The sequence below is a fragment of the Ursus maritimus genome, unplaced genomic scaffold, assembly GCF_017311325.1.
Source record: "Ursus maritimus isolate PB19 unplaced genomic scaffold, ASM1731132v1 scaffold_24, whole genome shotgun sequence".
NCBI classification, from domain to species: domain Eukaryota; kingdom Metazoa; phylum Chordata; class Mammalia; order Carnivora; family Ursidae; genus Ursus; species Ursus maritimus.
This window is the reverse complement of record NW_024424897.1, coordinates 8,478,241-8,614,003: the sequence shown is the minus strand read 5'-3', so window position 1 is coordinate 8,614,003 and position 135,763 is coordinate 8,478,241. Positions and strand designations below refer to the sequence as shown.

General features: G+C 48.9%; 1 long non-coding RNA gene across 1 annotated transcript; it reads right to left on the bottom strand.

Moving 5' to 3' along the window:
• Positions 1–14,706: 14,706 nt before the first annotated feature.
• On the bottom strand, positions 14,707–100,939 carry LOC121104966. Its single transcript, XR_005837337.1, has 4 exons — positions 100,118–100,939; positions 40,300–40,469; positions 39,704–39,804; positions 14,707–15,355 (listed from the first exon to the last, which is right to left on the bottom strand). It is a non-coding gene; the product is annotated as an uncharacterized LOC121104966 (long non-coding RNA).
• Between the last annotated feature and the right edge of the window lie 34,824 nt (positions 100,940–135,763).

Below are 135,763 nucleotides of genomic sequence, written 5' to 3'. Positions count from 1 at the left end.
AAGAAAGAAAGAAAGAAAGAAAGAAAGAAAGAAAGAAAGAAAGAAAGAAAAGAAAAAGAGGAAGGAAGGAGGGAGGGAGGGAGGGAAGGAAGGAAGGAAGGAAAAGAAAGGAAGAGAATGAGAATCCTAGGATGTGCCACCAGCCACTGAAAGACAAGATGAATCATTATTTTTCTCTAAAGACATAGTTTCCCCTCCCCACTCTCTGTCCAACTTAATGATACGGACAGCCAGCCAGATGACCAAACCAGAACACCAGGTCCCATCTTGGGCCATTTCCCTTTCTCTCACTTTCTGTAGCTAGAAGTCCTTTCCATCTGACCTCCTAAAATTTTCTCTCATCTTTCCCTATCATCACCATTTAATTTGGGTCATGTTTATTCTCTCTAAAATATTGTTATAATTTCCCCCAAATATTGGCATCACTGGATCCCTCATTTTATCCAGCCCAGGCTCCAGTTCCACCTGCTCAGAGAGCCCTTCTCCGGCCACCCAAGCTAAAATGTGACTCCCAGGGTGCCCGGATGTCTCAGTCGGTTAAGCGGCAGACTCTTGATTTTGGCTCATGTCACGATCTCAGCGTCCTGGGATGGGCCCCGCATCGAGCTCTATGCTCAGTGGGGAGCCTGCTTGAGATTCTCTCGCTCCCTCTCCCTCTGCTCCTCTTCCTGACTCATGTGCTCTCTCTCTCTCAAGTAAATAAATAAATCTTAAACAAAAAAGATTTTCTCTTTCTTGCTCCCTCTGCCCCTCCCCCTGCTCACGTGTGCTTTCTCTCTAAAAAAATAAAATAAAAAAATAAAATAAAATAAAATAAGGGGCACCTGGGTGGCACAGTGGTTAAGCGTCTGCCTTCGGCTCAGGGCGTGATCCCGGCGTTATGGGATCGAGCCCCACATCAGGCTCCTCCGCTATGAGCCTGCTTCTTCCTCTCCCACTCCCCCTGCTTGTGTTCCCTCTCTCGCTGGCTGTCTCTATCTCTGTCAAATAAATAAATAAAATATTTAAAAAAATAATAATAAAATAAAATAAAATAAAATAAAATATGATTCCCTATCACTCTTTATTCTTATCCACTTCATTTTTCTTAAAAGCGCCTAGTCACACCTCTCATCACATCACACGCGCATGCGTATATACCATGTAACTACATATGATACATTTGTATATTGTATATTTACTTGTATGTGTATCATATATTTGTTGTTGCCCTTTCCTTCCAGAAAACAACCTTGTTTTGTTCATTGCCGTATCCCAGGACCTGGAATGATGCCTGGACACAAAAGGAGCTCTGTAAATATTTGCTTAATAAACCAACAAACAGGTCTCCCTCCCTCCACTCTCACGTACCCTCACGTCCATCCTCTGTATCGGCGAGACTCACTTTCTGAAACACAGAGTTGACCACATTCTTCGATGGACACAAATGCTTCCACGCCTTCTGGTCACCCACAGAGTAAGTCCTATGTGCTGCCATGGTGACCACAGCATGCCAGGGCCCAGCCCGCCACTCCTGCAGCCTCCTTTCCACGCTCACCTCCAACTCCCCAGGCCTCACCGACCCAGCACGCCACCATGGGCAATGACTGTGGGTTCCCCCAACAGGCCATGTTCTTTCCATACTCAGTACCTTCGCGGGAGATACTTTCTAGGCCTACAATGGCCCTCCTCCCTTTGACTGCTGGGCGGACTCTGAAAATCCATCCCTTACCCACCCGGCGCCCTCCATCATCCCCTTCGGCATAGCTGACACAACGCTCCTGGTACAGGTCGTAGAAACTTCGCGGAGTGTGGAGCACGCACTTGTGTCTTTGTCCGCGTCCTTCCTTGGCCTCGGAGCAGGGACCGTATCGTGATCTTGTTTCTGTAGACACTCCATGTTTGTAGTGCTGGGAAACTCTTTTTTTATGTTAACGTTTCTTATCACAAAATAAAACATAGGCTGTGAATGAGATAAAGACAAACTTTAAATCTCTCAACTCTGCTTCTCATACCCCCTCCCCTGGGGCCTGTTATTTGTTCAGAAAAAAATATAGGGAGAGAAATCATAAAAGGGGGAAAGAAAGGAAGATAAAGAGATCACTCAAAGATGCATTTTTCAGCCAAGCGAGGAAATAAAAAAATAAATAAATAACTGGCTTTTGCTTTCTTCGTTACATCAATTACATAACTGAAGCCTGAACTCAGATGACAGAGAACTTGGCAAAATCACCCCCCCCCCATGCAGAGCGGCTGCGCATGTCCCGCGAATGAAGCTGGCGGGAGGCCAAGACCGGACAGGAAATCACTTTGGGCTTTGCTTTTTATTTCTCTGGAGTGGCAGCGAGGAGCGGCAGGGAGACGGAGACGCAGCAGGGTGTTCAGGACACCTCAGACCCAGAGACCCCTGCGACCACACCAGCACAGCCCACCCCTTACAGTCCTGCCTCAGCCGGTCCGCTCCTGCCCCTCTCGTCCCCAGTCCCCAGCTCTCCTATTCAATGACTCCATCTGTCCTAAGACCCGTTCCCTTTCCTTCGCTCTGTTTTCTTTGATGAGCTCACGCTGAGTGCAGAGAGCGAGCTGGGTGTATGGGCCGTTGCTTAGTGTCCAGGGCCACGGGCCACAATTGTTACCTCCGTTCTCACCGCCTAAAGGGACAAAAACAATACCCACGATATAAAACAGAAAAGTGCATTTCACTTCTGTGAAAGGGAAAGTGGATTAAAGCTTTAAGGAGGAGAAAAGTCTGGATTGGAACGTCCAGAGGCCATCCAGAACCCTCCGCTGTTCACTGGAGGAGGGTGAAGCTTGAGAGCCAGGCACTGGTAAGGGGGGAATGAGCCGGGTGGGGGAGGGTATGCTCAGGCTGAGGCCCCCAAAACAGGACCCCTCGGGGGATCCTGCCAGCCTGACTCCAGCAAGCTTGCCGATGTGGTCTTGCTTGGCACTTGAACAAGGAGGGCTTCTCTGTCTTAGAAACTTGGATGTGAAGATCCTATGTTGACCTCTCTCCCAGCTCTGGAAGAGTCTGGAAATGTGGCATATGATGTCCCTAACTCAGGCTCCAGGAGATATTTCCGCAGGATTCAGCTTCATGTCAGCCTGGCCCAGGAGGGACACATATAAATTCTTTCATTCAAAAAATATAGTCACTCTTACAGGCTCTGAGATATGGTAACATATGGGGGAAAAAAGTTCCACAAAAATTCTTGCCCTCTAGGAACTTATTTTCTACTGGGGGCGGGGAAAGGGCTAAGAAAATTAAAAAGACAAACGAGTAGTTAAAATACGTGGGTGTCGGGGGGGGGTCACTAAGGAGGAAGAGACAGTCGCGGGGCTGTGTATAGAGGGGACTTGGTTGATTAATTTGGTCCGAGAGGGCTGCACCCTTCTTAGCAAAGCTGGGAAGGACCACAGGAGGGCGGGTGCAAAGCTATAAAGCAAAGATTTAGGATTACAACAAAGGTTCCAGGGAGGTTCACATTGTGTCCTACCCCGAGGCACGAGGAGCAAATAAAAATAAGGAGGAGAAGAAACGGAAACCACATCACCCACTGAACTTGTTGCCATCTGGTGGGCCCTGGAAATCATCAGCGTGTTTGGTTACTGTGTTTACACAGCCGGCAGGACACACACTGTGCACTCAGGGCTCCCCAGAGCTGTCGGAACGGTCCCTGCTTCCCTGGATTCCTGAGGCCCCCGCATCCGGGTGCTCAGCCCCACCCCTCACAGGGGTTCCAGAATCCCCTTGGGTTGTCCAAAGACGGGGGCCTCCCAGGACCTCCGTAGGCCTGGTCCAGATCTTAATCTACCGCGTCCGGGGCCTGGGTGTCACATCGGGGAAGGAGGGCTCGGGAGGCTCACTGCCTCAGCTGGGAAGGAGGGCAAGGGGGCTGAGGGGGCCGCTGAGCTGAGGCTAGCATAGGAATGACTCACGTCACACCCTAACTGCAGTGCCTGAGCCATGGGAGGGGCTGACTGTCAGCTGTTAGTAGTAATAACCACTCCATGACTGTGTTCCAGGTTCTGGAAGCCCATACCTGCATGCTAAGCATGTTACATACAGGTGGTGGTTGTGGTTGTTATTGTTGTTGTTGAAGTTTTTCCACAGGATCCTATCTTTGGCCTCTCTTAGATCAAAGACACTGAGGTTTAGAAAGTTTCCATACTGCTCCCAAGATGGCACAGTTAGAAAGTGGTGGCCAGAGCACAAACCCAAGCCTGTCCGAGCCTAACACGTGGGTTCTCAATCTAGATTGGAGGGTAAAACAGAGGAAACACCTTCTGGTCTTGTAGGCAAGACTGACGTCCCTCTTTCCACTCCAGCACACGAGGAAGAGGACAGTTTGCAGCATGAAGAACCAAGGAAGGGCAGCAGTCATGTACCCAAGTCTCAAGAACGTCTGGTAGTTCTTTTCAGAGAAGTTGTATTTCCTTTGACTGCAGACTGCGGTACCCGGGTGCCATGAAGAGCGTGTGGATGGTCTGGATGGTTTGGACAAGTCCAGGTGCCATCACAGGAAGTGCCCAGGGGTCCTTAGTCACACACACTGCGGCCGGGTCTGTAATCCCTGACCCTCGTCACATGATCTTCAGAGCGTCTCCAGTGAATATTTGCAGGAAAGCTGGGACTCGTTTCTCATTTCAGTGGCACTGAAAGCCACCATAAGAAAGGCTCCATTGGCCTCTGGCCTCTGTCAGACAGTGAGGAAAAAAGCAGCCCAGGGCTTGAGAGGGGCTGTCTGGCATGGCTCACTGCGTTAGTGCAGGAGCCCGCAGCCAGGGAGAGCCAGCTGACTCCCGGCATCGTGGGCCATCCAGCCGAGGCATGGGGGACCAGGCGACCCTCTAACCTGCAGGCTGAAGTCAGCAGGGAAGTAAATAAGGATCCCCATATAGAAGGAGAAGGGTCCAGCTGACTCGAACCCTTTCCCACCACCTGCCATCCCCGCCCCCCACCAAACCCCCAGACTCAGAGCCGCATCCGAGACACCTCCAACAAGTATCCAAATAGAGCTTTGAGGTCAGGCTGGGCCCGCTCACCCACTCGAGGAGGCGAAAGCAAACGCTTCCCTCCCCGGACCGGCCAAGGCAGTGGGTAGACCAGCCTAGGCCAAGTCAAACAGGGACAGGGCATCCGAAGGCATTGTTGACAAACTGGGTGTGTTCGTGGACCCGAGCGTGGGGCAGATAGCAGCTCCCAGGCTGCAGAGAGGGTGGAGGACAAAAGAACTTCCAAAAACCTCTCTGTGGCCTTGCCCGGCTGCCCTGGAAGATTCCTAGGTGTCTCACTTCCCTCCCTCCCTCGCCTGCCTGCCGTTGCTGGGAGAGTCGGGCCTTCCTGCAGGCTGGCTGTTTAACGAGGCAGGTTGAGAATGTTCAGGCTCTAACTCCCGTGTTCTAATCCTATTAAATATGCACCGGCTTCCAAACTCAGCTTTTTAAAAACTGGCTTCCCCGCCCCCACCCTCTCCCCCCCTCGTCTTACTTAGTTCGACTTGCTCCCTTCCAGCTTGAAAAGCCATTGCTCAGTTGTTGGCAGGGGTCCCGCCAGCGTTTTTGCAAGGATTTGGGCTCTGAGTCAGCTACCTGCAGCTGCTCCCCAGTTACCACCCACGTCAAGGAATTTCTGATATTAAAACGGGTGACAAACTTCCTCCCCCTTCCCCCAACACATTACTGTGATTGACATCCACAGTCCAAGCGGCCAAGTTCACCCTCACTGGGTTCTCCAGGTTCACTGGATGATACATTTCACTCTACACCGCCCCCCCCCCCATGACTTACACACCCCTCCTTTGCACTCTGAAGGACACTTTCTGCCAAAGACCATTGAAATACCACTGGGGGAATATTTTTAAACAAACAACCTATTCCATCTCTCGAGAACTAAATTTTGGCCTCTCTTTATTTATCATCAAATGAAATCCTCTCCCCAGCATGGCAGTAAATCTTCCTCATTTCTCCCAGACGGGGGATGTCCTCAGGTGGGAGTGGGAGAGGCGAAGCAAAGACCGAGATCGGAGGTTGAAGGTCCCAGTTCAGGTGGTTCCGGGGAGCCTTTCAGAGCTAATGTGGGGACTGTGGAGGGGACTACTGCTTCTCTCCCACAGTCCCGAGATGCCAGGGTGTTCCTTTTGACCAGATGGCATTGTCTCCACTGGGGCACACGGAGCGAGGATCCACCCAACGGGGCCCAGGCCTGGGCGTCCAGACTCAGGCGACTTTCCTTTGTGTGCGTTGGGGCTGGGGGTGGGGGGTGGGGTGGGAGACGTGCACGGTGCAGATGGCCATGCCATCAACTGCCCATCCTCCTTCTGGCAGAAGTCCCATCTCGGCAGGGGCTCATCAAAGGAGGGCGGGCCAGAGGCCAGCACAGCACCCACAAAAGCGCCAACAGTCAGCATTCTGGGGACCAACCTTGAGAGTGGACACTCAAAGGAGGCTTTTGAGCACTGACCACCCTGGAGCCCCTGGATGCCAAGTCCTGGGCTTTCTCTGCGTTTCTCCCTTCTGCTTGGCAGACGCTCTGCCTGGGAACAATGGAGTGGCCCCACCAGTCCCATCAGCCCCGAGGCCGTGTCCCCTTGCTTCTGGGCAGTAGCCAGTAATGTGATCTTTCAAGGCACTGCCAAACCCCCCTGTTGGGAATTCAGCCAATCTTGGGGCTCTTCAGGGAAGAAAAATTCCTTTCCCTGACCTCTGCAGGTGATCGGATTGAGGTCCCTGCAGCTTGAAATTTGATTTGATCTTTGATCTCTGCTTGCACAGCTGCAGCGGTTATTATACTCCATAAAGGGTCCCAGCGCCCTTTCTTGCTCACCTGCCTTCCAGAGTGGGTGCTTGGGGCCAGGTATTCCTGAACTGGGGCAGACTATTGCTTCTCTGGTTTTCTCGTACAGCGCTCCCCCCACTCCTCCCCAGTTCAACCCTGCGTTCTCATTCCCCTCATTCCCGGGACTTAACCCCAAATACCAAGACCGTGGACGTTTTCAGGTCCTTCGAAATGAGAGCATGTGGTTTCAGGAAAGAAAAAAGTGCTATGGGTTAGAACCAAATACTTAAACAAGGTCATAGCCCCAGAAGAACACTGTGTGGGTCTAAAGACATTGATAGAGGATCCCGTGGTCCTCAAAATGCGTTTTCCTGGATTTAGTCAACTTCTCTGTCATGTGAGATCACTCTGCGCAAAGAGATACGGCTAAGGCTGAACGTTTAATCCAGTTCAACAGGCCTAGGTCCTTCTTATGAGTAGTGAGTGACATAATAACAAGTGACATTTATCGAAAGCTACCATATTTGGGACATGATGGTAACTCACCTGCACGGACACTTCTGAGCCTCACAGACTCTATGAAGGATATACTCTTATTGTCTCAGGTTACAGATAAGGAAACTGACGTTTGGAGGCGCAAGTAGCTGGTTTGAGATTACATAGACAGGGAACAAACAGAGTCAGGGCTCTCCCTGGCAAATCTGTCTGATCCTGAACCCAAGTACAGAACCAAATTCATCGGCTGTCTCTCTTTGGAGTTCTTTGCCTGCGTGCTGCAAAATTTCACCACCAAGAGAACCTTGGTATCTTGCCTACATTGTCCACAGCCCAAGAAAACCAAGATTTATTTTGCGGCTCCCTTGATTTCAATCCAAAACCAAGATCAGAATAACATATTTTCTCCTCTCATCTTTTATTTTTCTTAAAAAAAAGATTTTATTTATTTATTTTAGAGAGAGAGGGATAGAGTGCAAGCAGGGGAGGGGCAGAGGGAGAGGGAGACAATCTCCTGCAGACTCCACGCTGAGCTCAGAGCCAGATGCGGGGCTCGATTCCAGGACCCTGAGATCATGACCTGAGCCGAAACCAAGAGTCGGACACTTAACCCACAGAGCCACCCCGGTACCCCTCTCCTCTCATCTTTTAAAATTAAAATAGAAATTGTATTCAACAGCTTAAAAGACTGATAAAAAGAGTTAGTACCTCTTCTTAAAGAGACATCCAAATGGGTATAATTTGGAAACTTCTATACCAATATTTAATTCCTGGGTCCCCATGAAGATCTTACCTTTTGGATGAGAATTGATAAGAATATTTCTCTGTATTCCTGTAATTCCCAAAGCCAAACACTTCTCTCGTGACTCTCAGATTCATTCAGCTTGGATTAAATATTTTAGGTAGTATTTCTTTCTTTTTTTTTTTTTTAGTTCCCATTGAGTGTCAGGCATTAAAAAAGCATTGCAGTTGCTGGGGTTTTTTGTTTCGATTTTTGTTGTTGTTGTTGTTGTTTTTTATGCTGTCACACCCCCTTCCATCCCGCTCCCCCGTGATGCTTTCATTTCCCAACATTTCCCTCCTTTCCTTTCTAGATCTCCTTCTTCATCTTCCATGTGGAAGAAGCAAGAAGAGCATTTTGTTGTGTTGTGTCTCATTATCCACTGAGATACGGATCTCAGTGGATAGCCACTGAAAGAGTGTCTTCTGGCATCTAAATCTTTCTACCTTCCTTCCTTTATTTTCTTTATTGGGTGGAGGTTTGCTTTAAGTTCCCCCCACTTCCAACTGATGACTGTCAGCAAGTCTTTGCCGACTAAAACATGATCCTATGTATTCTCTTGGCCACTAACAAGCTCTACAACCGAATTGTGACTAAGCGGAGTTACAACTTACAACTTTAAACAAGAAACTGTATCTTTCAAAAGGAGATGACCATAGCCTTGCCACTCGAAAGATTGTCTCAACTTTTTTTTTTTAAGATTTTATTTATTTATTCGACAGAGAGAGAGACAGCCAGCGAGAGAGGGAACACAAGCAGGGGGAGTGGGAGAGGAAGAAGCAGGCTCATAGTGGAGGAGCCTGATGTGGGGCTCGATCCCAGAACGCCGGGATCACGCCCTGAGCCGAAGGCAGACGCTTAACCGCTGTGCCACCCAGGCACCCCTCAACTTTTTAATAGGAAACTTGAAAGAATAGTACAGGGAGAATCTCTGTAGTTCCCAGACTCAGCAATTACTCACTTCTTTGGCCACATTTGCTTTGTCTCTATGACGCGTGCGTGATTTTTTATTTTTGTTTGGTCGCTGAACCATTTGAGGACAAGTTGCAGACCTCAGGACAGGTCGCCTCTCAACCCAAGGGTGGATCTCGAGAGCCTGCACGTCTCTTACGTCACAGCCTTCGACAGCACGTTCTTGCCGGGCCCCACATAGAGGAATGCTGTGGGCACCAAAGTGAGACCCAGCTTCGAGGCCCAGGTCTGCATACAACTGAACGGTAGGCCTCTGGTCCGAGCACAGCTCCTCTCCAGGCCCCTTCTCATCTGCTAAGCCGTGAGTGGTTCTGGCCCAGAAGGCAAGGCCACCTTCTTCCCAGCTGGCTTCATTTCAGGCCCTCCCAGGCATGAACACCTGGGGCTCCAGGCACTCCCTCAGATTAGAATTAGAATTTCCTCACTTTGTCTCCAGGAAGTCACCTTTGTGACGCAAGCCTGATAAATCCATGGAGGGTCAGGATACTGGCAGCAGCAGGCTTTGAGAGTTGGCCCTGCCCTCTCCCTGCCTCAGAAAATTTCAAGTGGAACCCAAGCCCCTTAGCCCTCGGGAGCAGCCCCACCTTGCCCAACTCTTTGAGCCTCTCCTGTCCCTTGATGGCCTGTGAAGCTCTCGCTTCCCCCCATCCAGTCTCTTTATGAAATGGTGGGAAATAGGTCAGGGTAGGAGTTAAGACATTGGCTCTAAACCAGCTGTGTTCTGTGAGCTCGAGACCAACGGGTTAGCTGCCTTCTCAGTACCTCCCGTCGGATGACCGAGAGGCATCTCAACCGTCCTTATGTCTGAAGCACCGCTCTTAGCGCCCGTCCAACCGCTCCTGCCCTAACCTTCCCCGGAGCCTGAAGTGCACCGCGGCTCACCCCGCTGCTCACGGCAAACGCCTAGGGATCATTCTTAAATCTTCTATTTCTGCCACACCCCAAATCCAATCCATTTACCGGGCAGGTGAGCTTGACCTTCCACGGACAGCTGAGTTAGCTCCCTACATATCAGTTCCTGGGGCGCCCCCTTCATTAAAACCACCACTGCCTCTTGCTTAACCTACTGCAAACGTCTGTATTTCCAGCTTTCCCTTCTGCCCTCCTGCAGCCTTATCTCTGCTCAGCAACCACTGGTCAATCTCTTCAAAATGGCAAATCAGACCGGATCGCTCCCTTATTTATAATCTCCCAGGAGGCTCCTACTGCGTTTATGAAAAATTCTCGCCTCAGCCCATCCTCTTCCTCTGCCTTCCTAGACCCTGTAGCCTCATTCCACTTTCTCCCTTGCTGACCGCACACCAGCCACAAGGGGCTGTCCCTCAAACATCTCAGGTCCATTAGACCCTTTACTCCTGCTTCCTGATGTTCTTGGCACCTGGGCTGTGCTTCCTTTCAGCGCCGCCCCTGCCCCCTACCGCCGCGCCCCGCCACCGCTGCCCCACGACTCTCTCCTGCCTCCCCGCGTATCATGGGTCTTGCGCATTTGCTGAGGGTCTGTATCGTGTGACCGATGAGAGCAGGCACGTAGCAGGTTGTATTCAGTAACGGGGCCCCAGTGCCCAAAACACTTCCTGAGCCAAGAGGGCACCCGAGAAGTCGTTACTGAATTCTTTAATTAATAGAACATAATTATTCCGATTAAGGCACAAGAGGATGCGTGTAATAAGAAAAAATGCCTACCTCACGTTGCCGTTTCTGTAACTGCATGTAACTCACTTAAATGTACGATTTAACTGTTACAAAATCTTACCAAAGCGACCCACAGCACGTTTCTGTCATGATTAAGCATCACCTTGTTCATTTTCTTCCTAGCCCTTATTCCCATCAGTGATTATCTCGTTGTTTCCTTTGTTACCACCTGGTTTTGTCTGTCTTGTTCGTTTCTGGACATGAGCTCATGAGGGCAGGAAACGTCTTACACTTGCTCGATGCTGTAGATCCCCAGCGCCAAGCTGACAGACGGGCACATAGTAGGTGCTCACGACACATGGGATGAATGGATAACTGAGTGGGAAAAGTAACTGAGACTGGAAATCCCATTAAAGGAGATAGCGAGCTGTTCACGGTCAATAGCTAGATCTTTTTCTTCTTCTTTGTACTCCGTTAGAAGCCTCACACAGTGTTTTGCACTAAATAGGAGTTCAGGAAACATGTTTATACCGTTGAATTTCGCTGAACAAGCAAAGTTTCAGAGGCTCCATGTCCTAATTAGAAAAACTCTTCTGGAGAGGATAAAGGCGGGGAGGAGGAGTTTGTCAGGAGACCCAGGTTCCCAGCTTGGCAGGACATAGACAAAGGGTTCAATGGGCTCATTTGCATTTCGTTCTGCATAAATATGCAAGCCGAGTGGCTGAGCTGATGTCTCTAAGGATGTCAAATGGCAACTGAAATGGTGTTTTCAAATAGGACACCCAGGATCTTACAAACAGTCAGATTCCCACCCGAAATAAGGTTCTTCATCTGCCTGGAAATGGGGAGATAACCCTGACCCTGAGTAGATGTGTTTTGACCCGGTCCTCCTTACGCCCTGGGCACTGCCAGCAGCCACTGGCCCCACGCTCACCCCCTCCTGAGACCTTGGCGAGCCCAGCTAAGGTGTGGCAACTTCCAACAAGTCCCCGTTGACAGAGCTTTAAACAAACCTCCCTGTTCACACATGGGCCAGGGAGACAGAAAGAGCCAAGTTGGGAGACCAACCCTGGCCGGCTGAGGCTACCAGTGCAGGGGAGAAGTTTCTAACAGAAAACAGCCCTTAAAAAAAAAAAAAAAATCCTTTCTGAAGCCAACATGGAGTGCTGGGAAGGCTCAGAAAGACCATGGGATTTTTTTCTCCCCAGCTAATCCAGTTGCCCTGATTTGCATGGGATTTGCATAAACAGCACGCTGTATTCAAGCAGCCCTCACTTCAAGGGCCAAGATTATGGTCGAGGATTTGTCCCACCCACAGTAGTTTTGTTCAACTTCCACTGTTTTCGAAGCTCGGGGACACCTAAAATAGCTCTTTATATACTGGCCGAGGTGAAAAGGATACAAAATGGTGATGGAGAAGTGGCTGGGGCTGGAGCGGGGGATGTCGCGCTCCGTCCTGGCTCCCAGGAGGGGAGGTAGGACAATAAGAACTTTCAAGTGGCTTCTAGTTCTGGAATTCTATAAATCTCTGCAGGGTGCCAGGCACTGAAGGGCAGGCCCGGCCAAACCCCGGGATGAACCTGGGAGCAAGATATGCCGCTGCAGCCTGTTCCAGGTTGAGCTAATATTTGTTGAAGGTTTTTCTGTGACAGCCAGTGTCATGTGGGGGAACGGGAGGAGTTGGGACTCCACTGGACAAAAGAAGGGATGGGCAAGAAGGAGTGTGGACTTCTTCCATTAACCCCACCACCGCGGCCCGGGCTAGCCATGAAGCAGCGCTAGGCCCTTTAGAAGAGGGTAACGTTTACAAACCTCTTTGGACTTGCAGCCATCAAGCTGTACCTTGTCCTTGAATGAGAAACTAGAGCTCTCCTTGGCACTGGTCAAGAGTCGCTTTCCAACTCCCAACGTTGGGCTCTACTCAAGGCCCTTCCAAATGGGCCTTTCCACCCACTGCTGGCTCTCCTGGTGCTGGTCTTTGAAATTTCCCATGTTTTTTTGGCCTGAAGGAAGTTGCCTTGGCCCCAAAGCTCTGTTGAGCCCACACCCAGATATTCCAATCTTAGCTTTAGCATCGTGCCAAGAAAGATCACAGAGCAAGATCATGAAGCCTACTGAGCCACCTCAGATAAAACAAACAATAGGTAATAACCTTCCAGGAGAAGATCGGGCGAGCCTGCAGGACACTCATGAAGAGAGACTGGGGAGCAATGTCCAAGGTCTCTGTTTCTTTCTTCCCAACTTCCTCGATATGGACCCGGAATACTAGTTGCTGATTACCGCGTGTGCAGCTGGGCACCTGATACAGCCCAGCTTCCAGGAGAGCCGTGTGTCCCCAGCAGAGGTGACAGGAGGGCAGTGAGAGGGAAGGGCGGGGATCCTAGACCTTCCTGGCTTGGCCTCATCCAAGCACTGCCCACCTGGTCTTTACAGAATCGTGTGGGTCTTCCCACAACTCCTGAGCATCAGGGGCAAGGGAGAGAAAACTGGAATAAAGAAAAACAGAAGAGCAAAAGGAAAACACTGGTGTCGGATCCTAACCCTAAGGCTTGGAAGCTATGGAATTTGCTCAGGCCGTTCTAATTCCCCAGGGATTTTACGTCTCTTCCTTATGTAACGGGGATTTTAACGTCTGCCCTACTTTAGACGGTCAAGAATCACAAAGGCAATCACACAGGTGCTGACTGGGACAGCCACCTGTCACAAAGTGTGATTTCCCCAGGAAAGCAGACTCCGCAAACATTTTTCCCAACAGGTCCACCAAAACTGAGTTATTCTGATCATCCTAAATCTGATTTCCCCCGGTTTCTGATCAGTAGCATTTTCTTCTTTTCTTTCCTTTGTTTGTTTCTTTCTCTCTTTCCTAGAGACGTGGGAGGGAAGAAACTCCGGATTCTGGAGTCTTTCTGTCCACACAGAGCTCCTTCAGCATCTGGTAGGATACACACAGCATTAATAACTTCTTCCATCTCGTTGTGACCTGATGGCTTAAGGACACACTTTGTGATTTGGGGACTGTAAAGTAGATTTTCTCAAAGGGGGTATGATTTTGGCTTTCTAGGGTCTTCGGATGCCCAGGAACCAAACTTAGCTCGTAAAGACGGGGAAGAGAAGGTCCTGTTCCCATTTTTCATGCTGACCTCCTATCAGACTCAGATGCTCATGGATCACTTAGTCCAAATTTAAACAGTTTCTAATAACTTCAATTATCCTGCTTCCCCTCTGCATTTTTTCCTTTTTTTTTTTCCAAATTAACCCAGCGACTCAAAAGATTGAGGAAAATTCCCAATGCCTTTAAGCTGGTTTCTAGTTTAAAACCCAGTTTTCTTCTGAAATCCTTGGATTTCCACTGCAGGATGAGTAACATAGCTTAAGCCCCCTTCCGCTTACCCCCAGAGACCAATGTGCCCTGGTGATTTACTTACAGATCTTCGGGATGCTCTTCTCTCCACCCTGAAATGTTGCCAAAGTCCAGGAACTAGGGGTATGGGGAGGAGGAAAAAAAAAAAAAACCCATATTGTTGCAATCCCCTCCTTCTCCTTGATCATTAATTGTATCCTGCTGGGAGCTCTCCCGTGCACTCTGGGTGAGCATGTGTCAAACACATTTCCCTCTTCCCTGCACTTGCCAAGGGTGTGTTAGCCTCTTAGTTTTGGAACCCCCTCCTTGGGACCTGGAGAAAGTCAGACCAGAGGAAGGAGGGGGAGGAGAAGATCACAGGCATGCAGCAGGCCGGGGTCAGGCTCTGGGCTGGAGCCTGCAAGTCCGAACTTCCTCCCTGGACAGAGGGTGGGGGTGGTCAGTTCTGTGGTGACCAGCTGGTGACTGGGCAGGCAGAAGGGACCCACTCTGGGGACCGGAAGTTAAGAGGCTGCAGACGCAGTTGGGGTTCTCCTTAAACGGTGGGGCAGCAAACCTTTCTCTAACTCCTCCTCCACTTGTTCTGAGGCCCCCCAGACAATCCCCGCAGCCAAACGCGGCTGCTTCCCCTCCCAGCTGTTTTGAATTCTTCTGAGAGAGCAGAATAAGCAGACAAATCCTTCCTGGATATTTATTTGCCCCCGAGGGCAACAAGGTACATGACCAAGGGGCCAGGAACAGTCTGTTGGGTTCTATCAAGGGAAGGAGCATTCACAATCTGGGGGGCCTGGAAGCTCCGCTGGGGTTTTGCAGTTGCTTGGGCTCACGTGGAAGATTCTGGCCTCTCACAGTTGCTCGTCAGGCTGCAGTAGGAGACTCAGATCAGCCTCAGCAGTTCCCCTCAAGGAACCATAGGCGCGAGCTTGTCCTCTGTCGCCAGGCTTGGCCCTCTCTTCCCCTCGGCCCCAGCCGTGAGGAAGGACCTCAGAGTATTCTTGCAGATCACGGCTGGCTTGCCAAGATGCCTCTTCTCCAAGACACGGGAGCACCGTCTCCCTTTCCCCAGGATCAGGAGAGGATGCTGCTATCCCTCTTTTGTTCGGCTTCACTGTGACTTTGGCTCTTTGTCGTACCACACGCAGTATCTTCAACCCCACAGGTCTCAGCCCTGCGTGGTCCTTGGATAAGCTCTGCGACTTGCCACGAAGAGGTTATCACTGCCTGGGGAGGCCTCCCGGGGCTACTAAGTAGCCAGGCTCCCAGGACTTGCCCCAGACCTGGTCTCAGCTGCCAGGACCATCCCTCTGAACATCTGGAGCTTTAGGGTAGCTGCTGTCCCTTGTTTATCTTTAAAAGACTGAAAGAGAATATGTAGGTGAAACGTCACACTCCTAGGACATGCGGTGTTCAAGAAATCTGATTTTAGGATTGCAGACGAAGGGGGAAAATGGCAGGCGTGAGATCTGGAAGCTCCCGTTGGGCTGGCCACATTTACAGGTGCCATCTCCTGGCCAGTCTGCCCCTATCTTCGGGTTCAAGTTCACCTCCTCTTTGGGCCGAGAACACACACAGGCCCACAAGCCACAAACGCTTCACAATCCCATGAAAACTCAACCCAAATGGAGACAGGCAGGGAAAAAAACAAAGAGAAGGAGAAGGAGAAGAAAAGCCCAAGTCTGGCTCTCCTTGGGCCCTGCTTCACTCGCATTCGGCACACTGCCCGTTTCTGCACCAGCAGGCGCAGCTGTTCCCCTCGCCACGCTCAGCCCCAGCATCCCATATGTCCCCACAGGCCAGCATCTTGAACCCAAGTCACAGCTGGCTCCTTGAGGCAGCCTGAGGCCTGACACCACCTGTAAAGAAAACTTTTCTCCCCGTGGAAAATGCACAGGGCCCGCTCTGCCCCAGTCCCCGCCACTCCCCCTACATTGTCCTACTACTGTTTCCGTGTGGCGCGTCTGGCCAAAGCAAACAGCTCTCCGGAGCCCTCTCCAGTGAGCAGCTGCAATACGAAGTTGGCAGGCCGTTTCAGAAGGCCTCGGCCTCCTCCCTGCTCACCCTGTGGGCTCTCCTGGAAGACACGAGAGATGAGGCCTAACCTTTTAATTAGCCCTTGCACAGAGCCTGACCCCATTCTCTAGAGGAACTGGACCTCCTCCCCCACCCCACTCCTCTGTCCTTGCCCCCACCCATCTTCCACATGTTGGGTGCCCAAGGCCTGGGATTGGTTTCTGTCCTCTCAAGGAAAAAGAGAGTGTCCTGGGCACACGGGATGGTGGGAGCTGAAGGAGCAGATATGAGGCTCACATGTAGGAATGCTTATTATTATCCTATGGTCATGGTGCCCTGAGTTTGAGGTATGGGGATGGATAAGGGTCTCAAATCTGAGCGTAATAAGAAGAGGAAAAGTTGGAAGAACCAAGGGGGGGGAGGGAGAGATGGAAAAAAGGAAGGATTTTTTGCATCTTGATAAGTACTGTGAAAAGTGTTTTACATGGGTTTCCTCCTTTAAAATCTATAAGGCCATGGGTATTGATTATCCCTGTTTGACGTATAAGACTTTGGGGCCCCAAAGAGAAGTGAATTGCTCAAGGTCACAGTTGGTATATGGCAGAGCCAAGGCAAGAACCCGAGTCTTTGGGCTCCAAGGATAGAAACTATCCATCAAGTTCTGCTGTTGCCCAGTAGTTGGAGATTCCTCTAGAATATATTTTCTTGGTCCCATCACCTGGAATGATGCATCCATAGTCTCAGGGCCCCCCCTCTGGTCCAACAATCTGAAATGCATCATTTTGGCTAAGGTTGGAAGTCCCTAACTTTGGTGTTTTTAAGAGCTACTTGGTGGTGGCTATGGTAGTAGTTAGGGTGTCAGGGGGAGTGGCAGTGGCCGCAGTGGTGGTGGTGGTAGTTATGGTGGAGGTGGTGATGGTAGATTGGTAGTATTGGTAATTACAGTGTGGTAGATGGTGGAGATAGTGGTGGTACTGGAGATGGTGGTGCTGATGATGGTGGTAGTGATGATGATGGTGGTGGTGGTGTGGTGATGTTGGTGGTGATGGTGATGGTGGTGATGACGGTGGTGGTGATGGCAATGGTGATGGTGATGACGGTGGTGGTGATGATGATGGTGGTGGTGATGGTGATGGTGGTAGTGATGATGATGGTGGTGGTGGTGTGGTGATGTTGGTGGTGATGGTGATGGTGGTGATGACGGTGGTGGTGATGATGGTGGTGGTGCTGATATTATTGGTGATGGTGGTGGTAGTGATGATGATGATGGTGGTGATGATGACGGTGGTGGTGATGATGATGGTGGTGGTGATGGTGGTGATGATGATGGTGGTGGTGCTGATATTATTGGTGATGATGATGGTGATAGTGATGATGATGATGGTGGTGGTGATGGTGGTGGTGCCTGTGGCGGTGGTAATGGTGGTGATGGTGGTGGTGTCGGTGGCATGCTCCTGTTGTTACTTGTGGTGGCAGTAAGAGTAACATGAGATGTAAATACACCAGGTAACTGGCTTTCTCTGTCTCTAAAATCCTTCCTTGCATCCCACTCCCACCTTCTGATCTTTCGATTTTGTAAAAATGGCCAGAGTTCTGAACCTTCGTTTTTGGTAGCAGCATCTGTAAGATGATATGACAGCCTTTTTATTTATTTATTTTTGAAAGGATGTAAGGGAAACAGCTTGCCTTATTTAAACAAAACACAGAGTCCCCAGGGCTTTAAAGCTGGAAGCCAACTCTCCAGGTGGGGCGGGGGTGCTGACCAAGCAGGGCCCACACCTCTTCCGAGTTTCCTCTTTCCCTGGCCCTCCTCTCTCTGACTCTCACAGCCACGACTATGTCAGCCCAGCGCCGAGTTACTGTTCACCCTTCAGAGTTCCAGCCCAAGTGTGGCCAACCATCTGCTCCCTCGGCTTTCTTTCGTCCAGCTGAGAGATGAAATTTCAATGAGGGAAAGAAAGAGAGACAGAGACACAGAGATAGAGACATAGAGAGAGAGAGAGACAGAAAAGAAAACCAAAGGAAAACAAACGAAGAAAACACAGGAAGTTTAGGGAGCACCAGATCACACAGCTTATTTTTCTGAACCTTCACAGCTAACTCATTCCCAGGACCCCTGGCCATGTCTCAGTATCAGCTCAAGGTGCCGGGTCGATTTAAGAGACACCTTCCAGAGTCCGTGCTCCCTCCAGTTCCTGACTTGTCTCCACATGGGGAGGGTCACAGCATGTCCCCTTACATATTCCTCTAATCCCCCAGTGCTGGTGGAACCCAGGCAGAGATCACGAACCTCAGCCCCCCACCCACCCAGGGAGCTCCCACGCAGCCCCCTTTGCCCCGCTATCTGGCAACACGGCGGCAAGCACTGAAATGAATGAACCCACCCCTTTAGGTGATCGGCTTGGCTCTTACGGTTGGCCTAACAGTGGAACAACCACATAAGCACAGAATCACTTTTAATGAAATTAATTTCAGCCAGAAGCCTGCAGCTCGGCCATCACCCAGCAGCAGGGCTGAAAAGCTCGGTGCAGGGGACTGTCTTCAGCCATCTTTCTTGTTCCCCACGAAAGCAACCTTATTGACACAAGTTAAAAGAACAACAGACTTCAAGCTCAAAAGAGGACAATTCGAAACTCCCTGGGGCTGCAGAGTCCCTTTAATGACAACCAAAATTCCTGGAGAAGCACTGTGCAGCCCACTTTTCTCTGGGCGGTCCGCGGAGATGCTGGCCCTGAATGCAAACAGCCAGTCGTAGCTCTGGGGTTACCAGCGAAGGGGGGTTCCTGTGGGGGCAGTGCCAGGCTGAGGGTGCTGCAGGACCCCGAGCTCCCTCACCCGGCTCCCCTGAGCCTCACGCGGAGACCGCTCCCTTTCAGCCTTCACCCGGTTGCTCCCTCTGGGGCTCTTCTAGAAACACATTGATAAGGGACACAAGGATGAGAAGATGGAAAACAAGCCTGGGAAGACTATCTGGCATATGTTTTTCTTTGCTGTTCAAGTAACAATTTCTGCCTGGTCAGTTTGGACCGCAGATTCCATTTATTTTGCTAGCCTCCTACCCTATTCCCATCCCAGGGGTGGGGTGGGCTGATAGTTTCTTTCAAGGCTGTACTAAAAATTCCAGCCTCCCTCATGATTCGAGCCCCCAGGATCACCAGTGCAGGCAGCCTGTCCCTCTTTGTCACTCACGGGACAGCTACCCAGGCCAGCCTCCCCCCAACCCCGGGGGGCTGCTGGGGGCGGCCTTGAAGCATTTGGAGATGCGGGAGGCACAGGACATTCCCCCTCTCTCCTATCTATCCAATGTGTTGCTGGAGGATTACAATTGTTTCTTTTTAGCAGAAACTCTCGGACAAAACGCCTAATTCTCCCCCAGGTTTATCGCTCCCGGCCTCACCATGAGCCCTAATCTTTCTGCAGAAGTAAAACTGTTTCCATGCCCCATCCCTCAGCTGGTGCTTTTCCCCCACCTCTCCCCAGGGAGGCTGGAGCTCACAGGGACTGGCGATGGAGCCGGGGACTTGAAGGGTTAAGTGAGCCTGGCTTTGGAAGAAGAACATCGGCATTCCCCTGATCCCAGATGGAGAATACTGAATAACTCCCTTCGGCAAGTCAGCTTGTTTGGTTATCTTGGAGCGTGTACTGGGGCTAACTCACCCTGGCCAGTCCTTCCGGATGTAGCCTTGCTCAAAATCGAGCCTTATACAGGAGTGTTCTTCCCCGGGGCTGCTCCTCCCTGGCTGATAAAGGGTTTCATCATGCATGATTCAAGAGGTTGCGATGCAGGCTCTGGTGATAGCTAATGAGGCCTCCAGCCCCCAGCTGACCTCACTTTGGAGCTGTTGACAGGTTCCGTCAGGCGGGCCAAACAGCACCCCAACGAAGCCAAGACAAATGATCTGCAGCGCTCGCACCCCTCCAAGCCTCCGAGTCCTCCTCCCGGACTGCTGTCCCCCTCCAAGACTCCCCGTGGGTCCTCTCCAGCTGCCCCTTCTTCCACAGGCTCAGGAGCAGGCCGACAGGGAGAAGGCTGATTCCGCTCTCCGTGCCCACGGCCCTGGCTACCCAGAGCTCGACACGGATCCTCACGGCCCCTTCTTTTTCCGTCCCAGATTCTCCTTCCCACTCGATCTCTCAGGACGCTGAGTAGGTGGTTTTGAGTCTTTGGTCACTTTAGAAAGCACGCAGTAGGCCCAGTCTTCTTGTGGACAGAGACTTTAAACCAGGTGAGGGACACACACACACACACAGCAGCCTGGCCTGCGCTCCAGCCAGGGCTAAGATGGGAAATGGAGGCCTCCTTATCATCCACAGGGCCAGTGGCACTGAGGGCCCCCAGCTCCCGGGGATGGTCAGCTCCTCCGATCCCGAGATCGGGAAGGCAACGCGGGTCTCCGTGTGGGTGCCAGACAGACTGGCCCAGGACACAGCATTTTCTCCGTAACCTCTGGAGTTTAGCATCGCTTTGGAAACCTTGGAAGGGAGGGAAGTCCTGGGGCGTGTGAGGAGGAACTCTGCCCTCCCCTCCACCCCACACAGCCAACTCTTGGGGGCCAGGGCTCAGACTAATGTGCAGCTTGGGCTGTGTCCATACTGGGCTCAAGGCGGAGGCTGAAAAGGCTCCAGTCCTTGTGTGGCAATTCAGTCCATGCAGTGAGACCCGAGGGCCTCAGAAATAACAAGCCACGCTCCCTGCCTGCCGCGCGATACTTTGTACTTCCTTAAACACTTTTTCTATGTGTTGTCTCATCCTCATGCCATGTCTATGAGGTAGATATCATCTCTCTCTCCTTTCCAGAGGAAGAAATCTGGGATAGGAGGGAGCAGAACGAGGACACTAACCTTGGACCTTTGACCCCAGACCCTTTGCTCCTCCCTTGAAGAGCGAATTTAATCGTACTTGGAAATGGATAATACTTGACTGCAACAGGAGGAGGTGAAGACTGATAGGCACAATGATGAGATTAACAAAGACAAGGTGACAAAAGAGTGGAGGACATTTTCCTTTTAAGAATTTTTTGGACTGCTTTTTTTAGGGTAGTGGAAATTTAACTTTCATTACTTTATGCAGTTAGTCCATAGTTATTGTAAAAAAAAAAAAAATGTTAAGCACCGAGAAGAAAAAAGGAAAAAAATAAACCATTAACTACAATTCCAGCCACAGGAAGTAGGTACATATATACATTTGTACATCCATATCCTTGCAGAGCTCTTCTTCATGCATATAAACATTACATACAAAGATCATATGTTAATAAGAATTAATTATATATTCCTGTCTCTGCATACCTTCCTTTTTACTGAGAAACCTAGAAAAGTCCTGGAACTATCTTTCCATGTCAGTAAATAGGTCTACATGATTTGTTAATGATTTCCTATTGTTCCGCTGCATTGATATTATTGGACACCGAACGTTGTTTTCATCTTTTTATAATTGCAAATCGTGCTGTCAGGAAGCTTCTTAGGCACCAATCTCTGTGCAGCTGTCTGATTATTTCTTTAAGATAAATTCCTGTAAAGGGAATAACTTGGGTCAAAACACACCTTCAAGGTTTTCAGTGCATTTTGCCAAAAAGTGTGCCTTTTTGTAAATCCCAGCAACAGTATCTAGGGGTCAGAAGGCTTAGTCAGAGAACATGTGAGTAGGAGAGAATGGCCGGAGGGTCAGAGTGCAAGCCATGTTGGGGGGGGGGCGCTTGGTTGACATTAAGTAAAGACTGGACTTTGATTTCTAGGGATTAGAGAGTTAGGTTCTGAGCAGAGATTGACTTGGCCAGAAGTGGCAAGAAGAGAAGGGGGAGAAACTGGAAGAGCGTCGCGCCTGGTTAGGTGGGTGGAAAGGGAGTACTGAGATGGGCTCCAACAAGGGGGCAGATAGAGAGAGACAGAGACAGAGACAGAGACAGACAGAGCGGGGAGTGAGAGAGGGAGGGAGGGGAAGAAGAAGGAGAAGAGAACGAAGGAGGGAAAGGACAAGGAGGGGAGTAGGCAGATAAGCCAGTACAGAGTCATGTCGTGAGTGGGAGTCATTAAAGATGATACAAGTCTTTGGGTCTGAGCAATGGGAGAGGAAAGATGCTAACAACATCCAAAGAAAATGGGGGAAAGTCACATTCGTTTTGAGTGGCTTGACTGTTCCTATCCGTGCAGAGCTGTCTCTCGGAGCTGGCTGCTTGGGAGGGTGACGCGGCTTAGAGGAGTGGAGAGCAGTGTGAAGAGAGAGCCAAGGGCAGATCCTTGGATAATAGCAACTTCAATTGACCAAAAAGGATGGTCAAGAAGAGCCAACAGAGAGGAAGAAAGAGGACACGGGACCTCGGGCAATGGGGCCTGAAGAGGAGAAGTCTGGAGAAGGGGTATGTTGTGCACGAGGCAGAGAAGCCGCATAGAAACACGTGGAGAAGGAGTCCTTCATTTGACCCCTTATGGGTGAGCTCCTTATGGAATGAGAGAGAAGGCATCACCCCACTTGCCACGAGACTGGGAGAAGCTTGTTCTGAACCTTTGCTACAGGCAGAGATGGGAACGAAACAAAACAGAGTTCACGGGGCCATGAATGGTGGCAAGAGAGGCATTCATAGGCTGGTCCAACCAGGAATGTTTCCACCCGTCGGGCCTGGCTTGAACTTTCAAAGCCTGACCGAGGGGCTGGGGTTGGGGAAGCAGTCTTTGTGAATTATCGAAATGAATGCCCGGCACAGAGGATGCAGAGCTCAGGCTCTGTGTAAGGCGGCAGTTCCAAGGTAGCCCAGTCGCTGGTTTTAGCATAAAATTCCAACCCAGAAAAAGAAAGAGAACATCTTATTCCCTATAATGGGCAAAATTTCCTCCCTCTTCACTCAACAAAATAGTGAAGGTCTTTGGGCTGACACCAATGCCACCCTCCCTCCGAAAACAAAAATCTCAGTTACAGAAAAAGTACTCTCCTAGAGAAGCTGGGCATTCTGTGACAATCCCCTTGGTTCTCTCTGGAGGCAGTTCCCTCCGTTATGTCCCTCCACCCCCAGTTTAAGAAGGGGGGGCAGCCCGTCAGCTGAATCCCTCTGCTCTGCTTTGCCTCCTCCAGGACTCAATTGAGAGCACACACCAGGCAGAACAAAACAGTGGCAATTGATGACAAATGGGCCGAGCTGCCCCCACGTCCCCCTCCCCTTTCCCTGTTACCATGGAGACACCAGCCAGCCGAAGCCAAGAGATCAGGAAATATCCATAAAAGACAGTCTGGTGGACACAGGTGTTTGGGGAATCCAATACGAGCCAACTAGATCCTTTAGTCTGTTGAGGGTTGGAGGGGGAAAGGCAGTGAGATGGGGAACGGGGAACTAACTAACACAGGTGGGCTTTGTCCTTGGGACTAGGGGGCTCTTTTCTCCCCACTGGGAGTCGTGCCATTCCGATACACGTCAATGCCACACTCCAAAGCTCTGTTTTATGTTCAGTCTCCATTTCTTCTCTCTTTACTTCACCTGCAAATCTGCATAACCTCTCAGATGGGCAGCGGGATGTATGCTCAAGAAGCCTTGAAATCGGGCAGAATGTTGAGAAGACTTGGTCACTGGAAACTCCTTCAATCGCTTTGGAAAGTAGAGACCTGAATACAGATAAAGGATTCTCCCCACTCTGGGAGAGAAACAGTAAACACATCTTCGAAATGTACAGGCAGAAAGGCATCTTTTTAAAAGGGTACAGACACCCAAGTTCAAGAGAGAGAAAGAGGAGACTTAATTCAAACTGTGGTTTATTCTTTGCTATCAGTTTCCTGTCTAACAGGAAGCTAATAGTCAAATATTAACTGGAGGTGTATCACAGCTCAATAGGTCTAGTGGATGTTATTTCCCCCAAACAACTGTCATCAGACATAAACATGGGAGGAAAGAAACTTCTCAGGTACTCCTACCTTTTTTTTTTTTTTTAATGCAAATAACATGTTCCTACTTAGGTGCTTTGAAACTCAGTCATTTGAATCATTCCAATTCTAGGTACCTGCCGTGATTCTTACAAGACACTCATTGCACTCACCTCAGCGGCTGAAGGACAGATTCAGCCCATTGCTCTAGGCTTTCGGGTCATTGTTTTGTCACTGCAATAGTCGTGAAGATCAAGATTTTTGCAGTTGGTTTTGCACAACATGAGTTGCCAAAAATCTAGCAGGGTTCATTGCTTGTAGAAGGCACTCAAAACATGCTGGTTGATTGAACACTGGAAGACTCTAAGCCTTGCTGTAATAGCAATTGTAGCTGAATCCCCAGAAGCACTTCTCTCCTCCACTGTATAACAGTCATGGGGTTTGAATGGAGATGATCCCACTCAGCTGCAGGGCCGAACCAATCAGCGATTAGATTCTGATCCTCCGGCCACAACGATTGGTTCGGGTAAATAAAATCTATGCCAATCAGCATGTGGCATTTTCCTGAGTCCTGAGGGAAAGTTGGCTAAGACTTTTGAGAGAATAAGTTCTTAACTTTGTCAGGGAGAGCCACCAAGGCCAATGTCCTCACTCCTGGAGAGCATGGTTTGAAGACGACAATCCTAGAGCTTTGGACACTTGACCACCTTGAAGGAAATTGTCCTGAAGATAAAGATGACACCAACGAAGACGGAACAAAGAGTCAAAATAAAACCAGGTCCTTGATGACTTAATTAATCTACTGGGTCACACCAACCCTGAATTCCACTTTATCCATTCTTCCAATGGAGAGGCCAATAAATCCCCTCTGTTGTTTAAGCCAGTTTGAGATGGGCCATCTTTTTGTTTACTTATTTGTTTTATTTTCAAAACAAAGACTCCTCATAAATTGTTTAAAATTTTCTAAAAGTAGTAAACCGTCCTAACCAACATACTTAACAAAACTGTCATCTGTTTGACAATTTTGCTCTTAATGACCAACAAAAGGAAGTTTTGAAGATCTGGAGACTGAGGTAACCAAAGAAATCTCCTGCTTGGAGACGTACAGCTGGTGAATCCATCAAACTCTCTCCCCAGCTTATACTGTCCAAGATATCGAAGCACCATGAACTCTTGATAGTTCTTGTTAAAAGGCGGGGGGAAAGTCAGGGAAGAGAGTGAACATTTTGCAGTGCACTGTATGTACTGTGAAAAGCAGATTCCTTTTATATGTAGCTAATGCTCGTATTTAAATGAATTTGCATTCTCTAAGCATAAAATGGGGACCGTTGTGAAGAACACATGTTGCAAGTGCTCAAACATTCCAGAAACCGATAAGGAATTTAAATTAGAAATGAATAATATAAAATGTAGATAATCCCAATGCCAGTTGCTGAGAAAAACTTTCTGGCATTCTACTGGAATTAAACTATCTGTCATGTAGCTGAAAAGAACATGTTAACTGATCATTGGTCTGCAAGAAGACCCCCTAGTTACTCTGACCAGCAACACAAGTGAAAGTACTGAGAAGTTAATGCCAAATATTCTTTTTGGAGATTTAGTGATTTACTGGCTGTATTCTGCTAATCCCGGGATGAAGCTGTGCTTTGTTCTTTGACTCGCCACAACTGCAGAGTTAAGAAAATAAGAGATGCTCAAGAAATAACGGATGGATGGATGGATGGATGGATGGATGGATAGATGGATGGATGGATGTACAGATGACAGGTGGAGCTCACACTGGAAAGAACATTAATCCATACCACACCATCTAGCCTGAAACATTCTTTCCAAAGGCAGGAACTCATCTCTAATTCTGTGATTGCTAGTCCAAAACATATTCTTCAATAGCATTCATCACTCACACAGGTCCTCAAATCTTCACCGTTTCAGATATCTCAGAAAATCTCATGGTGGAAGCCTACCTCTTGTGTCTTGGCCTTACAAGGCCTTAGCATCTGACTAACACATATACCTCTTTCTGATTTTTTTCTTCTCAAATATGAGGACTTGTATGTATCTCAGATTCATTGAATTCCAACCAAACTGTCGACCCCTCAAACTCTGTTAATAGAAACACCATTTTCTGGGCCAAGACCCCAACTTAGGAAATCACAATTGTTCCTCACTTCCCATTTGGCCCCCACATGCAACTGGCAAGTTCTGAAGAGCCCATCTCCTCATTGGTTCTCATCTTGCTTCCTCCTTTCCTCTTCTACCACCACCTCCGACTTCAGGTTCGCATTAACTTATCACTTAGACAATATAACTGCATCTTATTTGGTCTCCTTATATCCAGCCTTACCCACCTCAGGAAAATATGATGTTCCAAAGAACCTCCTTTTTGCCCCAAATTGAAGTCTTGCACAAGATGGAAAAAAGCAAGGCTTCTTTGGAGAGCGCTGGAACAGGGGTGGAGCAGCAGGTGATGCACTGCCCCCCATGACAGTCCCCGTGATAACTCTGCAGCACCCCACAGCTAAAGCCCACCCCCGCTGCTGCCACTGGTACCTTCCAGGAGAAGGCGGCTGAGCTGAAGCGGAGAGCACAGGACTTTGAGATGCCAAAGACGGTAGTGTCCCTCCATCCTCAGTGGCCTGTGATCCCTTCTAGAGCCTTGAAGCCATGGAAAGTATTCCCTTTTCCCCATCTCTGGATCTCATAGTGTCAGCTAGATAAACCCCATTTCTGATTTCCAGCTTTTGCTCACAGCTGCTTTTTTCTATAGGAATCGGGCTTGTATGTGGGACCAGGCTAGGGAATGGTCACCATTCTGGTGGCAGCTTAGCCTTGTCTCCTCCTCTCTCTCCCAGGGACCAAAGCAATCCCATCATACCCTTCCAGATAGACAGAAAAGGATATTCTCTCTCTCTCTCTAAAATATATTATATATATATATACATAATATATGTGTGGGAGCCTCACTGACCTGCTAGTTGATCAGCTATGGCCAGTACTGGACTACCGCTTTAGCCCATGTCTATAAGCATGTGTTTTCTCAGGGGAGACTTCAGGGTCATCCTCAACATTTCACTTCTCTCTTCCAGTATCTATTTAACTGGTTCTGTTGATTCCACCCCCTAAATGTCTCCTGTCACCTGGCCATCCCCATCTTTCATTGTCCTGCTTTGGGCCCTCAGCAGCTCATGCTTGGACTATTGCAATAGCTTTCTGATATCTCTCTCCTCCTCTAAAAATCATCCCCTCCTTTCCATTTGCTCTTAATGTGATAGTTGGAAAATATATACATGGCCGTTTTTATTCCCCAGCTTAAATTTTTTCAATGGTTCCCTTTGATCTGGAGATAGAGAGCTGACTCCATTCCTAACTCTGACCTGTTTCTGTAGTGGTTTCCCGTACAACTGTCTCCCCAGTAACTCTTTTGAGAATTCGTTAAATCCCCCTATCCACATTTGGGGCAGTTCAGAGGAAATGGCCACATCAGGACATGAGCCTGTCCCATGGCCAGAACTGCTCGGTCCTGACTGGGTATTTGATCATTGTTGGGGTCGTGAGTTCCCTCACGAGGAATTCTATGCAAGGCTGAACTCGAGAATACTTGCCGCCTGTGTGGTCCGCTGTGCTCCACACTCACCTGCCGTGAGACAGAATGGAGTCAGCAAATACGGTAAGTGAGAAGTGACGTTAGAGAGAAGGGGAACTGATCACACTCGAATCTCTGGTCCTAGCTGTTCCCTCCCCTGACAGGTGCATCGCTGTCCGACTCTTCCTTGGATTCCATGAGCTACGGTAGTATTCTTCAATTCCCTTTTTGAGGTATGCTAATTGGAGTTGCGTTCCTATATTTGCAACCCAGGGTCCTCGCTATGCAACGCCACCCTTACCTCTCAGCCACTTGAGACCAGGTAGGTCTGCGTCTCTGTCACCTCCGCTACCCTCAGTGCCCACTCAGCACTGGCACTCAAAGGTCTTGGAATGAAGAACTGATCTGGTGTCAGATACAGGTTTCTAGCCCTTTCCTTGCTAGCTCATCACCAAAGAGGAAATTAATAATGATTTAATTTAAGAGACGTCCGCAGCATTCACCCCTCCCATGCATCCTGGGGTAGCAGCACCTTCTCTCCGGAGGAAGTTTCCGGTATCACGGCAACGGCAGCGGCCATCTAGTAACGCCCACCACCGACGGGCACGTGCGTGAGCTCACGTGCTCCTCCCCACGGTCCAGCGGGGCCATCCTTACATCATGGACACGGGGAGGCCCGGGGGAGGAAACCACCAACGTGATGTCCGTAACCTCGCCACCGCACGGGGTCCACCTGGCTCCAAACCCACTGCTCTTACGAGTTTGCGTCATGGCCTTCTCGTCAGATTTCCTGACCTGATTGGCTCCGTTTGTAGATCAGAGTGTGCGCGTGCTTTTCAGATCCCTGTTCTCTGCTTGCAGTCCCTTCTGCAGGGTGGGAAGAAATCTACCCCAGCCCCTGTGGAGAGGTGAATGGTCACATTCGGCGCCAAAGTCTGGGCAGGCAGCCTCTCCAGCTAGCAGAGTGGGCCTGTGCAGGGCGGGGGGCGCTGGAGGCGAAGGAGCAGGCAAGAAGGGGACCCCGAGGTGGGCAAGAAAGAGTTAAGGCGGCAGCTGCCAGGGCGTGCGATGTGGGGTTATGTTCCCACTGTTCCCACTGGAGACCGAGTCAGCTGTCATCGAGAACAAAGAATCCCCCAGAGCCGCTCAAGTTATGTCACACCCGGGAAGCCCTGAGCGCTCCCTGATTAGGATTTCTAAATCGGCCCCATCGAGGCCCGCAGCACAAAGCTGAGGAACAATGCGCCGGCCACATTCACACAGTCCCAGTCCGGCCTGGCTGCCCGCCTCCCGCCACCGCCCCTCCCACGGGGCCTCCGAGGCCACGTCACCTCCATTGGGAAAATCCAGTCGCATCGAAAACCCCCAGCCCGCCGTGTCCAGAGAGCTTTGGCCGCAGTGTAGGGGCATTTGCTGCTCGAGGTCCCCACTTGCCATCAGAGTAAGGGGCTGGAGGCTGTTGCTCAGGTGTGTGTGTGGCGGGGCAATAAAGAGGGCTCCGGTGCACGGAGGGGGGGCCTGTAGGCACAGCGGAGGCTCAGTCTGGGAACGCAGATTTGGCTGTTCCTGTTTCATTTCATGCAAGGCTCGCTGATCAGGGCTTAGTTCTGGAATCCTGGGGAACTCCACCCTGAAGGCTGAGCACCTTATGCCAATCACCTACCCTCTACGAGCCTCAGTTTCTTCCTGTGTGAAAATCTGGAGGTGGCACCAATCTCACTGATACCGTGGGGGTCCGAGGGAGAAACCTGCACAGAAATGCCTGTCCCGTCATCTGCGTCCTGGGGGGGGGTGTGTGTGTGTCCTCTTCCCTCCACAAGCATCCAGGTAGCTACTGATCCCGGCCTCCCCGTCACTCTGCTCCAGGAGAACAACCTCCCAGAAATAGTTCCATTTTCTTTGCTCTTTTTGGGAACGTCTTTTATTCTCCCTTAACACCTTCTTGGCAGGACTGATTGACAAGAAATGTTGCCTTGGCAGGACTGATTGACAAGAAATGTTGCCTAAAGATGAGTCCCCCCCCCCCCCAGGAAAAGAAAAAAGAAAAAAGAAAAAGAAAGTAGGAAGAGAAACAAATTCAGGGGGCGCCTGGGTGGCTCAGTCGTTAAGCATCTGCCTTCAGCTCAGGGTGTGATCCTGGCGTTCTGGAATCGAGCCCCGCATCAGGCTCCTCTGCTGGGACCCTGCTTCTTCCTCTCCCACTCCCCCTGCTGTGTTCCCTCTCTCGCTGGCTGTCTCTATCTCTGTCAAATAAATAAATAAAATCTTAAAAAAAAAATTCTGATGTTATTATGTAATGATGTAATGGATTCATGGTCAGTGTTGGAAATAAATAAATAAATAAATTGGGGGGAGGGAATGATGAACCTTCCATGCCCTGAACATTAGGGTCAAACTGTTTTGTTTCTTTCCTAATCTGGAATATAAGTCTGCTGTTAGCAGAAATGCGTGCAAGCTTGTCAGCACTGTTTATGGATCTGAGAAAGGGCAGAGGCAGATAAATGAGAGAAGGGGACTCGTTAAATGCAGGTTAACCTAGCACTGCTGATCAAGACAGTGACTGCAAGATGCAGTTGGCGCCTTCACACCTTCCTCCAAAGTCCTTTCTTTAAGATCTTATTTATTTATTTGAGAGAGAGTGCGAGACAGCGAGCATGAGCAGGGGGGAGGGGCAGAGGGAGAAGGAAAAGCAGGCTCCCTGCTGAGCAGAGGACCCCCCCTCCATGCGAGATTTGATCCCAGGACCCTGAGATCATGGCCTGGGCCAGAGGCAGAAGCTTCACTGACTGAGCCACCCAAGTGCCCTCCAAAGTCCTTTCAAGTTGTTCAGTGTGTGGCATCCTACACAGGGTTGTCAGACTGGGGCCTGAAGATGCTGGTATCTTAGTTCGGTTGAGGTGTCCAGGTTGGGTGATGCTTAATATGTCTGGTGGGTTGAATGCATGCATGATCGATGAACGAATGACAAGCACATCCCAAATCAGGATTTTCTCTCCCCCCAACTCACTGTTGCCCAATGACATCAAAGTTATAATCAAATCCCTTTTCCTAGATTTCATTTTAAAATGTCAGCTCAGGGGCGCCTGGGTGGCACAGCGGTTGGGCGTCTGCCTTCGGCTCAGGGAGTGATTCTGGTGTTGTGGGATCGAGCCCCACATCAGGCTCCTCCGCTATGAGCCTGCTTCTTCCTCTCTCACTCCCCCTGCTTGTGTTCCCTCTCTCGCTGGCTGTCTCTATCTCTGTCGAATAAATAAATAAATAATCTTTAAAAAAAAAACAAATAAATAAAAAATAAAATGTCAGCTCAGCTCTTGAATCTAGAGAAACTTTCCAACTGATGTTGGTGGATGCCAAGAAAAGACACTGACAGTTACTGACACGCCTCAGTGACTAGCAGGAGAGCAGAGGTGTGGCACGCCTGGCCCGGTGCTGGGACTGTGAGGATGTGTCCAGCCTGGAAGGAATAGCGAATAGCAGATCTGAGTAAGACTGGATTGTTGAAGACCCACCAGCGGCCACTTTGTGGTGTTAATGGAGGTTTGTAGAGTTTAAGAATTCACAGGGCAAGACCGTACGTGGTGTCGTTCAAAGAGCCGGGACTTTACCACCAGACACGGAGGATCTGAATTCAAACTCAGCCACTTACTGGATTGGAAAGCTCAATTTCTTCACCTATAAGGTGTGGAAACAAGTCCCTACTCTTGGGCGCCTGGGTGGCTCAGCCCGTTAAGCATCTGCCTTCTGCTCTGGTCATGATCCCAGGGTCCTGGGACTGAGTCCCGCATTGGGCTCCCTGCTCAGTGTGGAGCCTGCTTCTCCCTCTGCCCCCTTCCCCCACCCCCCACTCACGCTCTCTCTCTGTCTCAAAAATAAATAAATAAAATATTGGGGAAAAAAAACTACCTACTTTTTTCACAAGGCTGTCATGTGAAGGAGATGAAATCGAACACACACATGGAAGCTGACAGGAGGAAAGGCTCAACAAACGGTCATACTGTGGGGGAAGCTAAGGAACAGGTTGAAGGAACCAGCAGACCCGTGCCAGGGTGCAGGGGGATAGGACCTGTGGTGGTAACCAGTGTGTCATAGATAAGAACCCATGGCTGAAAAATATGTCTTAATTATGACATTAAAGCCAATAAGGTAAAGAAAGGAAGCATCTATTAACTCAGGGAAAATCGGAAATGAACAAATACCCAGGAAGGATTACCTGTGGGGCACGAGCTTAGCCCCTGGCAGAGGAATCTCTCCCAGCCACCGTGGCCCTGGGGGCTGGGAGAGTTTAGGTGCAAATTGTGAAACACACCACGTTTGTCCTTGTTGATACTGTCTTCCTGGTCCGTATTTGTTCTCCTTCCCCATTTCCCAGAAGCCAGTGATTTCACACTATCTCCCTCTGCCTGATAGAAAGCCTGCTCTCCAAACATTTCATTCATGCACCTGTGCCAATGCATGGATGACGGTGACAATTTAAAATATAAACCCACCCCACCATTATTTCTATTTGAAAGATAATTACATAAGAAAGTTGACTTAGAAAAGTTTTTGGAACCCTGGTTTGCTCTGAGCACTCGGACAGGCACTGAGAATACAGAGTAGAGAGAAATGCCTAGTTCCTGCCTTAATGCCATGGCGGCTAACTGGTCCGCCTCCCAGAGTCCTGACATTAGAGCACCGCAGAGACGCCCACTCCTCCCAAGAGTAAAAAACACCCCTTCCATAGCCCCCTTTGGTGGGCTTCTCCAGCACACGCGATCATGGGGGAGCTGGCGCTGGTTCTTTCTGCCTGCCCATGAGTTTAACCCTCTCCATCCCACTGCTTAGGGGAAGCCATGGTGGGGAAGAAGCACGAGGGGCAGAGGGCTGACAGATTAAAAGCTAAAGACCGGAAGTCTGGTCCTTCTTGCTCTTGCTTGCTTGCTCTGTGACCTTGGGCAAGTCATCTTTCCTCTCTATGCCTCAATTTCTCTTTATAAAAGCAAAGAGATCCCTTCTAGCGCCAACGTTCCGGGAATTAAATGAGATGGCAAATCGTACTGGCTCAGAGAACCACTCTGCTTTTGTACAAAATTACATATGAGTATAATTAATATTAAATGTTACTATAATAAATTATAGTACTATATTTTATATTAATAAAATATATATTAATGCAATGAAATAATTTATATGATTTAACCCAGGAGAGAAAAGACCTATACATTGAAAGTGATAACACATTGATAAAAGAAGTTGAAGAAGACACAAATAAGGGGCGCCTGGGTGGCTCAGTCAGCTAAGCATCTGCCTTCCGCTCAGGTCATGATCCCGGGGTCCTGAGATCAAGCCCCACATCGGGCTCCCTGCTCAGTGAGGAGTCTGCTACTCCCTCCCCCTCTGTCCTTCTACCTGCTCATGCTCTCTCTTTCTCTCTCTCTCTGAAATAAATAAATAAAATCTTTAAAAAATAAAAATAAATAAAATAAAAATAAAATTATCTGTACACATATGTACACAACACACACACATGTATATATATGTATGCATATATGTATTTGTGTATTTGGCACCCTATTTAATTATGGGCATGCATTATGTACATACGTACATCATATATGTTCATGTACATGTGGATGCATACATACACCTAAAAATAGTGTTAAGAACCAATGTTCTAAATCAGAGTATCTTTTCCATAAAAAAAAAAGGACCCACACAGTTCAGTTAGAGCCAGGAACACGTTTGCTGCTCTTTGGACGGTGTCATTATTTTTTAGAGCTGGGCCCCCAGGGAGCATGGGGACCTGAAATCACTTCCCCAGCGCCAGTCTAGACAGGGCTCGGTGAAGACTCTTCCAGACTTACTACCCCCCACGTGCACTTCTTACCCCTTGTGGGTACTTGAGCAGTGTTTTTTGTGTCTGGCCTGAAAGGAAATGGTGCATTTAGATAAAAATGGAAAATTAGTAAGTGAATCATGGAACTTCAATATCAAAATCACCGATAATGATAATGGTGAAGGACAATTGAAGGTCTCTCCAGGCAGTGAGTGGAGTGTCCCCAAAGGACTTCCTGCTCCCCGTGCCAGAAATGGATGGTGCCACCATTCTTGGGCTCACAGAATGTCCAGGTTGGAAGGGATCTCTTAGCTAATTCCACCCCCCGCCCCCCGATACGCAGGCCGGTCATCTGGACCCACAACCCAAATAATAGTCGACCGCATCCCCTGACTCACAGGCAACCCGTCCACTTCACCAAGTGAGCACAAGAGCAGCTGGACCAAGCAGACTGCACCCTTGGGGGCTTGGGGCAGAGGACACAGAGCACTGGAAGTGGTTCCAGTTACCGGGTGGAGCTGAGTAAAGAAGTGAGAAAGTAGAGTCTAGGCTGGGTCAGTGCGGAGCCAACCACGGTCATGGGCACAATGTTATGGCACAGCAGAAACTATGGTACACACATCCAAAGCAACTTCGCAGAGGGGCTCGTGAAGCACATCTCTCAGCAAAGCAGAAATGAGAGAGCACTGGCTCCTGAGAGTTGGGAACGGGAGGGTGAGCCCAGTCCGCGGTTCTCATGAAGTCCAGCATTACCGGGCTCCCAGGGCAAACCAGGCCAAGGGCAAATATAGTCCCCTAGAGGCACCCGTAGTACAAAGTATGTTACTAGCTCTAAATAAAAATTTACATGTGCAAACTGTGAGTATTTCAATAAGTGACCTTTATGTCATCTTCCCGGCTCACTCAGCACTTCTGTATCTTCTATGTCTTTTTTCATGCTAACGTTTTGCCTATTTTAGATCATACCTCTGGAGACGACGGACAATTTCTTTTTGTTTCCCATGGTGCAACATGTTAGCACGAGGACACGTTTGCAACTTGGGAGGGCTTTTTTTTTTTTTTTTTTTAGCATCGTCTTTCAAAAATTAGAATTTTTTCAATTAAAAAAATGTACTCATCTTGCAAGCTTTGTCGACTTTCTTTTAGACTGTTTAAACGCTAAGCATGTTCCAGTTATAATCGCCCAGATTGGAGCCTATCCAAATGTCCATCCACAGCAGAATGGAAAAATAAATTGTGGTATTTTCACACAATGGACTATTTTACCACAATGAGAATAAACAGTCTCTGACTTTATGCAACAATCAGACTGGATGACAAAGAGCCTGACACAAAACCACACGTATTGTGTGATTTCATTTATGTAAGTTTCAAAAATAAGCAATACAAATTGATAGTGTTAAAAGTCAAGCTAGGGGCTTCCCTCCGTGGGAAGGCGGGGAAGGAGTCACTGGAAGGAATCATGAAGGGGTTTCTACAGTTCTGTTTCTGATCTGAGGGCTGGTTACCCGGTCTGTTCAGTTCGTGAAATCCATCAAGCAGCTCGCCTTGGTAATTTGAACACTTTTCGGTATGTATATTTTGATACTTCAATAAAAAGGCAAAGAACTTTGTGTTTAACTGTGGTAAACAGAAAATAATACCTAGGAACATACATCGATTTTACAAAGCAACTTTGAGGGTTACGGTATTTGTACTCCATACAATCATTCTGAACCATTGAGACAAAGAATGTTATAGGAATCTGCTTCATTCGAATGCTTGCTTTTGAAAACTGTGGTTTTTGACTTTGGGTTATAAATTCTGTCCTAGGAGGTTGTTTCCAACCCATGCACCTTACTGAGAAGTAACTCATTAGGACACTGCTAACTCAGCTCGAACTGGACCTTCACAAGAGGTATGCAGATTTTCTTAAAACTAGGAACAGAACGAAAGTTGTTTCTTCTTATTTCATTTATTTCTTTTTTAAATACATGGGGCTTAAACTCAAGACCCCAAGATCAAGACCTGAGCTGAAATCAAGAGTCAGATGCGTAACTGACTGAGCCATCCAGGCACCTGCTTCTTCTTATTTTAAAAATATATATGTTTAGCTATAAAGTGGCTATCTAATTAAATTGAGAGAAATAATGCCAATTTTAATGCTTCCTTTTGATAAACCAAAATCCGTCTGAGATCTTTTCCTAACAGAACGCCTGCGCCATCTTCTCCCCAACCATTGAAAGCCTAATTCAACTCGCTTTGAAACGGAGGCATAAACATCCAGAGTAAAGCCCGACTTTTGCAAAATTCCCTCTCAGATAAAACTGTGTCCTGACGCTTGAGTTCTTAGAAAGCTATGAATAAATGCCTTACTTATAGATCGATGCAGGTGAGCGGATAACAGAAGCATGGAAGTTTGCATAAGCCTACTCAGAGAGAGGCACCCAACCCTTTGATGGCAACCAGCGACATTCATTCCAGAGACAAACATTTTATCTTTAAAAAGAAACGTTTCTCAACATTTCCGTTACCCCATCACTTTCACAAACCTGCCTTTCCCCCTTCTATGCCTTGGAAGATGAATCTCCATGTGCAAATATTAACGTTTTTCTATTAAAAACCAGTCCTCTTTAAAAAAAATAAGTAGGCTCTTAGAATTAATTAATTGAATTGAAAGTGGGATTTTTTTTTTTTCCTTTTTAAGTGTTCGTCACCCCTATGGCTGCTTAACTCCGAGCTCCCACGTCAGCTTCGCTACAGCTCAGCGTGTCCTCGTGTCCTCGGGAGGGCGGCGGGGTCCGCAGTGCACTTCTGGAGGGTCTGGATTGAGCTCTTCTACTCAATGCAATTGTTTTCAAACTCCTGTGTGCCTAAGCATCACCTGGGTACTTGTTAAAATGCAGATTCCCAGGGCCCTCCAACTTTCAAGTTCTGAAGAGGCAGGTCTTGGCTGGGGACCCAGACTTGCATTTTATTTAACGCCCCCGGGTCACTGCTGCAAGTCCCCCTTGGCAAACCCAGTGGGAGGTGTGGTGCGTGTAAGCCCTGGGATTGTGCCTTAACCGGAGGAGGAGGACCGCATACACTCAGGGGCGGAGCCACGTGTCGTCGTGTCCCCCCCCCCCCAACTGACTTCAGCTCCCAGGCTCAGTCTAATGCACTGGTCCCAGTTTGCGGATAGATTGTATTCCAAATAGTATTTGGTCCAGCTTAATTGGAACTAAGAACTCATGGGACTTTTTTGTTTTGTTCTGGGAACAGAGAGGTGAAAAAGTCATATTACCCTAATAGGAATGCTCTCAGGAAATTTTTTTTTGTCGAGGGGGTGGAGTTTGCTCCAAAGCCACACCTCTGCCTTTCTGCATTTTTCTCCCTCCTGGGATCCTTTCTTGGAGGATCTTAGGGCTTTCTTAGCCTTTTTTCCAGCCTTCCCACATCTATTCCTGGTAATCCAGTTCCCATTACCTAGGGCGGGTGATGTCAGCTGAGATTGAAAAGAATGGCCATTTGATCGAATCAGTTCATGCTAACATGTAAATGACTGATAGAGTGCAGCAATATTTAAGCAGTGCTTAGAGGTAAAAGCGTCCCTGGGCCAATCGCAGTCCAATTCTCTGGTTTCTTCTAGTCCCTCAACTGCGTACCTGAAAGATGTCCTACTTATCATTCTAAAGTCGGCCACCCCACTTACAAGCCACACCCACCGCCCCTTGCCAGGATCTCACTGACCACTCCTCACTCACATCTCGAACTAGCTACTGTCTCATCTGAATCCTTGATCGCACTGCTGACATCGTGTAACTCCACACAGCCTGGTCTGCTATTACCTCTTCCCTCAAAACCTGTAATGATTTGATGGGGCTTATCCATAAAAATACTACAACTTCTCTCATTTTTTTCCTATTTTCCCTCTTTGCCTATATTCCTAAGTATGTTGGAGGGTGTCCCATTTCCCAAAACCAAATACTGATTATCATAGGAAATAGCAAAGACATTCCCAGCTGTGACACAGAAGTACTTATTAGCCTGGTCCTACAGCTGGGGGTGGCTTAGTTCTTAGAGCTGGTCCTACAGACAGAGCTGGTCCTATTGACAGAGCTGGGAGTGGCTCGACTGAGTGTCCCGTCCCCTCAAATCTGGGCATGGGTCTCTCCATCCTCTTTGTGTTGGGTCCTTCCTATTTCCCCCATCTTCCCTTTCCCTCTCGTCCTTGGAAATGTCAGGCACCAATGGCCACTACTGCTAAAACCACGTACAGGACAGACAAACGGAAAGCTATGTTGAAGCAAACTTGTGTCACGTTACAAATGGGGGAAAAAGGCAATTGCATACTTTCTAGATTAGTCCCAGTGCCCATGACAGGTCTGAAAGAGAGGTCCAAGACCTGGGGTCCAGCTGCATTTGCTCATTTCATTCTCCCGGCAGGTGCAGAGTGACGCGTCCCAAGTACACACCTAATGAATTGGCACTAGGTGCGGGCAGGTGAGGTGACGAAGGTAAACCAGAGACAAAGCCTGTCCTTCAGGACCCTGTAGGTTCTGAGAGGAGTCATGATTACTTATGGTAGAGAACGGTACACACAATGAAAGAGGTAAATATATATACGTGTGTGTGTGTGTGTGTGTGTGTGTGTGTGTGTGTATCTCCCCTCCAGATTAGGAGAGTCAGAGAGACAAAATCCGAGCTGGTTCTTCAAGGCCTGGATTGATCTACAAGAAACCACGGGGAGACATGTGATTCAGGCAGAAGCAAGAGAGGCGCAAGGGGCAGAGAGAGAAAGCAGTCTCCTTCCAGTCCGGCACGGGGAATAGGAGGCAGCCAAGAGAACCCAGACTCTCCAGGGGAGAAGCTCTGGGCAGGTGAAGGCCGGGAACTGGGCGGTGGGGAGGGCTAAGATTACAGGTGGATTCAAAAGCCAAAGGATGATGTGAGTCAAGCGAAGAGGCAGGTCCTAAGGAATGTGCCCCACTTTCCTGGCTCCTTGGGGACTCCAGGCATTCTAACAAGAGACATGTCGCCTGCCAGCCAGCAGATGTGGCCCATGAATAAACATCCCCGCGGGGCCGGGGGGTGGGGAGAATAATAAATATGAAGAAGGTGGTGGCCTGCCCCTCGGGGTCCCCCTCCCCTACTCCCAGGGCAGCAGACACGCTGGCCCAAAGGGGCGGACTCAGACATCCTCACTCTGGGCCGGGTCGGCCGCACATTAATCCGGGTGGATTTGGCCATCTTGTGACATAGCCAATCAGTTCGAGGGAGGGGATGGCAGGAACGCCTCTCCTTTCACGCCACAAAAGGATTTTCGTCCCTTGAGAGCACAATGGGAAAAAAAGCCAATCAAGGCGGGATCAGCTGTGGGCTGGTCGCTGCAGATCTGTCTCTCCCAGAGGGGGATGGGGGGGACATATTGGTCCGTGTGGGAAACCCACAGCCTCAGCTTCTCACACATTGTTCTCCTCCTCTTCAACTGCACCCCTCCCCACCAGCCCGTACCCTCCCCTCTCCCCTCCCCAAAGCCGTTAATGCCACAAAAGATACTTTCCCCATTGTGCCCGGACAGCTGAGAGGTCCGAGCAAGCCCTGCACAGCTCTGCGTCCTCTCCAGGGAGAAGGGGCTGGACCGTCCAAATGGAGAGCGGGATCCTTATCATACAAAGGAATTAAACCCACTTGGTCTCTCTCCTGCTAATCTGGGACTGTGGGGGGTTAAATACGGTTACATTTTCATTAGGTGCTAATAGCAAAAGGGCAGCTCCAGGCAGCGGGGACCAGACATTGTCATGCAGAAAATTCCCCTGCAAAGGAAGGTCAAGGCAGGTGGGGTGGGGGATAGGAGGGAACAGCCAGCCTTAAAGCTTGGTCTGGGGAAAAGGGTGGGGTGCGCTTGCAATGGGTGTATTGTTGGCCTTGGAGTTTCATCAATGGGAAAAGTCATGTTTTCTCCAAAGGAAACAAGGTGAAATTGTTGGGGAGGGGAAACGCTGGTGGGTGGCTGGGGACAGAGCGAGGCCACTTAGGACTAAGTCCACCTTCTAGGGAGCCCTCCCCACCAGCACTTCTATTCTGAGGCTCTGCCAGGGTAGATGGAAGATTCCACGCATGTCCAGGGTGTGGTGTGGCGGGGAAAGTTTGGGACTCAGGGAGAACTGATGTAAGCCCTGGTTCTGCCACTCTCTCTGTGGTCTTGTAGCCTGGAGCTTCTGGAGGACTCTCTGAACCTGTGTCTTTTTAATGCAAAATGGAGATAAAACTTACACCAGGAATTCCTCAGCAGCCTCGGTGAATGCAAAGTGCCTGGTACAAAGGAGGTGCAAAGAAAGGGGACAGCCTTTCTCCGCCCACCATCACCCCACTCCCAACTACCACTAAAAAGGCATATAAAAAGGTGGGCTTTGAGACAGTGGACTAATGTCACTTCCCGCCTTTAAGATGTTCCAGCCTCCTTGCCGTGGGAGTACAGTCCTCTTACCTTCTTTTTGGTTTCTTCCAGAGCTCCGTCCAGAACTCAGCTCTGCCACAGCCTCTTTTTGCTTTAACTTCAGCCCATTCAGATGTTACCATCCCCCAGCCCTGAAAATGTGTCCACAAATAAATCAACGGGTAAGCTCACGATCTATTTTCTGTTGTGGTTTTCTTTTCTGTGCATTCATTCACACACCGGGCAGGAAGGGCTTCATGGGGATGCAGAGAAGTGTGCGTGGGAAGACAAGAAAAGGAACGCCCTGCGGGCTGGCCCTCGCTCTACGGTTGTGCCTGTGTTGCCCTTTCGTTCGGCCAGGCACGAGATCGTGGCTCTCCACCATTTCTCATTGCACTTGGGATTCCCAGAAACTCAGAATCCAACTGCAAGCTAAATAACAAAGCAGTGGATAAAGGGCTGTCAGTAAAAGGCCCTGATGATCTCTTCTACAGAGCGCGGCAAGAAGATGCACCTGAGCGTGCGTGCGTCCCTCAGAGGTAGAATGTTAATATCGACTTTGTGCACCAGGTGGGGCAGACTGGGCGCTGCTTCCTTCCCCACATAGGATGCCACCGCATTGCTCCCACCTTCTCTCCAGTACCCACCTCTGCATACCGTGGTCCTGGATCTGCACGGAGTGATGGCCTCTGCCAGGTTTCAGCCTCCGTAAGACTGCTTTTCAACCAGAAAGAAGTGCCACGTCAGGCTAATGGTCTCCACGAATTGCTTAGTAACATACTTCCGGGACGCAGAATGGCTTGGCCAACAGTGGCACCTGGGGAGGGTCAACAAGAGTGACTTGCTTTCTAGAGCCCACTTCTGGTTTCAGAGTGTCTCCAAAAAATTCAGTTGGGATGCATGGGTGAAGGGGGAGGGGGAGGCAATTATTCCTTAAACTGGCTGAGAATGTCTTGCTCGGGCTAACATGTGTCTTACCATGACAGAGGCTCTCCAGTCCTTTCTACTTCACGGGAAGTAGTTTGGGCATCAGAGAGCACCAGAGAAATAATGCACCCATCTGGAATCCCGTCTGAATAAGAGAACAGAAGATACTCCAATCCAGGTAGCCCTCAGAAAGATTCCTCATTACAAATTCATTCCCAGGGATCTGATACCTGAGATCTTTAATAAGCTCCCTCTTACCTTCATCAAATATCAGATATGATTTCTGGTCTCTTATTTGGAACGTCAAACTCAAAACCAAGGAATTCAGGGGAAGCTAAGCACTAAATCAGACTAAGGCAAAACGAGAAGGTTTCTAACTTCAACCTGGACTTTTTGTTGTTGTTGTTCCCCTTTTGGTAAAAAGAGAAAATGCCTCACGCAAATGGTTAATAAAATTAGAATTCAAAAATCTTTCCAGGTGCAATGATAGATCCCTTTAGTGGAAACTACTTCCCTGAAGCCAGCAGTGCTCAGAAATTACAACCGGTTTCAGCAATTAAGAGAAGTAAAACATTAAAGAGCAAGAGGCAAAGTACATTTGCATGCTAATAGCCCCTTCTGCAGTGCTGGGAAGCTGTGTTGTACAACAAAGCAGATAACTTTCCCACTATAGCAATATTAACCCTTGGGTTCTCACTCCAGCTCCTTGTCTCCATTCTAATGTCTGGAATTCTTCTGGCTCTGGTTGGGGAAGACGGGGCTTGGTTGTGCATGCGGTGTCCTAATGCTCTCTGGCTTGGGTAGGAGAAGAAATAGAGACTCCAAACATCTGAATGTCTTTCGGGGTAGTAAGAGGAAGGTGGAAAGATGCACCAGGGCTGAAAAGAACATTTCCCTAGAAAACACGCGGGGCTGGGCTGGGCATAGGCATGGGTGTCAAGCGAGACTTGCATTTGAAGCTGACCATACACCACTCCCTAGCAGTGTGATGTTGGCAAGTTATTTAAGGTCTGGGAGCCCAGTTTGCTTATTGAATAGGGTGGAATGAGGGTTAAATGAGGGAACGAGGGTAACACTTCTATGCACCTGGCAACTATAAAGGTAACTGGAACCGTGCTGTAGCAGGTGGCATTTGCGGTGTTTTAGGAGAAACTTGACAAGGAACATTTGGGTGCAATACCATGAAAAGCCACTATGATTTTACTGGAGATGGAAAGCAGTCCTTGTTGCCTCGTGTAGAAAGTTCATTTGGAAATCATGGCAGATAATGTAAAAGACTCCTTTTATTTCTCCCCAAGGTGGAGGCCAACAACGTTTTGGTTTCCATCAAAGATGGCGACTGTCAAGAATATACTGTTGGCTTAAAGTAGCTCACAGAAATGAGGAAACATTTCTCAGCTCCTACGGGAAGAAGATGGTATAGCATACAGCTTGGGTTTGGGAGCTGTGTACCCCTGGTTTTGAGATCCACTTGCTTTGAAACTGCCTGGCTGTGTTACTTTGAACAGATTTCTTAACCTCCCCGGGCCTCAGTTTCCCACTATAAATGAGGATGATAAAACAGCATGCAGTTGGGGCAAGGGCTCCATGAGCAAGCACTCAACAAGAATCAATTATCAAGGGCTATTTCTTTGTTTCTCTTTCGAAAATACATCCTTCCCCAGGACACAATGAGGAAGCAATGCCCAAAGCATGTCATGTCTTGATTTCAAGCCAACTCATTGAAATCGAGGCAAGATGAGGAAAGAGAAGTTTCTGTGTATGCACCCATGTCCTCATCACTCGCCACATAGTTCTGCTGATGGGAAAGAGAGGCTGCCGGAAGGAAACGGGAGTTCATCAAGGGCTGGCAAAATATTAATCTGGAAGCTCACGGATGGGCAGTGATGCAGGCTCGCCGGCAGCAGGCGTCCCCTTCATGTTCCTGCTACCTGTGGGCTGGACAAGCCCACCAGCCCACCCTTGCACCGGGGGCACTCACCATGACGCGCCATGCATCCTCTGTTCTGGATCTACCCCCAAATTACTTTCTGAGACGAGGCCAGGGAGGGGAATGGAGAGACAGAAAGTGAGCGGAAGAGCTCAGCGGAGAAGCATGGGTAGAGGTCTGACTGTGAAAACAACTCCTTTCTCTTAAGGAGGTGCATTTCCCCCAGCGTGACGGGTTTTAACTCTGACCACCATGCATTAGAACCTCGGAGGAAGCTTTACGAAGTTGTGCGGGGGCTCTACCCCCATTTGTTATGATTCACTTTTTTTTTCTGGGGTGAGCCTTGTATGTGAGTATTTTTAAACAGCTCTTCAGTGACTCTGATGCGTAGCCAGGCTTGAGAACCATTGTCCCGCTTGGAAAATCCACTCAAAGGATCCCTACCGCCCTCTTACTTTGCGGGGTGTGTTTCAGCTACAAGGCTGATCATCCTGGGGTACACATTAAGATTACCCGAGGACTTTGTAAAAATGAGGATGGCCAGGACCTGTCCCCAGAATTTCTGATTTAATTGGTTTGAAGTGCGATGTAGGCATCCAAGATATCCCTCCACAAGCTTATACTTCCATCCATGCAAGATTATTCACACCTGCATAATTTTTTTTTAAAGATTCTATTTATTTATGTGACAGAGAGACAGCCAGCGAGAGAGGGAACACAAGCAGGGGAAGTGGGAGAGGAAGAAGCAGGCTCCCAGCGGAGGAGCCCGATATGGGACTTGATCGAGATCACGCCCTGAGCCGAAGGCAGACGCTTAACGATTGCACTACCCAGGTGCCCCACACACCTACATAATTTGTAACAGCCAAGATTGGAGACAAGCCAAATGTTTACCTAGAAGAGGTGCATTAAGTAAAGTCTGGTACAATCTCAGCCTAGAATACTGTGCATCCATTAAAAAAGGATGAGAAGGATCTCTCTGATTGCACTGATATTGAAAGATCTTGGGGATATAGGTAAAGGGAAAAAAAAAGCAACAGGCAGAGTAATTACTATAGGAAGGGGGAAAAATCAAGACTATGCTTTCATATCTGCATAAAGGAAGACAGGAAGAATACACAAGAAAATGACGAAAATGGTGACTACAAGGAGCAGGGGGTGACAAATATTTGGGGACAAGGGTGGAATAGAGACCTTGTACACCATCTTAATTTCTGAAATATCTAAATTACCTATTTAAAAACAAATAAAGTTCTTAAAAAGTTCCTCTCGTGATTCTAATGAGTCTCCAGGTTTGAAGAGATTTTTCTAGAAAAGGAGTCAACAAATTACAACCTGTGGACAAAACCCAGCCTGCTCCCTGTATTTCTTTTTCTTAAGGAAATTTTTAATTTGGGAATAATTTTCGACTTTCAAAATTATTGAGAACACAGCTCAGAAATTCCTTGTGTATCCTATACCCAGTAATTCCCCTGTTATTAACATCTTGCCGCAGTGTATACATTTGTCATAATTAATGAACAAGTATTGATAAATTATTATCAACTTAGGGCCATACTTCAAATCTCCTCAGTTTCCCCCAATGTCCTTTTTCTAGTCCAGGATCCTGCCTAGGATCTCACATCATAGGTAGTCATCATGTCTCCTCAGACTCCTCTTGGTGGTGATAATTTCTTGGATTGACTTTCCAAAACGTTGTTTTTGGTGACCTTGACAGTTTTGTTTGTTTGTTTTAAAGTAGGCTCCATGCCCAGGGTGGAGCTCAACGTGGGGCTCCAACTCACAACCCTGAGATCAAGACCTGAGCTGAGATCAAGAGTCGGACGCTTAACCAACTGAGCCGCCCAGGCGCCCCAGTGGCCTCGACAGTTTAAGGAGCACTGGTCCAGCATTTTGTCGGATGTCCCTCAGTTGGGATCTGTCTGATTTTGTTTTTTTTCGTGATTAGGCTGGGATAATGAGTTTTGGAGAGAAAGCGCACAGATGTGAGGTGCCATTCTCATCAGCTCGTTTCCAGGGCACAAGCAATCCACAAGATGTATCACTGTTGATGTCCATCTGGATCACCTGGCTGAGGGAGGGTTTGCCAGGTTTGTCCACTGAGAAGTCATTCTTTTTTCCCCTTCTTGCCTGAGCTGTACTCTTTGGAAGAAAGTCACTAGGCACAACCCACACTTAAGAGGCAGGAGCTGCATACGTTGTTTGGAATTCTGCCCAGGAGATTTGCCTGTTCTTCATTCAATTCCTTATTAACGTCACTATGAACTCATGGGTATTTATATTTTCTACTTGGGGTATACATCATATTACTTAATTTTCTTGCTCAACCAGCTTTCAGTGGGTTCCTGTATCTTCTTAACATACTCCCATCATTGTGGGGTGTTTGTTTTTGTTTTGTTGTTGTTGCTCTGTTTTTTGGAACATTGTCTTACGTTCTGATGCAACAGGATGTTCCAGGGTCACTTTGTATATTTCCTGTTCCCATAGAATTAGCCATTTCTCCAAAGATCCCTGGTTCTTTTTACTGGAGAAGATCACGAGCACTAGGTGCGTTCATTGCTTCTGAGGTGTCGTGACTTTTAGGTTCTCTCGGTGGACAGAACCAGGAGACATATGCATGGACACTAACCTCTGCACACACGCATGCATCTATAAATATTTCTATATGTAATCATCTGTATCTGTGGTAAGCTACATATGAGGTCACACGGGTGTCTCTAATGCATTACCACATGGATACTTCTTGCCTCCTGTTCTTATTTATTTATAATCTCCCACTCCAACAACAAGAAACCAGATTCCCACCATCCTCCATCCATCAGCTTAATTGTCCAATTCTGGCATTCATGCATAATGGCTTCAGAGTTCTTAACTCATCGGCCTGTGGTCTTACAAACTCCACTCACTTCCAAAGTTAATTAGGTTAGTACTTTGTTCCCCCACTGCCTTCATTTATGTGCTTACATTTGTAATACACTGGAGATTCTTCCTTTACATTCTACATTCCATCTTGGGACTCCCCCAAATGCTTACGTGATTTTTAAAAATTTGTATAAAGTTGGGGCACCTGGGTGGCTCAGTCGGTTAAGCGTCTGCCTTCGGCTCAGGTCATGATCCTGGAGTCCCAGGATCGAGCCCTGCATCAGGCTCCCTGCTCAGCAGAGAGTCTGTTTTTCCCTCTGCCCCTCCCCCTGCTTGTGCTCTCTCTCTCTCTCTCTCTCTCTCAAATAAGTAATCTTTAAGAATTTGTATAAAGTCTACTTTCTGTGCTATAAAGTTCTATGGGTTCTGATAAATGTTTGATGCCTTGTACTCGTCATTACAGTATCATACAGAACAATTTCACCACCTTAAAAAATTCCCTGTGTTCCACCTCTTCAACTATCCATCCCCTCTGAAATGCTTGGAAGCACTCATCTGTTTACCATCTCTCTGGTCTTTTCTCAAAGTCATATAACTGTAATCTTACACTTTTTCAGACTGTCTTCTTTCACTTAACAATATGCATTTGATCTATCCATGCCTTTTGATGGCTCGATAGTTCATTCTTTTTATTGCTGAATGATATTCCATTGTATGAATATATCATGATTTATTTATCTCTTTATCTATGAAGGACATCTTGGTTTTTCTAGTTTGGGGCAATTATGAATAAAACTGCTATGCAGAGGCAGATTTCTGTGTGGACATAAGTTTTCAAACCAGTTGGGTAAATACCTGGAAGTGTGATAGCTGAATTGTAGGGTAAGACTGTGTTTAGTTTTATCAGAAACTGCCAAATTGTCCTCCAAAGACGCTGTATCATTTTTCAATCCCACCAGGAACAAATGAGAGTCCCTGCTGATCTACATCCTTGCCAAAAGTTGGGATTGTCAGTTTTTGGATTTTAGTTATTTTAATAGATATGAAGAAAAAGTTTGTTTTAATTTTTAATTCTTTAATGACGTACTGACATTCTTTAATTCTTTTCATGTGCTGAGTTGCCATCTATATGCCTTCTTTGGTGAAGTTCTGTTCATATCTTTTACTCATTAATTGGGTTGTTTTCTTATTGTTGAGGCTTTTTGTTTGTTTGTTTAAAGATTTATTTATTTATTTTAGAGAGAAAGAAAGAGCAGCAGCAGGGGAGGGACAGAGAGGGAGAAGCAGACTCCCCGCTGAGCAGGAAGCCTTATGTGGGGTTTGATCCCAGGACTCTGAGATCATGACCTGAGCCGAAGGCAGGTGCTATTAACCTACTGAGTCACCCAGGTGACCCTGACTAGCCCTTTAGTAACTCTTGAAATCTGAAACTCCTCCAACTGCCCTTCTTCTTCAGTATAGTGTTGCCTAATTGAGGTCCTTTGCCTTTTCATATAAACTTTAGAATCAGTTTATTAATATCTACAAAATAGCTTGCTGAGATTTTGATACAGATCAAGTTAGGAAGAACTGACATCTTAACAATAGGGAGTCTTCTAATCCATGAACATAGTATAGCTCTCCATTTATTTAAATCTTTTTTTTTTCCCCGCCAGTGTTTTTTGTTTTCCTGCCTGTTTTTATAAATAACATTTCATTGGTCCATAGCCACGCTTGTTCATTTATATATTATCTGTGGTTACTTTCATGCTATAATGTCAGACTTGAGTAGTTGCAACCGAAACTACAACTCACAAAGCCTAAACTTACTATCCAGCCCATTACAGAAAAAAGTTTTCTGATCCCTAATGCAGAGTTTAAATTGCCGAGCATCTTTCTTGCAACCCTGCTTTCAATTATCTCTTTCTCTTTGTTGGCTTTGGGAAAGAAGACATCATCTAAAAAGGAATAAGGGCATCTTGAACCTCAGCAATGAGTTAAAAATTCTCCCTTTCAGGCAGTAAACAGAGGCTCAATAGGAAACTTCTTCATTATCAAGGTTTTGTGGGTTGAGTTTAGAAGTAGATTATTTATAGGTTTGTTCATGTTCTTAACTCAGTGCTGTTGGCCTAGCAGTATCTTAATGCCCATCATAGCACCTGAAACACAGGAGGTTCTTAATAAATGTTTGGTGGGAGAATGATATAAGGAATGAACAATGTGTAACAAAAGAATCCTCTGGGGTCTGCTGAAGTGCAGAATTAACATCCTCAGGAGCTATGAAACTGGGGATAAATGGACAGATGCATGAGCCATGTAGCTAGCAGCAGATACATAAAAAAGATGGTCCTTTGAGACTCCCAGGGAAGCAAACAGGTAACATGAACACTGGTTTCTACACTTAGCAAATGCAGTCTTGAATTGAGTCTGGATCAGTACCAAAGCAACAGGGAGAAGAATGTCTATTAAGCATTATCACACTCCAGGCTTCATGCTAGGGTTTTTACACATACTATTTCTAAACCATACAATAGTTGCAAGGTAGCTCTTAGTGGTCCAGTTTTTAAGATCAGCAAACTAAGAATCAGAGAGCAAAGTGACTCCTTCAAGATCTCTTCATTTTGAAGTAACAGAGACAAAACTAACTGGGGGAGGAGGTATAAAGGAATCTTGATCCACATGTTACCTTTCGGCCACATTCAATGCGAGTGCCAGCAAACAACACGATATGCTGTAGAGCTCCCTGCTATCCTACGGCTGGTATCTATAGATGCCAACTCCAGGGATCTCACAGGCATGTCATAGACATTAAAAGACTAGCAGACATGTCTCTACGTCCATGAAAGTCCATCCCTGCTCCTAGTTTATTAATCAGTTGATTGGGCACCAAGGGGGTGACTCCAGCTGAGTGCACAGCCCTCCATAGCAGGCACTGGAGGAACATCAGCAAAGGGAGAGACCTACTTCCTACCCACAGGAACCTCATGTTCTCCTTGGGAGTCTAGCATGCATGTACACGTACCTCCACCAGGAGAGTCAATGAATTCATTAAAACGCACATTTAGACAGGTGATCATAACTATACAGATTTATATATATATAGGCATTGAGTTGGTATGATTCAACTGTGGGGTCCTCAAACTCTCCAATTGTTGGTGCATTCACTTATACAACAAATCTTCAACAGTATCTGATTGCCACTGTCTAGTCATCTAAACAATAAGAACAACAACAAAAAACTAACATTCTTATAGTACTTAGAGTTTACACAGACCTTACAAATACATTTTCTGCCTTACAAAGTACCTAGCACAGGAATTATTATTGTACCCATCTCAAATCTTTGTATACTGAGCTTCAGGTAAGTGTAATGATTTGTTCAAGGTCACAGCTAGTAAGCCAACTCCTGTCCACTAGCTTACAGTTCCCTCCACTACCCTCAGGTCCCCAGAGCTTTAATGTGCTAATCTTTTCTCTCTGTCCATGTGAAATCCACAGTTCCTTGCTCACTGAGCACACAATGATGAGAATCTCCTTCTCTCTCCTGGAACTTCAAAGCTGAATGGCCTCTCCTAGAAGTGTTTGGTAATTTTTTCTCCTGTGGCCAGCAGAACGAGGTAGCTCCCAATCCCAGAACCAGAGCTGATCTAGTCTACCTCTCACTTGTGGAGCATGGAGCCTCAGCAGGCATCTTCCCAACGCAACGGCCAGGGCATCTCCCATGGACCTCTTAGCATGAGGCAAGTGAATCTGGTCCAACTCCAAAGTCCTGTGGCCCCAACCCACTGCCTCACCCTTCCCCAAGGTACACACACACCAGCCCCCTGTTCTCATCCTGCCACGCCCCTCTGGTGTCTTCCATACCATATTTCCTACCACTTCCAGGGGATAAACAAGGAAGGGTGAGATGGAAATTGGAGTAGACTCCCTAAAAGGTACATTGGAGAATCTTTCACTACCTTCCTTCAACACCAAGCAGCAGCTAAGCACCCAAGGCATAAGGAACCAGAGCCTGTACTGACAGAGCCGTTTTTGGCATCTCATGACAGGTTGGCCAGGGTCCTTCCCCAGAGGGGGATATTTTGCTGTGAACAAATCTCAAGGAACGACCTCATCCACCTTCCCGCCTCAGAGGAAGCAGAACAGACAGGCGAATTCCCAACACCTGGGAAAAGCAGCAGTGTCAAAAGGTGACCATGGGTTTCCTGAGCTTCTGTGGAAGGCCGCAGGTGTTTACAAACTCTTCCTGCTCTTTACTCAGAATGTCTTAGATGCTTTCTGAAAGGCAGGCTGAAGTGCAGGAAGATAAAATGGATTAACCGCTCTGAGGACGGGCAGCGATTATGATCCAAGTCGCCAGGATCCTGAGGCTGCCATCCAACCACTCATCCGATACCACTTGTCTTGGAACCCACAGGACAGACTTGCTGTACCAATAACAGGTCAGGAACCAGAAGAGGGCCAGCAAACGCTCTGAAATGTGTTCTCAGCAGTGGGAGTGGGCTCTCCTATGCCCACTGGGCTCAGTGCAGGGCGGGGCTCATTGTATCTTGTGCACTGTGGTGTCCCTGACACCAAGCACTGTGCCTGGCACATAGCAGGTGACCCATCCATCTTTAGTGAATGCCTGAGACTCTCTACACCGTCTCTCTCCTGGAGCTGAGTCCATGCACCGACGCCATGCAAGACCAATCCATTTCAGGGGGCACCAAACCGATGACCTGGGCACTTTCGTCATTATTTTATGAGAAGTATTAGTATCACTGGTGCTACTACTCTTACTGCTATGATATTCTTGTCTGCTTCACGATGTTTCCCTTTGGCTTAAACTTCTCTTTGGATCTGCCCAGGAGATCATGAAGGCAGGTCTACCAGCACTCTCCCATCCCCCTAATTTGGTTGAGGAGATATGTATGAATCTACAGAGAGAGACGGATCTCGGCCCCAAGATTGGGCAGAGCTATTGCAGCTGCAAGGTTATAAGCCCATAAATAAAGTTTATGGTTAAACTGGCCTGACCTGGCTTTGCCCCTAGGTACAGAAGCAGTATCTTGTCATTAGTATGCAGAACACATCAGCCTAATGTCTGCTCATTTGTTCTCAAGCCACTCTGCTCTATAAATCTTTCGGCGAGGGCTAAGTGGGGGGGGGGCGTGGGGGGCAAAGTGAGGGGTAGACGGAGAAAGGGTCAGGAGAGGGAGGGGTGCGGGCTGCTCCGAGTCTCACTGCTACAATCCAACAGGCCGCCACTAGTTCATGTGCTTGGTAGAGGGGAAAGGCCCAAGTCACATAAGATAAAGTATTTTGTTTCTCCAGTGATCGGCGAAGCAGTAGGAGGCTGTGGCGAATCTAATTCGTAAGATGAGACCATTTTTTAATTCTACGAGTTCCAAAAACAATTTCAGGGTTATATATCATAGGATTTTACGTAAAAAGCAAAGTCCCCTGCTTTGGGCGTTGCTTATTTTTGTCTCCGCCTTCGTTTTGCCCTTTATTTTATTGTTTGTTTGTTTTTTGGTTTGGGGATTTTTTTTTTTTTTTTTTTTTTTTTTTTTTTTTTTTTTTTTTTTGCATTCTAAGGGAAGGACTGGATTTCCCTCGCCTATACCGTGTGTGTGTGATTTTGTGTGTGTCTGTGCATTGCAGGGGGTTCTTAGAGAAGCGGATGGGGGAGTTTTCATATTTCCATCCTCGGCAGGCTCGCGAGCTGCTGGGTCATCTCTGCTGAGGGTACAGAAGGATGAAACAAGGACGAACAGGCACACAAGAGAGCTGACCTTGGAAACCTCCCCGAACTAGAAGCTATCGAGAAACCATTTCATTAGCTGAAGGTGAGAGCTTCTCCTTTGCTAGGATAACTTCAAGGCCAGAATAAATCCTGACTCTGGAAGTGTCCTGCTTGGGGACTCTGGTGCTGGGGAGTGGGGCGTGCTGGGGAGTGGGGTGGCGTGGTGGGTTCCCAGAGCATGGCAGGCCTGAGATTTGTTGTCTCAGGACTTTCCAATTTCCCATGGGGCAGCAAGTAAGAGGACATCTCACCTTCAGCCTCCATGCAGGCAGAAAGAACCTTCTATGGGTCATTGGAAAGGGGTTGCAGGAATCACAGCAGAGCCTGAACTGGCTCATGTCAGAGAGGCCTGGTGGCGAGGAAGAGGAGAAGAGGGCTCAGCCCACATTATGTAGACTGCCCAGCCCCCAACATTGTTCTCTGCATGAAAGATGATTACAATTAACCCAGGGTAGCCTTGAAGGGGAAATCAGAAGCAGGGTCTTGCAGCCTTGGGGGTCTGAGTAGAGGAGGGGGTGGGGTCTCTGGTCCCAGGCTATGTCTCCAATCCTTGATGATGGTGTTCGGGGGCCTGAGGGTATTTTGAGGCTGAAGGTTTGTACAGGCTCAAGCCCTGTATTTTATTATTATTATTTTTTAAGTAGAGCATGCAACTCCGGATCTCAGGGTTGTGAGTTCAAGTGCCACACTGGGCAGAGAGCTTACTCAAGACCTTTATTGTATTATATTGTATTTTTAAAAAAAGATTCTATTTATTTATTTGAGAGAGAGAGAGGGAGAGAGAGAGAGCAGGGGAAGAGGCAGAGACTCCCAAGCAGACTCCCGCTGAGCGCAAAGCCTGATGAGGGGCTCCATCTCACAGCCCCAAGATCATGACCTGAGCCGAAACCAAGAGTCTGATGCTCAACCAACTGAGCCCCCCAGACGCTCCAAGACCTTTAATTTAAAACTAGCTTCTCGGGACGCCTGGGTGGCTCAGTCAGTGAAGCAACTCCCTCCGGCTCAGGTCATGATCCCGGGGTCCTGGGATCGGGTCCCGCATCAGGCTCCCTGCTCAGCGGGGAGTCTGCTTCTCCCTCTGCCTGCTGCTCCCCCTGCTTGTGCTCTCTCTCTCTCTGACAAATAAATAAATAAAATCTTAAAAAAAAAATAAAAAAGGAAATAAAACTCATTTCTCCCTCACTCTGGAGTTTCTCATCTGCAGCACTATTTACATTCGGGGCCAGATCACCCGTGTGTGCGCGAGTCTGTAATGTTGGGTGTGTCTCTGTGTTACAGGGTATTGGGCAGCACCCCTGGCTTTTACCCACAAGATGCCAGCAGCATCCCCCACCCAGCTGTGACGACCAGAAGGTATCGTCAAGCATTACTAAATGTCCCCCCGGGGGCAAGATCTTCCCCAGTTGAGAATCACTGCTCTTCTCCCTTTTGCCTCCTCCAGTCAACGCCATCCCCCTGACCATGCTAGCTGCCCAAGGGCCTTCTCTGGACAGGCAGGAGGAGTGGGGCCCTGGGCGACATAGCAAGGAAGGAAATACAAAGAAGGGTGCCCCCAGGTCCCGACCTCAGGGAATTTTGTTGCCCCAAAGTGCTTTTAAACTCATCCTTAGAACATAGACGAAAGAGGGGCGCCCGGGTGGCTCAGTCGTTAAGTGTCTGCCTTTGGCTCAGGGCGTGATCCTGGGGTCCTAGGATCGAGCCCCACATTGGGCTCCTCCACTGGCAGCCTGCTTCTTCCTCTCCCACTCCCCCTGCTGTGTTCCCTCTCTCACTGTCTGTCTCTCTCTCTCTGTCAAATAAATAAATAAAATCTTTAAAAAAAAAAAGAACATAGACAAAAGAGAGACAAGCCATATGGCTCTTCAGATAGGGCTGTCCAATTTAGCAACAAGGACAAGAAGGAATGCATTTTTGTTAGTATAAATATATCCCATGTCATATTTGGGATATACTTATACTAAAAAAATTTACTGGTTGTTTATGTGGAATTTAAATTTACTTGGGGATCCTGTATCTTATTTGGCAACACTATGTTCAGGTCGCAGTGATCACATAAGGAGAAAACCCAGAGAGATGTTCTCATGGTGCAGAAATATTCCATTTTATTGGAGCAGGATTTGACCTGTAATTGAAAACAAAAAAGGCAGGTCTCCCCTTCATCCCACTGAAGCGCTCTCAGAATTCAGGCTGGACTGGAAGACCAGAGAATGTCTGCATGGTTGTCTAAATCTCTCTTTGTCTGAAAAAGTAGCCTCTGCTCCCTGTTGGTCCTATTTGCACACCCACCTTGGAGAATCTTTCCCTGGACCTGGCTGCAGAGAGGACATGTGACTAGGGGCAGGTGAGTCTCTGCCACGCTTTATCTGGAAGGGGGAAATGCGGCCACTTCATAAACCTACACACAACAGGTATATTTTCTGCTGGAATTGGTGGGGCAGGGGGAAGGAATCTTCCCTGGCCTTTTCCTCTGCCATTGATCTTTTTCCTCTTTCAAGGAGAGGCGCCATGACTCATGACCTGACAAAGTGAACAGAGGGGAGGAGGGCCAGAGGGAGAAGAGGAGACCTGATTGGCAGGTGAAGGCTCTGGGAATCCAGGGGAGTGGGGGGCAGGGAGGGACAGCTGGGCGGGAAGGGAAGTCCAACAAGGCCAGGCTCCAGAGCAAGTGCAAAGCTGACCCTGAGCCGAGCAGAGAGTTTCAGGGGCGCGTACACGTGGGAAGGAGAGAACAGGAAGACACGGGTGCTTATGCAGATCCTTCGGGACCACTGAAACCTCCCCATCTCAGTCGCATCAGAGGGACAGCGCTGTGGCCGCGGCTGGGGTTCAGGGCCACAGTTTAGTCTTGACCTGCCTGACTTAACTTTCCCATACACAGCTCTGTCTCTTCATCTGTCAAGTGCAGGGCCTCATCTGAACGACTCTTACAGTCCTTCTGATCGTCGGCTTCTGCCCTGAACTGCTCTGCTTTTCTTTCGGTTGCCCCACGTGCTAAAGCTTGGGGGTATTCTGCTCCTGACTGCCCTTCATGAAAATCTGAAGCCCTGCTTAACCGTAGGGAACCCCTGAACCCTAAGATTTTCTTTGAAGATGATACAAAGGGATACCATGTCCGACAAGAGAACCTAGTCCCTGGGAGGACTGGTGATCAGACACCTGAGTGGTGAGGGACTCCTCCTCAAAGACAGCGTAACCCGAGGGAAGCAGGTAACTTCTGAGCCTCTGTTGTACCCACCTGTAAAATGGGGGAGTAATCCCTGCAGTTTATTTATTGGGACAACAGATGAGATAGGTGTTAGGGAAGCACTTTTTAAAATAGAAAGCCTGGGGGCGCCTGGGGGGCTCAGTCGGTGAAACGTCTGCATTCAGCCCAAGTCATGATTCTGGGGTCCTGGGATCGAGCCCCACTCGGGCTCCTGGCTCAGCGGGGAGCCTGCTTCTCCCTCTGCCTGCTGCTCGTGTTCTCTCTCCCTCGCTCTCTCTAATAAATAAATAAAATCTTAAAAAAAAAAAAAACAGAAAGGCTCTACACATATTGTACCTAATAATACACACATGTGGGGCACACGCACAGGGCAATGTGACTCCAGCAGTCTCCAGGCTCGAAGAGTGGAAACGGAAGAAGAGCGTGTCTGGGAAGGGAGGGGGCCAGGTCTTTGGGAAGAAGCTGCCAGTCTGTCTTTCCTTCAGGACAACAGCTAAATTCCGGAGCCTCATCAGACGGGCCCTCCATGTCTTAGTAAAACTAAACTGACAAGCATGACCTCCCCTTGGCGGTTCACCTTATTGAAGCTGTCTGGTAGGTGAGACATTTATTAACATGGATGGACTGCCTACCGCGAGGGCCCCACCACTGAGCGCTCAGCAGAATGAATTCCTTCCCCAGATGCAGTGCGCCTCCGCTTCAATACCGAATTTGATCATGTCCTCCTTGCTGAAGGGCCCTGACTGAAGGAAAACCACGCTTTGACAGGGGAAGAGTAGATCCATGGGGCCGAGGAGCTCCAAATGTGAACCCCAGTACTGGGAGGCCCAGTTCCTGTTCTATAACTCTGGACAGGCCCCTCCAAACTCAGTTTCCGCCTCTGGGAACTGGATTAAAACTGTCCACAGTAGCGATGGGGATGGGGAGGGACAGCACTAAAAATATTACGGGGTCAATCCATTCCAATGTTGGAAGGGTTGCAAATCATTCTCTAGACTGGAGACCCAGTACACGCACCCACACTTACGATGACACTTTAGGGAAAATCTCAGAGCCCACTTAAGCAGTACACAGATGACCCTAAAACTTAGCAGCTTCAAACAACCAACATTTATTCTCACAGTTTCTGTGGGTCAGGAATCTGGGCTCAGCTCAGCTGTGGCCGTGGCTGGGGTTCGTGCTCAGAGCGGATTCATCTCCAGCCTCGACTCGGGGAGTGGGGGTCCTACCTACTTCTAATCCCCTCTGCTAGGATCATGACTACTGGACAGAGGGACTTGGGTTCACACGGGCTGTTCGCCTGTTCCTTGTCCTGCGGGCCTCTCCAGAGCATGGCTCACAACTTAGCAATTGGCTTCCCTTACAACACCGGGGGGGGGGGGCAAATGTGATGGTTAATTTGACGCGTCACCCTGGCCCTACCATGGCACCCGGATACTTGCTCAAAACATTAATCTGGATGTGTTTGTGAAGGTGCTTATTGGGTGAGATTAATATTTAAATGGGTGGATTTTGAATCAAGCAGATTATACTCTGTGGTACAAGGGGGGCCTCGTCCAATTACGTGAAGGCCTTAACACAGCAAAGACCGACCTGCCCAGAGAAAGAAGTTCCGCTAGCAGATGGGCTTCAGACTTGAACTGCGTCTCTTCCCTGAGCCTCCGGCCTCTTGGCCTCCTCCATCGGATTTTGGACTCACTGAGCCTCTGCAATTGCACAACTAATTCCTTAAAATCTACCCATCATCTACCATCTACCCACCTGTCATCGGTCCAGCTGTCCTGTTTGCTGTGTCTCTAGCAAACCCTGATTAATACAGAGAGAACCAGAGCAAGCAAGATGGAAATCCCAGGTTTTTTGTAGCCTAATCCTGAAAGTGAAACCCCTTCCCTTTTTTTCTGGTTTTTGAAAAAAGACTCATTTAGGGCGCCTGGGTGGCTCAGTCGGTGAAGCATCTGCCTTCGGCTCAGGTCATGATCCCGGGTTCCTGGGATCGAGCCCCACATCGGACTCCCTGCTCAGCGGGGAGTCTGCTCCTCCCTCTCCCTCTGCCCCTCCCCCAGCTCGTGCTCTCTTTGGCTCACTCTCTTTCTCTCAAATAAATAAAAAAAGTCTTAAAAAAATGCAAAGGCCAGGGCCCTTTCTTACTTCCATGAGCCTGGGCCTCTGAGTCTTTCTTAGAGCCCGAGCGAGCCTGCTACATCCTGGAGGAGACCCCCGAGCCTGCCTGATGAGGAAGACCAGGGCAAGCAGCACCCAAGGGGGAATATCAGCAGGAACTGGGCTGGAGTTCTGCCTGCTGCCCTCTTATCTCTCTCTCCCTCTCTCTCTCTCTGTCTCTCTCGCTCTCTGCCAGTCTTTTACCCCACGGAGCTACAGATTCCAACAGGCTTCTCTCTCCAAATTGAGATGCCTCTAGAATCATTTCAGTTCCTCCTGAAACCGTGGCATGATGCCGTCCCACACAGGTCCCCGGATCCCGGCGTCTGCATGTTCAAAGGCACCCTCGCTGGCTGCAGTCAGGCCCTGGGGCGCAGTGTGGTCAGCGTGCAGGAGCTGGTTATGGTCTTGGGCAGGATCTGGAAGGCCCACACCTTTGTTCCTACCAGCACCTCCTCTGTAGTGTCTGGCTCATGGGGATAGCCCTCACTTCTGTCCGGTGCAGAGGGTGTGGAGGTGCTCAGCCCTGACGGTGCATCCTCAGAACCCCTTAAAAGAATTAACAATAATCTGATGCTTGGACCACACTCCTGGTGCGCTCGTCTAGTAGGTCTGGCGCGGCAACCAGGCAGCGGATTATTGTAACACGGTCGCCCGGCCTGGGAATCGTTGTTCTAGACTCTAGAATCTAGAGCCGTGATTTCCAAACATTACCATGCATCAGAATCCCCTGGAGGGCTTGTTAAAACACAGATTGCTGGGCCCCACCCTAGAGTTTCTGGGAGTTCTGGGGTGGGACCCATGAATTTGCCTTTCTAGCAAGTTCCCAGGTGTTGCTGGGGCTGCTGCGGACCAGACTGTGAGAACCACTATTTTAGTACACCATGAGGTCGGACCATGAAAGGGCCTTGAGCAGACAGAGGAGCGTGGGCTTGGTTCAGGGTATGTGAGTCCTGTGCTGAGACCAGCGGCAAGCCAGGCTCTCCAGACCTCCGTGTTGCTCTGTGTGGACACCAAGTCCATCGGGGGCCCCAGCTAGGTAACATAATATCTGCGGATCTCCGGATAATTCCCGCTGGAGGGCACCAGGGAAAGATCAAGGATGATGAGCAAGGCATGGGTAAAACAAAGCCCAGGAAAACAAAGCATTTCAAAATTGAAATTACTCAAAGCTTCTTTAAAACCCACCACCAGTGGGAACCTGAAAGTGTAATTATTACATAACCCACGAATATAATTAGGCGCTTCCCTTCTGTCCCCACCCACTTCTCCCAGGCTTTGGGTAAGGGAGAAGGAGGAGGGGGTCCTGAGGGCCTGTAGACTCACAACACAACACCCTACATTCCCCTGCTCTTATAAACGTCCTCAAAACACAGTACTTGGATCTGGCTGGAGCCAAACCCCGGAGTTTCTTGTCCATCAATTAATATTTATTAGGCCTTCACAATGAGCTAAGCAGGCATATAAAAGACAACAGTTCCTGAAGACTGTTATTAAGCCAGAGAAGAGCAAGCACCTCGCCTTCCTTTTCACAAGGTGTTGGCAGCTGGGTGGCTGTGTCTGGGTCAAAAGGAACACTCAGCCACTCAGCCCACAAAAATGTACTGAGCTCTCACTACGGCGCGGACACTGTTCTTGGCACTGGAGGTGTGGCAGCGAGCGAGACAGGCAGAATCCCCTGCCCCAAGTAGAGGGTACTGGAGAGGGGCTCTAAGAAGCGTGGGGACAGAGGCTGGTGGCAGATACAGCCACACATGTGGAACCCCAGTCCCGCCACCACATCGTCAGTCTGCCGTAACCCTGTTCATTAAACAAACGAACAAACAGGGGTGCCTGGGTGGCTCAGTCAGTGAAGCCTCTGCCTTTGGCTCAGGTCATGATCCCCGGGGTCCTGGCATCGAGCCCCGCGTCGGGCTCCCTGTTCATGCAGGAGTCTGCTTGTCCCTCTCCCTCTGCCCCGCCCAGCCCCACCCCCGCCTGTGCTCTCTCGCTCAAATAAATACACAAATAATCTTTAAACAAACAAGCAAAAAACTGTTCATTTTATATGCTCCTTTCCAAAAACTGCTACTGGGACTTAGATGTGTACGGTTTCGAGGCCACTGGGGGCAGGAGTCTGAGTTTAGATCACGTGAGATGCATCTTCTCCACGAACGAATCAGATCTCCAAATCTCTGGCCCAAAGGAATAGTCGTGGTAAAGCTATTTGGAGCCCAAAACTCTCCAGAGCCTCTTCTCCTCAGCAGCCTTGCTCCTCGGAACCTACGGCCGGTTCGGAGGCTGCCTTGGCCCCTCGCTGGAAGCTGTGGCTGCCCCAGGTCAGTGGTGGCTCGCTGAGCCCTCCCGACACGCACCCGCAGTTTTGCAGTGTAGGCAGCGCCCTTCGTGGAAGATGGCTGGGTACCAGAGAGCCTGGATCTGAGCCTGACTGGCGGCCACAACACGAGAGGGAGTGGAAGCTTTACAGAGGCAGGGACCATTTGCTTTGTACGGTGTGGCAACCCGAGCACCGAGTAGTTTGCCTGGAGCCCAGCGGGTGAGTGAAAGAATGAATGAAGGAATAAACAAATCAGAAGCACTTTGTGGACCTTTGTAGTCCCATGAGGCTGGTGCCTGGAACCCTTTCCGCCCTCGTTTGTCATATTGACCTCATGGAGGAAGTTCGCTGTGTCCATGGAGCATAGAGGTGAGACATGAGGCCAAGGTTGTAGCTGGAGACCCACGGAATGGGAGAAACAGCCACGGAAGACCTAGACACTCGTCCCATGAGGGATGGATGGAGGCAAACGGCTCGTGAGCTGGAGAAAGAGCAACGAGCCTCCATACGCTTCTCCCCTGCCACCCCACTCCTACACATTAGGTTAGAAGGGGGCATCGAGGTGAATTTTGAAAGAGAAGCATTTGAGCTTATTACCTTCAGAGGCAATAAATCTGGGATGAATGGAGATTGAGCCCCATATTTGGAGGCAAGGAAGAAGAAGAAACAAAGCATAAGAGAAGCTCACTATCATTGCAGGGTGATATGAGAATGTGTTACGGACGCATCACATGTTGGCACAAACCCACCAGCACAGGCAGAAGAGGTACCCAGAGCGGCTGGTGTCGGCTCCATCACTCCAGGTTCGCAGGAAAAGCCCCACGGGGGTAAGCAGTCACCATCTGCTTCTTCTCACTGGAGGGAACGTGTTTTGCTTTCTTATACCCTGAGATCTTTGACTTAGAATTGTTCTCTCTTTGCAATGACAAGACTTATCTTTCTAGAAAACTCCTATTCAGCCTTTAAGCTTTAGTTTTCATTTCATCTCTCACCCCCAAATTGACCGCTGTCCTGGGAATTGCCATCGCATCTTGAACTTCCACCATCGTCATATGCATGACTTAACACTATGGTTGAACTTGTCACCCATCTGGATAAACAGGTGGGTACCTTGCTCGACCATGAGTTCCTGCCTCTTATCCTACTCATCTGTTGTCTCTCTAGTATTGGCGTGAAGTCATCCTCAATGCACGTTTCTTGGATTGAATGAAATAAATTAATAAGAGAAAAGGAAAAACAACAATTTCAGGCCTTGAGCAATCGGAACATCCAATGGGGACGTGTCTACATGGGGAAACCCGGGTTGTTATAGTGAGTTGAAAACCGTTCCCTGAGTCAGACCTTCCAGGTCGTGGGCAGTGGGGATGAGCACAAGTCAATGCCGGGTGAGAGCTGCCCCGTCATTCCAGAGGCCCTCTCGGGGAGCAGGGAGGCTCACAGGCGATTGGAGACTTGTTTATATCAAATAAGCACTTGCTGGAGTATTCAAAAATCATCAGGTTCCAACTTGAACTTTCCAGAGAAGCCATGGCCACATACCCTACATTTGGTGTAAGAGTGTGGGCCGCTAGACTAGGATTCGGTCTGCCCCTTGATGAGAGACCCATTGGAGCCGCTGGGGCGCTGGGGTCAGCAGGACCCCCGGAACTTTGTGAGGACAAGCTGCCCCTCATCCCACTGCCGGGTGTCTCCGGGCTGCTACCTGAGAAGACTGGTGAGCAAAATGAAATAACAGTGGTATTTACCGCTGCTAATTAACAGCAAGGTGTTCGTGAGTAATGTTGTGGTATTAAGGGCGTGGTGCAGCTTTTTCATTACTGACTCCCTCCTTTGCAGGGTTAGAAACTCCAGAAGAGATGTTCCCTCCTGGCTGAAACTTGGCAGCTGGCCTGACGTTCTTCCCTGTGGCTGGTGCTGGACCTGCCGGCTCATCAGCCTGTTGAGATCTGCTTGCATTTCCACAGCAGTTCCTGGGGGGGCCATGAGCTTCTGGAACATTCACCCTTGGGAGCCACTCGCGCTACGACGCTGGCGTATGAGGCTCTCAAAGCAAAGAATTCAGTAAGGAGACAGGCATGCTGTAGAAATGCTCAGATTCATCTGAAGTCGCCCCAACAGCCGCTAGGAGGGTAGTCCGTGCGTGCACAAGGCTGTCTTTGTACAGCAGGGGGGTGCAGAAGTGTGAAATCGAGAACAAGTCTGCTATTCTCCTGACCCGAGACTCAGTATTTCTAGCAAAAGTCCTCCGAGGGTTGCCGCAGAGGAGAGGAGGTATTAGGGAATGAGCTGGGGGTGGTGCGTCTTCTATTTGGATTACGCTTATAAGTTATCACATGCCCTGGCTTCTCATTCCCTGGGCGATTTTCATCCCACTATGTTTTGCACTTCATGCTTTCCACTGCCTTTTCACAAACAATATTTCATCTTAATGTTCTTCCCTCCAACAACCGTCTGAAGTGGGCAACAGGAGGGATTCTTACTGGTTTCACAGATAAAGAAATTGAGTTTCAGAAAATTCAAATGACTTTCCCAGATGCATATGACAGGGTCCAGATTCAGACTCAAACCTTCTGATGCCCAGCCCAGTGCTCAGACTTTCCACCCTAGCCTGTTCTAGAAGACTAAGAGTCACCACTGGTCCCACTTCCTGCAAAGTTGACGGGCAAGCAGGCTGATGGGAATGGATTATGAATTTCCCTCTGGGAAAAGAGTCTTGCTCAATGAGCTGCGATTCTCTTTTGCTTAAACGTAAGAGAAACTTGGTTCAGCTTCGCTTGGATTTCCAGTGGTTAGGGACCCAGAATGAAAGGCCCTTCTGAATTCCATCAGCCAGAATCCTAGGCCAGAGAAAAAGAACCAAGGGCAGATGCTCTGGAGACCACTGCCAGATCCTTCCACCCCAAACAGACAAGAGCTACACAGATGGATTCTTCTTAGCCCCCAAGTCCTTAAAAAGCAGTAGCACGATAAAAGAAACCAACAAATTAGTAACCCATTACCTACAGATTTTAATTAGTAATGAAAACTAGACCCAACATGAACTCCTCTCTAGAAATTCTTTCTGTTCCAACCACCTGGCAGGGACATTCACTCTTACCTGGGAATGTTTTCAAGAACCTGGCAACAACCAGCTCAACCTGTCCCATCCTCTAAGACGAAGGCAAGAAGCCCTTGGATGAGCCCCTGAAGCCCAGCCAATGATTCCAGCGGAGCTCAGAGATCCACGGAAAAGCGACAGGGCGTTGGTCACAGTCGTCTCGGATTTCTTAGAAAATCTTGGCTGAACCATACAGAAATAAACAAACAAACAAAAGCAACAACAACACCTCGTGTTCCTACTTGGAGATTTAAAGGCTACTCTCTATGACCCATCTAAACAAAGTTTAACACAGAGCGTATAAAGAGGAACTTATGTTTAATTTTGAGATCAGTAATGTATGTTTTATTTTGCAAGGGCTTCTCTACCTGCTTAGAGCTGCTTTGGCTCCCATTTATATTATTCTGCATCATTTGATCGTGTATCAGTTGTGCAGTGGAAGCAAAGCAATGACGTGTGGGGAATACGGACTGAATATGAAGGACGGGGCACGCGGACGGCACCCGTGAAGGACCTGCGCGGCATACAGCTCTTGGCTCTTTCTCCCGGGGGTTTTCCTTTCTGAGCCCGGAGGGGAAGGAGCATCCTCGCTTAGCTTTAATGCCTCCCTGTACTCAGGGAACTGTCTCAGCTGCTGCCGATCTCTTGTCCCTCCACAACGGCCGCCACCCTGAGGTGATGTGGCTGGTGAGCCACAGAGGTGAGGCTTGGTGCTCCCCCCGCCCCCCGTATCAGTTGGAACGATCCACAAGGTAAGGGGAAGCGGACATCCCTCCCAGCCCTGGGACCCTCTGCCTTTCCGGTCTTCCCCGATCCATCTGTTTGAACATCCACATTTTTACACTGAAGGGTCAGGAAGACCTCAAAGAGCCATACTGGGGACTTCACCTTCCTTGTTTCCTTGTACCATGCCAAGATGAAGACGTATTACAGAACTCAGGAAAGTAGAGAGCCCGTGTAGAGATTCCTCTTCTCCTGACCCGTCCCTCTCCTCATGTTCCTTATCCTCCCATAGAACCCTCCAGAATGCACCCCATACTCTTACCTCAAGACATCCACCCTTCCCCTCACTTCGTACTTAGATCTATCACACATAGCACTCTCCTAGGTGCTAATGAGGATCTCATCTATGTGTGTTTGGAAGCTCAAGGAAATGAGTCCCCAAGAGCTGGGTAGAAGGTGGGCACTCAAGTGTACATTACACTTGTGGCTTCCATAGGAAGCCACCACTGCTATGCTCACAAGTTACCTAAGAAACCAGCCCTTCTCCTCGAAGCCAGCAACATGGCATTTTTCTCAGAGATGCCCCATCTCATCTTACATGAGGAAAACACATCTCTCCTAATAGCATGGCTTAGATTTTTCTTTTGAAAATAATAATACTGGAATTATTATATTAAAATATGTTGGATCCCAGAGACGGACTTACATAAGGAGCGTATGTTAAGAGTGGATAACTCATATCGGGGCTGGGTGGTGACAGCTGCAGTTAGGTAGTGCTGGTGACCGAATCTTTCCTCAGTTTATCTCACTGCAATCTGATCACTGAGAGGTGGTTTTATAGGGTCTTCTTTCTAGGAACAAAGCTTGCGTTGAGCTCCTCCTCAGGATGACATGAAATATAAGTAAAGGAATCACTAAAAAAGTTCTGGAAACTTCCCCCATTGTGTGATATGTGTCATATAACTGCAAAATAACAGCAAGCAAGAGGTGAGGGTTTTAACAGGGGAGGTCAGCTACTCACATAACTTGATGGAAAAATTGCCCTTTTCTGTGGAAGAAGAATGCTCTTCTCCACTGAGCATACGGATGTGGGAAGGACGTGCATTAAAGAGAAAATGGTGGCTCATTTAGCCAGCCAGATGATTCAGATAAACCCTGTGATCAGTGGGTGACAGATTATTCTCACATCTGTAAACAGATAGGAATAGATTACACAACACAGCACAAATAAATCAAAATCGATTGGTCTTTTTCAATCAACAACAGAATATAGCCAACGGGGAAAGCCCACGGGAATTTGATACTCTCCTTTGAAAGACTCCACCCACAAAAGCGATGCTTGCGAGAAGAGTTAACTATGCCATCCCGTCGTGTGATGTACGTCTTATCTCAATCTCTTCACATCTTGAAATTTTAACCTCACAGTCTTTGTGAGAACATTGTAATCTCTAGGTTTTGAGTGATTAAATGGATGGTAAGGGTAGTGACTTCTCATGGTCTCCTATCTAAAATCTAAAAGAGGTTATGTCCAGGATTGTAATCCTGTCACTGAGACTTGAGTTCTTCCTGTCCTCCCAGAACATAAAGTTCAGCTTAGTTCACGCCATCTCGATCATTCCTTTTCCAAGGAGAATAAGTTCCTTCCCAAACCATACGAAGGGAAATAACAATCTGGAACTGCCTCTTGACCTTATGACACCCCTGTGGGTGTTGACAGACATTTGTCAGAATGAAGGAGAAAGAGAGGGGTGCCCGTCACCCCCTCTTTGCTCTGCGGTGTGGTTATGTCAGCCTCTGCTATACCAGGGGACAGGATTGGACAGGTTGCTTGGGCATCAGATTTCAGACTCTTCACTTTTTCACTTTTCTTCTTAGCATGCAGGCTTGAACTGACAGCGAGACAGGAAGGAGTAAAGTGGTAGGGGCAAAGAGAAAATTAGAAGTTGAAAGATAACTCAGAGAGCCTGAGAGAGACTCAGGAAGTGTGAAGGTAGAAACCTCAAGGGGTTGGATGAAGCTAAGAGAACAGTATGGTGTCATGGCCGTGTCAGTGGCTGACCCAGGCACATCCGAAGCCTTAAAAAGTAGGGAGCAGATGAGGGATTCAGATAGAAACCACACATGAGAAAAGTAAGAGAAAAGTAAGTCTTATCAAAAGGGGGAGAAACAATACTGGTTGTTGAAGAGTATGTGTTCCGTCTTTGATGAAAAATAGCATTTACTGAACTAATGATCTGTGTAATTAAGCCCCAATGGCTAAAAATAAGTGAAAATTTAAAACTGTCTTGAGCTCTGGAGCAGGAGAAAGTAGAGGAAAGGTGCCTCATCAATAGTGAGGCTGATTAAGAGCAAGACCAAATGATTCAGGACTACACTAGAAGAGGGAACTCTGAGTCCATTTATTATTGGCTAAAAGGCTGAGATGACCTCTGATGGCCCTCTTGAATTCTGGCCGCTGTGTAGGAGACAGCCTCTTCTTTTTTTTATTTTTTTATTTTTTTATTTTTTTTTATTTTTTTAATGATTTTTTATTATATTATGTTAGTCACCATACAGTACATCCCCGGTTTCCGATGTAAGGCTCGATGATTCATTAGTTGTGTATAACACCCAGTGCACCATGCAATACGTGCCCTCCTTACTACTCATCACCGGTCTATCCCATTCCCCCACCCCCCTCCCCTCTGAAGTCCTCAGTTTGTTTCTCATAGTCCATAGTCTCTCATGTTTCATTCCCCCTTCTGATTACCCCCCCTTTCTTTATCCCTTTCTTCCCCTACCGATCATCCTAGTTCTTATGTTCCATAGATGAGAGAAATCATATGATAGTTGTCTTTCTCTGCTTGACTTATTTCACTTAGCATTATCTCCTCCAGTGCTGTCCATGTTGTAGCAAATGTTGAGAACTCGTTCTTTCTGATAGCTGAGTAATATTCCATTGTATATATGGACCACAACTTCTTAATCCAGTCATCTGTTGAAGGGCATCTCGGCTCCTTCCACGATTTAGCTATTGTGGACATTGCTGCTATGAACATTGGGGTGCATATGGCCCTTCTCTTCACTACGTCTGTATCTTTGGGGTAAATACCCAGTAGTGCAATGGCTGGGTCATAGGGTAGCTCAATTTTTAACTTTTTAAGGGACCTCCACACTGTTTTCCAGAGTGGCTGTACCAACTTGCATTCCCACCAACAATGCAGGAGGGATCCCCTTTCTCCACATCCTCTCCAACAATTGTTGTTTCTTGCCTTGTCTATTTTTGCCATTCTAACAGGAGACAGCCTCTTCTAAGCAGGCATTAAACCCTACGGTAAGATGATGTTAAGAGCTGAAATGTCAAGTTTAATTTCCTCAGTATAATGATGAAGAAGGGTCCAAAATTTGGAGTCAGAGACTTGGGTTTAGTTCCTGAATCTGTCTTTCATTCCCTGTGTGATCTTGGGCAAATTACTCAAACTCTCTGAGCCCTACTTCTCCACCGTGTAGGACATAAGTGACCACACTCAACACGCAGTATTATTGTAAGGATCATACTTGTAGACTATGAGTAAAAGTATTCAGTGCCAGAAAGCATTTTGTAAACGATTCCTTATAAACATCGATATTCTCTAGCTCAGAACATTGAGACTCAAGAGGTGAAATAATGTTCAAATGACTAGTGACTAAAATAGTAAAGAACATAGCTTGGGTCTCTTAGCTAATGCTTCCTGCTAGTTGAGAGCCAGTGATTCGGGGGGTGTTTATAAATGTTATAATATGGTGAATTCATTGAGATTTTCCTTTTTTGCCATCTGGATTGAGCCGTGAACAAACCCCAGCTCAATTGCCAAGGCATTTGCTGCCTTCCCATCGATCCGGAGAATGGAGAAAAAGAGTGCCTCCCCCAGAGACCAATATGGCAGCCTCCCAGTGGCTGTGGGAGCTTTCCGTTCATCTCCACAGTGAGGAGGCGGCAATGGGCAGCATGGGGAAGGCATGCCAGCATGCTCACAGAAAGCCTATCAAGATCAGAACAGAAATCTTCAAGGGCATGGACAGCCACTGTGGGGCCAGGAGGTTGGTTGGTACCATCTTAGGAAACAAAATGGGACCCGTCACATGCACACACTCTCTCCTCCTGCAGCTCCTCACGAGACTGCCTTGTGTAGCCCAGAATGCCAGCTAAGCCATAAATCCACCCATTGGGTGAGCCCCAGCAACCTGTCCAACCCTGCTGGGAAACAACACATCCGGCCTTGACGGCACTCTCATGACTGTTTGGCTGCGAAGTGGTATTTTAAATAAAGAGAGAGAAAAAAACGCCCTATTATTTTACTCTGGTAATTGACAACAAGTTTCTCCTGAGTAATTTTATAGCACTCAGGGTGTGCCAGGGGTTTGATTTCACTTCTCTTTACAGGAGCCTCAAACTTGCAGTACAAACACTATTTTGAATGGAATGAAACATGCTTCAAAAATCTATATGGACACTGTCGAGACCTTAGTTGAAATATCCCGATCTGGCAGCCCGCTAAAAACTTACGTCATTGCTTCTTTCAAATTCCACTTTGGGGAAGAGAAAACATCTGAAACTTGGGATCCTGAAAGATTTTAACGAAATAAAAAAGACTCTAGTTGTTTTAGCGCAATGCTAGTATACACAGATATTTTTTTCCTTACGATTCTATATCCTAGCAACTAGTGAGTGATTCCCAAAATGGAATATGGAAAATTAGTGGGGAGTGAAATATTCTTTAAAAGTGGGTGGGGAGTGATTCCTGCAATCAAACCTAATTGGGAAATGCTGCCTATATGATACGGGTTCTAGTAATTCACAATACACGTTAGTGTGATAAAGGCTCTGAGAAGTCCTGCAGGAAGAGAGCCTTGCTCATCGCTGATTTGAACACAGAATCCCCCAAAGGAAGTAGAACACAGCCTTTCCCTACAAGAAATTACACATACAAACACATTCCACCACTTGATAATGTCACAGCGATATTTGATCCCACAGAGTGAGAATTTTGAGGAACAGATTTTGAGAAACCCTGAGTTAAAAGAGAAGGAAGGAGGCGCAGTAGGGGCTTAGGAGGAAGCCACATCGTGCTTGATTCTGGCCTTTATACCCCAATACCTCAATTACTCATTCAACAAACATTCATTGAGAATTCAGTATGGATGACAGGCACGGGAGATACAAAGATAAATCAGATATGAAGAAACAAGTAATACGGCACTGTTGAAAGAGAATGTGATGGATAGATTCTAAAAATCTAATTCCACCTCTTTTCTAGCTAGATGAGGAAAATGAGACTCAGAGAAATTACGTGATTGGTCTCTGGACAAAGGCACCTCTTCTCCTCTGAAGCCCCTGCCCTTAGAACAACATGACCAGAATAAACATTTAACCTGGGTGGTCAACTCTGGGAGGAAAAACGGTTCTAGGTACCAGGGCCACGAGTTAAAGGCATCTGCAAATGAGGGTCTCTAATGTGTAAGTTTCAGGGAAGGGGCAGAAATTAAGACGGCGGATTTCCAGGAAAGACATCAAGAGGAAATTTGATAAGCCAGATGTCCAGCATTGAGGAGGAAGCTGGACACTCCAACCTGGTCCCTGCATCGAGAGGAAACAGGCCTGTGGTGGCCACATTCAAGGCCACTCACTGGGTTCCTTCTAGGGTTCAATGACCACGAGAGTGCCCCAGCGTTTATGAGAGACACTGTCCTCATTCTGTCATGCTGGGTACCTGGTGGGCTCACTGTGCACTCACAATAAGAGTTCTCTGTGGGTTTGGTTTGGCTTTCGCCCCTGCTTTTAGGGATGAGTTCTCAGTCATGTGATCTTTCTTCTTTCCAGCCCGCGGAGAGCTCATTCATTCTTAGAGCTATGATTGTGACCTGGTTCCCATGTTTGTTCCCATGCTCTATACTTCTACCCAGGCTTCCTGTTGGGTATTTTCATTAGTCTCTACACTTTCTCCTGTGACTCTACATATCTGGACGATCTTCCCTCAAACTCTGCTCTCCTCCCAGTTTCCCTATTTCCATCCACACATTTCCATGATTCCCGCTCCTCTCATTTCCATTCTCCCAGGCACTCAGCTTTGAAGGCACAGGACTTTTTGTCTGTCCTCTCTACTTCCCACAGCAATAAGTAACTGAAATGTGCCCTTTCTTCCTTGAAATGTCTCATGTATCTATCTTTTCCTTCCCTTTCTATTTGCTACCCACAAAGAAGAGGTCTTGCCCGCGGTGGTTGGACCACCAGTCTTGTAACTCCCGGCCACTGTTCACTCCCTGTTCCAGTCCTCCCACCCTCCCGATCATTCTCATACTAGCTGGGAGTACTAGTTTGTCGAAATTAAAACAACACCTCACTGAAACAATCACGCTTGCGATATTACATATATTTTTTAATTTATATATTTATTTGGGGGTGTGTGTGGAGAGTCAGCATGGGGAGGGGCCGAAGGAGATGGAAAGAGAGAAACCCAAGCAGACTCTTTGCTGAGCAGGGAGTCCAACACGGGCCTGGATCCCAGGACCCTGAGATCATGACCTGAGCCGAAATCAAGAGTCAGATACTCAACCAACTGAGCCACCAGGCGCCCCTAGGATGCCGTATATTTAATAAGTTCGCCAGGTGATCTTTATATTTGCCATGATGAAAAACCCTTTGCACCCAGCGGGCATTCGAAGAGTGGTGGTCTCTGCTGTCACAGTACCTCCTGGGACACATTCTCAGTCTCCACAAGTAGCCCCTACCTGTTCCCTGTTTCCCACATGCCATTTGCTCAGCACTCGATGTCAATGCTGTTGCGTAGCTACCCCGATACCCTTTTCATAGACGAGCAATCTGCCATCCACATCTAAAATCCTTATCAGAAAGTGACTTCCCATCGCTCCTATCAGCAGGAAGGACAAATCACATTTGAGCCCTTTCAAATCTTAATTTGCATAGATCTTGTCGCCTTTACCTATTTGAACATCAGTGGAAATAATCAAGTAATTGGGGAAAGAGAGTGAGGCACGCCCCTGTCAGACACAACTGGAGGCAGCAGGTGGAAAAAGCATGGAAAGGGCTGGAACAGAAGCAAAACTGAACTGCATATTTCGGACCTGGGTGTGGCCATCAGCGCACTGGGACCCACTGTTAACATCAACCTCAAAGCCAACCAAATGGTTTGGCCTCGTTTTGCATTTTGAAGAAAAGTGTTAAGAGGACCCCCTCCCCAGCCCGACCCAGGCTATTGCAACGGGGCCTCATTCAGACTCTACTCTCCCAGAGTAGAGGTCCCAGACCCCTCCCCAGCTCCCCTAATGGCTACCACTCTGTGGGCCCTGCCAAGCCCTCTCTCTGCACCTGCCTCCACCCCAGCTAGCCCCCAAAATGGCAAAATCAGCCGAGGGGCGGTGGGATTACCGCAAATGAAGTAAAGATAATCCCAGGCAAGGACCTTTTATCCAGGAAAAGTCTCCATCTAGCCGTCATCACGGCTCTGCACAATCTCCTCTTAATAACTCCAAGGCCAGAATGTTGCAGAGCTTAAACCTGGTGAGGAATTCCATGCTTTGTAGCCCTGACATGGAGCGCTCTGAGCCAGAGAGGGCGGGGCAGGTGGAGGGTGGGGGAGAGCGAAGGCGAAGAGGAGAGGAAAGCAAGACAAAGGACAACGTACTCTGCAATCTTTCCGCTAAAAGCCTTTGTTCCGTCAGGACGTTATTTGGTGATCTAGACAAGGCATAATAATGCACTGTATCTTCTCGGTTTATTACGTGTGTGTGTCATGGGTGTACATGCATATTATGGACTCTAAAGTATATAGACTACGTGCCAGGGAGAGAGGATAGAATGCAAATACTTGTGACTCAGTGAGAGTTTGCTTTCTCTTGGGTGAGCCAGCCTTCGGGCACCCTGTGATGGTCATCACCAGCCAAGTAGTGATTTTGAGAAGAGGCCATTTCATAAAGTAGAAATAATTAAAACATAAGAAAATAAAGACTGACTATGTTAATTCTTGCATTCAAGAGCTTGGACAAAGAACAAGCTAAAAGATTCTCCTTGCCATCTAGTGTCAAATCTATTCTCTGGGAGTGCAGTGAGGGAGGGGTGGGGGTGGGGTGAGAAATTGACCAGCATATTACCAAAGAGAAACATTGTTGCATGCTCACTTCCTGTTTACAAACCTGCTAGAGCAAACTGGCTTCTGTGGCTGTTTTCTGAAACATGTTCTCTGTTAATGAAATATTTATGGAGGGTCTTCCACAGTAGAATTAAAAAAAAAAAAAAAGCTTCGGGCTTAAACAAACCTGGGTTCAAATCCTGCCTCTGCCCCCTGGGAGCTGTGTGATCTTGTGTGATCTTGTGTGATCCTCTTCGCTCCTCAGTTAAACTCATCTGCAAGATGGAATAATGATTCCTACCTTGAAGTTTTATCCTGTATGCACTCGACACTGCATATGGCTTTATTGTCTGTTATTTACAAGCGCACTACTGGGGAGTGGTTTTACTCCAGCCTTTAAACCCTTCCCACCTACTGTGGAATAGATGCGACTTGCTATGTCAAGGGAGTAAATTACTGAAGGAGATTGTGGCTCTCTGACTGCCTTTGGGAGGTCGTCTTAGCCCCCTGCAGTGTCATGAAAGAAAGACAATCAATTACAGCCAATCAAGCTTCTGCAGAGTTTTGGAGAATACCTCTTAACAATACAATTCTTTTAAAAGAGGAAACTGGGATAGAAATTAGTTTGTATTTCCCTAAGGAAAGTGGGCAGTTGCATCCAAAGCATCCTCAGGACCATTTGTTGCCTCTGGGTGAGCTCGCTGTTGCACGACAGAGTTTCAAGCCCTTGACTTATGGACAGCCAGTCTGTGTTCTCTCACTGACCACCTGAGTTAGCCCCAATCACCATATGCTGGATCTCTAGCCATTCCCTCCCTCCCTCCCTCCCTTAGCAGCTGTCTGTCTGTTTTCAGGATACTACGGGGTGTTATGATATGTACAAGGAAGTGACAGAAAGACACATCTGCCCCAGGACGGTGCCTTGAAAGCAATAATGGACAATTTCGATAAGTCTCAAAATCTTATCCTGTACATTCCTTGTTGCCTTCAGCTGTTCAGACACCCGTGGAAATCATCAAACACAGGAGAAGACAGGAAAAGTGAACTGCACATTTTCGTTAAGCAGTACTGGAGGTACTAAGCGAGTAAAAAAAAAAAGGATCAAAAACAAAAGCAGCTTCCTGTTTCAAATCGGCATTGCTTTCAAGAGATACTTCATCTCGTTGAGAAAACGGCGCACGAAGAGGTAATAACGTAACAATTCCAGAAAAGTCAGAGCCCTATTCTTTCAGCTCTTCGGAGGGTAACAAATACACAAGTTACAAGCAGGTTATGTTCACTTTCCCGTAAGTGTCTTAAATGGTATTTGTATTATTAGAAAGAGCTGAAAGCAGGGATGGCTGCCCTGATCTGAAACGGATAGGAAAGTCTCTGCCAAAGAAAAAGGATTTGAGTTGAGCCTTTTGAGAAAATACGGTAAATCTCACGATTATTGATGAGACAAGTTGCCTTCATTTCTCAGCTGTGTGGATTGTGCCAGACGAGGTGTTTTGTGCTTAATCAGAACTGCCCCCATGGAATTCTCCTGGAATAGCCAACGTGAGTTTTGTCATCCTATTTGACAGAGGTGAAGACTGAGGCTCAGAGACATTGAATGAGTTCAGGGTCTCACTGCGAGGGAAAGTGGTAAAAGCAGGATTTGAACCGCGTTCTCTGTGACTCCAGGGTCGGTGCTCATCCTTCGCAGTCAGAGCGTTTCCTTGACAAGAAGGACTTAGATAAACAGGAGAGTGTGGCAGGCAGGGGAGACCATTCTGCAGCAGAACACGGTTACCAAAAATATCATGTTTTGTGGGGAAATGAAAGGGTTGGCTCTAACAAGGATTACTGGGTTGTTCCCAACAGCCTTTCCCACCTTCTTGCTTTGGTAATAAAGCCCTGAGTCTCAGCCAGGCCCGCACAACGCCCCACCATAGAAAAGCATACGTTTCCTAGCCTCCTCTGTGCTCAGATGTGGTCATGTAATAAATTCTGACCAATAAGATTTAAGTGGAAGCTGTCTCTACAACTTCCAGAAAGTGTCCTTAAACAGAAGTTTCGAGTCAAGTTAAGGCAACTGTTAGTGATTTTGTAGGGTTTCTGGGCAGACAAGTAGAGTAAAAGTGGCATTTCCCAAGGCCTAAACACCCCGGCTGTGTTTAGTGGAGTGTCCCCGTTTGGAGAACGAAGGGACTATCATGCCCGTCAGACAGGCGTGAGGTGTTCAGGGCCTCACCGAGGGGACAGGACCGAGCAGTCAGCACCTGAAGCTGTAGGATTCAGACACTAAGTTGATATTGAGGGTTGGGATACAGAGTAGTCCAAGGTGACTGAGATTTCTCTGTGAAAGGCCATGGTACGTTGGCCAACACTGAGAAGTCAGCAAGTGCAAGAGAAATCAAAGGGAGACGGGGACCTCTGCTTTGGAATTATGAAGCTGGAGATCATGGCAACACGTCTAGCAAAAGATAGCTGGGGCGTCCATGCCTGTAGCTTGACAGAGGACAAGTCAAAAAATAGAAGTTCGGACAACGGTGAGCATAAAGGATAGAGTTGAAATTGTGACATTAGATGAGCTTGCCAAGGAATGTTCTAGAGAATCAGACCAAAATCATAAGCATGAGGAGGGAAAAGGGGGCAGCAGAGGGAAAAAGAAGTGGTGAGGAGAGAGAGAGAGAAGGAGGAAGTAAATCGGTTTGATACATTGTCTTTAAGCCCAAGGATCGAGCTTCCATCAACAGTGGAATGTGCCAGAAAAGAAGACTAAATGAGAAGAGGTCATTGAATTTGACAATGAAGAGATAGGTCATCATTGGCCTTTGAGAAACAGTGTCACCAGAGGGCTGAGAATGAAAGCCTGCTTTAAGGGGATTGAAGAATAATTATCTAACAGGTAAAGGGAGGTACATTTAAGAAACCTGTGTATGCACTGAAAAAAGAAAAAAGGAGCTAGCAAGTCAGCCTAAGAGGTCAGTGGTGTCAAAGTCTTGCTTGCGATGGGGAGCCCTACATGGATTAGTTAGCACTGAGATAAACTGGGAGGAGCCACCCCTCTAAGCCTTGGTATCTTTGCGTGTCAAATGAAAGTATTATTATCTACCACATGGGATCGTGGCGAAGATAATTGAATACTGTGAAAATACACAGCACGGAACCTGTCACGTAGCAGTTACCCACCAGACATCTTCCTCCTCAGAGCCTTCAGATGAGCTCTCCGTCATGCACTTTTAGGTCTAGCTAATTGCCTTTCAGATGAACGTCCCTGTGCTCGTGGAGATCAGATGCGGGCTCACCGTGAACCCAGACCAACCACTTAAGGCAACAGTCCAATTGCACCTGTGCCCCGAATCCCATGTGGCCGCAGATTTCCCAGCGGCTTTGGGGGCCCTGTGGCAGGGGAGAGAAACCTCAAAAATGGTGACCAGAACCATTCCTATAGCTCTCCGGTGTCCAAGGAGTAGACGATGGCCCCCCGTACGGTAGCTGGACCATGTGCTAAGCCCAGACAGATTTATTTCCCTTAATTCATCTTAAGAAGTTGGCACAATGATCTTCTCTATTTCACACGTGAGAAATCAGGAGCTCAGAAGAGCTTCACAAGTTGTGCAGAGCTCGTGGGGGGAAGACGGTCTGGAGCTGAGTTCGGGTCTGAAACCCATGCGTTGTGCCATCACTCGATGGCTTCCTTTCTGCTGAGGTGTGTGGAGACCCGGAACTTTCCTTGTGCTCTCCCTGCTCCGTGAACGTCTGCCCAGGAGGAGAGGCAGCCCTGACCCAGCCGTGAGAGGTGTGACAGTCACAGGATGACTGTGGGAATACTCACGTAGCTACGTTCAAGGGCGGCCAGAGTGAAGAACGAGCCTGTTCCCAACCAGGGAGGCCCCGAGGGGAGGTCAGTGGCCCGAGTAACCGAGACTGAGCCCAGCCCCGTCACCTCATTTCTCCAGAGGCAGAATTGGACCAGACCCACGGGCCACAGTTTGAACTTCCACACAGCCTGGCAAATCCTGACACATTTTGTGCCTTCCCCAAGGCCCCTGCAGCCACCAAAAGCCACTACATCCTGGCCACGGAGACAGCTCCGGCCTTCACGCCCCGCAGTCACTGTGGCGACGGCTGGGCCCCCGAGTGACCCCACCCAACTCAGACACCTCGAAACAGCTATTCTCTGAAGCAGGCCTGAGACTGTTACCTCTCGATGAAGTAAGCGAAAAGATGAAAGAGCAAGGTAATCATTCAGTCGGGCTTATGCATAATTATGCATTCATCAGTCAGAGCTTTAATCACCCGGAGATAAAGGTGCCATTAGCGTTTGGGGGAAAACTGGCTCCAGCAAAATGCATTTCTTTTGTCTCCCAGCCAGTGACAACTAACTGTTATCCTCCGAAGGGCTTAGTAGGGAGACTCCAACCTAAACCATAAAAGGCCCTCAGCCGTAAAGAAGGCCGTGCCACTGAGTTAGGAACAGCGTTAGTGGGAGACGTGGCCCAGCTGGGGCGCCCGGAAGAGTTTCCTGGGCAAGGACACGCTTCCCTGCATGGTGGGGAACCGAGAAGCATCATGCCCAGGGCCCTGGAGGCCTGCAGAACAGGGCTGGGGAAACGAATCTCTCGTTCCACCTGAGATCTACCGGATCAGAATCTGAATGCTCACATTATACCCTTGGGGCTTTATACGCACATTCAAGCGTGAGACATGTTGCTTTAGAGGTCCTCGCACTCGGGACAACGTCCCTGCTGCTCATTATTACAAACAAGGAGGTGGGGCTTGCTCACCTGTCTTATTTATCTGTGTGTGTTAAAGAGGAAAACTGGAAACATACGTGTGTGTGGTGTGTGTGTGTGTGTGTGTGTGTGTGTGTGTGTGTGTGTGTAGGGGGTATTTTTCTTCTTTTTTTTAAACATCTGGCAGGAGAAATAGATTTTTCCCTTCCAGTGCTGCTTTAAAAGGTAAACATAATTGAATGGGGGCAAAGTGGGGGCGGAAGTAAAGACCATAAAACACACACACTGTCAAATTGAAATGATTAATAAGGCTGAGAGGCAAGGCATCCCCGGTGTGCTGTGAGATGCGACAGACAGGTCAGGACAAACGCTGTTGAATCCATTTCAGGGCCTCTTGCCTAAGGGCTGGGACAGGCAGCAACAGAGAGAAAACCATTTCACAATGAGAAGAGGAAACTGGCAAGAAAGAAACCTCAGGAAAAGGGGACAGGTTGAGAAGGAATCATGTGGGGAAAGAAATTGCTTGGGTGGCGAGGTTATAGGTGTGGTGGGACGTTCGGGCGGCATCTAGACCGTACCCACAAGATCGGATTAACAGACCATAAATGCCAGACATCCAACCCAGAGTTTTGAATAATTAGCCAAAGTTCTGAGGTCTGAAGACAGATTTGGCTTTTCATGCTAATGCAGCCACTTAGAAATGCACGTCTGGATGCAGTGCAGATGTTCTCACTGAGCCTCAACCTCTTCATCTGTAAAATGGGATCATTCTCTCAATCCCACCGAGTTGTAAAGAGTAAATGAGATATTGCCTGTTAAACCCAAGCATGATGCCTGGTATGTATCGCACTCTCAAAAATGGTACTGTTATCATTTCCTATCTCTCCAGAAAGTATTCCCAGCATGATTAAATTCCCAGCAAATGTCTTCTCTTGGCCCTGCCCTTAATCTGCGTTCTAAAGGAGAGATGGGAAGTGATTCCAGTGCCTCATAGCGCTCTCAGAGTCTGAGAGTGTGATCCCTTATCCCGTTCGTTCATTCATTCTTCCAACAACATTGCAAGCTTACTGCATACCAAGCGTATTAACCGAGGAAACTATGCCCACGGGTATCCAAGCATCAACGGAAAAGAGCATAATGGAGACACGCAAAAGCAGGAGCGCGCCCAGCATCCTCTCAACCACGTGCACCTGCCTCTTCTATGACCCAGCCCTGAAGAAGTGCGGGACAGGGTTTGAGCCGACTCCTGGGCCCCCTGGAAGCGAATATATGCTCTGAGGGATGACCCCAGTATGAGCTGAGCAACTCTGCAGTGCCTGCGCCTCCTGGAGCGTTCCCTCCATGCCCTGCGTGGCCCTCTGATAGGGGACACGGTGCCAGGGAAGCCAGGCTCAGCCCCCTCAAGGGGCTTTGTAACACTGCCATGTCGTCGGCATCCCAGACCAGATCGTCTGCCACGCAGACTCACGTCTTTTGTCCCGAACGAGACGGAATGAGAGAGCAGACGGATCTGCACGATTCCCCTTTCCGGGGCCGGGGGTATGGAGTAGGCCTTGAGAGCAATGCTCTGTGGCTGGTGAGTCTCTGGTGTCCTTGTCAGGGGCTGGGGAGCAGTCTTCAATCACTAGACTCTGAGCTCAGACAAACCGGGATCTGAACACCTCTTATTAGGTGGGAGTCCTTGGCCGTAGTGGCTTGCTCTCCTTAAGCCTCAGTTTCCTTGCCTGTGAAATGGGGATCATCTTAGAAACGACTTCCATAGAGGCAGGGTTCTGGCAGGAACAGATGACACACTCCAGTTAGGTAATTTAAGGAGAGTTTAATGAAGGAACTACGTATGAAGGAGCGAGCAGAGTGTAGGGAAATAGGGGGGACAGTACACTCGCCTAGGGCTAGAAAGAGCAGGGCCATCACCCAGGACTGAAGGACAAGAATGCAGAAGAAGAGAGACACGCCCTAACAGTAGTTGTGAACTCGGATTTAGGGATGCAACCAGCCAGGGTAACTCTGAAAGGTAGCGACTGGCTCACCATCGTCCCCCGCCCTCCTTTGGCTGAACCCAACTGGATGCCAAGGGTAAGGCAAGATATTGATTCTGTCCCTACAGCTCAGCCTCCTGGGGCACAGAACAGGGCGGATCTGAAGAGCAAACTGAACATACCCAGCACAATCTCATGGGGTCATCATAGGGATTAAATGAGGTCACGCAGGTGAGCGTGGGGATAAATGTCATCTCCAACAATGACCCTTTTCTTTCACCAGTGAGGAAAGGGAGATTTAAGAAGTTTTTAAACTTCCCTGAGTTATGTGGAATTGGAACGATGACTGGTTATTGGTCCTAGAATGCCACCTCCCAGGTATGGGGACAATGACAAGGGGGCATAGCAGTTGAACAGAACATTTAGAAGAAAGATCTCAGGCCATCAATAAAATTGGTCACACACCCGCTCTTTGTAGCCTCTCGTATTAGGTCCAGGGGGAGGAATTAACAGGAAATCTCACTATCTAAAATATTTATGGGATAAAGAGGGGATTTGGGCTAGACATAAGAGCCTACAAGAATACAAAAACAAATATTTGCAAATTGCAGGTCTGTCCTGCCATAATCTAGGCAGATTTAGAGCTAAGTATAGTCCATCAGAACCAACGCTTCCGTGTACCCATGAGTGCCACACTGGCAGACTTGGGTGACATCACCAGCATCGTCCGAGGAGCAGTCTGGAACTTGACCGGTCGGTGGCTGTTAGCATGAACGGTGCCATCCGTCCCATCGTGGGGCCTCAGGCTGAGTATGGCTCCGGAGCCCTGCCTGCCCAGGGAGGAAGTGCCTATTTGCCCAGCCCTCTAGAATCTCAGAGCCTCTGGGGTCTGCCTTGCTTCACCCCTGAGTTCAAGCGCATGAGGCCTGCGTCTTGCACTCAAGTCTTGTTTTGGAGACGATCGCCTAGAAAGGACCCACGGGCGCCAGGACTCCTGCTGGACCACACCTGTCGTTTACTATCCCTTCCGAAAACAGGAAGTCACCCCACTCCTGTCCAACTAGCTCCCCCACCGAGACGCCACTGAACACCCAGCGCTGTGTTTACTTAATTTCCCGTCATGAGAAACCTTTCTTCTGGACCCAGAGTGATTTGTGTGGACACTTGCTTTATATGTTTTACATTGACTTTCTCAGGGACAACCACGGGCCATTCGTCAAATACCCCAGAGGACCCAATGTTTGCTGTCGGCTCCCTCTGCTCTTGGCTTCCCCTACGGCTGGTCGATGATGGCTCTACCCCTGGCCATGAACCACAATCCACGGTAGCCCCAGAAGAATAAACATCGACGTATTGCAAAAATCTTGGCCTCACATACAAACCCCTATAGCCCTTAGTCATACCCAAATTGTTGCATCCAGAGCTCACCTAATGGGCAAACATAGGAGCTGAAACAACAACTCATTAGGGTCAACCTTAGGTAGCACCCAAACCAGCAATCCCCAGGGATGGTCGCCAACGTATGCTCCATTGGACGCGCGGGGCGAGATGGCTCAACCTTCAGACAGCCACCAGCTTGTCCGACAAGGCCGCCAGCAGCTCTCGCCCTGGGTGCGTCGAAGCCGAGCACATGCCGTGGCAACGTGGGATTTCAAGGCACTGCTCACAAGGGCAGTTTGAAAATAAGACAGCTACAGTTTGGTCGTGACAGCACACTCGAGCATGAGCGTGCACTCTGGAACGGATGCCTCGTTTCAAGATACCCTACGAGTCACACCTCCAATTGTAAACATTTCTACAGACCTGAGTTTTCGATGCACTTGCCCAGTTCTTTTCCTAGAGGGACAGTGGAGTTGCCACATGGTACTTCTCCATTGGCTTTTGACTTTTGAGGACACCGGGCTCTGACCAGCGTCCAAATCCACGGGAGACGCTATGCAGCATGGGTCATTCCAGGTTGTCGGTGGGAAGACCAACATCAACCGCCAGGCCTTGAAATCTCCTATAGCTCTCCTAGGCTCCGATTCCACTGTTGGAAATGGGGCCAAGAACATGGCCTGTCTCCGAAGGAGGCTTGTGTGGAGCGGTGAGAGAATTCACAAAGCCTTGAGTCCAATAGACAGTAGCCATCAGTCCATATTAAAAACAAATGGGAAAAAAAACCGCTTATAATCCTGACCCATTTTCTTTCCTTCTATCCTTAAAGCTAGAGAGAATACTACATTAAACACTGGAATGGTTTGTTCCGGGCAGTAATAGGAAACTCTCGATAGATGAGGCCGTTTCAATGAAATCGGCCATTTCACCTCATTGATAACCGATGCAGAAGGGAGGGCTGGGCGGGGGACCGGCACGGGCTGGGCTGGGAATGACAAGGAGGCAGGAGTCATTTTATGGCAATCAGATGAGATTTGGCTCAACATCTCTTAACTAGTGAGATGCTGACTCAGTTGATGAAATATGGAAAAAGTTCATAGGAAAAAATGAATCCCATTAGGGCTGCCTCCTCTTGCATGTTGGCTATGAGGCGAAATGTGGCACAGTCTTCCAATAACTAGGAACTAACAATCAAATTTAAAAGCGAGGAAATCATTGTTCTCCTAGCCTGGCTGCCCGCCCAGCTGCTGCTCAGAGAGCGATGAGCTGCTTTTTATCGGGGAGTGGATCTCCCCTTTGCCCGGAGAAATTGTTAGGAACCCAGTCCAGCTGGAAGACTTTTCTGAGCAGTGTTTGCTTGGACCATGGCCTCCCTTTTCCAGCACAATCCTCACACCACACCCCAGGGGACCTCACCCTTGGCTTTTTTTTTTTCTTCTTTTTTTAATAAGCAAAACTTGATTTGTTCCCGTTTCCTTAAGGATCAAAGTATAAAGAGTCCACTTTTGGCTTCCAAGTCTACACTGCCAAGAGCTGAATTATATTAAAATCAATCAGAGGCCAGGCAAGACCAAAGGAGAGATGCCACTAGCTCTTTAAACTGAAAGGGTCCTGGGAGCCCCGTATGGACCCAAACCTGGAGCTGGAAGGCACACCCCACGTCTGAAATGGGTTTATTCCATCTCTGTCCAGTATCCCCTGCAAGCTTCTTCTAATTAGTTCCTGTCACTTCTTCCTGGCGAAGTTATTGGCTGAATAACTTGAATATTAAAATGGGGTTTATTATCAGAGGTGGCAAAAAAAAAAAAGTCAGGTTTCTCTGAAAAGTAGATTATACATCGAAGCAGAAAATACGTTAAAGGTGATTCTAGAAAGGCTCAGTTTCTCAGGAGTCTCTGTGCCATAGAAGCTTCTAAAATACCAACAAATAAAACAAAGAACAAACACACAAAGAATTAAAGAATTTTTGACCAGGGCATTTGATTTATAAAGAAATGTGGGGCGCCTGGGTGGCTCAGTCAGTGAAGCATCTGCCTTCGGCTCAGGTCAGGATCCCGGGGATCGATCAGCATGTGCTCCCTGCTCAGTGGGGAGTCTGCTTCTCCCTCTGCCTGCTGCTCCCCCTGCTTGTGCTCTCTCTTTCTGACAAATACATAAATAAAATCTTTTAAAAAAAGAAGAAGAAATGTGACCTAAGCAACTGTAGAGACTGGTAGAAAAAATGTCCACGCATCCCAAAAATGCTAAGTGGGTATCAAAAGGAGAGACATGTAGGTGCCAAAGACCATTTTTGCTTACTCTGAATTCTACCCAGGCCAAGCACATTTTTTTTGTTCGTCCAAAGCTTTGGGACACTCTATTCCCATCCAACCAAAGGCGGAAAGATCTGGGTAATGAATATCGAAAGAAACGACGCACTTTACGAAGGAAGCACCGAAGACTTCCTTGGGTGGTTTCCTTAAATACATGTAAACTGCACCCACTTCAAATTTTCCACATCCACGTGGATGTCTAAACACCTGTCCGTTGCAAACGGAAGGCACCCACATCTGTAGAAGTTGTAACTTTTCAGATGTTTTGTCTTTGGAAAAAAATATCTGTATCCCATTTGATAAGACAATTAAAATTACCCTTCACCAATTTATAGTTAGTTACAGGGGAGATTGGGAGGAAGTAGAGTGGAGACTTGGCTCCACCAAATTCCCCCCATTGCTGCCGTGGAGCTCTTCCCCAGAGCCCACGGCTGTGGGGTTCATGGAACCCTGGCAAAGGAGATTTCTGTTATTCCGTGGAGGCTGACCACCCATCTCCAGAAGATGAGCTCAGGAAACCCTGTATCAGTATTTACGGGGCCAATCTTTTTCTATGCTGGTAAGCTTAATGTTTTAAGCCTGCAACCTGAAGGTCAAGGTCAGAAAAGCAATACATTAAATAAAACAGTCAGGGAAGTCCAAGAGACTCATTGCTTTCCATAGAAGCTTTTAGAGGTCTCTAGTGTTAATCCCCAGAGGGGATAAGGGGTATCGGCTTATCTCCTGCATCTTCTCTGGGCCTCTCTGGAGGAAGCTCATTTTGGTGTTCCGGGATCTGGCCAGCATATGATCATGGGGCACTAGACAGATGGTGGCTCAAATCCTTGCTAAGCAGACAAAAGGCAATGTGGGTGTCACTGGACACGACTGTTACAGGGGAATCTGGGACCAGAAGATGGCCTCTGAATGGAGAATGGAGACATCTGAATTAATGTCACGCCACCATCCTCACCCCCCCACGTGTCCATACCCACACGTGCACACAGTTACACACACGCACACACGTGTGCGTCCATATCCACACGTGCACACATACACACCGTTACACACATGCACACAGATCCAAACACACACACACACAAGCAGAACCACACACGCAGTTACACACACACACACGTGCATACACGTGGCCCCCTGTCCCTCTAGTATTACCATCAGTCACGTTCAACATGACGCATCAGTCACACCCTGTACTTATCAATACAACTCAAGGACCCCGGATGCTTTGGGCTGACGCCTTAGCTAGACCTCCACTAGCAATTCCAGAGCCAAATACATCCAGAGGTAAGAAATCTCTAAGAAGAAGGCAATTCAGCCAACCCCGCTGCTCTTTACCTTAGGCTACTGGTAAGAGAGGAAAGGACAAAAAAAAAAAAAAGAAAGAAAGAAAAGGGAAGGAAGCTATCCCATAATATCCATCCTCAGGCCTTGGAGCCGGTTTGCCTAAACGTTGCCACGGTGATGTGTATAGAAGTCGGTCTTCACTCTGAACCACAACCGCTGACTTGACAGAGAACACCCGTCTGGGCTCCAGAGTCAGGTAATAGCCAGGGAGCAGGAAGGCATGTTTCTGCTCAGGTTGAAACTTGAGAGTTCTACCTCGCTACAGGAAGTCGCAAGTTACTTTGTGTTCTGTTTTTCTCTCTGCGTTCCTCTTCCTCTCTTCATCCGTTCCTCACCTCTGCGGGGAGAGAGGATGTGGGGGGGGGGTGGCAACAGCCCCAGGACAAGCCTGAAGAGAGAGTGGGGCTGGCCCCGCCAGGCCTGGCCTGCAGTCTTTGCCCAGAGCAGAAGGCAGAGGGAGGCTGGCCCTGGCGTCCTGGTCTACCCTGCCTGACTAAGCAGAAACACGGAGCTGCAGAGTGGCGAGGCACCCCAGGGAGAAATGTGAATCCGCAGGATGGAAAGTGACTTGCTCACAGTCACCCAGCAAAGACAGATTTGATCTCCCATCTCCCATCCAGGGCCTTTCGACATATATGGCAAGGACATCCCCCAGGATGGTCTAGGAAACTGACCTACTTCTCATAGGAAGTGCTGTGTCTGTCCCACACGTGGAGGAGGGCAACAGACGTTTGATGAATGAATCAATGAATCAATGAATGACTGCAAAATCAGAGAATGGATAGCTCTCTCTTTCCAGGGTTTCTGGATTCCAAAGTGAACTCACAGCAATGAAATAACCTGTTGCAAAGACCTTGCATCCCTAACTACCCAGTTCATAACTCACCCAGCGCCAGCCCTCTCCCAGGACTCCAGGTGTGGCCACCTTTGCTGAAAATGAGAACTCCCAGGGTTCTCATTAATAAGTGCCCCCCACTCCACCCATCGCAGGAATAACAATGATCGATGAACCAAATTCTAGTTCCGGTGTGCATTTTTGGGGCGGTGAGGAGGGAAGCTGCTTGCATGCGGCATGAGTAGACTGAGAACGTAATCCTTACACATCCTTTTGTGTGAGGTCCCATTTTGGACCGGGGTTATTCATTTATGAATGAATAAAGTGCCACCTTGGATTGGCAAGCGCCTTTTGTGACTCAAGATTACAGCGAGGCTAATTAGCACTTAAAGGGGACTGAACCAACCATGGTGTCCTTACCTTATTGAAGCCAATTAAATTAGCCAGTTGCATGCCGCGTTAACTGCCCCCCCCATGGCATCCCAACGACACCGCTCATCTATAAATAGAAAAGCAGTTGGAGAAATGCGTAGCTTCTGCAGAGAGAGAAGCTACATGTAGGAACAAACACACAAAAGCACCTTCTCAGGATAAGCTCCCTGCTTCTTGGGCTTTTGTAGCCAAGCCCTGCTGGCTGGCAGCTTGGTGCGTCTCCTTAGTGGGAACCATGATGCATTTGGCTGGCTCTTGGCTTCCAGTCCTACTTGTAATTTGAAGCGAGGGTAGATGGCTGGGGTCAGACAGCAAGGAGCCTGCAGGCTTAGGGGGGAGCCTCCTTGCTTGATGAGACACCGCAGGGCGCCGAGGTAGGAAGTCCTAAAACTCTGCAGTGCTCGGCATCCGAAGCTGGATCCTTCGAAAAGTCTAGGAGGGGGCAGAATTTAACTCGGGCTTTAGGAGCTCCCTGGTGATGAGTGCGGAACACACCTCAATACCCCAGGGTGTGACATTCCCAGGGCACCAGGAGATGTCTTACTTGCGTACCAAGGATAAGACAGATGTTGCTGCCACTTGCTGAGGATCCCCAGGGGAAAAGCAAGAACAGCGCTTGGCACTGTCACAGAAGCTCCGTAAACGTGTGTTGATTTAAACCAGGAGAAGTCAACCCCCTCTCTGGCTTACACTGCTGCCGTACCAAAGAGGAAATAAACCGTGGTCATGGGTGAGTCGAAAAATAACGTGGGATTGACTTCGAGATCTATCATAGAGTGCTTTTTAAAGCTGTTTCATCAGATGGACCTCGCTCATTGTTTTAACCAGGTTGACACCGAAAAGGATCTGTGCGTGAGGCCCCATGTGGACAAGACCATAGAAAGCAGGCTCGTTGCCGTTCTACGGAGGAGACATGGTGCCAGTCAGAAAGCAGCAGATTGTTGGGTGGGGCAATGTGTGTTCCAGGATGACTCAGGCAGCAACAGAGCTCAGAGTGGGTTCCAAGTATCCAGAGTCCCAAGGGGCTGGGCTTGGAAATGGCCAAGCCCACGCCAAGGTAAGACCCAATTAACTCTCACCTCCCCTTGGGAGGGTTTGAGATCTCAGACTCGCCTCTTCCCGTCACTGTCCAGCTAGGTAGCCTTCAGGAGTGCACGCTCATCCTCACACCAGCCCGAAGAAAAGTGTACAGTCATGCGTGTGAGTTCACCTTCAAAGTTAAGTACATGTGCTCCAAAGCTAATCGCTGCTGTTGTTTTTCTGGATTCTCTGCTGGTTAGAAGGATCAGAGACAGTTCCATCTGCCAACATTGCCAAGGCGAAGCCTCAGCTCTGCCCTTTGCAAGCTGGGTAGCCTTGGGCATGTGGGTGCCGCGCCCGTGGTCCCGGAGCCGTGCTAGGTGCTGGGGACGCAAAGGTAACCACCTCTCCTGGAAGAGTCTTTGGGGAAGATGAACACCCCAGCCCCAAATTTCAAGACCACGTGGTCAGTGCTGAGAGGCACCAGGTCGTGTGTGTGAACACGCGTGCGCACACATGTGCACGTTACACACTAGGACCGGAGAGTAAGATGCTAAGTCGTTACCATTCCTGAGGGCATTCTACGTGCTTCCCTTCCACAGCTTTATAGGTAGCTAGTACTATCCCCATTTTACAGATGACGAAACTCTACAGCTCGTGGAAGCAAAGTAAGGTCCTACTATGACGTAACTAGGACACGGGGGAGCCGGAATTCCCTCATCCTGTCTGAGCTCATAGTCCCTGCATCATGCCTGACCTTGAGGATTTATGGTCTGGCGAGAGACAACGGGCAAATCCAGGTAAGAAAGAACGACATCAATGGGAAAAACATACGTAGATAGATCAATAGTCTCGTCCCAGCTTCATTTTCCAAGTTCCAGATTCAGATTCGCAGTGGCTTCCTGAAAACTGCCTCGTGGGAACACGGGAATCCCGCAGCCACCCCAAAATCGGCAAATCCCAAATCTTCATTCTCCCCACCCTGCACCGGCACACCTGGTCTACCCTTCCAGATTCCTTACCTCGGCCCGTCTTGTAATCGTTCAAACAAGTGTCTTCATGCCCCTTCTTCTCACCCCGCACACCCCAAATCCTGCTGAGTGTACTTTCCACCCTCTCACAGGATTCCTTCGGCCTCTCTCTTCCTGCCGGCACTGCCTCATCAAGGCTGCCATCGGACCTCCCTCCTTGAATCTCCCCTTCATGCTCGAGTCAGTGACTCTCCAGCAAACCCATGTAATCAGTTCACTCTTCCGAACTAAAATGCCTTGCCGATGTCACCAGGCTTTCAGAAGAAATTAAACCTCTCTGAGATCAGTCCTTGCATGCCTCCAGCCCCCTTCTAATCTACGTTCTTGCCCTGTCTTCTACTCACTCATGTCTGCTCTGTGGTTCCCCCATTCCCTAAAGGCATCGATTTTTTCCCCCAGTTCCACAAACATTACCAAGTGCCCCTTTATTTGCCAAGCCCCGTGTTGCACATAGGGATGCAGGGTTGGTTTCTCAACTGCGGCACTGCTGACACATTGCACAGAGAATTCGTTGTCGTGGGGGCCCGTCCCAGGCATGATAGGACGCTAGCAGCATCCCCGGCTTCTACCCACGAGATGCCAGCAGCAACTCCCCCCGACGTGGTGACAACCAAGAATGTCCCCCAGCGGGACAAAATCATCCACAGTTGGGAACCACAGCTCTAGAGTAACATATGCTCCCTGGCCTCTGAGAGCCTGCCCGTGATTTGTTAGAAGTGATGGACTCAGATTGTGCAATGCAGCCTGGGGGACCCTGAGGACATGAGCGTTTCCATGGGGTCACCTGAGTTAGTGTCCTGACCCCTCTGCTTCCTTCTGTGGGACTTTGGACAGTTTCATGAATCTTTCCAAGCCTTCGGGTACTCATCTGTAAAATACGAATTCTAATTACGACTCCAAGCCCTACCATGTGCTTTAGATAGACGGACATCCCTACATACCTGACGTGCGGAGACCCTCAAGGGATGCGATTTTCCTAAGCCTCATCATACACCTTCCACATCCCTGGATCATGGCCCAGAAGTAGGTTCTGGGCCTTTGCCACATGCTGCTTCTTCTACTTAGAATCCTAGCTCCCCTCCCTTCTCACCCTTTGACAGAGCCTTTGAAACTCAGTTCCAGTGTTGCTCTCACAAACTGGTACAGCGTCCCAGAAACAGAGGCACGTGCTGTCTTCTTTGTGTTCTTATGTGCTTTCCTTGTCTCTCTCTCAGCCTACTATTCCTCTTTCTTTTTTTTTTTTTTAAAGATTTTATTTATTTATTCGACAGAGAGAGAGACAGCCAGCGAGAGAGGGAACACAAGTAGGGGGAGTGGGAGAGGAAGAAGCAGGCTCACAGCAGAGGAGCCCGATGTGGGGCTCGATCCCACAACGCCGGGATCACGCCCTGAGCCGAAGGCAGCCGCTTAACCGCTGTGCCACCCAGGGGCCCCTACTATTCCTCTTTCTGACTTGCTCTTTCTCAAGATCAGAGGCCAGCAAACTTTTTTTCTTAGGGGCCAAAAGTAAATATTTTATGTTTTGGGGGGCCACAGGGTCTGTGTTACAACTCTTCAACTCAGCCGCTGTAGGTGAATGCATCTATAAACAGTAGTACACAAATGGCTATGTGCCAATAAAGTTTTATTTATAAAAAAAAGATGGCGGCTGGATTTGGCCAGGCCTAGGACTCTGCTCTGAGCAGTGAGCTCCTGGAGGTCAAGGCCTGTGTCTTATTGCACCCGGTGCATTGCAGACACTGTTTAAATGATTAATAGATGAACGGATCCATGATCATCATCACACCAGTATTAGTAAAACAGGTAGCTATAAAATCTTTTTGAGATTGTGTGCCTTAAGGAGCTGACCGAAACAATCCCAACAACTTCCAATGCTAGTTCAGTAATTGCAGAGCCAACATACATTGAAAGAAGAGTGGAAAACCTCTCTTCTCTGGAGCCGTGAGCCAAGGTTTAGGTAGCTGTAGGATTGCCAGAGAAAGTACGAGATATCACGCTAGGTTTGAAATTCAGAGAAATGACAATGAAGTTTTTGGCACAAGTATGTCCCATGCAATTTTTTTTTTTTAAAGATTTTATTTATTTATTCGACAGAGATAGAGACAGCCAGCGAGAGAGGGAACACAAGCAGGGGGAGCGGGAGAGAAAGAAGCAGGCTCATAGCGGAAGAGCCTGATGTGGGGCTTGATTCCGTAACGCCGGGATCACGCCCTAAGCCAAAGGCAGACGCTTTAACCGCTGTGCCACCCAGGCGCCCCCCATTCAATTTTTGGGACATACTTGACACTAAAAAAATATGAGTTGTATATCTGAAATTCATATTTAATGGAGTGCTCTTTCTTTGTTTTTGTTAAATCTGGCCACCTGATTTAGGCACAGACTGTTGACAATCTCTTCTGTTTCCCTCCCTCAACCTTCCAGCAGAAAAGATGAGAGCCTGTCTGACCTGCTGGGCCACCTTCCCGCCCTCCAGGAAGAGGGCCCCCTGTAAAGCTCATGGCAGCAGCAAGAAGTTCTGTTGGAACTGGAAATTTAATTAACAAAATGCTAACATGTAATTTCGAGGAGGAGGGGGGAAAAGCGTTATCACGAAGTTAATAAGAGAACTATTTTAATTACGGTATTTAACAAGTTATGACCATGCCACTATGTTCTCTGGGGAAGGATTTACACAGTTCAAGAATCTTGGGGCAGGGAAGGGATGTGATGAGGACCGGAGGTGGAAACATTGCTATCCTGTGCTTCTCTATAGCAAATCTTTGAGTCCTCGGGCCCAGCATTGAAAAGCCCCAAAAAGTCAGCTTGAAGGAGCTCCCACTTGCCAAATCTGGGATAATTTGAACAACAAAATCAATGAAGCAATGGCTTATGGCTAATGAAAATAGGAATGCATGAGTCCATACTGATAGAAATAAATCGAAATTTTTAGGAGAAACAAAATTATTTGCATTGTCTCAAAATGCCTCCCCATGCAGGAAAGATATTTACTAACTACATAGGGAAGAGTGGTAACTTTCTGATGGCGGAACCCGGTAGGCCCACCTTCTTCAAGTGCTAAGCGGTGTGTATCACGTGCCAGGATGTAACGAGAAGGACACAGCACCACTTCTATGATAATGTCTGCCAAATACGTACACCACGTAAAGGTAATTGTGAAGAATCATTACACAAACTGAAACTAAGGGACATTCTAAGAATTACTGGCCTGTAGTCTTTAAAATTGCCAGTGACACAGGGGCACCGAGTGGCTCAGTCAGTTAAGCAAATGACTCTTGATTTCAGCTCAGGTCATGATCTCCTGGGGCACGAGATCAAGCCCCATGTTGGACTCCACGCTGGGCATGGAGTCTGTTGGAGATTTTCTCCCTCTGCTCCTACCCCCCACTCTCTCTCTCTCTCAAAATAAACAAATAAATCTTTTTTTAAAAATGTCAATGTCACAAAAGTCAAGCAAAGACTAAGAAACTGTGATGGTTCAACGGGGCCTACCGAGACGCATCGATCACAACAACTGGATCCATTATTGGAACCATTGGTGAAACGTGAATGGGCCTTGGGTGCTAACGTCAGGATCAGGATGGCTGTACCCCAGCTTACGTAGGATGCAGTTATGGGAATGCAGCTGTGTGGAAGCTATGCTGCTTGTAGAAATGACACACTAAGATTTTCACGATGATGGGGCATCACGTTGGCAACTAACTCTCAAGTGCTTCCTAAGACAAAAGTTCTTTGTACTGTATTTGCAATTTTTCTGTACGCTTGAGATTGTTTCAAAATAGAAACCTAAAAATTAAAAAAAAAAAAAAGCCTCATAGGGTGACAAGATACAGACATCCAAAGGTAATCGTGAGGGAACTGGATTTGGGATTCTACCAAGACAAAGAGGTTGAGTACAACTGAGGGGGCCCAAACTTGAACTGGGAGCTACGGGCTCGCCTGTGCAACTTCGTGTCAATGAAGCACAGAGGTGATGCGCAAAATTCTCAGGTGGGCCCCTCTCAGCTCCTCCTCCCCAAAAAGCTTGTGATGATTCATAATCAGTGCAGGTAAACCAGATGTCCTGGTGCTGGTTCCCTGCGGATTTTCTTCTGCTCCAGGACACCATGCCCACGTCCTTGACTTTACCAGCGGGGTCCTGGGGAAGGCTTTGCTCCTTTGCTCCCCTACAGCACGCTTCCCAGAAAGCTGGCTGCGTCTGTGGTGGTGCGGCTGTGTGTCTGTCCCACCCGGCCCCTCTCCTCGCTCCTCCCTGTGGGGCCCGGTGGCCTGCAGCTCACGGGGACAATGACAGAGGTGCTGGAAACACAGCTCCGGCTTGTCCAATATTAACCAACCTTCTAGCAGCAGGCCCTCAGATACATTCCAGGCCTTGTGTCACCTCTTTATCCTTACCACTTTGAGTCACCACAGAGGAGATAACAGGGGGACCCAGTGGCCACCAGGATGGGATGGCTCCTCCCAGGCAGCCGGACGCATGTCAGGGTAGCGTGTTTAAGGAAAAGAAGTCTGATCGCTCCATCGGCACGAAACACAGGTGCTCACCCACCAGAGTCACAGACACTCCCAAATATCTGCCCCAAACACTTACTCAGATCCCCATCTTCTCTGATGACTGGTTAATAAGGCCGCGGGCGCACCAACGCCCCCTCCCACCCCAGTTTAGGTTCGAGAGACTGCAGATCCCACCAGAAAAGGGAGGGGAAAATGCCCTCCTAGACCAGTTCAGGTGTCTTTCCTCCTAGAATTCTCCAGGAGAGGGAAGAATGCAAACTATGCTTTTCTCTCAACGGCTGGGCTGCCATGAGGCCTGGCAGCGGGCGGGTCAGAGGGATGGCCCCGACCACATAACATGACCCTGGCACCCAGCTCCGCGTGGCACCCTGACAAACCAAACACGAAACTGCCAGGCTCATTCTCCGCCACCCGTGCTGCCGGGAATCCACCTCTGGACAAAAAGAGAGTTTGCTTAAAAGTAGGGGAGATCAGCCCAAGGGTCTCGGCAAACTTGAGGGTTTAGCCTTAAGCAATAAATGTCAGCCATCATTCTCATCACGTGTGGTTCCATTAAAGAACATGGTGGCCAGGTCATTCAACCGAAGCATGGAAACGTGAAATGGCCAGCCGAAGCTCGTATTTATAGATGGGGTCAATTAAGATGTCTCTGGCCAGGATTTAAAAAAAAAAAAAAAAAAGCCCTGAGAAAAGTGACTTTGAAAAACAAAGACATTTAATTATGTCGTAGAGGAAGAGGTCTGAAGGTAGGTGGTCCCAGGGTGAGTTAATTTGGAAGCTTGAATATCTCCGGGCTCTGGGTCACAGTCCCTGAAATTTTCCTCTCTTTTCCTCATGGTCACAAAATGGCCACCACAGCTCCAAACATCAAATCTTGTATTGAGCACCTGTCGTCTGCTAGGCACTATGCAAGGACGAGCCAAACAGGAGATCCCTGACTTCTGGTGTCTTACAGTCTATTGTTAGTCCAGAGAATGTCCTGGGACATGGCCATCTACAGTGATTCTGATGCCGTTCCATCCTGATTGCATAAAACAGCTTTGCACAATTCAATCTGTACTCATATATTTTAAAACTCAGAGGTAGTCTGAAAACTCGACATACCCAGAATTTCTTTCCTCCAGGGTTCCAGCTTTCCCAACTCCTTGAAGGAGTGTTGTTAAATAATCAAAAGATGTTATAAATTGAAAGCATCTAATTGATGCTACTAAAAATTGAGCTACCCTATGATCCAGCCATCGCACTACTGGGTATTTACCCCAAAGAGACAGACATAGTGAAGAGAAGGGCCATATGCACCCCAATGTTCATAGCAGCATCGTCCACAATAGCTAAATCATGGAAGGAGCCGAGATGCCCTTCAACAGATGACTGGATCAAGAAGACGTGGTCCATATATACAATGGAATATTACTCAGCCATCAAAAAGAACAATTTCTCAATATTTGCTGCAACATGGACGGCACTGGAGGAAATAATACTAAGCGAAATAAGTCAAGCAGAGAAAGACAATTATCATATGGTTTCTCTCATCTATGGAACGTAAGAACTAGGAAGATCGGTAGGAGAAGAAAGGGATAAAGAAAGGGGGGTAATCAGAAGGGGGAATGAAGCATGAGAGACTATGGACTCTGAGAAACAAACTGAGGGCTTCAGAGGGGAGGGGGGTGGGAGAATGGGATAGGCCAGTGATGGGTAGTAAGGAGGGCACATATTGCAGGGAGCACTGGGTGTTATACGCAAGTAATGAATCATCGAACTTTACATAAAAAACCAGGGATGTACTGTATGGTGACTAACATAATATAATAAAAAAACATTATTATATTTAAAAAAAAAAGAAAGAAAGCATCTAGCACAGTGCCTGAGCCATGGTAAATACCCACAAGAAGTAAATTCCCATGTTCTGATATTTGAGTCTCCTGGCCACCACGGGCATGTCTCCTCATCCCTTTTAGGAAAGAGGTTCCTCTTGTTGTGTTCTTAACCAAACTACTGCCTGGTGACAGGAGAGATGGTGATTTATAGGGAACCTTCTATTCTCAGCCTCAATTTTCCCACATGGGCATCTGAGCTAATCAGTGTTCTCAGAGCATGGCATGTACTGGGTCCCGATCAGGAAATCAGTCCCAGATTAATTCTATACAGAGAAAACGTTCTCCCACAGCTTCAGAAACCACTTCTTAATCAATTCGACATCTCGGAGATTCTTGCCCCAAGACCAAAAGACAGGTAGATGGATGTCTAAATGGATGGGAGTTAAGAATCTTCTCTCAATTGATCAGTTCCTAGATTTCGGTTACCAGGCTAGCTACACATCATCACATCTACTCCTCCTAATACTCAAACGAAGGACGTATTATTTCTTTTAGTTTTCCCCCAAACGAACTTGGATTCAGAGGCTCCAAGCTTTCCCTGAGGATACACAGCCAGCGGTAAAGCCAAGATCACACCCAGCTGACTTGAGACCTGATCCTTCTTCTTACTAGAGAGGTTGCCTTTAACCACAGAGAACAACGGGTTAGAGCCGGGACCTGGGCAGAATGAACCCTGAAACAGCTATTCAAGCCTCAAAACACCTGGTTAGAACGGTGGGCAAAACCACTACCTTATTCACTCAACAAACACGCTGGCTCTATGCTCAGGACTAGAATGTTTAGAAGGCTCTGAAATCAATGAGGCAGGAGATCCCAACCTTCGAGGACCTCCCATCGACGCAGGGGTCAGATTGGTGGGAGACAAAGGCATATATAGATCATTTTATTTTTTAAAAAAGTGGAAGTGGAAAGACAACTGAACATGTCTACTTCTGGAATGAGAAACTATAGGTGGGTTTTTTTTTTCCTGACATTTAGTAAGAGAAGGCGCTTTCCAAGCAAAAGGTATTGTTAGGGAACCCATACATGTACGTAAATAGCAACAGAGTTGGAGGGAGAAACACGCGCTAATGATCTGATTCCCCTTGTTGCCGAGCAGGAGAAACATTCCCTCCTGATTTTCACACCGCTCTGCCAAGTGGGAAAATTCCCCTCCACATCCCTGTATCAACTCTCCATGCCAAATCTCTGGAGGGCGTGCATTGAGGAGGCCCGTGGGGACCAGCTCTGCTGCAGTCGGTCAAATGTGAGAGGGAAAGCCAAGCAGGGAGGGAGAGGGAGATGAAGTGACAGACTGAGGTCAGCCCTTCGGTGGTGTCATTTTGGGCAAAGTCACTGACAGTCTTGTCGAAGTTTCCACTTCTCCGGATGCTGGGAATAACTAGCTTTGCCCCTTGACTGTTAAAAGAAGCAGAGGTCCACAGGCTCAGGGCGATGGAACCAAGCAGAAGGGGCCCGCCCTTCCCCTCATCTGTTCTGCTCGGGAGACCGTGTTGATCAAGAATTCTGACTATAGAGACTTTTTAATTACATGAGACTCGTCTCTGAGTTCTCTGAGCCCTTCAGTGTCATGCCTGCTGCCCTGTGGCCTCTTCCCAAGACAGTCCCCGCGAGTGTCCCAGAGGTGGTTGAAGTCCAGTGGGCACTATAGCTTTCTGGTTTCTTGACCCCAGTTTCAATGCTTGTCACTGTCTTTGCTCTTCACCGACCCATTTTTATGGCCGAGTCTTGGACTTGCCATCATCCCAAAACAGTCCCGCCTCTGACATTTAAAACTTGAGATCCCTGACACAGTGTCCCATCTTTCCAGCTCTTTCTCTTGCTCAATCTCTCACCTCGTCATGCTCTTCAGACTCTGGACTCCTCCCTTTTCTCTCACTTTGTCACCTTTCCCCTCCTGTCCTTTTCTTCCCAGGTAAGCCCAACCAGCCAAGGCCGCGCTCCTGCCAACAGCTCAAACAGTGATGAGGTCTTTCCGCTTCCAGCCCTGCTCATGCGCCAGGCCAACCACAGATCTGCTCTGCCCCCACTTCCCGGGGGCCCAGGACCACTGAGATTGGCTCACAGACCCCCACACAGACAGGACGGCAGCGTTTGCCAAGAGCCAGCGTGACTTCCTTAGTGCTAAGCCATCCTCTCACAAGTTTCTCACCAACCTCACCCCCCCGTTTTCTTCACAGCAATGCCAGGATCGAAGCCCTTTCTGCCATCTTTCCTAGGGGAGGGGATCTTGCCTATTTCGCCAAAAACAAAAAGGAAAGAAAAAAGAGGCAAGTAGACGTGAACTTCCTCACTCGGTGCCCAACCCTCACTGCATCCGTACCTCCTTCCTGCGTCTCTAATACGAGTGGTACCTGCCTTCCATCCAAGAAAACCCACACATCGTGCCCATTTCTCCGATAACCTCCCTGCATTTTTTTCCTTCTCTCTCTCCGTTGACTGCTTCCTGTTGGTCTATTGGCATATTCAAGAGTTTTCTATCTTGAAGGGTCTATTAACTTTGCATCCCCTCTAAATACGGTTCATTGTCTGCTTATCTTCTACCTATTCCTTGATCAATCGCCGGTCTATCTCCCCACATGCACACTACCAGGTTTTCTGCAGTGAAGCCTACATTTAGGGTAGCTACTTTCTCGCTGTCAATGCCCCTCAGCTCATTGGATGTGTCCCCTCCTTTTCTGCACCAAAGCAACTCGCTCCAAGGTCCACGCGGGCTCCTGACTCCCCGACGTAAGAGTGATTTTCGGCGGTCCTGTTTGCCCTTTCTGCTATGTCTTCCGTGTTATCTATGCATCCTCCTTTGGATATGCCCCCGCTTCCTTTTCGGACCCTGGTCACTACTTCCTAACCAGCTCCCTTCTGCGCCCATCACGCCCCCTTAGCTCTATGGAAACTTCACTTTTTCTCCCCATCTTGCCAATGTGGCTGTTTTCCAAGACTCAGTTCTCTTGCCACTACCTCTTGTCCCAGGGGGGAACTTACTCACACTGAGACGGTTACCACCACCCACATGCTAACGACTTCTAAATGACTATCCCCATGCACACTCTCCCCTGGGCTCTGTACCCCCAGAGCCAACAGCATGCTGGACATCTCCACCAAGACCTCCCTGGAGCGCCTCAGAGACCCCCCCTTAACTACTGGCTTCCCTCATGACCTCTCTGTCTCCCTCCATGAATAGAACCACCCACCACTGTCCGAGTAAGAAAAGCAAGAGGCATGCTGAATGCTCCCCTACTCACTCACATGTAATTGAAAATTAAATCTAGTTGATCCCGGAATCTCTCAACCACTGCCCCCCACCCCATTGGCACCTCCATCTGCACATCGTTACTGTCAGCTTCCTTTGCCTGGGATTTGGAGAATGTCCTTATCTGGTCTTCCTGCCTCCAGCCTAACTCGCTATACGTTACCCCCTGCATGACGCCAGAGTCACCCTTCCAGCCTGCAATCCCGATCCTCTCATCCCCATGCAGGTAAAGCTCTTTACTGGCTCCTTACTGACAGCAGGGTGAAGCGTGCTCTTCTTCTCATGGCATTGGACTTCCTGGGACCCTGGCCCCTTTGCTCCTGTCTGGCTCCCTGTCACCATGGCTCTCCTTGCGTGTGATACTCCAGCCATCTGTAATTGCTCTGACCACCTCGGTGCCTTGACATTTGGGCTGAAATAGCTCGTCTCTAACCTTATCTTCCTCCGCCTTCTTGCCTGTCTTGGGCGGGGAAGGGGTCTCTGCTCTGGGATCTCATCTCTTGAGAAGCCTCTCCTGATCACACCAGAAGATTCTGGCACTCCGTCACATGGCATTGGGGTTGTTTATCTGCTCCTTTCTTTCTTCTAAGGGAGGAGTCGTGTTCTTTTACCTTTATGCTCCAAGGGCTTAGAGTCAGGCTGAGTGAGTATGCATAACATTGCGTGAAGCGCGAATACATGAATACATGAAATAAAAGAAGCAGCACTGTTCCCAGTCTTTCATCTCAAGTATAGACAACTGAGAACAAATGTGCCAGCAGGAGGAAAGGGAAGGGGACCGCAGCCATAAATGCAGCCAGGTCCAAATATGAAGGTCTTTATCTAGAATATTATTTTGCAAAATGGATCATATAATTAGCACGAGATTACTGTAAGAAGACCCTTGACTACGCATGAGTCCCTATTATTTGAAGTATGGGATTGCTGATACCAAATCATCCTTCCATCTGTGGAGTGTTCACTGTGTGCCAAGCCTCCTTGAGCCTCTGACTCGGTTTCTCCACCACCCCAGAAATAAAAGCCTTGCCTTTGAGCATCTGGCCGCTGGATCGTGGCTCCTGGAGCAGATCGGTCTGCACCCCGGAGAGCAGATAGCCCCCTTACGTGCTGGGTTGCCGCTCCCACAGACCCTTTCTACCCTGACTTCAAATTTCCTGAAACTGAGGCTTCCTGTTGGTCGTGGCAGGAGTCAGCGGCTGCCCCAGTCCAGCAGAGATGGGACATGGGGCCAGGGTGACTTAGGAAGGAACCAAGTCTGGGCGGGGGGAACAAGCGTGTACAGGGGGAGCCAGCCAGGAAGGGGCGTACCCCGATTCCAGTCTGGTTTTCCAGCTTCTAAGATATTTTGCTTTTTCCAGACCTCTGGACAAGCAAGGCTCCTGGGAACAGAGCCACGTCAAAGGAGGTGGCGTGAGAGAAATGGCTTCAAGAAAAAAAAAAAAGAACTTTATCATGTCACCGCTTCTCCTAGAGCAAGGAATCCCAAAAGGTTTTAGCCCATTTCATATAATTTGGGGTGTGCCTACAGTTAGGGAATACTGTTTTGGATGACTCCATAGGGAGGAGCCCCCTACTATCTACCTCCCAGCTCTTCACCCCTCCACTCCCCCACCCTACCCCGAGACACACCAAAGGAACTTGGAGTTCAAATATGTATATACCAAGCGTCTTCCATTCCGTCTCCAGGTCATTGTCAGACTACTGCCGGAGAACAGCCAAAGACAAGTGCCACCTTCTCGGTGACTCCTCTTTCAAACCACCAAACCCGAAACTAGAGTTTTCTATGGTTCCCCAAACTCAACAGCATGTACTCAGGTGCCATGCAGACGGCCCACCAACCCGGGCTCCAGAACGACCATTTCAGGTGAAGAAAACGTATCCGGCTATTTCCTGCTACCTCAAGCAAATGTCACCATGTGCTTGTTGGTAAGTGGGCCAACTTCCAGTAGTGAATTTTATTATGACCTCTAAAGACTTTGGTTAACAAAACAGAATCCTAGAAGCCAACCTAATGAATATTTATATCCGGAGCTCTGTTAGGCACTTGTCATGAATTGGGTCGTTTAACAGCAACGAGAGACTTTTTGCCACACTCTGGAAGGAAACCAAGGGAAAAGGGACGTCTGCCCACCTGCCTCTGACCCCTGCCCCCAGCCCCCAGCCCCCAGCCTGCAGCGTGGAAGGGAAGCACATGCCTCCTAGACCTTTCCCCACAGCTGCCTGGGGCACTCTCTGCTCCATCCAAACCAGGCTCGGAACTCTTCCAAAGAATCCTACCTCCGGCCCTCTGAGTGTGACCTCTTGGAATTTGATCTCTGACTCTTCATAGGCTTCTGATTTGCTTTTCCCTTGTGATCCTTCCTCTGGGCTCCAGGCCCCTCAAAACCAGCAAGAGGGGCCACAGCGAAGGGCTCCGACAGTCGGTCCCACACAGGCACTGATGGTGCCAAGTGGGGAAGGAAGGCCGCAAGGGACCTTGGAGATGGACAGACGCACGTCCCAGGGTCAAAGCAATGCCACCGCGTGCCCTGTTTCTGTTGCGTCAAGCCTGAGTTTGGTCCTTCTTCAAAACCAACCCGTCAAAGAGTGGGATAGTGCCCTGGCAAGAAAGGTGATCCCCTCCTACTCAGTTCCTGGAAGCATTAGCTCATCAGAACTTCCTTGCTCGCCTCCGTGGCCGCGAGAGGAACTTGCAAGGAGGGAGCTAAGTGGGGGGTGTGGCAAGCTCTCTGCTGCCCTGCTGGTTTGAACAGACCTCCCTCCTGCTGCTGAGATGGTAGGTCTTCGGAAAAAGAGTCTCAGCTGATCAGGCTGCCATGCGTTCCGTGTTCCTCTGAGCCTGCCTGCAGGTCCGGGTCTTTCCCTCCCCATCCCTTGGACCTCTCCCCTCCCCCATTCTCTAGGCTCTCCTGCCTCCCCTTTCCTGTTCACTAGCTCTTGTCCTGCCCAGCAGACAAAGGGTTAAACATTCCCAGAACTAGAGAGGCCAGGAGGCAGAGGTGCAGGTGCTAACAGGGAAAGTGTGGGCTGGAATCTAGAACGATCTGTCACCATTCCAAGAGCTTCTTTGGGTGAGGAGTGCTCACAGATTTCACTCACAGTCTCCAGGTGAAAATTGCATAAATCTAGAAACTGTGAAACTCAGTGGAAATTTAATTAAATGAGTTACTGTATGGAGAGGGTGAGGGGCAATGCTCGGCACGTAGTGAGCTGCATAAACACTTTGAAATGAGTAAGAGTTTGGGGAAATATACATTTCAACATCACAGCTGTCTATATATTCCAGAACCCTTGCAAATGGCTATTTGGCTTTGTGTCTGTGCGCTCAAAGTCACTGTTCTCCCCGTCACCAGTACTAAGGTGTTTCTCTCCTCCATTTCTTTCCTTCTTTCTCTCCTGTCCCCCTAAGAACCCGTGAGTGTGCATACATGGCTAACAATCCCCGTCTTCTGTTCTCACCCGGTATGCCTTCCTCTCAAATCCAGTAGAAAGTCCTGATTTCCCTGAACCTTGTGTCGGTGTGGCTTATGTGGTGTCTTTCCTATCGCCTTGGCAGCAAACACATTGGTTTTATAATAATAATCATTTCGTGCTTTAGAATCAAGCTGTAATTATAGAAAAGCACTGGAAAGCCCATCTAAAGTAAGCTTTCTCTCCCAAACACATTGGCAAGGGCTCTGGTTGGGTTTTCAGCAAAGAGCGGTTCTGGAAATCAAATGGAAAAGAGGTCGGAGGTGTGGAGGGAGGTGAGACTCCAGCGGTTCTAACGTCCTTACTGGCCCTGAGCGAGCTCAGCGCTGCTGTGCACTTGTCTGTGAAAAATGCCTAGACCCCCACAGCAGAGAGAATCATCTATAGCGTCCTGCCGAGTCGCAGCTCAAGGAGGAGAGGGAAAAGAAGCAGGAATGCTTCCTTATTCCTAATTCGTGCTTCACGGGGAAGGGAAGAAGGTGGCTAAGAAAGCAGGAAACTGCCTTCACCCAGATGTGCATGGGGCCGGCGCTAGAAGCGGACCTCCCCGCTCCGTGAACTGCTCCAGGCTTATGCCTGGTCCTGGCCCCGCTGAGTTGCAGCTGACTGCCCGAGGCCCTCCTGTTCCCCAGGAGAAGGGAGTGACAGACGTCGCGCTCCTGAGACATGATGAAAGAGATGAGTCAGAAGAAGTGGGAGGGAAATGGGCTCCAGGTTCCGGGGGGCCCAGGGGGCCCCCAGCTGGATGGGGCTGACGGAAAAGGCAGGGGATCCCTAAGGGAAAAAAATATCACTGTCTCCAGCTTCCTTCTTTCTAACCTACTCCGGTGTTTCAGAAATATGCCTGATAAAGGGTGGTCAGGTCTGAGAGCCACAAAGCCATCTCCAGGTCCGTACTGACTGCTTGCTCAGTGTCTCACTCTGTTCCTGATCTAGGCTGATAAAGGGACCGGGGCAGGTTGGATGGGAACAAGGAGGCCAGGGTGCTGACCTGGTTTTGATGTGGTTACACCATAGAATGTCCGACTCAGAGCCGTTCTCAGGTACCACTGTTTTGCAGATAAGGAAACCAAAGCTCAGAGAGAGCAAGGAGTTTACCTAAGACACACAGCAACCCAGCCGACTGGCAAGACTTTGCCTTTTTTGGCCCCTAGGACGATACAGTGTGCAAGGACAATGCAGAAAAGCAGTGCGTGACCCCACATCTCTGTCTCCGGGGGAACACTGACCTCCACACAGCTCTCCAGCACCTTGCCACCTGCATGCTTCAGGACAGCCACAGAGCTGATGTTATCCACCGACCGTGGTGTCTCAGTCCAGGTTAGAGTCCAGGATCTGTGATGAACAAGGTCCCGATCCTACAAAAATCAAAGGAATCGACGTGATTAAACATGGATCCGTGATGGAAAGTTTTTCAATCAAACACTGTAAAGCTTGAGACTCTTACGGCTCTTTATTATTAGAAAGGAAAGGGACCCACGGCTGATGGAAACACCGTACCACCCGCATCGGACGAGGGGTTGCCAGGAGGGGTGAGCAGGTGGAGCCCAGCGGGTCTGGTGGGCAGTGCAGCTATTCTGCACGATACTGTCTTGGTGGATACATGTCCTCAAACCTTCATCCAGACCCCTAGAATGTGCGAGACTAAGAGTGAACTCAGGTAGGCTATGCACGCTGGGGGATAATGGTGGGTCCGCGGAGACTCGTCCATTGGAACAAATGTCCTGCTCTGGGGGGCGGGTGTCGACAGTCAGGGAGACTGTGCATTCGAGGGGCAGGGATATATGGGGAATCTTGGTACCTTCTTCTCAGTTTTGCTGCACACCTAAAACTGCTCTAAAAAAAAAAAAAGGCTCAAAAAAAAAAAAAATCCTGTGGTGGCAGGGATCCAATTTAATCCAACCAACATTTAATTGACTTGCTAGTTTCAGCAATATAATTTTTTTTTCTCCCTGACATTTGCCAGTTTCACTTTTCACAATTTTGTCTTCTATTTTATTTTGTGAAAATACAAAGAAAAATAGCAAGTGGCCCCGTATCCCAGGAGAACATTCTCAAGCTGCAGTGCACACATTTCAACCATCGCAGTCACTGGGTGGCGGGGATGGGGGTGTGGGTGCTTGTTAACAACGCACATCCTTGGGCCCTCCCCCTAATCCATGAATTCAGGTCCTCTAGGGACAGGGACAGGGAACCTACATTTCCACAACTTCCCCCAAGGGATCCTGTGTACTCAAGTTCGGTAAAAACCATCTCCTCGGGGCGCCTGGGGGGTTCAGTCAGTGCAGCGTCTGCCTTCGGCTCAGGTCATGATCCCGGGGTCCTGGGATCGAGCCCCATGTCGGGCTCCTTGCTCCCCGGGGAGTCTGCTTCTCCCTCTCCCTCTGCCCCTCCCCCCACGTGTACTCTTTCTCTGTTAAACAAACAAACAAACAAATAAATAAACAGAAACCATCTCCTTGGTACGAGGAGCACGAAAAGCCTCTGGGAAGAAGTATGCCCGCAGCACGGCTGTACCCTCAACATTTGTAATCTAAGACTGATGGGAACAGACCCACAAAGGACCACAGGCACCAAGTGCAGAGCCGGGGGCACGGGACCAACACGTCCCCCTTCCGAACGATCATCAGTTCTGAAAATCCGCCGTCACTGTGGCTTTTCCCTCCTAGATGGAGCACGAGAGGGTCAGACTCGTTCACGGTTGTCTCCCCAGCACGGGGCTACACAGACGACCTCGGCTTGTCGCAGAGGAGACACAGGGAAAGACACTGGCAAAGATTTCCCAAACTTGCCCCAGTGATTTATTCATCGCTACGTGTACACGTGCAGATCTCCCCGAGGGCCCCGCACAGAACACCCCTGGCTGTGGGGCCGCGCGATACAACTCACACGGAGCTTGGACACGACTCCTTGGCCGCTGAGGAGACAGTGACCCCACGGAGCTTCTTCTTCTTTTTTTTTTTTTAAGATTTTATTTATTTATTCGACAGAGATAGAGACAGCCAGCGAGAGAGGGAACACAAGCAGGGGGAGTGGGAGAGGAAGAAGCAGGCTCATAGCGGAGGAGCCTGATGTGGGGCTCGATCCCATAACACCGGGATCACGCCCTGAGCCGAAGGCAGACGCTTAACCGCTGTGCCACCCAGGCGCCCCCCCACGGAGCTTCTTAACCTGCCGGAGACCAGGAGCATTCTGTTTCCAGAAGTCACAGCTCTAGGGAGTCCTGCTTGCTCGGGGTGGTGGTGCTAGCCTGGCTCAGTTTCCAGGATACCAAACGAAGCAGCCGGACGGTTCTCAGGAGGGAGTCAGGCAGTGAGTGGAAGGGAGCCCAAGGCCTGCAGAGATCTGTAACACCCGCTCCCGTCCCAGCACTTGCCTCACCACAGTTCAGAGGACCCTGGATGCCAACCCCGCTGATGTATTTTCTTTGAACTTTTTCTCTTCTTAAATTTAAAATGCTCCTGAGATTGTTGGAACCCAGATGCCCGCTGGGTATGAATTACTTACTGCTTGAGTTTGCTAGGGCTGCAGTAACAAAATGTTACAGACCGGGGGGCTTCACCCAAGTGTATCATCTTATAGTTCTGGAATCCCGGAGTCCGAAACCAAGGTGTGGGCAGGGTCGGCTCCTTCTGAGGGCCCCGAGGGAGGGATTTGTCCAGGCCTCTCTCCTCGGCTTGCAGAGGGCCGCCTTCTCCCTGTGGCTCTTCATGTCTTCTTTCCTCTATGTGTGTCCCTGTGTCCAGAGATTTCCTTTTTATAAGGACACCAGTCATATAGGGTTAGGGCCCAGCCTACCATGATCTCACCTGGACTTGATCACCTCTGCAAAGACCCCATCTCCAAATACGGTCTCCTTCTAGGGGATGGGGATTAGGGCTCCAACATGTGCATTTTGAGGGAGGGGGGACACAGTGCAATTAACTCCCCATATTAACCAATCTCCCTCTGTTGGGACAGAAGCAAAACAAAGAGAGGTTTGAGGAGAAAGAAAGCCTGCCAGTCAGCAGAGGCCCTGAAAGAAGGGATCAGTAGCCCCGGGGGCGGCGGGGAGGGGAACACACACTCGGTCTCGGTGCCCGGTGGTCCTTACCAGTCTTCACTTCGCTGTTACATTTGCCACCATTTCCCTCTGCACCTGCCCCTCGGGTGACACGGGCGCACTGGTGCTCTGCAGCTATAGGAAGAGGGCAGAACGTGGAGGTATTCACTAACTCCCCTTCTCCAAGTCCTCCGTCACTCTAATAACCTGCTCCCACACTGAACTCCCTCCAGAGCCCAACATGTGACATTGCCTTTGCTCCTGGGCTGCCCTCAAAATACCTTCCAGTAGTGACCAGGGGGCGGATCCTGTCTACTTTAAGACATTTTTCAGTTCTTTTGGCAACAGGCTAACCTGAAGTCCAATACCAGTTCTGTCACTTACCACCTGTTTGGCCCGGAGCAAATTACTTAACCTCTCTGTGCCTTGGTTTCTTTATCTTCCTGGTGGAGATGATGGTGAGCCTCTGTGTTATTGTAATGATTCAATAAGAGAGCATATGTAAAACACATACATGTGTGTGTGGAGTGAGGCTGGGGTTCCCTGCCGCTCTGCGATGCACGACTCCTGCTCCTTTCCGTGTGCATGATGGTGACCTGCCATTGCTCTGCACAGATGGAGGCACTAGGAAACGTTCTCCTCCCAGTGCTGACCCCAAATCAGCCCCAGACTTCTTGTCCCTGTCCCTAGAAGCCCACCTCTGCACCCCGCACTCTTCCTTGAAGTCCCAAATATTTTTTTTTTAAAGATTTTATTTATTTGTTTGAGAGAGAGAAAGAGAGCAGGAGCAGTGGGAGGGGCAGAGGGAGAGGGACAAGCGGGCTCCCCACTAAACAGGAAGCCCACCGTGGGGCTTGATCCCAGGACCCTGAGATCATGACCTGAATGGAAAGCAGACACTTAACGGACTGAGCCAACCAGGTACCCCAGGCTCCAAATACTCTGTTCTGAATATACCAATTCCTTGGGTCACTTTAAGGGGAAAACCCTCTAATAAAGTTTGGACGGGTACAGTTGGTGGGGTGAATCGTGTCTCAGAACTTGAGCCCCCCCCCCATCACACTGGGAGTTCTGGGGGATCTTGATTCCTGTGGCTCCAGATAACCCGTTCCTATACTTGGCAAGCCAAGCCAGAGCCTTGGCCCTTGATCTGTGGTTGCTTTTGAAATCCAGCACCCAGGTGAAAGAGTTAACATAACTTCATTGCAGGAGGATTTCTCCATAATCTGTACACATGTCCCGGGGATCAGGACTGTGGGAGGTGGTGCTATTCTGTGGCGGTTGCTCGGGCCCTTGGCCCGCAGCCCACCAAGCTCCCAAAGCCCTCTTGTTCAAGTCGACTTCAGACTAAATTAAGAACAACCGAGCAGAAGCTGAGGCCTCCACAGAGCCATCACCCCGGAGCCTGGAGAAGGCCAGGGAGATACGTATCTTATCATGAAGCAGAAAGTTGGAAGAGGCTCCTGTCACCTCACCTGTGAAAATAAGCCAGCAATAACCAGCAGGGTGCAGGGGCCTGGAACTGGGGCTCCAAAGGAACCAGAGTCACGGCCGTGGAGGATGGGGCAAGGGCAGCTAGGAAAAGTGCCCTCCAGAGCAGCCTCGAAGGGACCCCCCTCCTGCTGTCCCCCTAGGCAGGACAGCAGGAGGGCCCGCCTGCTCTCCCACCCGCTCAGCCGAAAGGCCCTGCACCACCTCTCCCCTCACACTGGTGTGACTTAGGAACTGATGTCTGAGAAGGGCTTCGAGGACAAAAGCGCAAAGAATGCAAAGGAAAGACAGAAGGAAGGCGACACAGACCAGGTGGTCCCTCACCTCTGGAGCGAGAGGCCCTGGCAGGGGGAAAGCGTGGAGAAAAATTAGCGCCTTGGTGGGTCAGCCAGATGACTGTTGGGTAGTTTCTAAGTGTGGGTCGTCGGCTCCCACATCAGGATAGCCCCCTGTTCTGGGCTGTTTCTGATCGATACTGACTCCTAGGCTGCCATCCAGACTTTGGAGGAGAGCATCAAAGGGGGCGAGGAAACTGGCATTTTAAAACATCCTTCTGGTGATTCTGGCCACAGATTTTTGGAGGCGAGGATAACCTAGAACAGGGATTGGCAAACTATAGCACGGGTGCCAAAGGTGGCCCACCGCCTGTTTTTATAAATAAAGCTTTATTGAGACCCAGCCACCCCCACTTGTTTACATATTGTTTATGGCTGTTTTTGCAATACAATGGCAGAACTGAGTTACTGTGACAGAGATCCTGTGACCCTCAAAACCTGGCCCTTTCCAGGAAATGTTTGCCAGCCTCTGGTCTAGAACAGCGACAACCTTAACACTGCATTAGAATCACCTGGGAAGTTGCAAAAATGACGCATGTGGGTCCGCTCCAAATTAGTTCAGCAGTAGCCTTGGGCATGGAGAGATTTTTATGCTGCTAAGGTCCAGACAAAGTTGGGAGAAACCCTGTGTATTTACAGAGTTGGCAATGATTGGGAATTGGCTACTGCTCCCTCCTCTGATGGCTAATGGCTTCAACGACTATTTAAGGAGGACCTTCTAGTACAAATAAGACACTGGGCTAAAAGGTGACTCGGCCGTGCCTGTCTCCTAGGGGTACGCTGTTCGTTTTGCAGTAAGTGAAACTCAGCATGTTTCTCCCCTTGGATGCCAAGGGCCGGCTCTATCCTTAAGGAGACATCCCTCAGTTTGCTCCAGAGGCTGCCCAATGCCGGCCGGCCCACGGACTGGTAGCCTCAGAGTCACTTGTGAGAGCCATCTATCAGAAATCCGGACCCTGGATCCCGCCCGGAACTGAGGCGGGGGCCCGGGAAGGGTTTTTGTTAATGAGCACCCGGGTAGTTGCCGAAGCTTCCAGACTCAGAAACCCCTAGTAGAGGTCTCTTTGAGGCCCAGCTGGAGAAAATTTCATTTCAACTAGGTTGAAGGTGTTATTCTAAAGCCCGGAGGCCCAAAGGAGTCATTTTTCCTGTTTATGGTACAAATTGGAAGGTAGCTGATAGGGGTCCATTCCTTGGCCCCCGGTAAGAAGTCAGACCAGAAGGCCAAGATCACTCTTTTTTTCTTCTTTTTAAAGATTTTATTTATTTACTAGACAGAGAGACAGAGAGCACAAGTAGGCAGAGCAGCAGGCAGAGGGACAGGGAGAAGCGGGCTCTCCACTGAGCAGGGAGCCTGATGCGGGACTCGATCCCAGGACGCTGGGAACATGACCTGAGCCAAAGGCAGCCGCTTAACCGATGGAGCCACCCAGGCGCCCCTGCCATGATCACTCTTGAAGGTAGTGTGCGTGTGTATGCGCGTGCGTACGTGTGTGCATGCATGAATATAAGACTGTTTGTGGGTGAGTGTGTGGTGAAGACAAACACAGTAGTGTGCACACGTGTGAGTGTGCAAGGGTGTGTCAGTGTGTGAGTGTGAACGCGTTACTGTGCAAGTGTGTGTGTGTGAATATGTGTGAGCATGGGGGTGAGTGCATGTCATGGTGTGTGACATCGTGTATAGGAATAATCCCTCCACGAGAGAAGGTTCTTTTTTTTTTTTTTAAAGATTTTATTTATTTATTCGACAGAGATAGAGACAGCCAGCGAGAGAAGGAACACAAGCAGGGGGAGTGGGAGAGGAAGAAGCAGGCTCATAGCAGAAGAGCCTGACGTGGGGCTCGATCCCATAACGCCGGGACCACGCCCTGAGCCGAAGGCAGACGCTTAACCGCTGTGCCACCCAGGCGCCCCTACGAGAGAAGGTTCTATCCCTTGGGAAGAGCTCAGGTTCTGAGCGGGGCGGGACCAGGGCGGAGCGAGTGAGATGCCAAGGGCACTGATGCTCAGGGTCCCCTGTCTCCGGCGGGTCCCGGTCCCACGGCCGGCCTTCGGGTCCCCTCCACCACTCACCCGCCCCGGGCACGCAGGCGGGTGCTATCGCTTCTCTAAGGCTGTTTCCTCTTCCAATAACTTGGGAACACAGCGACGCCTCGCTGCTCGAGTGTGGACCGGGAGAACAAAGAAAACGTGAGCTAACGCTTTCAGGCGCACAGCCGAGGGCTTGGCTGCCCGCAACCGCTCATCTGTCTGTCCTTCCACGAACTGCTGAGTGAGAGCGCGCTGTGGGCCGGTTCTGTGCCAGGCACTGGGAATAAAGCGTCGAACAACATAACATAAACTGCTTGTCCTCATGGAACGTATGTTCCAATGGGGACGGGAGGGAGACAGGAGCACACTCGAACAACCGAGCGACGCGATGGTCCCCTCAGATGGCTGTGAAAGCCATGAAGAATCGTGAGCAGGGCCAGGCATCACGCGAACACGGGCACGAACGTTGGTCATAATCGAGAAAACGCTGCCGTGGACACATCACCGCTTCCCCAGTGTGGATGTTTCTCCGTCTTCGCTCCAACATTCCCCAACTTCCTGGGACTCAAATATAGCGATTTGTGGTTAAAAACTGAGCATTCTATTGAGAAAGCTATGCAAAGCCAAACAAAAACACACAAAAAAATAAAGTAGAAATGTAAAAACAAACAAAAAACCCCACACTTTTGCTGGAGGTTTGTTTTCGCTGGCCCTTCTGCTAAGAGGGAATGTTGACCCGCCCGCACAAGAGGGCGGGGCCTTCCAGAATGCGGCCGAAGCAGGGCCCCGTTTCCAAGGCGGCCCGCTGACAGCTTCAGGGACGGCAGGGACCCGGGCCTGGCCCTCCAGAACCCAACCCCTCATTTCCAGCACGAAACTCTAGATCCATCGAAGACAGAGAGACCAAGACTGCGGCAGCCTCAGCCAACCGCGCTCCCAGGGGGAGTTTTGTAATGGAGGAAGAAGATTTTGAAATAACTCTCTTCTGGCCAGTGAGGAATAAATCTCAGTTTCTGGTCAGAGGCTGAGACTAACTGGCTCTTGCAGTCACTCAGGAGAGAAATCCAGCATCTCTCCCCTGCCGAGCCCCATCCGCACCCCGGGCCACCAGGGAAAGGACCGTTTCCACAGCTGAATCCAGCCGGCTTTGAGAGGGCCTTCAAGGAATCGAGAAGTCCAACGCTTGATGCTTGCTGTGATTTCTCAGCCATCGTGCGTGTTGGTTCATGCAAGCCACAGCCCGCGTGCAAGTTTCGTTCCTGGATTTCAACCCCACGCTTCCCCTACCCCACCTCCCACCTCCAGCACACACGTACTCCCATTAGCAGTCCGGAGCTGATTAGACAACGGCAGTAAAAGTCCTTTCAAACCTGCCGGGAACAGGGGTGTCTGGGCGGCTCAGTCCGTGAAGCGTCTGCCTTCGGCTCAGGTCATGATCCCAGGGTCCTGGGATCGAGGCCCGCGTCGGGCTCCATTCTTAGCGGGGAGTCTGCTTCTCCCTCTGCCTTTGTCCTAACCCCCCACCCCCTGCTCATGGTCTCTGTCTCTCAAACAAGTAAAATCGTTTAAAAAAAGACTGCTGGAGACAGATGCAAAGTGGCCTGTTGTTCTTCCTCTCCATCCGGATCAGCGGGACTCTCCGCCCCGGGTCCGCACAGACGCACACCCCACCCGGCGCCTAGCGTGTTGAGAGCGCTCAAGGAAAGGACGGTGAAGAGTGGGTAGCAGTGATAAGAGATTCTGCCATACAGCCTGCACCCTAAAGACATTCTGGATTCCTCTCTTGATGGCCGCCACACCCTTCCTCCGAGCTCATAGGCCAAAAGGAGACAGATCACAGAGAGAAGTTATTCCCACTTGTAACACTGAAGCAAAAGAGACCCCTTAACATTTACTTACTGAGCACTCACTCTGTCCCCAGATGCCAAAAATGCAAAACAAAGAACCCATGTTCCCTTCTTTCCTCTCTAGGAGGACAGAGTCCCTAAAGATAACAGATGAACGAATGTATTTTAAAATGACAATAACATCCATCCTCCTTTCTCTAACCATTAAGACCTTATGTGATCTGGTCCCCACCTACTTTTCTGAACAGATGCCACATGACTTTTGCCTCATTCACTCCACTCTAGCCATGCTGGTCTTCTGGCCGATTCTTAAACATGCTAAGAATGTTCCTGCCTTGGGGACTTGGCATTTTCTATTCTCTCTGTCTGGAATGTTCTCCCCAAAGACATGCTAATGACTTGCTCCCATACTTCATTCAGTCTCTGCCCTCCTGTGTCCCTCTGGGGAGGCCCCCTGGCCATTCTACTTGGGACAGCCCTGTGGTTTCTCCATCTGTCCTCTTTTCCTGCTTAATTTTTTTCCCAGTGCATCACTGTCTGACATGAATGGTACAGATGTATTTATTATCTGTCTCCCTCACTGCAAGTAAACCTCATAAGGGCACCAACTTTGCTTTTTTGTTCCCTGCTATATGCCTAATGCCTAACATATAATAAGTACACAATGGATATTAAGTGGATAAATAAATGCTACAATAATATCAGAGTGCAACATAATCTGTCCAAATCCCTCCCAGGCTATGACATGAATACCGCACTTGCAGCATCTCCCTTTCCTGGAAAGGCTCCCCTAAGTACAGTCCTGAGGATCAGATCGTCTTTCCCTGATGACATTTATTGTAGGATAATGTCTGGAGAAGATGTGCTTCTCTGGAAAAAGAACTTTACACCAATGTACAGTGAAATCTCAGAAAACGGCTCCAAATCGTATAAAAACACAACATGGTGATTTTTCTAAACTAGCAGCTGCAGAGTCGCAGAAAACTCAGATGTGAATGCCCAGCAACAAGGCAAAACAAAGTCACGATGGTGCCACGGAAGTGGGAGCAGAAACCGGAGTATCTTCTACCAGCCCCCCTTTATTCCCCCAAGCAGTTCCTAAGACAGATTACAGGGGCTCTAGCCATTTAGAGGCACAGTGTAAAATGTAAATTCCAAAACTTACCGAGAAAAGCTGGGAAATACAAAATGAAGTCAATGAGAGCACAGTTCTCTGCTGACACCAAAGCTTCAAAGCTTAGAGAAAGCGTCGCCACCAGCCTGTGACACACAGCACACAGACTCAGCCCTCCCCAGCAGTCCACTGCAGCAGCACAAGCATCCCTTTTGGCTTGCCTGGTGCTGGGTTCAAGGCACTTTGGCATGGCGGCGGGCTTTTAAAAATTTGTTATAAAGATAATGTGTGACCAACTCAATCTGATCAGAGAAGAAAAGAAAAGAGTGATGATTCAAGATGCAGCAGGAAATGAGGAAATAAAGACTTATGATGGAAAAGTCTAGAAAGAATAGAACAAGACTGAAGCATCGTTATTGAATCTGATAGAAAAGGGATGCCCTGAAGCCGGGTGGGACACGTGCAGGTGAGACCCATGAGTTCCCTGCTTTCTCTGAGCCCAGTCTACTCCAGCCACCGCCACAGCCGGTGACACTGCTGTCAGAGAAAGAGCCAGGGGAGCTAACGTTTCCCCGCCACTCTGCCTTGACGGCTACAGGACACTGGTCAGGAGAGCACGAATAACCACCACAGGAGCAATAATGATAATAACCGACTGTTTGGAGGGCTTCCCGGGTCAGCAAGACGCCAAGCATCTCACGTTCAAGATCTCAGTTCATCTGCCAACAATTTATGAGACCAAAAGTGGACTCGTCCTGCCTTCCAGGCACATTACATAGTTTCTCTATGGCTGCGCTCCCTGGGATTCAAACCCGGGGCCGCCTGACCCTTCAGACCAAGAGACCCTCTCCCCACCTGCTCCTCGTCTACATAATGGCCTTCAGGCTTCCGACCCTGCACACCTCGCAGGGCCACTGTGAGGGACAAATGACATGTCCTATTGAAGTGCCTCACAGGGGCGCCTGGGTGGCTCAGTTGGCAAAGTGTCTGCCTTCGGTTCAGGTCATGATCCCAGCTCAGATCATGATCCCAGCGCGGCCCCCTGCTCGGCGGGGAGTCTGTTTCTCCCTCTGCCCCTCCCCTGCTCCTGCTCTCTCTCTCTCTCTCCCTCTCTCTTTCTCTCAAATAAATAAATAAAATCTTTAAAAAAGAATGAAAGAGCTTCATAAAGGGGAGAGCGTGGTCTAGTTGTCCCTTCTTCAAATCCACACCGCGGGCCCCTTCCAGGCCAGTCCTGGCGGTGACCAGGAAAGACGAAGGTCAAGGCCTCCGGGGCACGCTGCCAGCGGACAACGCAGAGAGAACTAAGGTGAGTGGTACAAAGGGCTAGGAGGAAAAGCAGAACAGGCCAGGACAAGTGACGGTGAGCTGGTGAGATGCCATCTTGCACAAAGTCGGCGGGGAGGGCCTCCCTGGGGAGAGAACATTCGAACAGACGGCGCCCAGCCCTGGGCCCTTCTAGGGGAAGAGCACTTGAGGCAACAGAATGGTACGAGCAAATGACTGAAGACCAGTGAGGGGAAGGGTGGGCATGAGGTTGGGAGGCAGCGAGGGCCGAGACTTGGGACTGTCCTCTTGCAAGGTGGGAAGTGGCAGGGGAGCGGTTGGTCACGGAAGCAGGTTCTGGCTCGCTTGAGGGCCAGCCGCTGCTGACTTCCCCGAGCCGCGCAGAAACAGCCCAGGCTGACCCAGCCAGGGCTCTGCCCTGGCCTTCGACTCCTCTCTTTACCCCCTTTGCAATCTGCATGTTAGCAGCCGAGAACAGAGACCAGGGAACAGGGAAGTTGGCCCAGGTGCCTCCCACCAGCTTCCCCCCCCACCCGTCCCTGCTTATTTGCATGAGATAACAGCAGTCAGTAACTCATTGCAATGGAACAACGGAAACCCAGGCATAGAGAGCAAGGGCATCCCAAAGGAGGAAATGATAAGGGTGAGAGGTAATGTGTTAAAGCGAAAAGGGAGCTGGATTAATCAGGGTGCAGACTGGACTTAACCAAATGTGATTCTCCACGTTCCCGTGAGCAACACCCAATGCAAAACTATTTGCATGCCCCCGCTGTGTAGACATCTGCTAACACTGCAAGGGGACACCTAATTCAAAGGCACAAAGTAATTGCTCGGTCGGCGTGAGGTTCAGAGGTGGCAGTAAATGGGTCCACACGGTTCTGATTTCTCTCCTTGAGGTCAGTCTTCTGGAAGGTCTCTCTTTCCAGGATAACAGCCAGCACCGTTGCTTTGCTCTGGGGCAGCACTCGGCCACAGAGGGGCCAGGCTCCAGGCTTCCTTCAACGCTGGACCCTCGGCGTGTGTCTCGGCATGGTGTGAAGAGGAATTGCATGGGCTAAGGAGGGCATGATTTCAGACAGAAGGTTCCCTTTCGCCCTCAGAAGGAACCAAGCCCATGGACAACTAGATGGCAGATTTCCAGCCTCCAGACCTGTGAGACATTACGTTTCTGCTGTCTCAGCCTCCCGATCTGGGATTTGTGATGGCAGCCCAGGGAACAGACACACTCGCCAACAACAGCTCGCACCCCACGGCTTGTCTCTGGTGACTGTTGTGTTTCCCCAGGCCTTCCCTGCAGAGGACGCTCATGGAACTGAAGTTGTGGACAACTCCCGTACGGTTATGCAAGGTGCTGGGCTCTCCGCTCCTGGTTCTCCAGTGAGCGCTGGTGACACGGCCCCCTCACTGCCCCCTTTGTCCAAGGCACTATGTGAGGACTAGGTCATTTCATCCTTGTGCTATTGTTTCCTCCACTTTACAGGTGAGGAAACCAGGATGTTAGTTAGTACCTGACATTAATGATGGGTGGCTGGGGACTCTGGAGCACCTCGGCCAAAGAAGAGTCCTCAGGAGAAGAGCTCTGCTCATAGTTGGTGGGAAACGGTGCTCATGGAGCTGTGAGTTCTTCCGACCCAAGGAAACACATCCCAGACGAGGAAGAAGTAGGCGGTCAGGCCAAAGTTCCAAGCCTGGCTCTGCACGCCACCCCCCCCCGCCAACAGCCATTTGGCCTTGGGCACATGGATTCCAGAGCTTTCTCCATGAAGAGGGTATTCACAGGAATGTCCATGCATCATAGGAATTCAGCATCCCTAGAACCCACCCACCTACTCATTGCAAGCAACACCTTCTTAAAGGGCCTCCCAGATCGTCCCACATGTTCCAAACATCCCTTAGGGGACACTGCCCTACCTAGGGGAGCGCCACTGGATCCCTCTGAGTCTCCTCCACTTCGCCCCTAGAATGAGAAAGAGACGATCCTTTTGTCCAGGTCCTGAGAGCCTAGAGATTTTCCAACTACAGAGAGCAAGCGTTCTCAAGCTCGGCACCACGACGCTGTGGACTAGATGAGTGTTTATCGTGGGGGTCTGTCCTGTGTGCTCTGCGTTCAGCTGCATCCCTGGCTTCCACCCATGACATGCCAGGAGCACCCCTCCACCAAGATGTGACAATCACAAATGTCTCTAGACATCGTCACATGTCCCCTGGGGGGCAAAATCGCCCCCAGTTGAGAACCACTGTTCAAGAACACTCAGAACAGTACGAGGTTTGTAGTGGGGCTAGAAGGATTGTAACTATGGTGGTGAAGACATGCAGCTTTCTTCTGATTCTATCCAGTGACGACAACCAATCCATTCAATCAGGCGGTGACATTGGCCCGCCGACCTCCAATAGCACCGGCATAAGGTGGGCAGACAACAGACTTTCCTACCGATTCCAAAGATGGAGTGTACTTATTGCCATTGTCCTCCTCTTGCCAATTTTTAAAAATTTTCCTCTTATTTTTTAAGTAGGATCCACGCCCAACATGGGGCTTGAACTCACAACCGTGAGATCAAGAGTCACAGTCTCTACCCACTGAGCCAGCCAGGCGACTCCTCTCCTGCCAGTTTTAAGAGCCCTTGACAGAAGCGCCGGCCTCCCCTCCGACCCCTCCCTCTCCATCAGCTCTCTGATGCTCCCTGGCCCAGTTCAGTACTTAATCCCCCATTTGCCATTTCCTCTCCATGCTCACCGCCACCACCCGAGGCAAAGTGCATCCTTCATCCACACACCCTAGAAATTTCTCGAGAAAGACCCTGGTCTTCTCATCTTCCTCCTTCAATCCTTCCATCTCCTCCCGTCAAGACAACATTCCCCATGGGGCACCTGGGTGGCACAGTGGTTAAGTGTCTGCCTTCGGCTCAGGGCGTGATCCCGGCGTTATGGGATCGAGCCCCACATCAGGCTCCTCCGCAATGAGCCTGTTTCTTCCTCTCCCACTCCCCCTGCTTGTGTTCCCTCTCTTGCTGGCTGTCTCTATCTCTGTCAAATAAATAAATAAAATCTTTAAAAAAAAAAAAAAGACAACATTCCCCGGACACCACATTGATGTTCCATATACCCAAATCAAGAACCTTTCACTGACTTTCAACTCCCCTTTCTCCTGTTTCACCTTCCCACACTGGCAGCCATACGTCCTGCATCCCTAAGATGCGTCCTGTCCCATTGCATTCTGCGTCATGCATTCCAGCTACATCTTCCTGTGCAGTGCGTGTCTTTCTCCCCACTCCCTTCCCATTCCTCCCGTCCCAGCGCAAACTCAGCCTTCCCCAAAGCCTTGTTGAATTTCTCCAACCCCCGATGACATTTCCCTTCATCAAATTCTATTACAGGTATGGTCATTTCCATACAGCAGAACATATATTCATTGTTTAAATCCAGGATTGCCTTTTTTTTTAAAATCCTGGGATGATTAGATGAACAAAAATATTATTTCTATGGTATGAAGCTCAGTCCCCCCATGCCACCCCAGCAAAGACACCTGGCTTATTCTGTCCTTCAGATTTTTACTTAAATGTCACCTTCTTCGCACCACCTTCTCTGACCACGGTGTTTAAAGTTGCATCTCCCCTGGGACGCCCAAGCAACCCATCATCTCGCCTGCTGGGGACGTGGCAGCTAGAGACTGATGAGCTGTTGTTTTCACGGAGCTCATGGGAGCGGACATATTTCCTTGGACGTCAACTACATTCCCTTCATTCCCTTATTTTGTTCATAGTTCAGTATCAGTCTGTTCTCGGTATTGTATGATGACTCCACATCAGTGTCCATGACCTTCACTTTAATCTCAAAGGCAAGAATCTCCTCGGGTCTTTTTCAGGGAACTTTTTATTCTAAAATAGTTCTCAATTCACAGAAAAGCTGTGAGGTTGGTATGGCAAGTTCCCATATACCCCACCCCATTTCCCCTATCACGAACACCTGACATTACTATGGTTTATTGAACCAATATTGATGCATTATTATTATTAAATGAAACCCATACATTTTTCAGAGGTCCCTAGTCCTTCCTGATGTCCCTTTTCTGTGCCGATTTCTCAGCCAGGATACATCACGTGTAGTCACCACGTCACCTCACATGCTTCTTGGCTGCGACATTTTCAAGTTTCCCTTGTTTGTCATGACCTTGGCAGTTTTGAAGGGTACTGGTCAGATATTTTGTAGAATTTCCCTCCAGCTTTATTTGACGTTTTTCTCCTGGTAAGACCGGAGTTACGAGTTTGGGGAAAGAAGACCATGGAGGGGAAGTGCCATCCTTCTCACCTCATCTCAAGGCTACATGCTCTGGACATGTTTTATTGCTGTTGATACTGACCTTGACCTCCCGGCTGAGGTAGCATTCATCAGGCTTCTCCACCGCGAAGATCCCTCTCTCGCCTCCTTTCCTGACTGTGCTCTTCGGAGGGAAGTCGCTGGGTTCTATCTCCATGATGGCAGAGTATCTACATAAATTATTTGAAATTCTTCTGCACAGAGAATGGTCTTCCCCAGTTATTTATTTATTCAATCATTTATTTACATCAGTATGGACTCATGGATATTTATTTTATACTTTGGTTTATAATCCAATACCACATTATTTATTTTCTTGCTCAAATTGTTTCAGCTTTGGCCATTGAGAGCGCTTTCCTTTTGGTTCCCATGTTCCCTTGACGTACCCTCATCATTGTGTGAATGTGTATTCTGGTTTTCGTTTTGTTTTATTTGTTTGTAGTTTAGGCATTCCCTTACTTTCTGGCAGTACAGACGCTCCAGGCTCATCTTGGATATTTCCTGCCTTGGCCCTGGAAGCAGCCATTTCTCGATGGACCCTGGTTCTTCTTACTGGAGAATAGGACCAGAAACAAAGGGGGATTCAGTGTGCTCACTGGTAGTGCGGCAATGTTACTTCTAAATCCTCTCAGCAGACAGAGCAAGGAAACATATTTATATACTAATCCATGTTTGCACACACACACATTTATAAACGTTTCTGTATGTAAACATCTGTATCTATATTAAGCTAAACTTGAGTTCACACTGATATTTCCAACTCTAATCCATTACGGCATGAATCATTCTAGCCTCCTCCCTTTGCTTATCTGAAAAGCCCACTCCCACAGTGAGAAGCTGGCCTCCCACCATCCGCTGTCCATTTATTTACTTGTTCAGTTCCAGTAAACACGTATAGCAGTATGAGAACTATTAGCCCATGCCCCCATGGGGACCAGCTTTATGAACCATTGTGTGCAGTCCCTTTTGCCCTTAGTCTTACAGAGGCATTTCCAAAGTCCCATAGGTCCACACCTTTCGCTCCCCAACCCTTCCGTGAGATTGCTGCATGTATTTCCAACATGGTTAGTTTCTTCTATCGCATTCTGCAATCCAGCCTAGCATCCTCCAAATTCCCAAATAATTTTTCTTTTTTTTTTTTTTTAAGATTTATTTATTTATTTGAGAGAGAAAATGAGTGCAGGGGAGAGGGACAGAAGGAGAGGCAGACTCCCCACTGAGCATGGAGCCAGACATGGGGCTCAATCCCATGACCCACGGGGACCTTGACCTGAGCTGAAATCATGAGTTGGACGCTCAACCGACTGAGCCACCCAGGTGCCCCCCAAATAATTTTTTCAATTGCATACATTAAGGTTTGTTTCTGGGCTGTAAAGTTCTATGGGTTTTGGCAAATGCACGGGGTCATGTATACACCATTACCAAACCTAACACAATTGTTCCATTGCCCTAAATCTCCCCCGTGCTTTGCTTATTCAGCGGTCCTTCCCTCCTGAACCTCTGGCAATCACTGATTTTTTTTTTCGCTGTTTTTGCCATCTGTATTTTTGCCTTTTCCAGAATATCATAAAAATGGACTCACGGGCATGTAGACTGGTTCCTTTCACTTAGCGATATGCATGGAGGACCCACCCATGCTTCTGTATGGCCTGATAGTTCATTCCTTTTTGCCACCGAATAGTATTCCATTGATCATTGTAGGTACCTGCCACGGTTTCTCGATCCCTTTCACCTATTGGAGGACTTCATACTTGCTTCCCGTTTTTGGTGACCGTGAATAAAGCTGTTATAAACATTTGTGTGCAGGGCATACGTTTTCAAATCAGCTAGGTAAATGTCCAGGAGCACGGTTGCTGGATTGCATGGTAAAACTGTGTTAAACTCTGTAAGACCGTCCTTGTTTATTTGGGAGTTTTGTTCATTTATCTGGTTGGTTGTTTTTACCAATGCTCAGGACTGAGACATCGTGGACAAACACTCGATAAATAACATTTTATGTATCAAGGATCTAACGGTCAGCTGCTTATAGACCCAGTTCCTATGAGAGCAGCTTTGTTCGTAACTGGAGGAAAGGACGTCCCTGGCATAACCCCCTTCACTGCCAGAATCAAGGAGTCAGGATGTCTCAGCATCAAACCTGCCGAGGGGTCATACGCTGTGTCTTCTTCTGCACCTCAATTCCTTTCAACTTAGCCATGCCTTATGGGAAGTTTCTGAGATAATACATGTGAAAGGAATATTAATCACGATTAACTGCTAAACCATCAGTTAATGTTAAATTGTGTGGCCCAACTGAAAACCTTCTTGTCTCCATTTGATTATTTACTGTATCCTTGCTCCTTAGGCAGCTGTTTTCCCAAATCCAAACATGCTTGCTGCCACACCCCAGAGAGAAGAGAAGCCCATTTTTTTCCAGAGGGGAAAAAAAAGTAGCGTTAAAGAGCCTGAGCTCATTTAGAAAGTATCAGATCTCTCCAGCAGGATCTGGCTCCCTCCCATGCACAGAAGGACAAAAGATCCTGTCCCTCTTCTTTTCCAGTGTGTCGTGGGACAAGAGGGGACCTGGGATATGTCTGGATTCTCCTGCCCAGATTTAGCCCACAGCAGTGGGTGTGCGACTTGAGCACGTATTCAAATTCCCTAGATGTTAAAACTCAGGCTGCTAGGACCCACCCCCACAGTGCCTTATTCAGTAGGTCTGAGTTCAGTAGAACTCTCTAACAAGTTCCCAGATGATGAGATGCTGTTGGTCCTGGGCACGTCGTGAATCCCCCAGAGGATTATCCTTCATGCGACCAACACACCCAAGCCATCACTAGGAATTTGCCTTCACTGCTCAGATGGAAGAAAAAGCTAGATGGAAGAGCTAGGGAAGGTTGAACTTAGGGCAGGAGGGCCAAGGAGTCTGGCACTTTGACACTGGGCACGCAAGTCACCTGCTACTCTGGAAATGGCTCCCTACTGTGGAAATACAGACTTTGGGAGATGAAATGGATTGTGGTGGCCAAAATGCCTTTGCTATAAAAGGGCAGGAAGTGAACCCAGTGGGTGGAAGCAACTCACACAGCAAACCAGGGCAGAGCCACAGTGACCTCAATCTTCTGGCTCTTTCGATAGCAGTAGAGCTACTCTTCCCTTGCTCAAGGCAGCACAAGTGACTTCTGTGCTCAGAGGTGAGGAGGGCAGAAGCAAACCCATTCCTGAAATGATGATGCTTGAGTTGTCATCTCAATGGGAAGTGAACAAAACATGGCTCCTCCCTCCATCCACCCCTTCCAAACACACACACACACACACACACACACACACACACACACACACACACACGGTTCATGAGGGTCAGCACTCCAAAGAGACGGAGGGTAGGAAATGGGCAAGTAGGGAAGATGAAGGATCATCGTTTCTCAGAGCAATAACTCCTGTTGGACCACACAGGACAAAGAACTCCAAGCTTCTAGAAGATGAGACTACTAAAATTCTCAGTTGAAAAACCAAAGGGGGCAGATTTGATGCCTTCAGCTCCTCTCCCCAAATAAAGGAACTCTGGCCGTCCTGTTTCTGTGACCCTGGACATTGCTCGCCAGAGGCATTCACCATATTTGTGGAAAATGAGTAACTTCCCATCACCATGTCCAGAACCCGGATCTCAGAGCGCCTCTAAAAGGAGAGATGAGGGATGGGCAAAGGAAGGGGGATGGGGGAGGAGAGGCTTTGGCTGCTTTTCCTTAGATTTAAAATATTATTAGATGATTTCCTTGAATTTCTAACAAGCAGGTTGAAGTTTAAATTACAAGATCTCTAACAGAGTCAGAATCCAAATGCCCAGGAGTCCACAGACAACAATTGCCACGGCCGGATGGGTTTCAGGTTTGTTCTTTGCAAAAACAAAGCTCCCATTGAGTGGTGGGGAGGAGGAGAGCCCGGGGAGGGTTTTCATTACCCCGACCCCCATCTCCACGGCCAGGGGAGGACGCAGAAGGAAGAAAGCATAGCCCACTGGTCAACGCGCTGCCAAGGATGACACTTCACAGGGAGGCACGCACCTGCTATTTGTGGCTCCTCTGGAGCAGGGTGGGGACAGAAGACAAAGATGAGAAAAGAAAGAACCAAGCCCAGCAGTGCAAGCTCATGGATTCAACAAAAATAAAAAACAGCACAAACCTCAGAGCAGCGACTAGGTTCTTGGTAGCAGACAACCATGCCCAAGCCATGATCTGTGTGCGAGATGGCTTGCTGAGGTCTTACGAGCGGAGGTTTGGTTCACACTTCCTTCATCCTGTCGATGAAGACTGTGCGAAACTATTCAGCCGGGACTTCTCATTTAATCCATTCTCTAGAGGCAGTGCAGTAAAGTGGTCACAGAGCCAGTGTTTGGGGTGAGGATTTTAATCCTGCTTGGGATAATTCATAATAAATTACGCCCAAGTCCCCTGTGTCCCCTAGGCCTTTTGCGAGCATTTAAATGCAAACATATGTAACTGTTAGCAGCCTTCCTAGCACTTGGAAACCCCGGACAACTTGTAGCTACTTGTCATCTGTTCCTTCGTACCTTGAGAGAAGAGGTGCTGAGCAGCATGGCGACTTCCATGAGCCTTTGACCACTCTTGGGATCATCTTCCACTGAAGGACCTTCAGCCGATTGCTTTCTTGCTCAAGTTTCAACATTTCCAGTTTCTTCTCCAGAACAGCTGGTCCCAATCTACTAAATAACCCCTTTGCACACTTGAAGACCATTATTAAGATTCCCTTTGGCCATAAACATATGAAGAAGTGTTTAACAGATGAAAAAAATGTTTAACCTCCCTGGTAATCAAAGAAATCCAAATCAAAACAACAAAATGCAATCTTTGCCTATCAATTTGGTAACTTTTTTTAATGATAGTACTCCATGCTGGTGAGAGTAGGGTAAGGCGGCAATTTCGTACATTGCTGGTGGGAACATAAATTGGTACAGTCTTTCTGGAAAGCAATTTGGCAATATGTTATCAAGACCCTGAAAATTGTCCTTACCCTTTTACCCAGTAATTTCACTTCTGGGAATCTATCTCAAGGAAATAATCAAAGAATCGGACACAGATTTCTGCTCCGTGGGATTTGCTCTAACACACGGTATTTTGATTTGTGAATAAGTAAAACCACCCAGAAGTTCAGGGATGCCGTGACACATATTAACAAGTTATTAAAAGTCATGTTAACGAGGAATATTCGAGGACACGCAGAGTGGTCACCATAAAATGGGAAACACAAGCACACACAACAGGATCAAAAATAAACACGGTAGGATTTTAATGATATAATGACATATATTTATACTTTTAATGTGCGTAGGGAAAGGCTAGATGCAAACACAGCAAAATATTAACGGTTCTTATTAGAGCGTGGCAGAATTGTGGGTGTTATGGGTGCCTTTTTATTTGCTTCTTCATAATTTTATAACTAAAAAAAATTGTTTAAGAGCTCACGTGGCCTTATATATGTTTCTAGGTAGCTCAGCACGGTCCCTGTCCTGCCATAGCACATTCTAGAATCTAAACATCAGACGATCAAGGGTTGCAGAAATTTTCCGGAAAGGGCCGGAGAGCAAGCGCATCAAACTCTGTGGATCACACAGTCTCTGTTGCACATACTCGACTCTGCTGTCGTATGGCGAAAGCAACCATAGAAAATCCGTCAACAAGTGGACATGGCTGTGTTCTAATAAAACTTTATTTACAAAACCAGGCAGCAAGTTCCTTTGAGCCCATAGCCTTTGTTTGCTGACCCCTGGCCTAGATGATTGGAATTTCTCCCAGCTTCAAAAAAAAAAATCTATAATTTCAAGCAAATATACTTGGAGAGACTTCTAGAAGAATCAGAGGAGGCCAAGTTCTTCCCCATTCTCTGGACAATCCATCGGAAACCTTTATTCAGAAGCAGTCGGCGAAGGGCAGTCTTCAGGGGCCTTGCTGAGTCACCACCGCAAGGTGTTCCCTCTTCCCCATCCTCAGCACCACCTTCCAAGTAGGCTGCTCCGCACCCCACGTGAGCCCTTCATGCAGGCGGTGGGGTGGGGAGTGAAGGAAGCCAGGAGTCTAAGTGATGACAGCAGAGGGGCTGCAGACTTGGCACCGCTGATCGCTTGAGATTTCCACTCTCTGCCATGCATGTGGCCGCAGAGGCTCCCAGAGTCCTAGGTCTGTTGTCGCGTTTTCCTCCGGTCACTGTGTTGGAAGGTTGACTGTACATTAGCTGCATTCCAAGCCATGTTCAAAGGGGTGCAAAGAGATGTGTTTTTGCGCGGGGGGTGCTCGGTTTTGTAGACAAACCGAGCCCTCGGTGAGAGCCCACGATGCACTTGTATCTACACTTATCTACGATATGAAGCTTTGCAATTCCCCTTCCTGGGATTGGAATCCTTCCCACTCACCTCGGCATGGACACAGGTCATCGCAGTACAGGCAGTCTTTCTCCCCAATCCCACCTCTTTCCCTGCCCCAACCCCTGGTGTGTGTTTCCAATGGGGACACCTGACCTAAACCATTGCAGACACTGGACACTTGTCCAGGAGGCAGGAATGGCTTCTCAGAGCAGCTGCACGTCAGACCCAGTGGACGTGACAGGAGGTGATAAAATGAACGTGACATCCCAGGGCTCTTTATTACCTTGTCACTTTTCTAATCAAATGTCACCAAATCAAATGTCAAGTTGAGAACCACCAAGTGAGAATGGCCCAAGTGGAAAGAAAAAGCAGTCATCTGGGGCTTCTCCCAAAATCCTCTTCGGGAGGACCCCTGACTTGGCTCGGCCTGACTGCCGCATTTTCTCCTAACTCTGAATCCAGGCTGTGAGTCCAGGAGACAGGCGCTGGCCTGCACCAGCTTTCCATCGAGACCCACCATCCTGGCAATTAATTACACAGTGATAAGGGAAGAGAGGAAAACAAGGAGATTTTGCATTAAAAAAAAAATCAAAAGCCCCACTAGCTTATTTTGCTCATAAAATGTCTCTCACACCCTCGCTAAGACAGAAAATATTTACAGCAAACCCTCGCACTCTGCATTAGGCTGCCTGCCTAGGACTTGTTTTCCTGCTCAAGACTGTCCTGCAGGTCCCACTCCGATTGCCCCGGATAGACGCATTTGATTACTGTTTCGTCAGAACAAGGGCGCATTGGGGCGCCTGGGTAGCGCAGTCGTTAAAGCGTCTGCCTTCGGCTCAGGGCGTGATCCTGGCGTACCGGGATCGAGTCCCACATCAGGCTCCTCTGCTATGAGCCTGCTTCTTCCTCTCCCACTCCCCCTGCTGTGTTCCCTCTCTCGCTGGCTGTCTCTCTCTGTCAAATAAATAAATAAAATCTTTAAAAAAAAAAAAAAAAAAAAAAAAAAAAAAAAAGGGGGTAAAAAAAAAAAAAAAAAAAAAAAAAAAAAAGAACAAGGGCGCGTTGAAGGCCCATTGTGAGGTGCAATGTTGCACACCAGGCCCTCTTTTTTTATTAAATCGTATTCAATAAACAAATATTGGGAGTAGCAGGGTGTATTGAAAGCCCACAGGATTAGAAGTAATTCATGCAGCCTGCTTTTTAGGCATTTTTCGCTACAGAAGACGGGCCCCAGTTTGAAATACAGTTCCATGACTTCCCAGCTGTGTGAATTACTTAATCTCCCAGCCTTATCTTTCCTGTTTGAAGAAAAAAAAGGAACAGTGTGGGGGTGGGAGGCACAATGATATCCGTCACGCCGAGTTGCAAAGTCGGAACGAGAGACCGCATGTGAACGCCCAGGGTAGGACAGAACATTTTACTCCCTCTTCCCTTCTTTAAGCAGGGAATGGTGCTAAAAACTCCAAGAGATGCAGGGAGAAATGGCACCTGGCCCTGCCACCCCCCTCCCAAGCCTTGGATCTTTAGGGAACAATATTAATATGCACAGGTCATTTGAAATGTGGGGTATGCCAGGAAGGATTGTGTCATGTGCTGTCAGAACAGAGAAGAGGGAGAGAGTCATTCTAGCCAGCAGTATCAGTGAAGGCCTCTTGGGGGGAACGGGGGGTGTGACGTTTCAGTTGAGTCTTAAGGGGCAGGGATGGAGATGTCAGAGAGGCTTCTGGGCTGGGGACCTGTCAGAGACAGAAAGGGACACAGCATTTCAGGCCACGATGATGCACTCGGGTGGCTGCTCAGTCAGGAGCAGAGAGCCCAGAAAGAAGGGTCGGCTAAAATCACCGAGGAGGCTAGATCACAAGGGACCCACGAGCACTGTGCTGAGACCTCGTGTTATTACGGGGCCATGAGATTTTGAAACCAGGAAATGGCATCATCAGAACGTCACGCTGACGGGGTGAACCCGCTTCTCTGTCTGCCCAGGACGGTCCGGCCGCGTACTTATTAACAGAACCCCTTGCACTCACAAAGTGTTTGTGTGTGGATGGTGAATGACATAGTCACCCCCATTTTTCACCTTGCTGTCAATGCGAGAAAGACACTGGGACGAACAGAGGCTAGCCCTGGAGGGATCCGTTCAAAAGCCACTTCGAGTATCCGGGAGGAAATGAGAGTCTCCAAAGGCAGAGAACCCACGAGAACAGAGAGAAAGTAACAGATCGACACCCCCTCTGAAGGTGGGGTCCACAGGGCCTGTGCAGTGGGAGAGGCGAGAAGGAGGGAACACGGGGGGGGCCGGTTTTTTCAGTGTTCGGTGAGTTGAATCTGAATCCGGGGGTGAGCCACACACTCTGGGGGGGAAGAGTCAGCAAGGAGCTGGAAATACGCATCCGGAGTGCAGGAGAGGTCAGAGCTGGGGACTGGCCCTGGCAGACTCGTGGGTAAAATGGTGGCTGAAGAGGGAGTGGGGGGAGACCACCCAGGAAGAGGACGAACAGGATGACACTCGGGGCTCCCTGACAGATGATAATGAGTCATGAGCAAAAGACATGAGGAGCCAGGGAGCAACAGAATCATGGATGCCAGGGGAGAGGAGAGTCTGGGCATGGCCGCTGGCCTCCCCAGAGCCGGACGCTCCCGAAGGACTGAGGAGGCTGGAGGAGGGCCATCAGAAAGGCCTTTGAAAGCTGCATTTCACCGGAGCAGCAGGGGCAGGAGGCAAATTGCAGGGGGCTGAGGAGGGCGTGGGAGGCCAGGAAGTGGTGTCAACAAGCAGAGACGGCTCTTTGGATCGATCTGCTAGTGGAAGCAAGGAAAGAGATGGGACTGCGGTTTGAGGGAGTAACCAAGAAGGCAGGCACTGCGGGGGAGTTCAGTGGAACCTGAGGGCCACTGATCACCAAGAGGACAGGGAGTGGCTCATTCGGAATCCAATGGGAGCTGCTGGATCCTGCTGCAGGGGAGAGGCCGGCCACAGAGAAGAGGCAGGACTCCACGGCATGGAGAAGGCTGGAAGGAAGTGAGGCTGTGACACGAGGGCAGGCTGTGAGGTTGGGGAAGTGAATGGTGGTGATGGTGGTGGTGGCAGCAGAGGTGGCCTTCGTTTGTCACAATTCGCCACAGTTAATAGCGACGATGACTTCTTGTTGACGTGCAAGTTCCGCGCATTGATTGAAACCTCGCCACCACCCATTCGACAGGTGGGGAAACTGAGGCCGAGGGAGGTGAAGTCCACTGCCGGCGAGCAACTGTGGAAGTGGCAGAGAAGCGACTGAAACCCAGGTCCTCCCAGATGGCGCGGCCAGACTCGCAGGCCACCCGGAGTCCGTCCGTGTAGACCAGTGGCTTCGTCCTCTCGGTAGAGCCGGAGGTGAAGTCATCCACTGTGAATGATGGGGGTGGATTCAGAGGCCCGAGGAGGGAGGAGAAGAGTTGAAACAGCTGCTGTGAAGAATGCAATGGGGATGGGCCCAGGGAGAGAGAGGGCACGGACAGCTTCCCAGAGGTGCTGATAGCTTCCAGGAGATTCCATCTTGTTCTTATCACCCTCACTCCCAGCCCCATTTCCTGCCCAGAACTTGCCCCACAAGCTCCTCATTTCTTTTGTTGTCCTCTCTCCACTCATCCTTCCCTCCGGGGAGATAAGAGTCACGTGGGCCGAGTAGAATGGGGTCAAAGATCCTTCCCACCACTGGGCGGCTTGTTGGTGACGAGCAGCAGGGAATGGGGTTGGGAAGGCAATGTGGAGCTTCTGTGCTTCTCTGCCCTACCAAAGAAACCTAGAGCCTGAAAGGTTTATAAAGGAGCAGTGCATTCAGTGGGCAATAATGATTGCAGATGGAATGGCTGGGAGCCATGGTCCAGCTGCTTGGGCCTAGCCTATAGAGGAAGAAAGCTGAGTCAAAGACTTTCAGCCAGGTAAGCTGCCCATCACCTCCTCTCAGGCCACCTCCTTCCATTCCAGCAAAAGGCCCGTCCATCCCAGGAGGCCTCGTTCTACTGACGGCGTACTTTTTTTAGTTAGCGATCAATGAAGAAGCCTCCTGCATGTGAGCCCAGAGCTTACCCTGTTACCTCGGAGGCGCTGGTTTGGCCACTTTGAGAATAGTAACAGGCCCTCCCTCTTTGGGAGAACTCCATCGAACTATAAACTAAAGGTGTTGGCCCCAGGGACAGGCTTGAAGACATAGGGTTATTGCTTGTTGGATGGGGCCCACCAGCTCGAACACAACTATTAAGCCATTGGTGGAATTAATAAAATCCATACGGGACCAGAGTTTAGAAGAAACTGGGCTCAATTCAAATTTCCATAAAAGCGGCTAACAGGACCAGGGAATTGGCATTGGATTCTAGAAGTGTGCTGGCTTCCTGCCTTCCAAACGTCATTTTCAACACACTGGGACTCAGGATAGAAAAATCTGTGGGCTGGAAGATTCCAGAAGCTTTTATTAGAATCTTCTCAGGGCTGTTGTTTCCACGGGGCTAGAAACTCCCTTGCAGGCGGGTCACCGTAGCGGATTCTTTAAAAACAGAGAAAAAGCACAGGGAAAATGACCTCAAGCTTCTGCGCGGGCTAAAAGGGAGTCATTTGAGGGGATACAAGCTAGTGGTGTTCCAATTTATATTCGAATGCCACTGGTTGAGGGATGGGGCAAGGGAGGAGGGCAATGAGGCTCTTCATGGAGAACTGGGCTGAATGTTTGTGCATTCAGAGTGCGTGGGCAAGTGATGGAGAAGCAGCTGATTGTGTGTGTGTGTGTGTGTGTGTGTGTGTGTGTGTGTGTGCGCACGCGCCCACAGACACCCCAGGCTTGGGAAGAGGTGCCTACCATCATCCAGCCCAAGGCAGAATAAAGCTGGTGGCTCCCCGTACCCCGGTTTAAACTGGATTCCCCTCCCACAGGCAGGAGCCTCTCCTGAAACCCCAGGCCACGTCTCCAACTCTCCCGCAGATTACCATCTTTCCCTTAAGTCGCCCTGAAAAGAAGACCAGGGGCAACAAACCCCTCCCTCTCGCACCCGTTCCAACATTTCTCTAATTAATGCAGGAGAAAATTAATTACAGAAGGATTTTCAAGACCTCGGCATCTAATGGCCAGCCCAGTCCCCCCCCCCCACCTCGTCCCCGGGGCCAACTGCGGCCCCCATTGGCTGTGCGGCCTTCCCTCCTCCCCAGCCCCTCGCACAATACCACAGGCTAATTAGGCCGGGAAGGAGTTTCTTGGCAAAGAGGGCTGAGCGCTAGGTCAGTACCTTGAACAACCCAGAAGAAAAACAAAACAGCATTAAAAGAAAAAAAAGAAAGAAAGAAAGAAAGAAAACCCCTGCTAATCCCAAGCGCATTTCCGCCAAATATTCTCCTTTTCAAGTGTTTTCTTCCTGGTAAACAAAATGCTGCCGCTGGCTCTGCAAATTTTAGGACACGGTTGCTTAGTAATATTGGGGAAAACACCAAGTCCTCACCTCAGCTCCATTTGTTTCTCTTCTGTCTTGCTCACTTCACTGAGAGGCCCTGACATTCCCACATCACGAGGGACTGCCTGTTTTGTGAAGAAGAGCTGGCTTTTCTTTTCTTCTTTCTCTTTTCTCTTCCCTTCCTTCCTTCCTCCCTTCTTTCCTTCCTTCTTCTCTTCTCTTCTCTTCTCTTCTCTTCTCTTCTCTTCTCTTCTCTTCTCTTCTCTTCTCTTCTCTTCTCTTCTCTTCTCTTCTCTTCTCTTCTCTTCTCTTCTCTTCTCTTCTCTTCTCTTCTCTTCTCTTCTCTTCTCTCTTTCTCTTTCTCTTTCTCTTTCTCTTTCTCTTTCTTTCACTGTTGTTTAACTGCTCCCCAAAGCCAAGTTAGGAACACAGTTCAGGTCCTGTAGACCAGTGCCATCCAGCAGAACGGTCCAATATGGCAGCCGCCAGCCACTCATGGCTCATGGCTTAGAACACCAGGGCTCCCGACAAAACCCCTGTGGCTTGAGCTGGCAGAACCACTGAGGGGACGGCCATAGAGTCTGGTGGCTCTGTGATGGGAGTGAGGGACAGAGGATGGTTTAGCATAAGAATAATACAGCCTTCCACTGGGATGCGGTCCCATCTTCTGTCTGTGCGGCTTTGCGTGTCACTTCGCTGTTCCGTACTGCTCTAGACACTCACACAAGCACACCTCAGGGCCATGTCTGAGGCCCTGATAATGGACGCCAAGTCCCCAGCACACATGTGAGGCCCCAGGGACCCCTTCCACCAGAGCATAAGGAGGACAGCTGGCATGGCCCACTCCGAAGTCCCGCTCTTCTTGGCTTGCTTTTCTGCTCTCAGAATTCTGTGCGGTTTCTCACCGCCATGCTGTCCCCTCTGCCGGGAACGCCTGGCCTCCCTGTTCCTCTGCCTCGGGCTCAGTGGTTCCCATTCAATTCAAGAGATCCCAGAGCCTCAGCTTGAGAATCCCCGGAACTGGGAAGCTGTTTCTTTTCCTCTCTAGTGCCCCTACTCTCTGTCTCTCTCTCATACACACACACTCCCCCACTCACACATGTACACCACGCACCCCAGAGCTGGGCTGGGGACCCTTCTGTAACCTCGTCTCTGTGAACATCTGCTTTTCTGCATTTGTCTCTTAACGATCTTTTTATCGACCTGTCATCCCCGTTACAGAGTGAACCCTGAGGACACAGTCCGTGTTTGACCATGTTTGACTTTTCAGTGGTGTCCCCAACATCCGGAATGGCATCTAGCACCCAGTAACTTCTCAGTTAATATTTGTCATCTATGAAACAACAATTCTTCATCGTGGTTTACTCCTGCATCAGGGGTCAGCCAACTACAGCCCATAGGCCAAGTCCGGTCCACCCCCTGTTTTGCATGGCGCTTGAGCTAAGAAGGTTTCAGGTTTTTTTTTTTTTTTTTTAATGTTTAAAGGGTTAGATTTTAAGTGGTTATATAAGCACCTACATAATAGAACTGACTTTGCCTCTTGACCCGCAAGGCCTAAATAGTTACTTTCTGGTCCTTTAAGAAAAAGTTTGCCAATTTCTGGTCTAGATCCCAAGAACAGCCGCTGATGGGGCTCAGGGTCGCCAGCAGTCAGAGAAAGGGAGAAAGGGTGCTTGGGCAGGCGTGCTGAGAGAGGGACCCAAAGATCACATCTGGGCCATTTCCAACAGAGTTGACCCCAGGGAGTCCTCAGGGATGTAACCGGCGGGGCTGCCCGGACAGGGCACTCTTTGTCTTTCTCAAACCACCTGCCTCGCCCCACTGCGAACACCTCAGGGAGTGGGGGTTGGAGGGACACATGATGTGGACTTCGGAGAAAGTTCTGACATGCCCACACTCAACCACGGCGAATGGAAGAGGGGCTTTTCTGGCGTCCGTGTTGTGGTTTGGCTACGTTAAGGAGCAGTTTCTATTTAAAGTCAAGCCCCCAAACATGTTTTTAATAGCAATGGAAAGGTCTTCCAGAGCAACACGCACGGAGGCTTGGAAGCAATCATCCCGCAGGCAGGAAGCAATCTGTTCTTCCCTGTCCTGCTAAGACATGAACTGAGGTTTCTAAGAACCAAAGCAAAGATCGCTCCGGGCCCAGATGACACCATGTCGAGGTGAGCACTGGGAGCCTCAAGGTCACCCCATCTCTGTCGCATGTCCCTTCCTACCTTCCGTACATCCTCGATGTCGTCCGAGCCTCTGCTCAGAAACACGTCGCCAAACGTCACAGGCAGCTGGGAGTACCTGCAGTCTCACTCGTTTCCCTGCTTGGTTCCCTCACCCAACGTGCTAAATACTTCCCTGCCGGGGACTCTGTTTTGCTTCTGCTGCTTGGCAGCAGAGAGACAGGAAGCTATTTAGATATATTATCTTCCTTTTCAGGAAGTTTAGAGGAACTTTTCTATTGCAGTCCACACAAACATACAGCTAATGGTCATTTAGTCATGCCGGCTCATTAAGTCACCAGTGAAGAATGCTCAGCCTGGCTCAACGACACCCAAGCTTCTCCACTCGCTGCCCTAGGTCCAAGGCAGGGAAAGCGCTGGATGGGTGGTAACCAAGGCCAGGAGCTCAGCCGAAAGGCCGTGAGGGTCCAACACACCGTGATTCTCACTTCCCAGGGTTGGCTATGGTTTTATAGAGTAATTGAAATGGGGGTGAGTAAGAAGGTGGTCTCCATGAAGAGCTTCTGGCCAGGTGATGCTGTGTTTTAAGGGACATCAAAGAGAACTCTTGGCAGGAGGTAGTGAGCATGTGGTTATGAAAAATGTGATACGGATCCACAGACTCGAGTTCAGGTCATAGAGATGAGTCAACAGCTGGGAAAGGAGACTGGTGCGGACCATCACGGCTAACGATGATTGGTCCGTTATTACGCTCTGGACATAAGTGCTTTACATGTATTAACTCATATGAGGCTCAAACAAGTCAAGGAGGTAGGCACGATGAGAAAACTGGCCCAGAAAGCCAAATACTTTGCTTAAGCTCATGCAAAAGGTCAGTAGCAGGGCTGGGATATGGCTCTGGTCTGAGCTATCCAATGGGACTCTCTGCAAGGGTAGAAGTGTCCCCTATCAGTGCTTTCCAATATGGAAGCCACTAGCTACATGGGACTACTGGGCCCTTGAGAGTGGTGTGACTAAGGACCTGAACCCTTAATTTTACTTAGTGTTAATGTATTTAAATGCAAGTAATCACATGTGGCTAGTGGCTACCATATTGGGCTCCCAGATCTAGGCAGTCTGGCTCCAGAATCCATACTCTTAAACACTAGACTATCTTGCCTTTTAAATCAATTGAGAGAATTCGGATCTATTTATTAGGAGAATAATTAAAATCTAGAGGTAGATTTTAATTAATATTTTCAAGGATAAGAACATATAAGAAGTCAGACTACGCAGAAATGCAAGAGAGAAAAGTTTGCTTAAGTTAAAAAATAGACGTCTATTCGGATCAGGTGTTCGGCAAAATACCTATAAAGGGAGCAAGGTGAAACACCAGCACGGTTTGCCAGGAGAGCAGGTGATTTCCTCTTGTTTAATCAATAAATTGTATCAAGTGCCTATAATGTAACCTTATTAGGTCCCTGCTCTCCAGAGCCATATGGTCTGGGTGGGAAACCAAGTCAAATCCATCGAACAAAGCAAGGCTGCAGGATCCAGGATGGACGGTACAACTAGTCTGTTCATCCTGTTGGAATTCAGGCAGGAATGATCAAGGAAGCCTTCATGGAAGAGATGGCATTTTAGCTGGAAGTGGAAGGATGGATTGGATTAGCACAGTGGGAAGCTGGAAAGGATGAAGGCAATGACAGCCTTGGAAGGAAAAACAAACTGTTCTTGACAGATCTCTTGGAGACTGACATTTAGGGATTAATCAAAAGTGACTCCAACTTTTCTAGCTTGGACAAAAATAGTGGTTCTGGGGGCAGACTTGGGAACTTTAAGGGGTGGCAGGAGACGGTTTTGGGAAATTATGACTTTGGTTTTGGCCATGTGGATTCCGAGGCCACAGCTTGTGTAAATCTCGGATTAATACTCACTTTTCAAGAGCCACTAAATGTCCAATTTAGATGGGAGGAGGGTGGTTCGGAAGGCCGCCCAAGATCACCTCCATCCTGGTACTCAGTGACTTTGCTTTGCCTCTGAGGCTGAGAAAGTAGGCCATGGCAGAATGGAAGAGAAGCCACAGGACTCCAGAGATGTGCACGTCACCACCCCACTGGGGACAAACGCATACCTTGTTTTTTTTCTGCAACGCTGAGTTGACAGACATCCGGTTACTTCATCTTGGGAGTTATATTCATCTGCCCTTTGGAACATCCTGCCCAATGACTGATTTCTTTAAATAGCTTTTTATTTTCTTGATTATATTTGTAATACCTACTCACTGCAAAACATTGGGAAACTTCAAAAACAGAAATAGGGGAATGCAATTACATACACGCACATGCACGCACACACACAGACCTCCATGTGCATGTGCGGGCGTATGCATGTGTATGTGTATACGTATTTATGTAGCTATAGTTTTCATCCATTTCTAGCTGGTATTTTAAAATACATTTTTAGCTGAAAGAATCCGTATGAATAAATAAGAAGATCACAGTACCCAACTTTAATTGAGTTGTTAGTATATTCTGGGCATATAGGAAAAAAGTCATCAATCGCCGTACGCAAGCACATCTAGAAGGGTCTATTCCTAAAACGAACCTATAGACTTTCCCCTCATTGCCCAGCAAGTACATCTTTAAAGCCTCTCTTCATCATTTGCTTTTTTCCTTTGACCCAGACCACTGAAGATTCAGAATTCCCTGTAAGGGACCGAGAAAACCCAGAAGGAGCAACGGTTGGGGATTAGGAGTAAAGAGTAGGGACCAAAGGAGGCAGGTGCCCCGCCAATACTCTAAACCACACATCTGGAATGTTCCCGACAAGAAAACAAACACTGAACACACATGGGGAAACCACAAATAGACACATATCAGCAGCACCTGAAGAAAAGAAGGAGCCTCGCGGAGGAAAGAGAGTGAAGACACAAGATGAGATTGGGTACGACCAAGGGGAACTTGTATGTTGCCTTTAAACTGCCCCCAGGGAAATCAGGGATTGAATTACCCCCTAGTGAATATGGTCCATGTAGACAGGGAAACTATGGATAATTGAAACACACACACACACACACACACACACACACACGCAAGCAAGCAACCTCAGTGAGACTCTTCACTCCTGCCTTGGTTTCCTGGCGATTCAAACCCAGGCATTGGTGCCCCGTTCTTGGAGATACCCACAAACACCAAGGGTGTGGGTGGGCCCTTATCTGGTCCTTTTTTTTTTTTTTGGCCAGAAGCGGCTTGCACCCTGAGCAAAGCCTGTGGGAGGGGAGAACTGTCTCAGTGTATACACCTAGGGAGGGGGTAACGAGGGGAATGGCCTTTCCTCCAAAGATAACACAACAGCCCCAGACTGCCAGTGATTCTCTCTCCAAAACCTTCCTAATGAGCTGTCTGGGGGGGTGGGGGGTGGGGTATTTTCAACCATATTTCAGCCACTGCTTGTTTTTTTAGAATTCTGTCTCCGTTTTTTGATTTCACAAACGCTGTTTGCAATGACCTTTCCCTCTCCACCATCTTTGACAGTTTCTCATGCGTGAAACATATTTTTGTTCATTATTTTTTTGTCCACAACCTCCCCTCACAACCGTCCAGCCCGGGTCTCCTTCCCTGTACCCTTCACCCCCATGTCAGACATATAATGAATTACCATTCCTTCAGACAACGAGGTTGAAAACTCGTGGTCTCCAAGGCAACGGGGTGTCCTGTGGTGGGGTGCTGGGGAGGGGGGCTTGCCCGGCCAGGAAAGGACTGGAAGTAAAAGGGGGGTGGGGAGGCAGAAGCAGAGATGATATCATTCCTGAAGGCTGAAAGCAGCCAATCGGCTCATGAGGATATGATGTCATCTCCCCCACCACCACCCCCTTTTGGCCTAGGTAGCCCCACTGAGAATTCTAGACAAGTATTGAGCTCAAGTTGTATTGCTGTGAGAGAAAGAGGGCGGGCAACGGCAAAGGGGGGAGAGAGAGATCTACCGGCTCTCTGGATGGCCCTAGCAGACACTACAGTCTTCACTAGAGGCAGCCCCATAAAAATGTCATCAGCTTGGGCTCTCCCTGCATTACAACACAATGATTTCTTTGGGGAGAAGAAAAAACCCTGAGATTTATTTTGCAGCCACACCCCCGCCTCCCTTGGAAGAGAAAAACCAACCAACAACAAGTTGTGAATGAAGTGTCTGCAGATCAGCCCCCACCAACCCAGCCTGAGAACTTTCTGAACGGAAAGACGCACACACTCACACCCAACCAGCTGAGCACATCAGGCGGCTCTCGGCAGCCACGGGGCTGGAGGAAATGCTCTAGGTGCTCCAGGGTGGGAGCCTGCTTTGGGGCGAAGCCGCCCAACCTGGCGGTGCGGGCCACTTAAGGTGCTGGGGGAGGGGCGTCTGTCCCCAAGACAATGACAGTATCTAGGGCTTGGTGCCAGGCTCCTAGGAGAAGCAAACAAGCCATGGCTTTAGGGAGGGGTGCTGGCTCGTTAGAGCGCCTACTGATGTGTTACCCCTACGCAGAGGGGAGGGTGAGTGTGCACGGCTTTCTTCTGCCAGATTTTTCTCTTGGGACTGGGAAGCGGTGTTATTTCGCAAAAATGTTCCCAGGAGTCCAGGCCCCGGAACAGTGTGTCCAAGGGCTCAGACCAGGCCAGGGCGGCCCAATCCCTGCCCCTGGACAGTGCGAAACGTGTAGGTTCCCCCACAGTGGTCTTTTGGAACTCTTTCCGGAGTTGTCCCCCACAGACCCACCTCTGTCGCCTTTGAGGAAATAAAGAAGCCAAGATCCGTGTCCACTCCCTATTATGCAGATGTGAGCATCAAGGCCAGAGAAGGAAGGGACCGGCCAAAGGACCCACAGAGTCACCAGTAGACCTGGAGCTGGACCCAGAACTCTGTCGGCTGCACACTGGTCATTCTTCGAGACCAGCCCCCGACACGGCGATAGCCCTGGAGGACAGAGAGCCTTCACTTTCAGCATCACCTGTTTACCATTTGCTGCATAAGTCATTACGGTGTTGGACTCAGATGATGATCTCCAGCCCCGTCCCTATGAGGTGTGAGCGAGAGTCGCTCTGCAGACATCGACCGCACACCCAACTCCCCCTTGACCAGCAGTCCCGACGCGCACAGGACCGGAAGGCACAGCCCAGCTCCCGAGGGGCCCACCTCCGGGAAGGGAGAACAAACAGGGGTCATGAAAATATGTGCAAATGGCACACATGAGTGTTATGAATCAGGGCTAGAGACGCATGAGAGAAGGGGTGAACAGCCCTATTTTGGCAAATACTGATTTCCTACTCTGTGGCAGGTGTTGAAATAGAGATACGGCTAAGTCTGAGTTCTACCCTCGCAGCACTTCGATCAAGGAAAGGACACTGAGGCTGTGCAGACAATGGCCCCCTTTGAAAGCCCCAGGAAGACATGGACTCGGTTGTATTGATGGTGTGCACCCCGTGTGTGGCCTGGTATATAGCAGACACTCAATAAATTCTTGTTGCATGGCCAAAGAGAAGCAGCGCCTAGAAGGATGGTTCTCTCTTTGGAGGACATCAGCAAGGAGGTGATACCTAAACAGGGCCTTGGAAGATACACAAAGATTCGCCAGGTGGAAGGAGGGGGAATATTCTACGTAGAGGGAACTCCATTTGCAAAGACGTAGCGTATAAGGATGGGTTATGCGAAGAATACGAATAACCCCCAAGTCGCTGTGGCTAAAAATAACAAATGGCTTCAAAATGGTGGCTTTTGGGCTTTACTGATCCCCCACAAATTTACCCTCGGGCCCTCAGGACTGTGTTAGCAATTTATCCATTATCTGTCTATCATCCGTCTAGCGATATCATTAGCATGGACTCGTGAATTCCTATTTTTCATGGTTTGTAATGTTTATGGACTGAACGTTGTGTCCCCTGTGTCCAAAATTCATATGTTGAAATCCTAACCCTCAGTGAGATGGCGTTAGGACGTGGGGCCTTTAGGAGGGGATTAGGTCATGAGGGTGGAGACCCCATGAATGGGATTTGTGTCTTTAGAAAAGAGACCCCAGAGAGCCCTCCGTTTCTTTCCACACATGAGGATACAGCAAGGAGACGGCCATCTCTGAACCAGGAAGCGAGGCCTCAGCAGACACCAGATCTACTGATGCTTGGACCTTGGCTTCCCAGCCCCCAGCACTGTGAGAAATCAATGTTTGCTGTGTAAGCCCCCCAGTCGCTAGTATTTCTGTTATAGCAGCTGGAGCTAAGATAATAATTCATTTCCAAATCGATCATGGTGGTGTTCAGATTTGTGCCAGACTCGGCCAAGGGGAGTGCTCCTTCATGGTGATTTCTGCGTCCTCATGACAAGCCCCCAACCTCTTTAAAATGTATATCGTGTTTTCAAGTGGTACCAAAGCTGACCTTCTTTACTTGGATGTTCCAAAGGGATCATGAGGCAGCTGAAGACTTCGGGAAGGCAAGAGAGTTTCGGGAAAGAAA